Source organism: Podarcis erhardii (assembly GCF_964252035.2).
Source record: "Podarcis erhardii genome assembly, chromosome: 13".
NCBI lineage: Eukaryota > Metazoa > Chordata > Lepidosauria > Squamata > Lacertidae > Podarcis > Podarcis erhardii.
In genome coordinates, this window is record NC_138502.1 from 309,513 (window position 1) to 447,018 (window position 137,506).

The 137,506-nt window shown below is 49.8% G+C and overlaps 9 protein-coding genes and 1 long non-coding RNA gene across 12 annotated transcripts; 3 read left to right on the forward strand and 7 right to left on the reverse strand.

Moving 5' to 3' along the window:
* Positions 1–6,189: 6,189 nt before the first annotated feature.
* LOC309328366 (uncharacterized protein) lies at positions 6,190–12,428 on the forward strand (the record flags this gene model as incomplete). Its single annotated transcript, XM_081838363.1, has 6 exons — positions 6,190–6,217; positions 8,998–9,485; positions 9,693–9,774; positions 10,132–10,214; positions 10,900–11,026; positions 11,686–12,428. Exons 2-6 carry the CDS (start codon positions 9,009–9,011, stop codon positions 12,426–12,428), a joined length of 1,512 nt encoding a protein of 503 aa, XP_081694489.1. The 5' UTR covers positions 6,190–6,217; positions 8,998–9,008.
* Positions 12,429–17,275: 4,847 nt separating this feature from the next.
* Positions 17,276–30,855, reverse strand: ZMYND15 (zinc finger MYND-type containing 15). The gene is made up of 14 exons (XM_081834953.1): positions 30,743–30,855; positions 29,228–29,566; positions 27,749–27,977; positions 27,066–27,221; positions 25,992–26,152; positions 25,694–25,849; positions 24,822–24,908; positions 23,893–24,009; positions 22,822–22,910; positions 22,126–22,227; positions 20,411–20,540; positions 20,162–20,220; positions 18,845–19,005; positions 17,276–17,523 (listed from the first exon to the last, which is right to left on the reverse strand). The coding sequence occupies exons 2-14, from the start codon at positions 29,562–29,564 to the stop codon at positions 17,340–17,342; spliced, it is 1,968 nt and encodes a 655-aa protein (XP_081691079.1). The 5' UTR covers positions 29,565–29,566; positions 30,743–30,855; the 3' UTR covers positions 17,276–17,339.
* Positions 30,856–34,924: 4,069 nt separating this feature from the next.
* LOC309327365 (serine protease 55-like) lies at positions 34,925–38,829 on the reverse strand. Of its 2 annotated transcripts, none has more exons than XM_081836579.1 (5): positions 38,631–38,829; positions 37,717–37,915; positions 36,701–36,954; positions 35,473–35,612; positions 34,925–35,332 (listed from the first exon to the last, which is right to left on the reverse strand). In XM_081836579.1, exons 1-5 carry the CDS (start codon positions 38,812–38,814, stop codon positions 34,946–34,948), a joined length of 1,164 nt encoding a protein of 387 aa, XP_081692705.1. In that variant the 5' UTR covers positions 38,815–38,829; the 3' UTR covers positions 34,925–34,945. The 2 variants fall into 2 exon arrangements, with proteins under 2 accessions (XP_081692705.1, XP_081692706.1); XM_081836580.1 differs by having other exon boundaries at positions 38,582–38,704.
* A 2,231-nt stretch (positions 38,830–41,060) lies between these two features.
* On the forward strand, positions 41,061–55,804 carry LOC309328508 (zinc finger protein 213-like; the record flags this gene model as incomplete). The annotated part of the gene is made up of 6 exons (XM_081838508.1): positions 41,061–41,973; positions 42,120–42,183; positions 42,419–42,501; positions 43,235–43,575; positions 52,801–52,951; positions 55,688–55,804. Exons 1-6 carry the CDS (start codon positions 41,515–41,517, stop codon positions 55,802–55,804), a joined length of 1,215 nt encoding a protein of 404 aa, XP_081694634.1. The 5' UTR covers positions 41,061–41,514.
* An 87-nt stretch (positions 55,805–55,891) lies between these two features.
* On the reverse strand, positions 55,892–64,074 carry LOC309326351 (uncharacterized protein). Its single transcript, XM_081834974.1, has 6 exons — positions 63,984–64,074; positions 58,505–58,631; positions 58,269–58,354; positions 57,057–57,302; positions 56,775–56,954; positions 55,892–56,637 (listed from the first exon to the last, which is right to left on the reverse strand). The coding sequence occupies exons 1-6, from the start codon at positions 64,030–64,032 to the stop codon at positions 56,597–56,599; spliced, it is 729 nt and encodes a 242-aa protein (XP_081691100.1). The 5' UTR covers positions 64,033–64,074; the 3' UTR covers positions 55,892–56,596.
* A 4,010-nt stretch (positions 64,075–68,084) lies between these two features.
* LOC309326736 (uncharacterized protein) lies at positions 68,085–74,533 on the reverse strand. 2 transcript variants are annotated; one of them, XM_081835692.1, is made up of 5 exons: positions 74,453–74,533; positions 72,267–72,736; positions 71,733–71,815; positions 71,311–71,437; positions 68,085–70,031 (listed from the first exon to the last, which is right to left on the reverse strand). In XM_081835692.1, the coding sequence occupies exons 2-5, from the start codon at positions 72,343–72,345 to the stop codon at positions 68,281–68,283; spliced, it is 2,040 nt and encodes a 679-aa protein (XP_081691818.1). In that variant the 5' UTR covers positions 72,346–72,736; positions 74,453–74,533; the 3' UTR covers positions 68,085–68,280. The 2 variants fall into 2 exon arrangements, with proteins under 2 accessions (XP_081691818.1, XP_081691819.1); XM_081835693.1 differs by lacking the exons at positions 72,267–72,736; positions 74,453–74,533 and adding an exon at positions 72,038–72,107.
* Positions 74,534–77,006: 2,473 nt separating this feature from the next.
* Positions 77,007–101,478, reverse strand: LOC309326732 (uncharacterized protein). Its single transcript, XM_081835687.1, has 6 exons — positions 101,414–101,478; positions 96,281–96,750; positions 96,021–96,102; positions 81,304–81,386; positions 79,944–80,070; positions 77,007–78,832 (listed from the first exon to the last, which is right to left on the reverse strand). The coding sequence occupies exons 2-6, from the start codon at positions 96,680–96,682 to the stop codon at positions 77,418–77,420; spliced, it is 2,109 nt and encodes a 702-aa protein (XP_081691813.1). The 5' UTR covers positions 96,683–96,750; positions 101,414–101,478; the 3' UTR covers positions 77,007–77,417.
* LOC309326835 lies at positions 85,773–88,984 on the forward strand. The gene is made up of 3 exons (XR_014150362.1): positions 85,773–87,484; positions 87,564–88,141; positions 88,276–88,984. It is a non-coding gene; the product is annotated as an uncharacterized lncRNA (long non-coding RNA).
* An 8,898-nt stretch (positions 101,479–110,376) lies between the features above and the next one.
* Positions 110,377–117,060, reverse strand: LOC309326749 (uncharacterized protein). Its single transcript, XM_081835718.1, has 6 exons — positions 116,610–117,060; positions 114,690–115,175; positions 114,420–114,501; positions 114,127–114,209; positions 113,776–113,902; positions 110,377–111,982 (listed from the first exon to the last, which is right to left on the reverse strand). The coding sequence occupies exons 2-6, from the start codon at positions 115,089–115,091 to the stop codon at positions 111,027–111,029; spliced, it is 1,650 nt and encodes a 549-aa protein (XP_081691844.1). The 5' UTR covers positions 115,092–115,175; positions 116,610–117,060; the 3' UTR covers positions 110,377–111,026.
* A 5,181-nt stretch (positions 117,061–122,241) lies between these two features.
* Positions 122,242–133,954, reverse strand: LOC309328509 (uncharacterized protein; the record flags this gene model as incomplete). The annotated part of the gene is made up of 5 exons (XM_081838509.1): positions 133,350–133,954; positions 133,099–133,180; positions 132,740–132,822; positions 132,040–132,166; positions 122,242–123,905 (listed from the first exon to the last, which is right to left on the reverse strand). Exons 1-5 carry the CDS (start codon positions 133,719–133,721, stop codon positions 122,242–122,244), a joined length of 2,328 nt encoding a protein of 775 aa, XP_081694635.1. The 5' UTR covers positions 133,722–133,954.
* Between the last annotated feature and the right edge of the window lie 3,552 nt (positions 133,955–137,506).

Here is a 137,506-nt window from a genome sequence, read left to right on the forward strand (position 1 = left end):
ACAAGGCTCAGGCCAGCACCTCTTTCATCTTCCACCCTCGGGCAGGAGATAGAGAGGTATAATCAGTTGTACCAACAGGCTAAAAAACAGTTTCTATCCGTGGGCTGTTAGGCTGCTGAAGGGAAAAGAATATCGTGCGACTGACTTTCCGGGTTGGTGTGTTGTGTGACAAGAACACAGAATGCAATGAGGTTGAGTGTTTGGGGGAGAGACTCGGTTAATTTCATTGTACACAGGTTGTACATTGACAATAAAGGTATTATTATTATTATTATTATTAAAAAGTGGAGGAAAGAAAGTGTTACGGAAGGGGGGGGCATGTCTTATTCACCTTCTTCGCTACAATATATCTGCTCAATTTCTCTAGGACTCCATCACCCCTCCCCTGTCCTCCATAATCCCTCAAGGTGTCAAGACCCTAATCCTGTCAAATCGCTCTGATCAGCCTTTCCTCCAGACAATGTCAGGTGGCAGACTATGCATATTTGGGACCATTGTTTTCTCATCCCCAGGAAGTGTTTATCTGTGCATATCTCCAGCTCTGCATATTCCCCCCTCCCTCCTCCATATGTTAATCTGTGTAACCCCCTCCACCTTCCTGAAGTGCTGATCTGTGTAACCCCCCACCTTCCTGAAGTGCTGATCTGTGTAACCCCCCACCTTCCTGAAGTGCTGATCTGTGTAATCCCCCACCTTCCTGAAGTGCTGATCTGTGTAACCCCTCCACCTTCCTGAAGTGCTGATCTGTGTAACCCCTCCACCTTCCTGAAGTGCTGATCTGTGTAACCCCCCACCTTCCTGAAGTGCTGATCTGTGTAACCCCTCCACCTTCCTGAAGTGCTGATCTGTGTAACCCCTCCACCTTCCTGAAGTGCTGATCTGTGTAACCCCCCACCTTCCTGAAGTGCTGATCTGTGTAACCCCCCACCTTCCTGAAGTGCTGATCTGTGTAACCCCTCCACCTTCCTGAAGTGCTGATCTGTGTAACCCCTCCACCTTCCTGAAGTGCTGATCTGTGTAACCCCTCCACCTTCCTGAAGTGCTGATCTGTGTAACCCCCCACCTTCCTGAAGTGCTGATCTGTGTAACCCCCACCTTCCTGAAGTGCTGATCTGTGTAACCCTCCACCTTCCTGAAGTGCTGATCTGTGTAACCCCTCCACCTTCCTGAAGTGCTGATCTGTGTAACCCCTCCACCTTCCTGAAGTGCTGATCTGTGTAACCCCTCCACCTTCCTGAAGTGCTGATCTGTGTAACCCCTCCACCTTCCTGAAGTGCTGATCTGTGTAACCCCTCCACCTTCCTGAAGTGCTGATCTGTGTAACCCCTCCACCTTCCTGAAGTGCTGATCTGTGTAACCCCTCCACCTTCCTGAAGTGCTGATCTGTGTAACCCCTCCACCTTCCTGAAGTGCTGATCTGTGTAACCCCTCCACCTTCCTGAAGTGCTGATCTGTGTAACCCCCCACCTTCCTGAAGTGCTGATCTGTGTAACCCCTCCACCTTCCTGAAGTGCTGATCTGTGTAACCCCTCCACCTTCCTGAAGTGCTGATCTGTGTAACCCCTCCACCTTCCTGAAGTGCTGATCTGTGTAACCCCCCACCTTCCTGAAGTGCTGATCTGTGTAACCCCTCCACCTTCCTGAAGTGCTGATCTGTGTAACCCCTCCACCTTCCTGAAGTGCTGATCTGTGTAACCCCCCACCTTCCTGAAGTGCTGATCTGTGTAACCCCTCCACCTTCCTGAAGTGCTGATCTGTGTAACCCCTCCACCTTCCTGAAGTGCTGATCTGTGTAACCCCTCCACCTTCCTGAAGTGCTGATCTGTGTAACCCCCCACCTTCCTGAAGTGCTGATCTGTGTAACCCCCCACCTTCCTGAAGTGCTGATCTGTGTAACCCCCCACCTTCCTGAAGTGCTGATCTGTGTAACCCCTCCACCTTCCTGAAGTGCTGATCTGTGTAACCCCTCCACCTTCCTGAAGTGCTGATCTGTGTAACCCCCCACCTTCCTGAAGTGCTGATCTGTGTAACCCCTCCACCTTCCTGAAGTGCTGATCTGTGTAACCCCTCCACCTTCCTGAAGTGCTGATCTGTGTAACCCCTCCACCTTCCTGAAGTGCTGATCTGTGTAACCCCTCCACCTTCCTGAAGTGCTGATCTGTGTAACCCCTCCACCTTCCTGAAGTGCTGATCTGTGTAACCCCTCCACCTTCCTGAAGTGCTGATCTGTGTAACCCCCCACCTTCCTGAAGTGCTGATCTGTGTAATCCCCCACCTTCCTGAAGTGCTGATCTGTGTAACCCCTCCACCTTCCTGAAGTGCTGATCTGTGTAACCCCTCCACCTTCCTGAAGTGCTGATCTGTGTAACCCCTCCACCTTCCTGAAGTGCTGATCTGTGTAACCCCCCACCTTCCTGAAGTGCTGATCTGTGTAATCCCCCACCTTCCTGAAGTGCTGATCTGTGTAACCCCTCCACCTTCCTGAAGTGCTGATCTGTGTAACCCCTCCACCTTCCTGAAGTGCTGATCTGTGTAACCCCTCCACCTTCCTGAAGTGCTGATCTGTGTAACCCCTCCACCTTCCTGAAGTGCTGATCTGTGTAACCCCTCCACCTTCCTGAAGTGCTGATCTGTGTAACCCCTTCCACCTTCCTGAAGTGCTGATCTGTGTAACCCCTCCACCTTCCTGAAGTGCTGATCTGTGTAACCCCTCCACCTTCCTGAAGTGCTGATCTGTGTAACCCCTCCACCTTCCTGAAGTGCTGATCTGTGTAATCCCCCACCTTCCTGAAGTGCTGATCTGTGTAATCCCCCACCTTCCTGAAGTGCTGATCTGTGTAACCCCTCCACCTTCCTGAAGTGCTGATCTGTGTAACCCCTCCACCTTCCTGAAGTGCTGATCTGTGTAACCCCTCCACCTTCCTGAAGTGCTGATCTGTGTAATCCCCCACCTTCCTGAAGTGCTGATCTGTGTAACCCCTCCACCTTCCTGAAGTGCTGATCTGTGTAACCCCTCCACCTTCCTGAAGTGCTGATCTGTGTAACCCCCCACCTTCCTGAAGTGCTGATCTGTGTAACCCCTCCACCTTCCTGAAGTGCTGATCTGTGTAATCCCCCACCTTCCTGAAGTGCTGATCTGTGTAACCCCTCCACCTTCCTGAAGTGCTGATCTGTGTAACCCCTCCACCTTCCTGAAGTGCTGATCTGTGTAACCCCCCACCTTCCTGAAGTGCTGATCTGTGTAACCCCTCCACCTTCCTGAAGTGCTGATCTGTGTAATCCCCCACCTTCCTGAAGTGCTGATCTGTGTAATCCCCCACCTTCCTGAAGTGCTGATCTGTGTAACCCCTCCACCTTCCTGAAGTGCTGATCTGTGTAACCCCCTCCACCTTCCTGAAGTGCTGATCTGTGTAACCCCCCACCTTCCTGAAGTGCTGATCTGTGTAATCCCCCACCTTCCTGAAGTGCTGATCTGTGTAATCCCCCACCTTCCTGAAGTGCTGATCTGTGTAACCCCTCCACCTTCCTGAAGTGCTGATCTGTGTAATCCCCCACCTTCCTGAAGTGCTGATCTGTGTAACCCCCCACCTTCCTGAAGTGCTGATCTGTGTAACCCCTCCACCTTCCTGAAGTGCTGATCTGTGTAACCCCCCACCTTCCTGAAGTGCTGATCTGTGTAACCCCTCCACCTTCCTGAAGTGCTGATCTGTGTAACCCCCCACCTTCCTGAAGTGCTGATCTGTGTAACCCCTCCACCTTCCTGAAGTGCTGATCTGTGTAATCCCCCACCTTCCTGAAGTGCTGATCTGTGTAACCCCTCCACCTTCCTGAAGTGCTGATCTGTGTAACCCCTCCACCTTCCTGAAGTGCTGATCTGTGTAATCCCCCACCTTCCTGAAGTGCTGATCTGTGTAACCCCCCACCTTCCTGAAGTGCTGATCTGTGTAACCCCTCCACCTTCCTGAAGTGCTGATCTGTGTAACCCCTCCACCTTCCTGAAGTGCTGATCTGTGTAACCCCTCCACCTTCCTGAAGTGCTGATCTGTGTAACCCCTCCACCTTCCTGAAGTGCTGATCTGTGTAACCCCCCACCTTCCTGAAGTGCTGATCTGTGTAACCCCTCCACCTTCCTGAAGTGCTGATCTGTGTAACCCCTCCACCTTCCTGAAGTGCTGATCTGTGTAACCCCTCCACCTTCCTGAAGTGCTGATCTGTGTAACCCCTCCACCTTCCTGAAGTGCTGATCTGTGTAACCCCCCACCTTCCTGAAGTGCTGATCTGTGTAACCCCTCCACCTTCCTGAAGTGCTGATCTGTGTAACCCCCCACCTTCCTGAAGTGCTGATCTGTGTAACCCCCCACCTTCCTGAAGTGCTGATCTGTGTAACCCCTCCACCTTCCTGAAGTGCTGATCTGTGTAACCCCTCCACCTTCCTGAAGTGCTGATCTGTGTAACCCCTCCACCTTCCTGAAGTGCTGATCTGTGTAACCCCTCCACCTTCCTGAAGTGCTGATCTGTGTAACCCCACCTTTCTGTGATGTATTCATGACGTGTTTTGCACTGTATTCTGGGACATGGAGGGAGTTTCAAAAACTCATGTCACCCCTTTCTCGCTGTTCAATCTCGCCTTGAACCTGTTGCGCAATAAACTTGGATCTTCTGCTGCTTGCTCCTGTCTCCGGCTGAGCTCATTTTCCTCCGCAGGGACCCACGGACTTAGTCCGATGAGCTGGGTGGCAGAGCAGCCTCGCACCCAGATTTTGCCGTAACAAAAGAAAGAAAGAAAGAAAGAAAGAGGGAGGGAGGGGGAGACGCCTGAGATTTGGCGGGAAAGGAGAAGCTGAGGTAAAAAGTGGAGAAGCTGAGGAGAAAGAGAGCGGGAAATATAACTATAAACGGGGCATATAAAGAAGGGCGAAGGCTGAGGTGGGGGAGAAAGAAGACGAGGGAGGAGGGAGCCCAGAGATGAGTCTGAGGGAAAAGGGGCTGAAATGGCGGGGCGGAGTCTGAGGGAAAGAGAAGCGCCTGAGGAAGAGAAGAAATGGCGGCGGGGGGGGGGGGGAGGCCAAAACAAATGGAAAAGAGAAAGAAATCCCCGGAGCGAGAGGGCGAGGGAGGTGGGAAGTGGGGAAGCGGAGGCCGCTGAAGGGGCTGGTCATGGAAGAGGCTCTCGGCATCCTGGATTACTACTTCCCTTGAAATCTGAGGCGTCGCTTGATAGTTTTGCGCTTCCTCTCTGTAAGAAATTCATACTCACTTGTTCCGTGCTTGATTATACGTACTGTATACCCAATTAAATATATTCTTTGTCTACATGAGATAGTCTTAGCTCTCCTACTGCGGCCCACACCTCAGTTTACTTCAGGTTCGAGGGCGGCTTCTGCCTCCAAGGGCCCCCCCCCCGGACCCCCCTGGGGCGGATGCTGCTTTCCCCCCCCCCCCGGCCCCTTTTGGCGGGGCATCAGGGGCAACTGCCAGTGAGGAGGCTGGCCCAGGTGGGCCACGGGCCCCTTGAGGGAAGTTTGTACGGTCTGGTGTTTTATCGTGTTTTTAATATTTTGCTGGAAGCCACCCAGAGTGGCAGGGGGAACCCAGCCAGATGATGGGTGGGGTATAATTCTTATTCTTATTCTTATTATTATTATTATTATTATTATTATTTATTATTATTATCCCGCAGCAGCCAGGCTCTCCCCAGGTTCTAGGTTTGGCTAAGATTCCTGTCCTCAAGGATCTGCAGAGGGCCGGTTTCAGTAAAAAGAGGCCTTCTGCCAGGCTGGGGCAGGAGGGGGGCAACTACCCCACCCTAAAGCAAGAAGGTAAATAAAAGCGCTTAACTAAAAGTAGAAATTGTAGGAAGATTTTGACATATTTTTCTGAGCACTTGGGGCCAAACGAAAGGAATTTAAAACAATTGTTGCTGTCACATTTCATTTTGAATCTGCTAGACAGAGCTAGAGAGAGGATTTCAGAGCATGAGAAGTCACCCAAAGATATATAATGTGGCATTGAATATTTATGGCTCCCCCCCCCCAATGAAGCAGCTCTGGGTGTGCTCAACACACGTGTCTCTCCTGCTCTGCAGAGAGAGAGCTGAGGGTGCCTGGCTTTGCCAGGGTTAAGAGGAGCTGAGCTGGATTCCTAGAGAGGAAAGGCAATGCAGGGGAGGGGAGGGGGGGAGGCTGCTGTCTTTCTGCTTTGCACCTCCTGCAACCTGGTGAGTCTCCCTTGTCTTCCGCCATGGGGTGCATTGGGGAGAAGCGGGGGGGGGGGAATGCACCAAGGGATCCTGTTCAGCTCATGCAGGCGGGGAGCCCCCACCCAGCCCCATCCACACCCCAAGACACAGCCACCCACCTGGCCCTGCAAAGGAACCGGCAGGCAATGCAGCTGCTTGAAAACAGGAATGAATGGTGTTCTCAAGGGCTGCTGTGGGGGTTAAAGGACAGCAGGGAGACCCCTGGATGCCCCTTGAGCCCCTGGGAGAAAAGAGTGGGTGGAAATGCAATGAATGAAGAGAGGGATCTGGCTGTGGGATTTTGGAGCTGATTCTGATTCGTCTTCACGGTCAGCTCCACACACACGTAGCGGGCATTGCAATAATCCCAGAGCATGGAGTGCCCTGTCCACATTCTCTCTGTCTCAAAGGGACTAGCAGCCTAGGCAAGATGGAAATGGGACAGTAGAGAAGGGGCAGTATCTGTGGTGGGGAAATGACGGGCTCCTTCTGGCTAGTTCCTCCACCTTTGTTCTCACATGTGGTTCCTAAACCCTGTCAGGATTTGACAGTGGCTGCACCCCGAGAATGGCTTTCTCTCGCCAGCTACACCAGGTGATGATAGCCCTCGGTGAGTTCGGGACCTCTGTTGCATGTGAAGACTGCCTCTGGTGCATTGAGTGAATGAGACCCAACCGTGGCTTCAACAGTTAAGAAGGCAATTTCTTCAGGTGCTGTAGAGGAGCAGCAGATTGGGCTCATCCACCTGGCAAGGTAGCCTGTCAAAGGAAAACTCTGATCCCAAACCTCTGTTGTCTTGAGGGACATTTTCAGGAGAATAAAAGGCGAAGGAGTAAATCCTACAAAAATCTGGAGTGGATCTGGCCCTCAGAACAAAGAAAAAGGGACCTCACCCCCGTAATCTGCCTTGAGAACATTAGACCTTCCAAGTGCTAGAAAACGGGACAGAAGCAGGAGAGTAATGTGCGCTGACGGAGGGGTGGGAAGGAGAGCAAGCCCTGAGGGTCCCTCTAGCTCAGTGTTTCCCAACCGGTGTTCCGCGGCACACTAGTGTGCCGCGGGACGTCGGCTGGTGTGCCGTGGGAGGGAGGCGGGCGAGGCGGGCGGCGAGAGGCGGGGCGGCGGCGGCGAGCACACGCGGGGCGGAGAGCGAGCTCCCTCCCACATCCCATCGCCCCGTGCTCCGCGCTGGTGTCCGCAAGCCTTGCGCACCCGGGGGATCTCCCCCCGGGAGCGCAAGGCTTGCGGGCAGCAGCCTGCAGCGCGGAGCACGGGGCGTCCTCCAGAGGACGCCCCGTGCTCCGCGCTGGTGTCCGCAAGCCTTGCGCACCCGGGGGATCTCCCCCCGGGAGCGCAAGGCTTGCGGGCAGCAGCCTGCAGCGCGGAGCACGGGGCGCCCTTCGGAGGACGCCCCGTGCTCCGCGCTGGTGTCGGCCATCCTTGCGCACCCGGGGGATCTCTCCCCGGGAGCGCAAGGCTTGCGGGCGGAAGCTGGCAGCGCGGAGCACGGGGCGCCCTTCGGAGGACGCCCCGTGCTCCACGCAGGTGTCCGCAAGCTTTGCGCACCCGGGGGATCTCCCCCCGGGAGCGCAAGGCTTGCGGGCGTCAGCTGGCAGCGCGGAGCACGGGGCGCCCTTCGGAGGCCACCCCGTGCTCCGCGCTGGTGTTGGCAAGTCTTGCGCACCGGGGGATCTCCCCCCGGGAGCGCAAGGCTTGCGGGCGGCAGCTGGCAGCGCGGAGCACGGGGCACCCTTCGGAGGACGCCCCGTGCTCCGCGCTGGTGTTGGCCAGCCTTGCGCACCCGGGGGATCTCCCCCCAGGAGCGCAAGGCTTGCGGGCGGCAGCTGGCAGCGCGGAGCACGGGGCGCCCTTCGGAGGACGCCCCGTGCTCCGCGCTCGTGTTGGCAAGCCTTGCGCACCCGGGGGGCGCATGGGGCGCCCTGAAACAGAGGGTTCCCCATGCTGCGGACTGTAGCCTGCCGCCGGACGCGCGGGGCGCCCTGAAGCAGAGCGCCCCTCGCGCCAGGCAGACATGGGCCAGCCCCACAAGCTCGGGGGACAGCGGGGAGGCGCAGCACCGCCATCCCACTGTTCCCCGACCTGGTTTTTTGGGGGGGAAATAAAGGAAAAAAAAATTCCTTTATTTCCCCCCTCAAAAAAGTAGGTGCGTCCTATGGGACGGAGCGTCCTATGGGACGAAAAATACGGTACTTACTATTTCATAATAAAGTAATTATAAAATACTTTCTTTGTGTTTATTTGATTCCTATTAAAGAGAGTTACTTTATATATAGTCAATATAGGCACAGAGTTAATTTTTTAAACATTTTCTAATGGTGGTGTGCCTCGAGATTTTTTTCATGAAACAAGTGTGCCTTTGCCCAAAAAAGGTTGGGAAACACTGCTCTAGCTGAGCATCCACATCAAACTTGGTACAAAGGACCCACTTATATTCCCTGTTCTGAATCCATTCCTTGACTGAAAGGCAGGAGCCACCAGGCTGGTTCATGTCACAGAAACCCTTTCAGTTGCCTCCACTTTTGGCCTGGTCACTTTCCTTCTAAGAGGGCAAGAGGCTTACTTCTCCTTTTTTTTTTAGAGAGATAAGGCTCTGTGGTGCGGTCCAATCCTGGTTCCTACGAAGACTCACATACGTTTACTCAGAAAACCTTTTTCTTCTCCTGATAGTGTGTCAGATTTATGGAGGGGGGGGGGGGCAGAATGCATTTGCTTCAGGATTTCCTAGTACCTCTTTTCAGACACACAGAACATGGCAGAAGAAGAAAAAGGGGATCCCTTCCAATCTCTTGGAGGCTTCCTGAGAGCACAGATGGATGAGCAAGACTCAGCTGGCCCTGAAGCAGGAAGAGGCCATGCCATGGAAATTGCGAGCAGTGGGGGATTCTGGGAATACCCTGAGCATAAGATCCTGGGAGAGGAGGACACCCTTCGCTCAGAGGTGCAGAGCCAGCAGTTGAGGCAGTTCTGCTACCAGGAGACTGAAGGACCACGAAAGGTTTGCAGCCAACTCTACCACTTTGACCGTCAATGGCTGAAGCCAGAAAGGCACACGAAAGCTGAGATGCTGGACCTGGTGATCTTGGAGCAGTTCCTGGCTGTCCTTCCAGCGGAGATGGAGAGCTGGGTGAGGGAATGCGGAGCAGAGACCAGTTCCCAGGCAGTGGCCCTGGCCGAAGGTTTCCTCCTGAGTCAGGCGGAGGAGAGGAAGCAGGCAGAGAGAAAGCAGGTGAGAGAGACTCTCCTCTGGATGCTCCCAAGGGGCTCCAAACAGGAGGGAGAACAAACCCAAATGCTCTACTAATGCCCCCTCTTTTTTGGAAAGCATCCAGATAATGATATGGGCTACTTCTAAAGTTTTTGCCTCTGTCATTCCTTTTCTATGACTCTAACACTTCTCCCCATTCTCTGTTTGGAATCATTTTTGTTCTTTAAGGGAAAGAATCTGCTTTCAGGAATGGGCCCAGATTACCCTGAGGAAGAAAGGACTCTGCTCAGCGCAAGAGAGAGGCCATTGGGTAAGGAGGAAGGAGTCCTTTTTCCGTTTGGTCCCATTGTGTTGGTTTTCAAATTAATCCATGGTTTCTTTTCATCTTTTTGTGGAATACATTTGGGACCAAGAGCCCCAAGGAGGGGAGATGTCTTTTTGCACTATTAAAATAATCATTTGGTAAAAATGCCAAAATGCACTCAGCATGTGAGGCTTGTTATAAGTAGATTCCTTTCAATCGGGGGTTAGGCCCTGTTTTGGCACAGAAACTGATTTGGTTGCCCTGTGTGATGACCTTTGCCGAGAGAGAGAGAGAGATGGGGAAAGATGCCCCTGTTGATTCTGCTCGACCTCCTGTCTCCCCACTTCCCTTTGTCTCTTGCAGGGGACAGAATGATGCCAGCAAAACCTCCCACTCCATCTTTTCTTGGTGGAGGAGGGGAAACAGCGACTGTGGAACCAGATCAGGTAGGGGGAAGGAGCCTTGTGGGGAAAGAGGCTCAGGAGTGGGGCAGCCAGGGCATCTCTGGGCACAAATGAATCTCTTCCTCTTTGCTTCAGTCAGATCTGCCCTTAAGGAAGGCTGAAAATCCCATTCCATCATGTTTATCTGCTGAGAGCAATGAACAGCCACCTCACCTTAACTCTCCTCCTGAATGTTGCTAGCGTTATTTATCAGTTGTTGCAGTTCTATTTCTATGTCAATGCTAAAATAGGCTTTAGGGACGCGGGTGGCGCTGTGGATTAAACCACAGAGCCTAGGACTTGCAAGTAGACCAATAGGTACCACTCCAGCGGGAAGGTAAACGGCGTTTCCATGGCTGCTCTGGTTCACCAGAAGCGGCTTAGTCCTGCTGGCCACATGACCCGGAAGCTGGACGCCAGCTCCCTCGGCCAGTAAAGCGAGATGAGCACCGCAACCCCAGAGTCGGCCACGACTGGACCTAACGGTCAGGGGTCCCTTTACCTTTACCTTTTAAAATAGGCTTTAAATCAGCTAAGAAACTTTAAAAACTAGTGGTGAGAATTTGCCTGCCCAGCCCCTCCAGTTGAGGGCTCCCCCCTCTTCTCCACCTCCCCAAGCCCCCATGCAACAGAACAAGGTGTGCTAGATAATCTTTATGCTTTCTGAAAGGAAGACCTTTTCTTTCAGAGTCTAGTGCGCTTTGAGGATATAGCTGTGTGTTTCACGGAGGAGGAGTGGGCATTGCTGGATCCTGACCAGAGAGCTCTGCATCAGGAAGTCATGGAGGAGAATCGTGCCATCATGGCCTCTCTCGGTAAGGCTCCCTATTGGATCATAATATCTGTCCTGAAATTCTTTACATTAATTTTTGTGACGCACCTCTCAGATTTTGATGGAGTTTAACAACGCCACCTACAGCCTCTGGGATTCTAACACCCCCACAGCTCACATTGAATCAGCTGCTCTGCCTTGCGCCTGCGATTGCACATTGCGGGGCGTGCCGATGTGTCATATGGGGCCACCGCAGAAGTTTGGAGGGGCCCAGACCCTTCACTGAAAATGGGGGGAAGTCCTTACCACCATGGCCCCACATAGATGGCACACCAGCCTTGAATGGAGGGCTGTCTACTGTTTTGGCTGCAGACATGTTTCTCTGGTTATACCTTTTGAAACTATGATCAGGCTGTCAGCATTTTTCTTCTTGATTCTGTTGCAATTTCACTGAGCAGAGATATGACTGGCATTTGAGGTGGAGCGGATTCTGTGATTGGGCCAAACAAAATCACAGGTTCTCATAAATATGTTTGTGAACACTAGTCTACAAAGGTAGTGTACACTGTAGGAAGACTTCACACTTAACTCCCTTCCATTCTTCCACTATCAATGTTACTATCAGTGTTAATTAGAATTGTTCAATCATTTGGGTCTCCCATTTTTTCCCGAGGCTCTAATCCAATTCTCTCTCCATTGTAGGTGATGAATTTGAAATGACGAACAAGGGAGACCATGACAATATCCACATACTGGAGAAGTCATATAGATATTCAGAGTCCAGAGAGGACCTGAGCCAGAGCTCCCATTCCACTTTCCATCAAAGGAATTCCGTTGGGAAGAAAGCATATCAGTGCTTGAAATGTGGAACAAGTTTCAGTAAGAAGGCTCATTTCACTTACCATCAAATAATTCATACAGGGGCAAAACCCTACCAGTGCTTGGAATGCGGAAAGAGCTTCAATCGAAAAGATTATCTCACTTCCCATCAAAGAATTCACACAGGCAAGAAACCCTATCAGTGCTTGGAATGTGGAAAGAGCTTCATTTACAGGGCAAGTCTCATTCACCATCAAAGAACTCATAGTGGGGAGAAGCTATATCAGTGCTTGGAATGTGGAAAGAGATTCATTCACAGGACAAGTCTCACTCCCCATCAAAGAATTCATACAGGGGAGAAGCCATATCAGTGTTTGGAATGTGGAAAGAGTTTCAGCTACAGAGTCAGTCTCACTTCACATCAAAGAACTCATAGTGGGGAGAAACCATATAATTGCTTGGTGTGTGGGAAGAGCTTCCGTGACAGCTGCCATCTCACGTCCCATCATAGAATTCATACAGGGGAGAAACCATATCAGTGCCTGGAATGTGGAAAGAGCTACAGGCAGAGGTCCAGTCTCATTTCCCATCAAAGAACTCATACAGGAGGACTCTCCTGTATGTGAGTGTCTGAGGGCCCTGCTCCTTCTTGCCACTCACCATCTGGCCTGGGGTGGGGCCTGAAGCCTCACAGGGACTGCTGCGCTCTGCTGCCCAGGAGGACTCTCCTGTATGTGAGTGTCTGAGGGCCCTGCTCCTTCCTGCCACTCACCATCTGGCCTGGGGTGGGGCCTGAAGCCTCATAAGGACTGCTGCACCTTGCTGCCCAGGAGGACTCTCCTATATGTGAGTGTCTGAGGGCCCTGCTCCTTCTTGCCACTCACCATCTGGCCTGGGGCGGGGCCTGAAGCCTCACAGGGACTGCTGCACTCCGCTGCCCAGGAGGACTCTCCTGTGTGAGTGTATGGGGCCCTGCTCCTTCCTGCCACTTACGACCTGGCCCAGGGCAGGGCCTGACGGGCCTCACTAGGACAGTTGCTGTTACTGCTGGAGGGGTGCAGAGTGCTTTTTAAATGTTTTAAAATTTTTATTTTGAATTTTTTGTATGTGGGGGGGGGGTGGGGTGAATGTTTATTGGGCCTGGGAATTTGATGTTATGTTTTTGTAATTTTTATTGTTTTTTGTTTGTACTGTTTTATTTTTGTTCTTTTTTGTTTTTTGTTTTTTTAAAGGGGTATTTTGTTCTTAAGGGGAGGGGTCAGGGCTGCCGGGGAATGGGCCCCAGCCCACAAAATGGCTGGGATATGTTTCACAGGGGGGAATGCACTGGGACAACCGATCTCAGTGATCATGGGTAGGAGGAGGAGTTACGCTAAGACCAGACCATGTCATTACAGAGGAGGCAGGTTTAGTCGTTGTCTGAGGACTATCCCTGCCTCCGGGTCTGGTCCTGACCGGATGAATACTGGAATCAGCAAGGGATACCCACATGACCTGAAAGTGTTGCTGTGCAATGCCAGGTCAATGATTCATAAGACCACTGCCATCCATGACTTGATCATGGATGGAGGACTTGACCTGGCATGTGTAACAGAGACTTGGTTGGATGAAGCAGATGGGCCTGTCCTTGCCGCTGCTTGTCCACCAGGTTTCTCTTACGCACAGCAACCCAGGTCATGTGGGCGGGGAGGGGGGGTTGCAGTGATTTTTAGGAAGTCATTAGTTTGCACCAGGCGTCCTATTGGGAAGACCCAGTTTTCTGAGTGCATGTTCTGGAAGTTGGGCAATAGGGGCAGTACAGGATTCCTTCTGGTGTACTGACCTCCCCGCTGCACCAAGGATTCCCTGCCCGAGCTGCTTCAGGTCGTGGCGGATGTTCTCCTGGAGACACCTAGCTTGGTTGTCCTAGGGGATTTTAACATCCATGCCGACACGACCTTACAAGGGGCCGCTCGGGACTTCGTGGAAAGCATGGCCTCCATGGGGCTGTCCCTGAATAAGTCTGGCCCAACCCATAGCCGCGGACATGCCTTGGACCTGGTGTTTACCTCTACGGATGTTGGTGATCTGACACTAAGTAAAAGTGGAACGAAAGAAGTGCCATGGTCAGACCACTTCCTGGTGCAACTGGACTTCTCTGCGACCCATCCCCTCTGCAGGGAGGTGGGACCGATTCGGATGGTCCGCCCCCGCCACTTAATGGATCCAAATGGTTTCCAGAGAGTGGTAGGGGATGCTTTATCCCATGTTGATGGCCTTTCAGCCGACTCCCTGGTGGCCCGCTGGAATGTGGAGTTAACCAGGGCTATTGACTGTTTGGCTCCGAAGCGCCCTCTCCGATTGCATGGAGCCTGGAGAGCCCCGTGGTTTTCCACGGATCTGAGGGCAATGAAACAATCGTTGAGACGGCTAGAGCGCCGGTGGCGGATAACTCATTCCGAATCTGACCGGACACAGGTTAGAGCTCAACGTCGAGCCTACCAAGTGGCGATAGCGACGGCGAAGAAGACTTTCTTCACCGCCTCTATTGCATCTGCAGAAAACAGCAGCAGGAGACTCTTTCAGGTGGTTCACAATTTAGCAGAACCACCTGTAACATCGGGGCCCAGTACGGGCCACATGTTCTCCTGCAATGATTTTGCAAATTTTTTTGCAGATAAAATCGCTCAGATTCGGGAAGAAGTAGACTCCACCGTAGGAGCAGGGCCGGGGCGGGAGAGTGCTAGAGTCCTGTCTGGTCAAGTTGTGTGGGATCAATTCCAATCTGTTACCTCCGAGGATGTGGACAGGCTGCTTGGACGAGTGAAGCCAACCACCTGTCTCCTGGATCCTTGCCCATCCTGGCTTATAAAAGCTAGCCGGGAAGGACTGGGCGATGGGCTTCGTGGAGTGGTGAATGCTTCCCTCCGTGAGGGAGCCTTCCCAGACCCGCTGAAAAAGGCGGTTATTAAACCGCTTCTTAAAAAACCATCTTTAGATGCGGCCACGATGGCCAATTATCGCCCAGTCTCAAACCTTCCATTCTTGGGCAAGGTGATTGAGCGAGTGGTTGCTGAACAACTCCAGGCACGCCTGGAAGAAGCGGACCATTTGGATCCCTTCCAGTCGGGATTCAGGCCTCATCATGGGACTGAAACTGCCTTGGTCGCACTGGTTGATGATCTCCAGCGGGCTAGGGACAAAGGTGAGAGCTGTTTCCTAGTTCTGCTGGATCTCTCAGCGGCGTTTGATACCATCGACCATGACATCCTTCTGGACCGTCTTGAGGGGCTGGGAGCTGGGGGCACTGTCATACAGTGGTTCCGCTCCTTCCTCCTGGGCCGTGTTCAGAAAGTGGTGGTGGGGGATGAGTGTTCAGACCCCTGGCCGCTCACTTGTGGGGTGCCTCAGGGTTCTGTCCCCTCCCCCATGCTTTTCAACATTTACATGCAGCCACTGGGAGAGATCATCAGGAGGTTTGGGCTGGGTGTTCATCAGTATGCAGATGATACCCAGCTCTACCTCTCCTTTAAATCAGAACCAGTGAAGGCGGTGAAGGTCCTGTGTGAGTGTCTGGAAGCGGTTGGAGGATGGATGGCGGCTAACAGATTGAGGTTGAATCCTGACAAGACAGAAGTACTGTTTTTGGGGGACAGGAGGCGGGCAGGTGTGGAGGATTCCCTGGTCCTGAATGGGGTACCTGTGCCCCCGAAGGACCAGGTGCGCAGCCTGGGAGTCATTTTGGACTCACAGCTGTCCATGGAGGCACAGGTCAAATCTGTATCCAGGGCAGCTGTTTACCAGCTCCATCTGGTACGTAGGCTGAGACCCTGTCTGCCTGCAGACTGTCTCGCCAGAGTGGTACATGCTCTGGTTATCTCCCGCTTGGACTACTGCAATGCGCTCTACGTGGGGCTACCTTTGAAGGTGACCCGGAAACTACAATTAATCCAGAATGCGGCAGCTAGACTGGTGACTGGGAGCGGCCGCCGAGACCATATAACACCGGTCTTGAAAGACCTACATTGGCTCCCAGTACGTTTCCGAGCACAATTCAAAGTGTTGGTGCTGACCTTTAAAGCCCTAAATGGCCTCGGTCCAGTATATCTGAAGGAGCGTCTCCTCCCCCATCATTCTGCCCGGACACTGAGGTCCAGCTCCGAGGGCCTTCTGGCGGTTCCCTCACTGCGAGAGGCCAAGTTACAGGGAACCAGGCAGAGGGCCTTCTCGGTAGTGGCGCCCGCCCTGTGGAATGCCCTCCCATCAGATGTCAAAGCGATAAACAACTACCTGACATTCAGAAGACATCTGAAGGCAGCCCTGTTCAGGGAAGTTTTTAATATGTGACATTTTAGTGTATTTTTCATCTCTGTTGGAAGCCGCCCAAAGTGGCTGGGGAAACCCAGCCAGATGGGCGGGGTACAAATAATAAATTATTATTATTATTATTATTATTATTATTATTATTATTATTATATTTGGGAGAAACCATATCAGTGCTTGAAATGAGGAAAGGGCTTCAGTCCGAACTCCCCGAACTCCCTTTCAAAGAGCTAGCTGGGAGAATTGTAGAATCTAGTCCAGGCACTTGCGTTGCAAAAATCTCAACTGAAACCCATGACAGATGACCACCTGCTTCAGATCTTCCAAGGAAGGAGAGTCCACTACCTTTCTAGGCAGTCCTTTCCACAGCTGAACTGTTCCTACCATTAGAAAGTTCTTCCAGATGCTCAATTGGAATCAACTTTCTTCTAACTTGAAGCTTGCTCCATCCTCCATGTGAAGATACTTGAAGATCACTATCCTATCTCCTCTAAGTCAAGAATTTTGCAGTCTAAACATCCCCAGCTCCCCCCACTGCTGCTCCTAAGTCTTGGTTTCCAGACCTTTGATCATCTTGGTCACCCTCCTCGGCTCACATTCCACCTCAAATGATGGTGCCCAGAACTAGACACAAGACTCCAGGTGAGGTCTGGCCAAGGCAGAATAATGTGGGACTATTACTTACACTTATTTGGAAGATATACTTTTGTTGATGCAGCCTAGCTAACAGCAACTATTTTTTTTGCTGCTGCCGCGTCACACTGTGTGCTCACAAGACCCCCAAATCCTTTCCACATGTACTGCTAGTAAGCCAGGTGTCCCCATCCTACATTTGTGCATCTGGTTCGTCCTGCCTAAGTGCAAAATTTCACATCTGCCCCTATTGAAATTCATTTCTCCCTTCTGAAATTCATTCGCCCGTTTGAGATTCATTTGCCCCTATTCTTAGCCGCATTAAAGGAACCGGAAGGAGCTTGGGGGCTCTTGCAAAACTGACCCAAAACCTTGGAAGACACAGAACGTGCAGGGATCATGGCCTCCCCCCCAAATGGCAGCTGTGCTGCTTTTGAAGCACAGAGGGAGGTGACCCACAGATCTCTCGAAGGCGCCACCCTTTGTGTGGCCCCCTCACCCAGAGGGCAGTTGTGCCAGAGAGGAAACGGAGGCGCCCTTTGCCCATTCCTGTTTATTATTTTGCCTGCCTTGCCCTCTCCCTTCTGTGCTCCACACCCCTGTCACTTGCGCCGCCGCCCTGCCGCCCGGATCTGCCTCTTCTCCTTGCGCCTGCTCCGGGCTGCCTCGGGGGGGTCAGCGTTCCCGCTGGGTGGCAGGGCCTGGGGCAGAGGGCCGGGGGTCTGCCGGTGGTTGCTGGCCGAGGATGCCTTGTAGATCAGGTGGAAGATGAAGGCGTTGGAGTACCTGGCAGCGAGAGGCGGCAGAGGGGGTGAATGGGAGAGCAGGGCCCTCTCGGTGGCGGCCACACATTTCTGGAATCTTGCGTTGGACTTGCACTGCTTTGGGAGAGGATTAGGCAATTTCATGGACTAGAGGAAGAGGCTATCAACCATTATGAGCCACACTGGTCTCCTCTGCCAGAGGTTATCCTAGAATTTATCACTGAGTTAAAAGGGACTCTGAAGATCAACCAGTCCAACCCCCTCCAATGCAGGAATATGCAGCTGTCCCTTGCGGGAATTGAACGGGCAACCCCTGGCATTATCAGCCCTACGCTCTTAAAGAAGGAGCTACCCAGTTTTGTTGGGAACTGTTAGGAAAGCAGAGAGCTGTTGGGCTCAGATCCCACTTGTGGGCTTCTTCCCTTTGCGGTGCCTTCTTGGCCGCTATGGGGACAGAATGCTGGGCAGGGCGGGTCCCCTGGGCCTGAGGCAAAGGTCCCTCCAGGCACAGAGGCAGTCTATCCAGATTCCTCAGTTCCTGAGGGTGTTTGGCCACTGCAAGGACAGGCTGGTCTGGCCCAGGTGGGCCCACTTGGGCCTGATCCTGACGTTCTTCCTCCCCCTTGAAATCTGTGTGGCTTGAGCCAGCATGGTTACTTGTTAATACTAATATGAATTAGCACAAAGCATAAAAAAGCTTCAAAGGCTTCCTTATCTGGAACTGCGTGTCTTTCTTGGGTTACAGCTCAGTCAGAAACCAATCTCAGGGTCCTGGGTTTGGGCCTCACGTTGGGAAAAGATTCCTGCAATGCAGGGGGTTGGACTAGATGACCCTCCCAGCCCCTTCCAACTCTACGGTTCCATGATTCTGTGAGTCTAGGAATCCGTGCTGTTCATTTCAAAAGGTGCTGTTGGACGGGGGATTTCTAGTCTGCTACCCTAGAGGGTCCGGGGAACTTTCGATGAATGGATGGATGTTGGCAAAGGGTGCAAATTTAGGGGAGTTGCAGAACCAGAGGGTGCGGTTCCTGGAAAGGAGGAGAGAGAACCATAGTTGGAAGGGTCCCCGAAGGGTCATCTAGCCCAACTCCCAGCATTGCTGGAGGGGGGGGGAGTGCCATCAAGATGGAGGCAGAAAGACAAAGGTGGTTGGGAAGCTTTTCCCATGATGGACAAAAACTGACCAGGCCAGGAGTCAGCGGGACATTGGTCAGAGGTTAAGAGGTCGCCCCTTTCCATCGCTTTATGGATTGGGGTCAAGGGCATCCAAAATTGCCTTCTGGGGCAGAGGGGGGGAGGTCAGAAGTGACGGGCTTTGCCAGAACTGCAGCTAGGGTACCCACCAGGGCATGGCGTTGTCGATTCCGGCCTGCCGGAAAGGCGAGCGGAAAGGGTTGATCTGGGCAGGGCTGGCGCTGCCCCCCGTCGCCATGGAGACAGCGGCCTCATCCACGGCACAGCTGTACTCGCTGCATTCGGTGAAGTAGGCCGGCACCCGAAGGGACTGCAAGGTAGAAGAAGAAGAAGAGTTTGGATTTGATATCCCGCTTTATCACTACCCGAAGGAGTCTCAAAGCGGCTCACGTTCTCCTTTCCCTGTGAGTTGAGTGGGGCTGAGAGACTTCAGAGAAGTGGGACTGGCCCAAGGTCACCCAGCAGCTGCAGGTGGAGGAGCGGAGACACGAACCCGGTTCCCAGTTCCCCAGATTACGAGTCCACCGCTCTTCCCCACTACACAACCACTGGAGAGAGGGAGGAAGAGAGAAGTGAGGGGACGAGGACCCGGCAGCTCCATCGCTCAAGAGGGGGGTCTCCCTTGCCTATATAATGGCCTACACTTAGTGCATTTGTGTACTTGGTGCATTTACAGCCTGGCTCCCCCTCCCAGGGGCTGAGGGTGGCGTGGTTCTCCTGCCCTGCCCTGTGAGGTCGGCTAGGCTAAGAGGTGGCGCCTCGAGGTCACACCCAGGGAGCTTCATGGGGGGATTTGAACGCTGGTTTCCGCCTGCAGTCTAACCAGTACACCCTACTGCCTCTGCCATGGCTTCTGCTGCCCCAGGAGATATTTTGTATAGAGCTGTTATGTCGCAGAAAACATGAATGTTCTGTGCTGAGACCAGGAGCTCTCAGACTTCAGTTTTGAAAAAGAATAGGGTGTTTTTGTACGTGTGCCTTCCGTTTCCCAAATAACTCTGCTGATAAACAGCCAGAGCTGACCATTTACTACTCTTTTCTCTGAATCTTCTAAATTCAACTGCATTCCTAATTTGGAATTCTGCGAGATTTTCAATGCCTACATTTCTAGAATCAAAATTCAGCCTGGAAGACAAATGCCTGTGGATTGCCGCCAACCCCGGGGCAGTTATTTCACCAGCTCTGAGGCGGTTACTTGGTGTCAGTTGGTCACAGCATCATAGCAAAGGCCTGATGACATCACAACTGGAGAATTGGGCTCGGGAGACGGGAGACGCCATCACTTCAGAAGCAGAGCAAAGGCATGTCTGACGTCACAACGCTGTGTGCTGAGCCAAAGTACTGTATCCAATGGCCGTGATGTCAAGAGATGATGTCACAGCGATGTCATTCCACAGGATGGAGGGAGGAGTTTTGAGGGGGAGACCCCTTTTCTAAGCACTGCGTGATGAGTGGGCTCGGCTTACCTGAAGTCGCGGCAGAGAACTCCGCCAAGTCTCCTTGAGGGCAAATCCAGAGTTGAACCCTGGACAAAAGGGGTGTGTTAACATGGGGAACTCTCTACATCAGATAGAGACAGCCTCCTCACCCCATTCTTCAGCTGGAATCTTTCTTACCCCCGCCCCCACCATTCTCTGGCCAAGCGGCCCAGCCCATCCCTGCACCCCCCTCCCCCTTTCCCCCCCTCTCCTGGCCCCTTCCCCCTTGACTCTCACCAATGACCAGGTCCGGTTTGGGCGCCTGCAGGAGGTGGTAGGGGCGGGCGCTGAACCCAAACTGCAGTTCACGCCGCCCCCCTTTGCATCTGGGGGCCAGGCCAGGCCGGACAGAGACGCCTTGCTCCTCCTGGAAGGGGGGGAAGAGGAGGGGATTCACAAAGTGCTTCTGTCTGATCGAGGGAGCCCCTAATTCAGTGCAGAGTTAGCCACTGGAACTCCCTTCCACAGGAGGCAGCAGTGCCCACCAACTGGGATGGTTTTCCATGAGGATGCGGCAAATCCATGGAGGAGGAGAGGGCTATCAATGGGCTCCTGGCCGCAATGGCTCTGCTCTGCCTCCGCGGTCAGAGGCAGCAGGGCTTCTGAATGCCACATGCTGGAAACCACAGGAAGGGAAATCCTGGCCTTGCGTTAAAATCCTGGTTGTGGGTTTGCCATGGGCAACCCAGCCGTTCTTGTTGCTGTTACAGGAGGCAATTGGTCACCTGCTATGAGAACAGGGATGTTGGACTAGCTGGGCCCCCTTTGGCTTGATCCAGCGGCCAGGTTTTTCTGAGCTTCTTTAGTGAACCCCAACTCTGCTTCCCATAAAAAGTGGGAAAGAAAACCCAGCAGAGGCAACAGATGGCTGCTAAGAACAACCAGGAGGAAGTGAATAGAGAGAAGCTCCATGGACACCCAATGAAGCTGAATGTGGGAAGATTTAGGTAAGATGAAAGAAGGACCTTATTTATTGGAGCTTTTAATACAGGGTGGCAAATATGATGCCTACAGTAGCTACTTTAGATGAATTCAAATCTCCAATGCCTGATGAGCTGCATTTAAGGGTAATAAAGGAGCTCGAGGGTGTAATTTCAGAGCCTATGATCTTTGAGAATTCTTGGAGAACAGGTGAGGTTTCCTACAGACCTGAGGCGGGCAAATGTTGTCTCCATCTTCAAAAAAGGGGGGGGGGAATAAGTCCCTACCAGTGAACTTGACATAGAACAGATAATCCAACAGTCTGTGAACACTTAGAAAACAATGCTGTGATTACTAAGACCCAGGAGGGGTTTATCAAAAACAAGTCAGGCCTCCCTGTGAGAAGCCAAGTTACAGGGAACCAGACAGAGGGCCTTCTCAGTAGTGGCACCCGCCATGTGGAACACCCTCCCATCAGATGTCAAAGGAAGAAACAACTACCAGACTTTTAGAAGGCATCTGAAGGCAGCCCTGTTTAGGGAAGCTTTTAATATCTGAAGGACTATTGCATTTTAATATTTTGTTGGAAGCTGCCCAGAGTGGCTGGGGAAACCGAGCTAGATGGGCAGGGTATAAATAATAAAAAATTGTTTGTTTGTTTGTTTGTTTGTTTATGGAGTTACAAGCCTGATTGATCAGAGGAATACTGTGGGGTTGTTCCATGACAGATCATCACATAAAATAAACTACTACACCTATGATTTGGACTAAAATTGCTGTAATGGATTATCTCACATGTCCAAAGTCCCTGGTGTGAATAAAAAATTCCTATGCCCTACTGTTTTTTATTTGTGCGACTCAAATTGGGACTACCAGACCTAAAAAATTTACGCAATGTGGTCTAAAGTTACTTTGGGAGGGGATGAGGGTCCCTGAAGCTGAAGCCTCCTTGGTGGCATAGTAGATCTGCCCCTGGTGGCCCTCTCCCCCTCCCTCCCCCCCTCCCTCTCCCCCCCCCCAGGCAGACTCACATCCCTCTGAAGGAGAAACTGCTGGCCGTCCAATTGGGGGGGCAGGGCGTCCCCCACAAACAAAAGCTCCAGAGAGACATGGGGCAGCAGCACCGACAACTCCTGCAGGGGGGAAGGGGGGTCAGAAAGGAGAAAATGGATGGGTGTTAGCAGCCTTCCTGTAATTCCGGTTACATATAATTGGTTAAATTCACATTGAAATAGGAATGTCTGTGTACTGAGGAAAGGGGAGTGTCTGTGGATTTTCCATGAAGCTATAGAAAAGCAGGAAGGGCTCTCTGAGCTTTTTGCTGGCTGATTGTTCTTTACTCTCAACCAGTGATGGCCAAACTTGCAGAAAGTCTATGAGAGGTTTCCAATATTTAGTAAATGTTGGCAATGATTTTTCTCAAATTAAACATGTCAATTTTGCCCTCTCGGCTATGTCCAATTATTTTAATAACCGTTCTTTCAGCCTTGGCAACGGTGAGTCTTTCCACTTTTGTGCATCTTAAAAGTCTTGATGCCGTAATCATATATTAGAACAAAGATGCATGATCTTTTTTTCAATTGTGTATCCCTAAGTTTCAATAAGAAATAGATAAAAAGGAATTCCTGCTCAGAGAACCCTTGGGCTTCAAAACCAGCGGTACCAGTTTGCCCAGCTCTCCCTCGACACCCCCTCCCTCGGCCCCGCTGGGGAGACCCTTCACGTACCCAGAAGACCATCAGGACCCCAAATTCTTTGCCTGCCTCTACCACGTGGATCTTGAGAGACTGCTTGTTCAGGATGTTCAGCTCGGGAACTGGGGGAAGAAGAAAAGGAGGGGGGAGACCAGGAGTCACAAAGGACCTTTGGAAAGTGTTTGTTGACTTGAAGAACATCAGAAGAACCTGCTCCATAAAGCCTGTGGCCCATCACCCTCCTCTCACAGGGACCAAACGCCCCCGAGAAATAGAGGATTTTCAATAGGGCCCATTACGGGAAGACCACAAGGAGGACCTGAACTCAAGAGCAGGCCCCCCTTACAACTGGGATTCAGAAGCATCACTGCCTCTGACCTTGTAGGCAGGGCAGAGCTATCCTGGCTAGGAGCCACCGACCACCCTCTCTTCCTCCATGAATTTGTCCCAGACTCTTGTGGGAGGGAGTTCCACAAGTTAACTCTGAGCCGCACAAAGAAGGTTGGGCTGAGAGAGGCAGTGGCTGGCCCCCAAGGTCACCCAGTGGGCTTCCTGGCCAGGTGAGGATTCTGACCTGGAGGATAAGTATTACAAAAGAAACTATGGTTTGCTGTCCCAAATTAATGCTACTGAATATTTTTGATGAGGTCAATGTTGGTATAAAGTCAAAAGAATTGGCCTTATCTACGATCTTGGCAGAACAAACAGCAATTGCAAGTCAGTGGGGAACAGCACCCGAATCTTACAGCTTAGTCGCCGGAACAGAGGTACTATGGAAAGAATCAAACGTAATTTGGTATATCGATGAGGACTAGAACTGGCAGGCACTTTTTGTATGACCTAGAATTCCCTTTACAGCATATATGACAGAACTGCCCATTTCAAGACAAGCCTGGAAGACCTGGAACCAGACCTGATAATGCTGATAATTCTCTTTACTTGTTCCTTTGACTTCTGTGTGGACACACTTATTCCATGCGCCCATTTTACAGCTTTACTTTTCGTCTTTTAATTCCCTCCTCATCTTACACTTGTTCTCTCTCTGTTTCATGTATGTTACAAACCCTGTAGGGAGGCTGGGGGGCTACCCCCCCCCATACTCACAGTGCTGAGGGGCCAGTTGGGTGATGATGTAGTAGGCAGTGAGGGGGTAGCTCAGGAGGACGGCCAGAGGGGCTCCGAGGGGCAGCCCCCGCCACTGGTAATACTCCTTCCAGGACCCTGTGGGGAGGGGGAGGCAGCAGCGAGTCAGAGAAGTGGGCCCGCCCCTTTCCCCAGATAGTAAGGTAAAGGTAAAGGGACCCCTGACCATTAGGACCATTAGCGCCGACTGGGGTTGTGGCGCTCATCTCACTTTACTGGCCGAGGGAGCCGGCGTACAGCTTCCAGGTCATGTGGCCAGCATGACTAAGCCGCTTCTGGTGAACTAGAGCAGCGCACAGAAACGCCATTTACCTTCCCGCCGGAGCTGTACCTATTTATCTACAGTACTTGCACTTTAACATGCTTTCGAACTGCTAGGTTGGCAGCAGCAGGGACCGCAACCGGAGCTCACCCCATCACGGGGATTTGAACCGCTGACCTTCTGATCGGCAAGTCCTAGGCTCTGTGGTTTAACCCACAGCGCCAACTGCATCCCACCCACAATAGTATGATTGCTATTAATCAGATTTAGCCATCGCTCTTTTTTTGTCAGGGCGATTCAAAGCAACTTCCATTATTTTAAGCAAGAAACAGACACATATGGATGTTAAAACCGGCATATAAATCTAAAAGACAATCTTCTTCTTTTAGAAAACCTAGATCAAATCATTTCACCCAGGCAAAAAGGCCATTGATGATTAAAAGCTGAAGGCCTGATCTGAAAGGATTCCCCCACAGCACCCCAGTGCCTATAGATGTGTAAATATGGCACCTGGCAAGCCTCCCTGGAGAAAGCTTGCCGCAAATGGGGAGCCACCATTGAAAAGGCCTTGTTGTACATCAGTTGCAAGATGCAAGCTCTGACTCCCCCCCCCGACCCCCTGTCTCACCAAAGAATGTCCGGGGCATGGGAGGCTCTGGGGGGGCTGGTGGAAGAGCCGTCCCTCCTTCCGGCCGTAGCGCCTCAAAGGGGTTCCCTGGGGGGGGTGAGAAAAAGGCTGGTCAGGGAGGGGAATGTCAAGGTTGTAGGGCAAAGGAGCCGCCCCAGCCTTAGGCAGAGGGAGATGGGGGCAGGAGTGGCACCTCCCAATCATTTGCCTCCCTTGGAGAGAACTGTGGGTGCCATACAGCTGGCTGTGCACCCCACAAGCAAGTGAAATCCCCTCAGCCCCACTCCAGGGGGCCAGGAGGTGCTGCCCCATTGCCCCCGCAGAAGTGAGTTTCGACTGTCGGCCCAGGCAGCTTCGGTGCAAGGAATTGGGGGAAGAGGAGGACAAGGAGAGGCGCCATCTTCTCCTCTGCCCCAGACGGCCCAGCTGTCTTGGACTGGTCCTGAAGAGCCATTGGCCCATCTAGTTCAGCCTCCAGTTCTCACGGTAGATAAATACCCCCATGAATCTAGGAACACAGATAGACTGCTTCTGGGCCTGGAAGCTCCACAGGGCCAAAAGAAGCACCCTGCTGGATCACGCCAATGGCCCACCTAGTGCAATGGGAAAACCACGAGCAGGATCCGAGCACAAGAGCCGCTCTCCCTTCCTGCAGTTTCCAGCAGCGGGCATCCGGAAGCAAGACTGCCTCCGGTGGGAGGGAGTTCCACAGTTCCACAAGCAAGGATTTCACCCAGCTGCTTCGATGCCCACCAGTCCTGCTGTGAAGGAGGCTGGGTAGAGGCTCCTGGCCCCACTTCTGTCCACCCCACCTAGACTCTGTGGCTCTGCATCGCACACACGCCCGACCAACAGGCCCGCTGCCCCCTCACCGCTTTGAAGGAAGGGGATGGGCTTCTCAGGACCCCCCTGGAGCCCCACACCATAGTCGGGTGCCCTGACCAGCATGCTCTCTCCGGCCCAGTAGCCGCGGGTCAGACCCCTGCCAGAGAGGAAGCCCTCTTTGTTGAAGTTCTCGCTGGTCACCTCTGCAAGTGAAACAAGCAGGGAAGATGAGGTGGGGGCTCAGCCTCTCAGGACCCCAGACTCTGCCTCCCCCCCCAGCGCCTGACCCCCTGACCCTAGGCTGTGTCATGAGGGGCCCCTCGCCCTGGCGCCCGGGCTGCCCACCTGCTGTGAAGGTGAAGGGAAGGTTGGCCAGCTCCCGGGTGCGACTCATGTACCCAGCCATGCGCTGGCACCAGAACTGGTGCCCGATGTCCTCAGGGCTGCGGTTCCAGTCCAGCTTGCGGCAGCGCTCAGAGCAGTACAGGACGGCCCTGCAGTGCTGGCTGTGGGGACAGAGAGGGGCTGTTCAGGCCGGGAAGGGGCTGGGGGAGCAGAGAGAGAGAGAGAGAGTCGGAAGGGACCCCCCCCCGAGGGTCATGCAGACCAACCCCTGTGTGGGAATGTTCAGGGATGCAGGAGATGATATATTGTCTGATTATTGCCTTTCCAACTTGTGTTAACAAGTTCCACAATTTAGCAGAGTAACATTCCCCTTTTTAAACTTGCAGCGGATGCATTTGCTCAGGCTTGCTAAAGCCCTTATAATAACTGTTCTGGTATTTACCCCTTATTCTCTCATAAAAGATAAGACACAACACAGTCTTCTATAAAAGTATAAAAAGGTTTACTCACACAACATTCTGTTCACAATAGGATCCCAGAAGGCAGACTTAGCTTAGAAAAGTAACATGCACCTGGAAACTATCTCATAAGGAGACAGTCCCTTTGTCCAAGAGAGCATCTTTGGCTAAGCAGATGTTGCTTCTTTGATGCATGTAGTCTAAGAGAGAGAGATGGCTGCCCTGCCCTGTGCTTTTGTCATTACCTGCACAGGTGAGGCCACACCCACCTCTAGTCACATGCAGAGGAAGTCTGTCCCAGGCCAGAAGGAAACAGGAAGTTTACCTGCTGGCTGGACAAACATTCCTCCCCATGTGTAAACATGTTCACTCTAGGAATGTACTACTTGACTGCTCTTGTGTTTCACATCCTACTCCCCGGCCATGCAGGAATCCCAGCAAAGGGCAACCCGGTAACAACTTCTGCAACGCACCCGCCGGGCTGCCACTGCTTTGCAAAGGTGTGGCAGAGCGAGAGTTGCGGTTTTGCACAAGCGTCTTTGGTGTGTGCCGAAGGGCATGCCTGGATGGAAAGGGGGTGGGGTGGGGAGGGAGCCCTCTCTGGGGTGCTGCTCACCACGCCGTGACTTGTCCCTCGAAGCTGTACCTCTTGCAGACATGGCAGGCCCTCACACGGGTGGTGGGGAACGTGAAGGCCGGCTTGGGGCCCCAGCCGCGCATCGGGCCCTTGCTCATCTTCACCCCCAACCTCGAGAGCAGCGGCTCCAGGGACCTAGAGAGGAGGACACCGGCTGGATCAGGCCCAGTGGCCAAATGCCCTGTGGGACCCGGGACCCAGATAGAGGGCCTCTGGGCCTGGAGGTTCCACAAGAGCACCTGTTCTCCCAGTTGGCCCCATTGGAAGCCTGGGGGCAGGAGGACCTGTGGGCAACAGCAGCAGAACTGGCTGCCCTTCCCCCAGCTATGGGTCACCCCCTTCCCTCTCCGGGGTGGATCTGGCCAAATCTAGCTGGCCCAGGCGCCGCAAGGCAGTTCCAAGGCAGGGCGAAGCGCAGGTAGCCCCATGTTTGTAGGCTCTTTGGGCCTTGGAGGTACACTGCCCCTGAACATGGGGTCTCTGTTGTCAGCTCCTCTCTTGCTACTTCTTTAAAAAAGGTGGGGTGGGGGGCAAATGTATTGCACAACCTATTTTACAACATGCTTATTCTTCTTTTTGTGCCCCCCCCCGACCCTGCCGCCAAAGGAGTAGCCCCTTGGAAGCTGCGTCATGCGCTGCAACCAAGTGCTGCAGCCTCTCACTTGTGCAAGGCCGCGTCTCCCACGGTGAGCAGCTTGGGCCTGCGCGGCTCCCCTGCGCCCAGAGGGCAGATCATGCTGTGGCACAGGAGGGCGACGGCGCGGGGCTCCAGGGGCTGCTCGGCCCCCGTGGCCCCTGCGGAGGACCCCCCCAGCTGGAAGTCAAAGCCCAGGATGCTGCCGTGCTCGTCCGTCACCAGCAGGAGGTGCTCCACGCGCCAGAGCGGCTGGCCTGCAAGAGAACGAAAGAATTATCACTATTATAATTTATACCCCGCCCATCTGGAAGGGGTTCCCCAGCCACGCTGGGCAGCTCCCAACAGAATATTGAAAAAAGAATAAAACATCAAGCATTTTTTAAAAAACTCCCTAAAGAGGGCTGCCTTCAGATGTCTTCTAAAAGTCAGGAAGGTGCTTACTGTATTTCCTTGACATCTGATGGGAGGGCGTTCCACAGGGCAGGTGCCACCACCGAGAAGGCCCTCTGCCAGCTTCCCTGCAACCTCACTTCTTGCAGGGAGGGAACTGCCAGAAGGCCCTCGGAGATGGACCTCCATGTGAGGAGAGCCATTGGCTGGATCCGGCCAACAACCCACCAAGTCCAGCCTCCTGCTATCCCAGTAGCCAAATGCCCCTAAGGACCAAGGAATCAGGATAGACTGTTCCTGGGCCTGAAGGCTCCATGGGAATGTGAGAAGAGCCCTGGATCCGGCCAGTGGCCCACCTGGTCCAACATCCTGTTCTCCCCGTTGCCTGTAGGAAACAGGCAAGCAGGATCTGGCCACGAGAGCAGCTCTTCCCTCCTTTGGCTTCCAGCAACGGGCATTCAGAAGCACCGATTCCCCCTCCCTCTGCGGAGGCAAGTGTGGGAATGTTCAGGGCGGCAGGAGAGGATATCTTGTTTGTCAGTATCCTTCCTAACTTGCGCTAGCCAGTCCCTTTCCTTAGCAGAGTGCCTTCCCCTTCACAGAGCACAACAGAGAGCTGCTTGCAGGCTTGTTTAAGCCTCTCACTATCATACAATCCAGTATTGTCACAACAATCTTATTTAAAGTCAGTAAAAGAAGTTTACTCACATCATCAGTTTACAGTTGGATGCCTGAAGGCAGACATAGGTACAAAGTATGTACATGTGGACCTATCCCATATGATCTTAGCTAAAAGCTGCTCCAACGATGGAGGAAGTCGAAGAGAGAGAGAGAGAGAGTGCTGCGTGTCCTGTCCTTTTGTGTTACCTGGACAGGTAAGGTCACGCCCACCTCTAGTCACATGCAAAGGAAGGGTGTCCCAGCCAGGAGGAAACAGGAAGTTTTTGACTGGCTGAACCAAACACCCCCTTGCCTGTCCACTCTAGGAAAACAAGGAATGTTGTACTTGACTGCTACTTAGGTATCCCATCCCACACAGAGCAGAGCCCTGGCGGCTCTTCCGAGGATGCTGTGGCTACCTGCCCCAAGCCCCGCCCCCTCCGGCGCCCCTCACCTGTCTCAGGTGTGGCCTCCTCCTCATCCTCCTCACCGGCACCCACGAAGGTGATGAAGCGCTCCAGGTCCCCCAGGGCCAGGGCCTCCTCGCTGTAGAAGCGGCCCCCCACCTGCTGCCCCGGGTCGGCCACGGTGAAGGCCAGCGCCCGGTTGGGCAAGGCGTGCAGCACCCAGAGGGCCGGATCCGGGGGCAGGCGCCGGATGGAGCCCTCCTGGCGCTTGCGGCGCTCGCTGCCTCGCCGGCAGGCCGAGTCCAACAAAAAGCGCCGGTACCAGCTGAAGAGCAGCTCAGCAAAGTCCAGGATCTCGGCCCGGTAGCCAGTGACAAACTCCATGCCTGCGGGGAGAGTGGCGGGGCCAGGCCTCCGTCAGCCACCAAGGGAGCCTCTGAGCATGTGCAGAGTGCGTCTCCCTCAACCCCCGACAAACATCTACCTGCCTTGCAGCGGGTTGGAATGGATGGCCTTTTGGAGTCCCACCCAAATTGACAGTTCTAAGCTTCTATGAAACAGGCGATTCCTGGATGGCCGGGGGTTGGACTAGATGACCCACAGGCCCCTTTCAACTCTCAATACTATGATTCCTTGGAGATTTCTAAGGAGAGGTTAATTCCTGCAGGGTGTGTCATTTTAGGGGTGAAACTTAATTTTTGCACTTTTCTTCAGGGAGGGGCCTTAAAAACGGTTTTGGGTGTGAGGAATTTAAATTATTATTTTTGGAACAGGACAACATTTAGTTTGGTAGGTCTGATAAAAAAGCAAACCAGAAAACCAAAGAAAATTTGAAATTGACACGTCATATAAGATATGTATAATATATTAATATGAATACATAGTATAAAACTGCAAGTATCTGCCAGTCATTTCCCATGATTTCTACACAAATTTACACACATTTTATTTACCAAGCAAAAATAAATTATATTATAGGACTCTAACCAAAATATATTTTGGGCTGCCCTCATTTTTGGAATTTGAAAGGTGAAAATCCAACAGGTTGGGCCTGCGAATACTCGAAATAAGATGAAAGTGTAATGAAATTTGGAACCCATTTATACAAAATATACTGGGGGTTTTGTGTTTGTGTGTTTTGATAATAATAATATCTATATATTAGATAACTTTATATGGAATTGTAATTCTTAATTCTTGTATTGATATATTATACCTTCCTTTCTGTGTTCTCACTTTTAATTTTTATTCTATATTATTAATTTTCAGCGCTGTTTAAAATTATTATTATTATTATTAATGAAATGAAATGAAATGAAAGTGCTTCCCCCGCCTCCCTCTGTCCCTGCTTCCCTCGTCCACAAAGGGGGTCGTCTTTGGGGGGAAAGTGGCCTCCATTCAGGTGAGTCCCAACTGTCACCAACAGTCAGGTGAGGTCGTCCCCCCCCCCCGGTCATAGAGAGGGGCTCCCTAGAGGGTAGCTGTGCCCCCACCAGCCCTCCCCACCCCCTGGCATGGGGTCCTGCCCCCCACCTAGGGCCCACCTAGGCCTCCCCACCTACCTGACCGCTTTGGAGGTCAGTCGCTGGATGGGGGGGGGTCCCTCTGTTCCGCTGCAACACCAGAGGAATCTGGAATCCTGGCCAGGCCAACAGACAGAGGGGCGGCCGGCAGCCTCCTCCTCTGATGCCCCCTCGGACACCTGGGTCCCATCGCCACCGTGGGCAGAGGAAAGGGAGCTCCCTGCAGAAGGCCATCGCCGTGGTCCAGCAAGGTCAGGAAAAGATGTCGGGGTGTAAAAAGAGGCAGCGGCGGTGTAGTGGTTAGAGTGTCAGCTAGGACCCAGGGGAGACCAGGGTTTGAATGCCCCAGCCAGCCATGAAGGTTGCTGGGTGTGAGCTCAGGGCAGTGTCTGCCTCCTTCTGCCGGCCTGGCCTGCCTCACAGGGCGGTTGTGGGGATTCCATGAGGACTAGGAGCAAGACCAGGGTTCGAATCCCCACTTGGACAAAAAGGGCACTGGGTGACTTTGTGGGGCAGGCACTGCCGCTCCGCCTAACTGACCTCACAGGGTTGTTGTGGGGCTTCAATGAGGACTAGGATCTGGGAGAGACGGGGGTTCGAATCCCCAACCCAGTGGCTGTAAAGCTTGCTGAAGATGACCTTGTGGGGGGGAGGCGGTCACTGCCTTCTCTTGGCCTGACCTACCTCACAAGGTTGTTGTTGTGGGGATTCCATGAGGAGGGGGAAGGAGAGCCATGTGCCCCACCTGGAGGTTCCTGGAGGGAAAGTTGGGCTGCAAATGCAGAAAATAAATAAATTCCATTCCAAGTGGGCCAAATCCCACTTTTTGAAATCTCAGGCCGGGGTGGGGGCTACACGCTTCCTCTGCAAACCCCTTTGTCCCCCCCCCCAATAATCAGCCTTTTTTAGTCACATCCCCTCCCTCTGGTTAGCCCCTCCTCCAGTCTCTCTTATTTCCGTTTTTTTTTTTCCTCTTTAAAAAAAGGGGGGAGCAACAAGGATCCAGGATGGTTTACGAAAACAAAAAAGATGTGATAAAGCTTAGGGAGAAACGCACAAAATAAATCCTAAATAAACCCCATATTGTCGAGCCTTCACTGCTAGAGCATGTGGGGCAAGAACCCAAAGCGCTGGCATGGAGGGGGCACCTCATTCTGCCTGCCACCCCCAAAGGCCACCCAGGTGCAGAGGGACCTTCAAAGGGCCTTCAAAGGGGTCTTCAAGGGGCCACGGGTGGAGTGCAAGTGGTTGCAATGAAGCAAAGGCCTCCACAGGAGGGCCAGAGGGAAGCCGCTTTGTACCTCCACAGAGAACTGGAGCCTCCGGAGAGGGTCAGGGGAGGGGGAGCCATCTTGCCCCCCCCCCCCCGTTCTGAGTGGAGTGGTGGCCTATTTTCAAGGCCCTGTTCTGAGAGAGACTCTCCCTTCAGCTCCATTATTCTGGGGTGCCAGCGCTGGAGAAAGCATCTCCTGCATGAAGGGCCTGGCTGGCATATGGGATGTAATCCATTGGAGCAGTCAAGTACAACATTCCTTGTTTCCCTAGAGTGGACACAGACAGGGAGATGTTACTCCAACCAGTATAACTGTGGGAATGTTCAGGGTGGCAGGAGAGGATATATTGTTTATTAATATCCTTCCTAATTGTGCTAGCAAGTTCCATTCCCCTTTTTTACATGCATAGCAGATAGCTGGTTGCAGGCTCGTGTGAGCTTCTCACTATTATACAATTCAGTCTGTCTCAGATTGAATTGTATGTTCCTGGTAAGTTCCCTTGAATCCCTCTTAAAAGAATAAAGACGCAGCAATCTTATTCAAAGTCAATAAAAGAACTTTACTCACATCAGTTCACAGTTGGTTTCCTGAAGGCAGACTTAGTTACAAATATGTACATGTGGCTCTACCCCATATTGGAGAATAACCCAGTGCTTCTGCTAGCTAGCAGAGCAGTCCTAGCTAAAGCTGGTCAAACAAAGAAGGAAGTCAAAAAGAGGGAAAGTGCTGCGTGACTCGTCCTTTTGTTACCTGGACAGGTGAGGTCATGCTCACCTCTAGTCACATTCAAAGGAAGGATGCTCCAGCCAGGAGGAACAGGAAGTTTTGACTGGCTGGACCAAACATTCCCCCACATGTCTTCTCTAGCATCACAAGGAATGTTGTACTTGACTGCCTCTCGTGGATCCCATCCCACAATAGCTTCCTTTTCCACCTGGTCTGAAGCATCCTTCCCCTCCATGTGACCAGATAGGTGGGCGTGAAGCTTGCAGACCCAGCGAAAGGTCCAGTCACACAGCCCTCTTTCTCATCTTCTGTTTTAATAATAATAATAATAATTTTTATTTATTTATACCCCGCCCTCCCCAGCCAAGGCTGGGCTCAGGGCGGCTGAGATGGGATGAATCCCCACCTCTCTCTGTAACTGTAACTACAAGCCAAAGCCTGCCTTCAGGGATCATACTGTGAACTGAATGTAAGTAAATTTCTTGTTACTTTTAAGGAAAGACTGCTGTGTCTTTATTTTTTTGAGAGGGATCAAAGGGGACTTACCAGGAATAAATCCAACCTGGGCAAGCCAGACTGGATTCCTTAACGAAAGAGATCCACACGAATCTGCAAATAGCTTCCTGCTGTCTAAGGGGAATGTGCTCTGCTACTTGACTCACTAGGGAGAGTGAGGAAGGATAATATTTAATCTGGTCTGGGACCGTAATAAACTTCATTTCATTTCATATTTAATCAAGATATCCTCTCCTACTATTCACAACGGTCTCACATGGCAGGCAGAAACAACTAGAGGGACCAGGATCCCCCAGAGGGGAGGAAGGAGCGGATATGGTAAAATGTTTAAATGCTGCCATTGAAACTTAAGAAAAGGAAAGGATTTAACGTTTTCTATTTATAGCAGCTGCAGCTTTTCACCCCTATGCATCTGATCCATCTTTTTTTCCATTAATATGCAAAGAATATATTTTTTATAATTTTAAAAAAAGTGAAAATAAGGAGATCTGCCCATGCTGACAGGCCTTCAGGTTCAGCTGATATTGCTCCAGGTTGTGGGGACAGTCTGGATGGCACCTGGGGGACCCCTTCCTAGCCTGTGATCCTGCGTGTGGATGGAATCTGTTAAGAGGAAGCTGCTGAACTAGTCTAAGAAAAATGGAAATGACTTAATGGATCTCTTTTGTGGTGGCGGCTGCCTTTCATCCCCTCCATTATCGGCTCAGGTTGTATATATGGGCAAATAAACCCATATCACCCAAAGACACCTGTCTCCTCTGGGCCTCAAAAGGAAACATGAATGCTGCCTTCAGTGCTTGGGACCCTGGAACGTCACACCACCCAGAGATTGGGGGGGCAGGCAACGTTTCCTGCTCCCCCCCCCATCTGCATTTTTATCCGTAAGCCGTCCCAAATCCCCGTCCGGGTAAAAGGCGGGATGTAAACGAACATAAAATAACAATTTTAGCACCACTAAAAAGAAAACACAAACATATGAAAAGTTAAAAGGGCAATAAAAGAGACACGTTGTTTTGTTTGTTTCCACCCCTGCCTTTTTCCCACGCAGCTTACAGATAAAAAGGAGAACCGGCAAAAAAAAACCTTAAAAATAAAAATATGGGCAGGGGGTGTGGAAAAGATCAGGAGTCCTCTGTTGCCGGGGGTTGGACTAGAGGTCCCTCCGGTTCCCTTCCAACTATGCTGTGCTACGATTCCACGACCCAAAAGCATTTCCACGCCGTCGGAAGCCAGCAGAAGACCGAAGCCAAATCTCGCCGATCTCCTGAGCATCCCGAGGAAGCGAGCCAAGCCATCTCCACGCGCACAGGCGCCGGGAAAAACTTTCCTCTAAAGCAGGGGTAGGCACACTAAGGCCCGGGGCCGGATCCGGCCCAATCGCCTTCTAAATCTGGCCCGCGGATGATCCCTGAATCAGCGTGTTTTTACATGCATCTCTGGGCTATTTCTGGGGCATAGGAATTTGTTCATCCCCCCCCCCCAAATAAAACATATAGTCCGGCCCCCCACCAGGTCTGAGGGACAGCGGACCCCTGCTGAAAAAGTTTGCTGACCCCTAAAGCCTTTGGCCGCTTAGCATCCCACGACCTTGAAAATGTTTGCGGGGTCTTTGGGGTCGCTTTTGTTTCATCTTGCATTTTGCGCCCTCCCCGTGCTAGCCCTGCGACCATCGGGAGAAGGGCGGCGTACAGATTTCATAAGTAAATACAAATAAATAAATTAGCATTTATTCCATCTCTTCTGCCCAGCGCAGGGCCCAGCAGGCGGCCCCCAGGAGCCAGGCGAGGGCCGGGCGCTGCCCGGGGGTGGCCCTGGCGGCGATGGCCGCCTCCACTCCGGCCCACATGTCGAGCTCCTGCCTGGTCACGTGCGCCGCCTCGGCGGCGGGGGAGGCGGTGTGGCCCTCGGCGGTCTGGGGCACGTGGAAAGGGTGGCTCTCGTGGGCCGAGGTCATCTCCAGCCACGCGTGGAAGTTGGCCACCCTGGTGTAGACGCCGGGGCTGTGGCGGGCCGCGCAGCTGCGCCCCCAGCTCACCACGCCGACCGCGTACCAGCGCTGGTGGGGTCCTCCGCGGCCCGGGGGGCGGCACATGAGGGGTCCTCCGCTGTCCCCCTGGAGAGGCGGGAGGGTGGGAGTTGTAGTCCGAAGCCCCCGGGAGCCCCAGCTGCAAGCCTTCCCTCCCCACCCTGCGCCCCCTTCCACGCCCAGAAGGAAGACTGGGGGCAGGAGGCGAGGGGGGGGGCGTCTCCCACCTGGCAGGCGTCGCGGCCGCCCTCCTCAAACCCGGCGCAGATCATGTTTTTGGTGAGGGAGCGCAGCCAGCGGAGGCACAGCATCCAGTCGACCATGCCCACCTGCACGTCCAGCAAACTGTAGGATCCCTGGCCGCTTCCTGGACGGAGAGAGGAGGAAGGGAGAGAAGCCGCGCGGGCTGGCTGGAGGCGGGCGCAGCCCCGAGACCCCTTTCCCCATGGGCACCCCACGAGGGGCCCAAAGACCCCCTGGAATTGGATCAGGTCCATCCCGTCCCGCTGCCTCTTCCCCGCAGAGGTAGACTGAGCCTGAACGCGGGGCTCCTCCTGCGCCGCCTCTTCTCCACGCATTTGCCCCGTCCCATTTCTCTGCCCTGGAGGCCATGTCTTGAGGCAGAGGGGGCTCCTGCTGCCTGTGGGGCGTGGGCTTCTTTCCTCCCCCCTCCCCCAATCCATCCCACACCACTGCGCCAACTACGCAGGCAAAGTTCGAGTCCGGCATCCGTAACCAGCTTCCCATTTTACAGGGAAACACAGTTGGAGAACAGCCTTGACCAAAGGTGTCCTGGGCTGTGAAGACACTCGAACTCAGGACGCAAGGGAGAAACGTGCTAGGAGGAAGGCAGGCACCATTGACAAACCCTCACCGGGATCAACTCCCGCCCGGAAACCAATGTCCCCACTGTGGAAGGACGTGGGGATCCAGAATTGACCTCCACGTCACTTACGGACTCACTGCTAAGACCCTGCTTCACGGAAGACAATCTTCCTCGGCTACGAGGGATCGCCAAAGAGAAGAGAGATTTACAGGTGGAAGAACTGAGGAAGGGAGCGGGGTGGCAGCTGTCCAGGGCCAAATCCTGAGTCAGCATGGGGCCTGTCCCCTCCCCATCTTTCTTGCCCACCCAGGTAAACTCCCTCTGTTCAAACAGGGGTCCACACGCGCAATGGCCCGGCTCATGGGTGCCAACTCCCTGGGGCCCTGGGTGTCCAGGCACCCACAGAATTCCCCAGGAAGGGTTCGGACACCCACAGGTTTCGGTGCCAGGGTCGTGCACGCTGCGTGGCACTCACGGCCCCGGGGCACCCACAGTCGCGAGCCCAAGCTGGCGCTTCTGGTGCGGCTCCGCTCTCCCAGCCGCGGGCAGAGGGGTCTCTTTGGGGAAGGACGGGGGATTTCGTCAAGGGAAAGGAAGCGCGGAAGAGGCAGCGGCGCCTTCGGGCTCACCGGCCTTCGTGAGCCCCCAGCCGGCCACGGTGCAGCTCTCCCACATGTTGTCGTCGGGGACGATGCTGTGGTCGGGGAGGCAGAGGGGGCTGTGGTAGAAGCTGTAGGGGATGGGCTTGTCCAGCAGCAGGAGCGCCAGGTCGTTGTCGTAGGTGCGGGTGCTGTAGTCCGGGTGCAGGTGGATCTTGCGCACCCAGCGGGTGACGTTGTGCCTCCCCAGGAGGTTGCTCCCCGCCGCCACCCTGACCTTGTCGCTGAAGGAAAGAGAGGGGGGGGGACTCTGGGTTTAGTCAGAATTCACACACACTTTCCCCTCCAAACAGGGTCTCCCTGAAGTCATAGAAGTGTAGAGTTGGGAGGGGGTCCGCCAGGGGCCATCTAGTCCAACCCGCTGCGATGCAGGAATCCAGGGCCGGATTATTTCCTTATTTAATTTCCTTATTTGAGTTTATATTTCGCCCTTCGCCACAAGCTCTCAGGGCGGTTCACAAGATAAAAATACCGCATAAAAGCACAAAATACGAAACTATAGCCCCCTTCCCACAAACACATTTGAAAGGCTGTAGAGTTTTAACTGGAAGTTTCCGCCTTCCAAACAGACATAATGAAGGCGCCAGGCGAGGCTCCCCGGGGCGAGCAGTCCACAAACGGGGAGCCACCACAGAGAAGGCTGGTTCTCCAGAAGGTCACATGGAGGAGGCAGCCTTCATTAAGCAGCCGAATCAAAATAAGGGAAGCAGAGATCAAGAAAGCAATCTTTGTTTGCAAGAGAAGAGTCTGGTTGTAAACGGGCGCTTAACCCGTGTCCGCATGCCGGTTCAGACACGCACTTCGTAGCACCCGGCTGCACCCAGAGCCAGCCTCCCCCTTGGCTCCGCAGGGCCTGGCTTGGCGGGGGGCGGGAGAGGGCGCGCGCACAGCCTCCGGAGGAGGTTCCTGGCAGCCAGGCAGGGCCCCCGCCTGAAGGTCCCCCCCCCCCGTCAGCGGGCCCTCTGCCCTCCCCCCTCCTTTCTCACCTTCTCTCTGCGAAGCAGTGGGCGGCGGAGAGGACCCACCAGGGGTGCACGATGGAGCCCCCGCAGAAGTGGTAGGTGCTGGTCTGTATGCTGACTACCCAGGGCCACTTCCCGGGGAGGGATCTCGAGCCCCCCACAATGCGCGCGCCGGCCCCGGGGGAGGCGTGGGGCCCGTCGAACTCTGGCCGGAAGCCGCAGCCTGGAGGAGAGGGGCGGGCGGAGGCAAGTGCACGTCAGAAGGACATAAAGAGAGTCTGGGTGCAGGATCAGGCCACTGCAGGCCCACGGGGTGCCCTACATGGGAAACGTCCAATCAGGGCCAGACTGCAAGAGCACTCTCGGGTTGTCCTTCCCCTCACCTCTGATATTCAGGGGTAGACTGCCCCAAGCCATGGAGGTTTTGCTGGCACAAGAGCCCTTTGTAATAAGAGCCCTGCTGGATCAGGCCCGTTGCCCACCCAGTCCTGCCTCCTCTTCTCACAGTGGCCAAACAGATGCCCCACAGGGAAACCTGGGGGCAGGATCCGGGCACAAGAGCCACTCTCCCCTCCTGTGGTTCCCAGAAACTGCTGCCTCCAGCCTGACACAGCATGGGCATCGGGGCTGGTCGCCAGGAGGAGGCCCCAAACCACCTCAGCCTCGCCACCCTCCCCACTCCAAGAGGTGATGACGTCACATTATTCCCGTGATGTCACAGGAAATGGAGCAGCGGGGGTGGGGAAATTCTTGGAAGACTAGCCATCAGAAGGTGGGGTTGTTGTTTTTTTGAGTCTGCCCAGGGCCTCCAAGGGAAGGAGCCATAGCGCCTCCAGCCCCGCCTTCACCCCATGGCAGCGCCCCACTCCCCTTTCCTTGCACCCGGTACCTTGTCCCCAAATGGCCCCTCCCTGAAGCATCAACAGCAAGCCACATGCCAACAGATGGTCCATAGGTTCTCCCAGAAGTCGCTGGCTTCCAATCTTGAGTGTGGGAGGGGGTCTCAGGCTGTGATGTCATAGAAGGCCAGCTAATGATGTCACAGGTGCAGAACCGAGGCCCCTCCTCCTGGTCCTTAGCTCCGCCTCCCCCAGCCTGGCGCTGAACTGGAGCACGAGGCATGGCTCTCTAGGAGCTGCCAGCCTTCTGTGAGGCGCCGAGGTCACTGGGAAGGAAGGCAGAGCTGAGTTCAAATCCCGCAAGCTCAGTTTCCTCAGCTGCAGGAAGAAGAGTGCGAACATGCCTGGCCAGGCCAATCCCTGCTGCTCTGGTTCAGTTTCACCCCCTCCCTGCCAATGCGTCAGGGGAGGGTTGCAAAGTGGTCATGCTCTTCAGGAATCATGGACCTGGGTCCCCAGTGAGAGGTGCCGGGGTTCAAGCAGCAATAAACGCAGAATGGAAGAAGACACAGGGAAGGGAGGGACGTCCTTGCGGCTCATTGCCGGAAGACTGGAGGAAAGCCAACTTCTGTTACTGTTATTGTTACAGGTAGGTAGCCGTGTTGGTCTGCCATAGTCGAAACAAAATTAAAAAGGAAGGATTTTTTTTATTTTGTTATTGTTACTATTATTATACCTTGCACATTTGGTTCGGTTTCCTCCGTCACTTTGGGTGGCTTACAGCATATATAAAACATGATAAAACAGGTATCTGAAGAAGTGTGCATGCACACGAAAGCTCATACCGATAACAAACTTAGTTGGTCTCTAAGATGCTATTAGAAGGAATTTTGTTTGTTTGTTTGTTTGTTTCGACTATGGCAGACCAACACAACTATCTACCTGTAAATAAAACATCAAACATTAAAAACTCCCCCATAGAGGACTGCCTTCTAAAAGTTGTGTAGTTCTTTATCTCCTTGACATCTGAAGGGAGGGCGTTCCACAGGGCGGGTGCCACCACCAAGAAGGCCCTCTGCCTGGTTCCATGTAACTTCGCTTCTCGCAGGGAGGGAACTGCCAGAAGGCCCTCGGAGCTGGACCTCAGTGTCAAGGCTGAACGATGGGGGTGGAGATGCTCCTTCAGGTATACTGGGCTGAGGTCATTTAGGGCTTTCAATGTCAGCACCAACACTTCGAATTGTGCTCAGAAACATACTGGGAGACAATGTAGGTCTTTCAAGACCAGTCTTATGTGGTCTCGGTGGCCGCCCCCAGTCACTAGTCCAGCTGCCACATTCTGGATTAGTTGTAGTTTCTGAGTCACCTTCAAAGGTAGCCCCATGTAGAGTGCATTGCAGTAGTCCAAGCACGAGATAATCAGAGCATGCACCACTCTAGCAAGACAGTCCGCGGGCAGGGAGGGTCTCATCCTGCGTACCAGATGGAGCTGGTAGACAGCTGCCCTGGACACAGAATTGACCTGCACCTCCATGGACAGCTGTGAGTCCAAAATGATCCCCTGGCTATGCTCCTGGTCCTTCAGGGGCACAGTTACCCTGACAGGACCAGGGAGTCCCCCACGTCCGGCTTACTTACAAATTCCAAATGTCTGGTTCATGTGCTGTTCCATGCAGCAGCAAGAAGAAAACACATAGAAAAACTCTTGCGTTACAAAGTACAGGAATGCAAGGTCAAAGCTTTGCAGGAGCTATTTGATTTAATTAAACAACAGTGATAATAAAAACCACTGCAGCACCCAATGTTGTGTTTAACATACCGCGGAACTTGGATGGTGGCCATCCCAGTCTCCCTCTCACATTCCCGCACTTCTGAGTGTCTGCAAATGCTTTGCTGTCTCTGAAACCTTCTGAAATTCTTCACACATTGGCGTTTCTGCTGCTTTGCAGTCTTCCACTGTGAGCACAAGATGCTGGGCCTGATGTTCTCCTGACGCTCTTAGGTCCAAGAACATCGCTTGCTCCCACTTGGCTGGCTTTCAAAGAGGATGGGACCAATTCCTGGCGGAGGCAGAAGCTGCCGCTGGCTAGTGGCCAGGATGCCTCGCAGTGCCAACTGTGGGGCGCGCACAGCTCTGGTCGGATCCAGGCTCTCCGGCAGTTCTGAGCGCAAAGCTGCGCCAGTGCAGAAGGACGTATCCTGCCGGAGCCATTGCCCTTCCTCCTTCGGGATGCGGCGGGATGTCCGTCGGTCTCTCTCCCCGCCTGTGCGGGACTCCCAGGGTTCCCCTACGGAGGCGGGGGCTGTCCTGTCATGGACGCGGCGGAGTCGGGAGCGCGCCAGTCCAGCCGCCCCCCCTGGACAGGATCAGGCCCCTGGACACTGCAAGCAGAGGGCATGGGGGGGGGGCTGGCGCTGGAGGCCGGGGATGGGGGGGAGGGGATGGAGCTCGCTCGCCTGGAAGAGATCGCCGCTTGCCTGCCGCTGCCTCCCCTGGGTGGGTGGGTAGGAGGTTGGCCATGGCTTGCTGAGGAAGGAAAAGCTCCAGACCTCCAGCCCACTGCGCGGATCCCGTCCTCCTCCAGGAGGGATTCTCCAGGGCGGCCCCTGCCTGGCATTCCTGCCCCCTCTTTCGCCAGCCGGGTCCAGCATCGTGACCGCGGAAGGGAGGGAGAGAGTTTTAAGCACTGAAAGGCAGGAGCAGCCAGCCTGATACATTGCACAGAAACCCCTCCAGTTGCCTCCACATTCGGCCTGGTCACTTTCCTTCTCGGAGGGCGAGAGGCTTCCTTCTCCTTCCTTTTTTCCTTAAACAAAGCTCAAAGATTGGCCAGCGGCGCAGTCCAGCCCTGCTTCCTAGCAAGGCTCACCCACGCTTCTTCAGGGAACATATTTATTATCCTGCCCTTGTGGCGATTGTATAACAGAACATTGTTATTTGCACTGTAGGATTTTCTAGCACCTATAATTTGAGAGACAGAAAATGACAGAAGAGGAAAAAGTTTCCTTCTGCTCTTTTGGGGACTTCCTGAGAGCGAAGATGGATGAGCAAGACTCAGCTGGCCCTGGAGCAGGAAGAGGCCATGGCACTGACACAGGGAGCAGTCGGGGATTATGGGAAAACTCAGTGCAGAAGCTCCTGGGAGAGGAGGACACCCTTCGCTCAGAGGCGCAGAGCCGGCAGTTCAGGCAGTTCTGCTCCCAGGAGGCCAGAGGACCCCGTGAGGTTTGCAGCCGACTCCACCACCTTGGCCACCAGTGGCTGAAGCCAGAAAGGCACCCGAAAGCTGAGATGCTGGACCTGGTGATCTTGGAGCAGTTCCTGGCTGTCCTTCCAGCGGAGATGGAGAGCTGGGTGAGGGAATGTGGAGCAGAGACCAGTTCCCAGGCAGTGGCCCTGGCCGAAGGTTTCCTCCTGAGTCAGGCAGAGGAGAGGAAGCAGGTGAGAGAGACTCTCCTCTGGATACTCCCAAGGGGCTCCAAACAGGAGGGAGAACAAACCCAAATGCTCTAATAACTGTCGGTCTGGAATTTTTTTTCCTAATAGTTCTTCCTATTCTCTGTTTTGAATCTTTGTTGCTCTTGCAGGGAAATTATACTTTTGCAGAAATGGGTCCTGAGGCAGAGAGGACGCCATTGGTCGCCAGAGAAGGTAAGGAAGAAGGAGTTCTTTCTCCATTTGGTCACGTTCTGTTTATTTTGAAATTATTCCATGTGTTCATTTTATCTTTTTGAGAAACACACTTGGGGTCAACTAAAATATGAAATGGGTAGAAACACAAAAATGCACTCAGCAGGAGGCCCATCTATGATTAGAGAGGCACTGCTCCACCCCTGAGAGAAGCATCCTGCACTCCTGGCTCCCCACTTCCCTTTGTCTCTCACAGATGCCAGAAAGGTGCCAGAAAGAGCTCCTCCTCCATCTTTTCCTGGTGGTGGAGAGGAAGCAGCGGCTGTGGAAGTAGTTCAGGTAGGAGGAAGGAGATTTGTGGGGAAAGAGGCTGAGGAGTGGGGCAGCCCCAGTGCCTCCAGGGTCCAACGAATCTCTCTGCCCCTCGCTTCTGTCAAATCTGCACTGAAGAAAGCATGAAAAGGCCATTCAAGGAGGTTCATGTGCTGAGAATAAGGAACAGCCACCTCACCTTTACTAGCCTTCTGAATGTTGCTAGTATTATTTATCATTCATTGCAGTCTCGTTTATACATTTATCTTTGGTTGCCAAAACAGGCTTCTAAGCAGTTAGTAAATCATAAAAAACTGTGGCCAGGATCCATCCCCCTGTTTAGGGAAGTTTTTAATGTTTGATGTTTTATCATGTTTTTAATATTCTGTTGGGAGCCGCTCAGAGTGGCTGGGGAAACCCAGCCAGATGGGCGGGGCGTAAAGAAATAATTTGTTGTTGTTGTTGTTGTTATATCCCCTATTATTAATGGGGATAGGAAAGAGGGGGTCCTTCCATCTGGCAATTGGGAATGCTTGCATAGACAGCAGCATTGAAAGAGTTCCACTCATTTGCACAAAGATTAACTACACATTAAAACAATTCCATTAAGACAGTAAACTATGGACAGTATCCATAGTTAAAATGTGCAGCGAAACAATCCCATTAAAACAACACAGCAATTAACAGGCAGAAAACAACAGAGAATGTGCATTATATGTTTATCCTGCCTAAGAGGAGGACTGCTTCCTTTTCCTTTCAGGGTTCATTGTGCTTTGAAGATGTTGCTGTGCATTTCACGGAGGAGGAGTGGGCGTTGCTGGATCCTGACCAGAGAGCTCTGCAAGAGGAAGTCTTGGAGGAGAATCGTGGGATCATGGCCTCTCTCGGTAAGGCTCCCTGTTGGATCATAATATCTGTTCTGAAATTCTTTACATTAATCTATGTGAGAAACCTCCCATATTTTGATGGTGCTCAACAGCGCCACCTACAGCACCTGGGATTCCAACGCCCCCACAAGCTCACCTTGAATGGAAGGCTATCAACTCTTTTGTCTGTGAGAATTCCTTCCCCAGCTTGCTTTTTTAAACAACTTCCAGGCTGGTCTGATCTGCCTGAACCTTTTCAAATGCAGGTTTCAGAGTGGTTAGGAAAGTTGAAGTAGTTTCTTTTTTTAACGAAACCACAATTTTATTTAAGGTTTTCAACATATGATACAATAAAAACCCAATAAAACTAATATCTAAAGAGAACAGAATAAAAAAGAAAGAAATGGGGGGGGGGTGACAAAGAAGAAAATATAAACATACCCACACAAACACAAAGTTTTATATTTTACCAACCTTCTATCTGAATCTTGAATGGTGAAAGACCAGGGGAAATTCTGGCAAATCACTTAAAACAAACGTAGGAAAATTCATTTATCCCAAGTATTAAAGGTGAAGTCAATAAAAACTCAAAGGATATGAATAACCAATATTTTAAATTTTATTTGCAATTATACATTGAACCAAAACATGTCGCCCACAAGGATATGCAGACTTTCTTAAATAAAATAAAACAAAACTACCTCAGCTAGATGATTTACAAAAACAAATACTGTTAGCACCAATATCAGAGGCAGAAATTAAACAATCCATCCTTAAAATGACAACTGGCAAAACATCAGGCCTGGATGGATTCCCTATTGAATGATATAATTGGATTGTAGATCACGGCTTACTTCAAGTTGGACATGCCTGGTGTAAAACATATATAGATTTATTGGTACCAAAACTTCATCAAATGTATGTTGAGATACTTGATAAAGGTATCAACACTATTTAACCAAGCCAAACCACAGTTATTCCCAAACCAGATAAGGATCACACAAAATGTGTGAATTATCACGCTAGATCCTTGATTAATGTTGATACAAAGTTTCTAATATTTTGACACTAGCAAATAGAATCCAACAGATAATTGCGGAGGCAATTGAGAGGGATCAGACCGGCTTTATAAAAACAAGACAGGCTGCAGGTAACATTAGATTAGTGGTAGATTTGGTTGACTTAAATAAAAATAAAGCAACATTCTTTTGGACATCTGTATCTTTGCCTTCACAGCACCATCTGCCGAGTTGAATTTGTCTCCTTTTTCTGAATCTTCATAATTCGTTAAAAATGGCTCTTCTTGATTTTCATCCAGACTCACATTCTTCTCATCTGTATTTCTATGTTTCTAGTCATACTATGAAATTCTCATTTCTACTGCTTTAACTGCTCCTTAAGCATTTTTTGGAAGAGGCCCAGAATCGGTGAGGCGTCGTGAGCCTTCATGATTATGAGATTCCTTCTTCAAATCTGTGTCAAAGCAATCAATGTCCATCTTTTATGGCTCAGTACAAAGAAAGGGCGAGTTATCAGGTACATAAATTATACATAGTAAAAAGCTGAAAGAGTCACAGTCCGTTATATCTTTCAAAGTTATCAGATATTTAAAGCTTTTTGAGGATGTTTCCAGCCTTTTATAATGTTTTGTAGCCCTTAGCAAGCTTTGCCACTGGGTGCTCTTTAATGGACAAATAGGGAGTCCAGTTTGCTTTTCTTGCAAATCTTGTTAAAAAATAATTAACGGAATGGAGATGCAGACTTGAAGCCCATATTTGGTGTTTGAGCTGCTGTAACTCCTGAATGCTCCACATCTCCAGAGGTTTAATCTTCCTCCTGATAATGATGGACAAGTGTCTCTTCAGAACTTCTGAGGCTTGCTCATTGATCTCTCCTTGACCCTGGGAGAGAAATTCTTTTCCAATCTTCTTTAAACGTGTGTTCTTCTTGTTCTCTTATTCCATATGTTAAATCTGCAAGCTGTGTATATATTCCATCTGCTTCAGTTGCCACTCTTCTTTGGTTGGGACCTCGCTCATTTTCCATTTTGGGGCTAAGAAAACACGAGCTGCAGTAGTGCCATACATAAATAACCCTTTTTTACACCTGGGAATTTCCACCTGATGGCCCAAATCTTAAGCTTTTGTTCCCAGGTGCTCCTTTGTATTCAGATCAGGCCTCAGCACAATAATGTAGCACTTGGGGAGGAAGATGCAGCCCAGGAGCCCAGCACTGGAGGCCAACATAGAGAAGACCTGCACGGCCACCATGTACTTGCCCTTGGTGCTCAGGTAGGTGGGCACAAAAGACACCCAAACACTACAGAAGACCAGCATGCTGATCAGCAGGTGATCAGCTTGGCTTCGTTGAAAGAGCCGGGCAGCTTCCTGGCTAGGAAAGCCACCGTGAAGCAGATGGCAGCCAAGAAGCCCATGTAGCCAAGGGCACCATAAAACATGGCCACAGAGCCTTCGTTGCATTGCAGAATGACCTCTACCACCTTGGAGTGGGACTCTGGGAATGGAGGAGAAATCCCCAGCCCGGTAGCGCAGATGACAACCTGGGCACTGGAACAGGAGACCACAATGGAGTTGGCCAGACTCTTCCCCAGCCATCTCCTTGCCCTGTTCCCTGGCTTTGTGGCCAGGAAGGCCAGCACCCCAACAATGGTCTTTGCCAAGAGAGAAGAAATGGCCACTGAGAAGATGATGGTGAAGGCCGTTTGTCAGAGTAGCAGGTCGCTATTCTTGGCCGCCCAATGAAGAGGACGGAGGACAAGAAGGAGAGCAGAAGGGAGGCGAGGAGGATGCAGGAGAGGTCCTGGTTGTTGGCTTTGACTAGTCGGGTGTCTTTGTATTTAATGAAGATTCCCAACACAATTCCTGCTGTAGAAGATAAGGAGAGGACAATGGAAGCTAAGGTGATCCCCAGATGTTCTTCACAAGCCAGGAAGGTGATAATCTTGGAGACACATTGATCTCTGACCTCATTTGCATGCTCATTGTCCGGGCATTTGGTGAAATTCTTGGCATCTGAGGAAGAGAAAAGCGTGGCTTCAGCATCACCTACATCCATGACCTTCTGTGCTCTGCGCCATTTTGAAAATCTCAGCTGTTGTGGGGGAGGTTGGGAAAGAAGAATGTGTAAATAGGTCATGAGAGGCAAAAAATTGTGTATTTGTTTTTTAAAAAATGTTCACACTTGTAGCACACACTTTCCATTGTGGAGTTAGAGGAGTCCACCCCCCCCAAAAAAAAGTTTACTCATCCAAGCAGCCTTGTGATCTAGGATTCGGTCAGAGGAAATGACAGCTCCACTTAGGGAAGTGCTGGGTGAGATCCCATGGACAGATAGGTAGCCGTGTTGGTCTGCCATGGTCAAAACAAAATAAAATAGAACTAACTCAGTTGGTCTTTAAGGTGCTACTGGAAGGAATTTTTTTATTTTGTTTATCCCATGGACAGTAATACTAAAAGGAAAGGGAGTTCATGATGGCTGGGAGTTTGTTAAGAGGGAGATAGTAAAAGCACAACTTCAGGCAATACCAATGAGACGGAAACATGGAAGGTGCCTAAAGAAGCCAGGGTGGCTATCTAAAGAACTTTTAACTGAGTTAAGATTAAAAAAGGATGTGTACAAAAAATGGAAAAGGGGGGAAACCACCAAAGAGGAATTCAAACAAATAGCCAGCACGTGTAGACACAAAGTCAGAAAAGCTAAAGCACAGAATGAACTCAGGCTTGCTAGAGAGGTTAAAAGCAACAAAAAAGGCTTTTATGGGTATGTTCGTAGCAAAAGGAAGAACAAAGAAACAGTGGGGTCACTCAGAGGAGAAGATGGTGAAATGCAAACAGGGGACACAGAAAGGGCTGAACTCCTCAATGCCTTCTTTTTTATATATATAAAATTTTTATTGGGTTTTTACATTTTATAAAGACAATACACACACACACACAAAAAGACAAAGACAAAACATGTATAATTTCATATCCTTACTTTCTTTACCCCCTTTCCCTGACTTCCCCCCACCCCCTCTTCATACATCCCAATTCCCATAATTAGTTCAGCAAGTTCTTGTCCCTCGTCCTTAACATATTGTTATTATTTTTTAAGCTTAGCTCTTTTTACTTGGCCACATTTTACTTATCCAATTCTCTTATAAATATTAAATCCTTTTTCTAAGGTCGACCTAAAATCCTTTCCACGAATTTCTCCCTTTTTATATTAATTATAGGTCATAATAGCCAAACACAAAGATCATGAAATTTTGAAATTCTGTTCTCCCCTCCCTCCCTACCCCGGTTTCCATCCCTTCCCAAGCAAATGTCCACAAAAACAGTTCCTAGCCCGGATTCCTCACATCCGAGGCCTTCAAATCTCTGTCAGTCTCTCTCTGCCGGTTTTGTTGGTAACCCTTTTTGTTGGTCCTCAAGTCTCGAAGGAGTTCTATCCCAATCACATCAAATTTTCTTCCATCCAAAATGCTTAAAAGCAGTTGCTGCAAAAGGTCAGCTGATCTCCCATACTCAGAGAGGAAGTCCCAATCATATTTCTTTACTCTTTTATATTCCAGTATTCCAAGTACTCCAGGGGCTTCCTCCTTCCTCTTTCTCATCTTTCGCAGATTTGTAATCCAAAGATCTTCTTCTTTATTTTCTAACAATATAGGCTTCTGGTTGGTATTTTCCACCTGTACTTTCTCCACTCCTTCTTCCCTCTCCACCAGTTCCAAAAATGTCTCTTCTGGTTCAGCTGCAGATTTTTTATCAGTCAAGTCCTTTATGCATTCAGCAGAGTTGCTTGTTTTAGAATTCAAGGTCATAAGTTCTTTGTTCATAGCCATGCTCTGCTCTTGCAGGATTCCCACGAGAAAAAACATTTTTTCTATCTCTGCCAGTAATTTTCCCTCTGCAGCCATTGTAATGTCTCTAGTTCCCCCTAGGGGTATTCCAATTGCTTAATAGTCCTTTTCCAACAATCCGTTACTTTGTTGTTTATTACTACTTTGTTTCCAACCACCTCAATTCAAATGTAGCACCTTTAGTCCAGAGAGATATTAAGTAATAAAGTTCTTAACTTTAACCGCCCGTTTGACAGCTCCTTTGACAGCTGTCAAACTCCTTATTCTTTTTCCTCAGGCTCACACACAGGACGCTCCCGGGTCCGGGGGGGGGGGAGTTTACACAAAAACTTCTAAAGTTCCTCTCTTACTCTCCAGCACAAAAACTTCTTCTGTCAAATTCATGGAAATTATCTTTTATCTGACACCAAAAAAGAACAGTGATCTCTCCACCTTAGTTCTCCGATCCTTGCTTTAGATCGTTTGTAGGTAGGGGGGGTGCGGACTTCCCTTTAGCGCGTCCCCCGGTCGTGCCGAATTCAAAGGTAAAAATTTTAAAGTCCAAATTCCATAGTACTCACGGGTTGTTTGTTTTCCAGTCCAAATTTTGGGGGAAAAGTCAGCGCTCTCCGGCCATGGCTCGCGGCTTCGCTCCACTGAAGTAGCGGTCTATTCACAGCACCACGCCACTCTCCGTACCCTCTCCGTAGCCTTTAAAAAGGCTCTTCGTGGGTCGGGGATGGCGCTTAAGGTGCCCGCCGAGTCACCAAGTCCGCAGGCTTCCGCGCCTGCGGTTTCTAAGGGTCCCTGCGTCGCCGGCGCGGCAAGACCCGTCTTCAGCAGAGCCGATTCCCTCCGGAGCTCGGAGGGAATCCGCCATTAGCCGATCGCACTAACCCGGAAGTCCTCCTCAATGCCTTCTTTGCCTCAGTCTTCTCCGATAAAGAAAACAATGCCCGACCTGAAGAATTTGGAGCAAATGATTCAGCAGAGGAAACACAGCCCAGAATAACTAAGGAGATAGTACAAGAATACTTGGCTAGTTTAGATGTATTCAAGTCTCCAGGGCCAGATGAACTGCATCCAAGAGTATTAAAAGAACTGGCAGATGTGATCTCAGAACCACTGGCAGTCACCTTTGAGAATTCCTGGAGAACAGGCGAAGTCCCGGCAGACTGGAGGAGGGCAAATGTTGTCCCTATTTTCAAAAAGGGGAAAAGAGAGGACCCAAATAATTACCGCCCAGTCAGTCTGACATCAATACCAGGGAAGATTCTGGAGCAGATCATTAAGCAAACAGTCTGTGAGCACCTAGAAAGGAATGCTGTGATCACCAATAGTCAGCATGGATTTCTGAAAAATAAGTCATGTCAGACTAACCTGATCTCGTTTTTTGACAGAATTACAAGCCTGGTAGTTGAAGGGAACGCAGTGGATGTAGCCTACCTTGATTTCAGCAAGGCATTTGACAAGGTGCCCCATGATATTCTTGTAAAGAAGCTGGTAAAATGCAGACTTGACTATGCTACCACTCAGTGGATTTGTAACTGGCTGACTGACCGAACCCAAAGGGTGCTTATCAATGGTTCCTCTTCATCCTGGAGAAGAGTGACTAGTGGGGTGCCACAGGGTTCTGTCTTGGGCCCGGTCTTATTCAACATCTTTATCAACGACTTGGATGATGGACTCAAGGGCATCTTGATCAAATTTGCAGATGACACCAAACTGGGAGGGGTGGCTAACACCCCAGAGGACAGGATCACACTTCAAAACGACCTGGACAGATTAGAGAACTGGGCCAAAACAAACAAGATGAATTTTAATAGGGAGAAATGTAAAGTATTGCACTTGGGCAAAAAAAATGAGAGGCACAAATACAAGATGGGGGATACCTGGCTTGAGAGCAGTACATGTGAAAAGGATCTAGGAGTCTTGGTTGACCACAAACTTGACATGAGCCAACAGTGTGACGCGGCGGCTAAAAAAGCCAATACAATTTTGGGCTGCATCAATAGGAGTATAGCATCTAGATCAAGGGAAGTAATAGTGCCACTGTATTCTGCTCTGGTCAGACCTCACCTGGAGTACTGTGTCCAGTTCTGGGCACCACAGTTCAAGAAGGACACTGACAAACTGGAACGTGTCCAGAGGAGGGCAACCAAAATGGTCAAAGGCCTGGAAATGATGCCTTATGAGGAACGGCTAAGGGAGCTGGGCATGTTTAGCCTGGAGAAGAGGAGGTTAAGGGGTGATATGATAGCCATGTTCAAATATATAAAAGGATGTCACATAGAGGAGGGAGAAAGGTTGTTTTCTGCTGCTCCAGAGAAGCGGACACAGAGCAATGGCTCCAAACTACAAGAAAGAAGATTCCACCTAAACATTAGGAAGAACTTCCTGACAGTAAGAGCTGTTTGACAGTGGAATTTGCTGCCAAGGAGTGTGGTGGAGTCTCCTTCTTTGGAGGTCTTTAAGCAGGAGTGCTCTGATGGTGTTTCCATCAGGAGTGCTCTGATGGTGTTTCCTGCTTGGCAGGGGGTTGGACTCAATGGCCCTTGTGGTCTCTTCCAACTCTATGATTCTATGATTCTATGGTCCCTTCCACACACGGAACACAAGCACAGCAGCAAGCGGGTTTTCCTGGTATCACCTTCTTGACATATCCAGGTCGACATCTTTCATCACACCTGGAATGAGGGACAGCTAAGCATACAGGGGAAATGTGCACAGAGGGGGAAATGTTAGGAGTATTGTTGACTATGGACTTCACTCATAGAGTTTGGAAATGACCCAACAGGGGGGTCTCTAGTCCCAGTGACCCTGTCTGCTTTGGCAGAGAAACCTCCTCTGTGGGTCTATTAGCTAGTCTCCCCTTCATTCTTTCATGTTTCCTTATAAAGATGTGCTCATGGCAGAGTACAAGACATACACAAATGACATAGAAACACAGGAAAAAGAAAACAGCAGAGATAGAAAAAGTGGTGAAGATTATTGCTTGAGCATCCTGTCACCTGAAGACTAATGGAAAAAAAGGAGTCCTGGGTTATTATTGAAAGGAGTTTTGAGTGCTGGGAAAGAAGGGGAGAAATTAATCTATTTTGGGAGAGAGTCTGCTCTATAGTGGGACACGGGTGGTGCTGTGGGTTAAACCACAGAGCCTAGGGCTTGCCGATCAGAAGGTCGGCGGTTTGAATCCCTGTGACGGGGTGAGCTCCCATTGCTCGGTCCCTGCTCCTGCCCACCTAGCAGTTCGAAAGCACGGCAAAGTGCAAGTAGATAAATAGGTACCGCTCCAGCAGGAAGGTAAACGGCGTTTCCGTGCGCTGCTCTGGTTCGCCAGAAGCGGCTTAGTCCTGCTGGCCACATGACCCGGAAGCTGTACGCCGGCTCCCTGGGCCAGTAAAGCGAGATGAGCCCTGCAACCCCAGAGTCGGCCACGACTGGACCTAATGGTCAGGGGTCCCTTGACCTTCACCTTACCTGCTCTATAGTAAAGAAGTCTCCCCTCTGGCAACCCTCATCCTCATCCTCATCCCCTGACCCATCTCAAGGTGGCTTCCCCTGCATTCCTTTTGTTACTGCCACAACCCTGCTGGGTTTGCAAAGCAGAGGATGGTCAAGGCCCTCTTAGCGGGTTCAGGGGACTGAGGAGGCATCCTGAGCTGCTGGGGCCAACTCTTCACTCAGGACCTGCTGTGAACCAAAATCTCCCGTCGTCCATTATGTGAGGGGACCCTCCAGGGAGGTAGGATGCTTCCTGCCTTACGCAATTACAATACCAAGGGGAAATCCCGCGGGCTTCCAGTCCCAGCCCCAAACTCTACTCGCTCGCAGCCCTTCCTCCCTCGAATCTGGGCAAAGGATCGCAGTCAAAGCCGCAAAGGGAAAAGGCAGGAAATCGTCCCATCCCAGGCTGATGAGCTCCACCTGCCTTATAAAGGGGTGCAAAGGAAGAAAAAGGGAAAAGAGACCCCACCCCACCCCAGTTAGGTGGGCATCAGGTGAGAAGTGACAGAGGCAGGCAGCTGGATCCGGCCCATCAGCGGCGTACGGAGGCAGGGACGGCACGCTCCGGGTGCCATCCTGACGGGGGTGACATCGCCGTGCCCCCCCCGGAGGCTCGCCGCGGGCAGCTAGCCCCGCCCCCAGGGGCGCCGCTCCGAGGACCGGAGCAGCTTTCTCTGCCTCTGGCTCCGGGTCGGGGCTGCGGGGTATGGGACTGGCTGGCTGGCTGGCTGGCTGCACAGGCGATCTTGGGAACTGCCTGCGCATTGACCGACTGCAGGCTCCCTCGCCGCTTGCTTTCCGGCGCCTGCTAAAACCATTTCCCTTTAGGCAAAGCCTGTCCAAAGCTGACGGAAGGTGTAATCCATTTGTAGCCTCTTGCTTGCTTAAACTTTTGCACAGTCTAAAATCCACCTTATACTTTTTTCGTCCTCGTTTGGGGATTGTTTTGTTTTGCTTTTTCACAGTTGGCAGGTGGCATCCCCTCTCGAGGCTTCCAGAGACCGGCATTCAGAAACGCTTCCTTCCTCCGACTGCAGAGGGCAGAGCTGAGCCCTCCTGGCGAGGAGCCCCCCATAGCCCCCCTCCCAGAATCTGCCCAACCCTCTTTTAAAGCCCCCCGGCTGGTGGCCCCGGCTGCCTCTCCTGGGAGGGAGCTCCGCAGTTTAAGCCTGCGCTTTCTGCTTCGCCCTCTCCGTTGGGGCAGCTGGAGCAAAACCCGGTGGCCTTGGCGGCTCTCCTTCAGCTGCAGGCGGCGCCACCGCGAGTGAGGCTGGACGCCACGGCCGCCAACAACCTCCGAATGGAGAGGGAGTCTGGCGAGGGGCTGCAGGAGCCCAGGGAGGGCTGGGGGGGGGGGGGCTTCTCGGAGCCTGCGGCTTCCAGACGAGAGAGCAGCCCTCGGCGGCATGAAGGAAGACACGGCCTTCAACGACGTCCGCTTCTTCTCCTTCTGTTGCTGCTTAGGGGGCTGAGGGGGTGGGGGGCACGCGGGGAGGTGGAAATGGGACCGCGGCTCTTGTGTTAAAGCACTGTTTCATCTCACAGAGTTTATTGAGAGGTCTGGGGGAGGGAACCACACATTTCAGCAGCTGGTGATTCCTTCCTTTATGGGAGCTGGACTGGATGACCCCTGGGGTGCCCTTTCCATCTCTCTACCTTTCTTGGATTCTGTGACGTTGGAAGGTGGTGGCCTCACCTTCGCTGGAGGTTTTTGAATAGGTTGGAAGGCTGCCTGTCAGGGATTCTCCAGCACTGCAGGGGGTTGGACTAGATGACCCTCAGGGTCCCTTCCAAATCTACTGTTCTAGGATTCATTGGGGATTTTAAAGCAGTGCCCGGGTGGCCGTTTGTCACACTGAGTGGAGATTCCTGCACTGCAGGGGGGGGCTAGACACCTGTCAGGGTCCTTTTCCCACCTCAGAAAGTCTAAAGGTCCAGAAAGAGGGGGGTTTGCCCTGCCGGACATGAAGTTGTATTATGAATCAGCAGCATTCTGCTGGTTGAAAGATTGGCTACTTCTTGAGAACACTGACATGTTGGACTTGGAAGGGTTCAATAATGCTTTTGGGTGGCATGCATATTTGTGGTACGACAAGGTAAAAGCTAATAGAGCACTCAAAAACCATATTGTCAGGAAAGCTGTGTTTAATGTCTGGACAAGATATAAGGACCTATTGGAAAACAAGACCCCAAGGTGACTATCACCCATGGAGGCTAAGGCTTTGAAAAAACTCAATATGGAGGCTATGTGGCCAAAATATTGGGAGATATTAGAACAAGATCGAGACATATTGAGATTGCAGAGTTTTGAGAAACTAAAAGATAAAGTGCGAGATTGGTTACATTACTACCAAATTAGAGAGGCCTTTGACTTGGATAAAAAAATAGGCTTCCAGGTGGAAAAATCGAAATTAGAAACAAAATTGTTAGAACCTAAAACTAAGATACTTTCGAGAATGTACAACTTGCTGCTAAAATGGAATACACAGGATGAAACAGTTAAATCAGCTATGATTAAATGGGCACAGGACATTGGTCATAACATTATGTTTGCTGACTGGGAAAAGTTGTGGACCACTGATATGAAGTTTACGGCATGTAATGCCTTAAGAGAAAATATTATGAAAATGATGTATAGGTGGTACATGACCCCAGTCAAGCTTGCAAAAATTTATCACCTGCCTGACAACAAATGTTGGAAATGTAAAGAAACTGAGGGAACATTCTTTCACCTTTGGTGGACATGCCCAAAGGTTAAGGCTTTTTGGGAAATGATCTATAACGAACTAAAGAAGGTATTTAAATATACTGTACCTAAGAAACCAGAGGCCTTCCTTCTGGGCATTGTCGGCCAATTGGTGCCAAAGAAAGATAGAACATTCTTTATGTATGCAACAACCGCAGCAAGAATACTCATCGCAAAGTATTGGAAGACACAAGATTTGCCCACCCTGGAAGAATGGCAGATGCAAGTGATAGACTATATGGAATTGGCTGAAATGACTGGCAGAATCCGAGACCTGGGAGAAGAGTCGGTGGAAGAGGACTGGAAGAAGTTCAAAGACTATTTGCAGAAACATTGTAAAATGTTTGAATGTTAAGATGATGTTGGATATAAAGATAATATGGCATCAGTGACATGGTAAAAAGAAGTATGCAAAAATGTTTTAAAAGAAAAGGGTGTAAAGGCAGAGTAATATCATGTCGAAATTAAACAAAATGATATAAGGGATTAAGTTATAAAGAACATGCAAAAATGTATTTAAAAAGAAAGGGAAAATAGAAGCCATAATAGGTTGGAATGTATAATATTGATTAAGATTTGAAAGAGGATAAGGAGCTGCTGAACTTGATTGAGTAAAGGGGAATGCAGGAAAGGGAGACGTGAGGAAGTCAGGAAACAGGGTTATAAAGATAAGAATCCAAAAACTAATTTTCTTTATTTTCTGTTCTTTTTTATTTTTTCTGTCATATGTTCTTTACTGTGTTTTTTAGCTCTGTTGGATTATGTTGCTTTTTATTGTATTTTTTTCTGTTTTGTTTGATTGTAATATTTGTTTTATTATATAAAATCAAAATAAATATCTTATAAAAAAAAAAAAACCCAGAAAGTCTAAAGGTCCTAAATTTCCCAAAGGTCCGTCTGTGGCAGGTTCTGAGTCATGTCGCAACCTGCACAACCCCCACAGAACCGCAGTCTCAGCCCAGATTGCGCAGTCGCCTGAAATGGCAAACCGGTTCCTATTTATTTACTTTCCACCTTATCTCCACACAGAGAGTTTGTCTTCCGCCCAGCAGCCCTTTCTTTCCCTGGGCGGAAATTTCATTGGTGCGGCCCTTTCAAAGGGCATTGTGGTGTGTTTGGGGATAGATATAGCTGCTGGGAAATGTGGGGGTGGCCTGGGGGGCGCCATCCTGCCCCCCGGGCAAGGCAGTGCAGCACCTGTGGGCGACACGACACCTTCGCCCATCCTTGAAAATTTCCTTCTTGAGAAAACAGTGGGCGGAAAACCCCATGAGGTCATGGAGGAGGAAGCGAGAGGAGGAGGAGTGGGGGGCGGGCATGCTGGATTCCCCAGACCTGACTCACGAGGAAGCTTTGCAAACCAAGAAGTGAAAGCAGACTGTGGCCTTCCGGGTTCTGCTTTCGACTTCAAAGTGAGCACGCAGAGAGCAAGCGAAGATCATGAGGGCAGGATCCTCCTTTGTGCAAAATTATTTATTTTTTTAACCATTTCTATTTACATATTCTTATGACATATCATTTGGTCTTCTGGCCCTCGGAAGGTCGAGGCTGAGAGGAGACATGGAAGATGGAGCAAGCTGCTTTTCTCCTGCTCTGCAGGGGAGGACTCGAACTCATGGCTTCAAGTTGCAAGAAAGGAGAGTCCCACTAAACCTCAGGAAGAACTTTCTGACAGCAAGAGCTGTTCAACAGAGGAACGGTCTCCCTCGAGAGATGGTGGACACTCCCTGCTTGGAGGCTTTTAGCCAGAGGTTAGGTGGACACCTGTCATGGATACTGTAGGGAAGATTCTTGAATTGCAGGGGGTTGGACTAGATGACCCCCAGGGTCCCTCCCAACTCTACAGTTTCTATGCTTCTGTACAAAAATAAGGGGGCAGAGGGAAAGACACACGGGGTAAAGTGCAAATGAGGGGGGGACTTTGGGGGTTTGGCTGCCAGACACCCCCCCAAAAAAGCCTTTTAAGAACAAGAGAGAGATTTTCAAGGGACACCTTTTGCACACAACGGGATTCCAGTATCTACATTTCCCACTCTCCCCCCTTGGCTCAAAGTCCTTTCATGCCCCCCCCCCACAACTCTTGGAACAAAGTGATGCAGCAGACTTGCTGGAAACTCTGGCAGAATCCGGCCCCTGCTTATTCCAGCAGCGGCCAGGCTGGCTTCAGGTCTCCTCGCGATGACGCGGCAGGTGTATTTGCTCCTCTGTTGAAAGGGGAAAGATGGATTTGTTAGGACAATTTGAGTTCCAGTCCACAACCTCTGGAGAGCGCCAGGTTGCCAAAAGCTGTTCTGTGGGGGGGGAGCAGAGGAGACTTCCCCCCGCCCCCCTCCTTGCCCACCTGAGTCTCTGAGAGGAACGAGGGTTGCCTGCCTCTGCCGGTGTCTCGTGCGGCACACCACAATGGTGGCAATGGCCACGGCAACCAGGGTGACAGCCAGCAGTGAAAGCACGACTGTTGGTGAGACCCCCCTTTCTGCCGTCTGGGGGGCCTGGCTAGCGGGCCCGGCTGCCCAGGGATCTGCAAGGCAAACAAAGAATTTCGAAGCACAGTCGAGGGACTTTAAAGAGGGTGGGAAGTCCCTTTCCCGGTGCCCCAGTCCTCCCAGCACCCCACACTCACCGTGGCCGAGTGGCGCGGCACTTCTGGTTGACATGGGGGGCTGTGTTCCATCCTTGGGGACCTCTGGAGCTGGATGCATGGCAGGGGTCTCGTCGAGGACCCCCACTGAGGTCTCATCCAGGACCCTCAGTGAGACCGTGGGGGACTGGGCTGAGAGGGGGGCTTGGGAGGTGGGGGGCTTGGGGGCCGAGGTGAGGGCCGGCTTGGGAGGCGCAGGACTTGGACTCAGCATCACAACACCCTTTTCTGTGGGAGAGAGAAATGCACACAGAGACTGCTGGGGGGCAGGAAACAGGCCATTCACAGGCTCATAGGATTGAGGGTCCTCTAGCCCAGACTCCTGCAATGATAATACCGTTGTACCCTGGAATTTGAACGGAATCCCTTCCGGAAGTCCATTTGACTCCCAAAGCATTCCAAAACCAAAGCACGGCTTCTGATTGGCTGCAGGAAGCTCTCCCACAGCCAATCAGAAGTCCCGCCAGACGTTTGGTTTCCAAAAGAATGTTCAAAAACCAGAACAGTCACTTCCGGGTGTGCGGCGTCCGGGACCCAAAACGTTCGGGAACTAAGCTGTTCCAAAACCAAGGTATGACTGTAATGGTTATTTTATTATTTATATGTCGCTCATCTGAGCGGGTTGCCCCAGCCACTCTGGGCGGCTCCCAACAAAATATTATTATTATTATTATTAATAATAATAATAATATAACCTCCCTGTGGCCTGGGATCTCCAAGATGTTTTTGTCTGAAGACCGTAAGGTCCTCTGTGGGACATACCAGGAGAGGCAGTCCCGTAGGTACGAGGGTCCTAGGCCATATAGGGCTTTAAAGCACGAAAGGCTTGAAACATTAAAAACCTCCCATTAGAATAACATGTTTTTAATGCTTCCAGGTGTCTTCTAGTGGAGGGATAGTGGCTGAAGGTTCCCTGATGGGTGGCTGTGCAAGTTCTGTCTGAAAGCCTCCACCTTCCCAAGGAGCCCTTTCCAGAGTCCAGTTGGCTGATGCCCTCAGAAAGTTCAGCCAGAATCTCTGTGAGGGAGGCTGGGCTGAGAGAGGCAGGGACTGGGCACCACCTTGCGAGCTTCGTGGCTGCCAAGTGGGGATTCGAACTCAGGTCTCTTCCAGGTCCCCGCCTGACCACTAGGCCCCTTCACTTCTCGCCAGCCAGAGCACCCCCAAACCCTTCCTCCCATCTTTTTCACTCACCTTTTCCAGGGAATTCTTTCATCAGCGCTTGGACCCAGTCGCTGCTCTTTAAGCCGAGGTAACAGTCTCCTTGGGGGAACGTGAACCTGCCGAGGAAAAGGACGGAATGGAGCGGAGGGATGGAGGTGGAGAGCCAGGTGGCTGGCAGAGACGTAACGGAGCCGCCGAAGGATGGCAGGCAGGGGAAAGTCCCTTGCTCCAGGCTGGCGAGGGTCTTGGGAGGGTGGCCTACTTACTTGACTAAGTCCATGCAGGTTTCCCAGTTTTTCATCCGCTCAGGGTATTTGCTTAATTTCCCCTGCTTTTTGGAGTGTTTCTGGCAGGAGCCACAAGTCCCAGCAGCTGCTCCCTCGTTCCCTAGAGCTGCGGAAAGAGAAGAGCAGAGCTTCAGGAAAGAATGGAGAGCGGAGAGGGCCGTTTTGGCCCACAATGAATGAGGAAGAGGAGGAGGAGAAGCAGGCAAGGGCCCAGCAAAGGGGGCTTGCTTTTGGGGTGGGGTTATGCTTAATCCCTAAAGGGAACAAGGTTTGGTCAGTGTAGAACACCTTTGCAGTGGCTGCCCATTTGCAACCGGGCCGTTCAAGGTGCTGCTGTTAGCATAAAGGTAAAGGGACCCCTGACCGTTAGGTCCAGTCGCAGCCGACTCTGGGGTTGTGGCACTCATCTCGCTTTACTGGCCGAGGGAGCCGGCGTACAGCTTCCGGGTCATGTGGCCAGCAGGACTAAGCCGCTTCTGGCGAACCAGAGCAGCGCACGGAAACACCCTTAAAAGTTTGGGACCAGTTTACCCATGAGAACACTTTGCACCTTCAATTGGTGGAACTGGCACTGCTGCAGATGCTACACAAGGCCTGTTCCACATTTACAAGAACCTGATCTTTTAGTACGGCCTGCCCTTTGGAACTCCCTGCCACTTGATATGAAACAGACGCCTTCCCTGTGTTCTTTTTGGCACCTGCTGAAAGTATTCTTGTTTATGCAAGCCTAACCCAGATGCTCAGAAAGCTGATGTAATTTTGACGATGGTTATGTTAAAACGTATGCAGGATTTAAGTGCAGCAACAGAGGAGAAATTGTAGTTTAATAATTTAGAATTAATGCATATAATGGATAAAATATAAGTAATATAGCAGCTTTATAAGTTAACAAAAGGATCCCATGGGTGACCAGTTAAAGGATATGAGAGATTTGTTCGGATTGTACTGTAAAGGAATTGGTAAAATTTGAAATAATAATAATAATAATAATAAATATTATTAAAAGAAGAAAGTCGAGGTAATTCTGATTTGTTTTAGTATTTTAACTTTTGTATGCTTTAAAGGTGATGACAAATCTAGACAAGCAGAGACATTACCTTGCCGACAAAGGTCCGTATAGTTAAAGCTCTGGTTTTTCCAGTCGTGAAGTATGGAAGTGAGAGCTGGACCATCAAGAAGGCTGATCGCCAAAGAATGGATGCTTTTGAATTCTGGTGCTGGAGGAGACTCTTGAGAGTCCCATGGACTGCAAGAAGATCAAACCTCTCCATTCTGAAGGAAATCAGCCCTGAGTGCTCACTGGAAGGACAGATCCTGAAGCTGAGGCTCCAAGACTTTGGCCACCTCATGAGAAGAGAAGACTCCCTGGAAAAGACCCTGATGTTGGGAAAGATGGAGGGCAGAAGGAGAAGGGGACGGCAGAGGACGAGATGGTTGGACAGTGCTCTCCAAGCTCCCAGCATGAGGGAGGCAGTCGAAGACAGGAGCGCCTGGTGTGCTCTGGTCCAGGGGGTCACGAAGAGGCGGACACGACTAAACAACAACATGTTTTAAAGGAGGGTTGTGATCTTTTTTTGTTAACCACTTTGAGGTTTTCCATAATCATTTCATACATTGTATGAAATAATAATAATAATAATAATGCTGCAGAATCCTGTGTTCAGTATCCGTTGTCCCTGCCAAAGCTTCAGGGCAAATAGATGCAGGGGCTTTTTTCCACCCAGAACTCTCTGGAACTCAGTTTCAGGCCCTCTCGGATGGGCCCCATTATCCATTATAAGAGAACAAGGGAGGTGATAATGGTGAGTTCTGGCACCTCTTTTCCTACAAAAACAGCACTCGATAGATTGCTCCATTTCCACTTTCGAAAGACTGTAATTTGTCATTCCAAAACTGGGGAGAACTTTCCTCCCTGTTTTTGCACAGGAGCACAAGGGAGCCCCCCCACCCCAAGATGGCACTAAAGCAGGAACATTGAGGGAGCGGTACACAATGGCCCACAAAGTGAAATGACTCGTGTGAACCCACTACCAATACACTGAGATGGCATTGATGGTGTGTTGTCTAGTTAACCGGTGGAACTCCCTTCCACAAGAGGCAGCAACGACCGCCAACCCAGATGACTTTGAAAGAGGATTAGACAAATTCATGGCCCCAAAGGGGACCCATCTCACCTAGCATCCTGTCCCCTGAGTATCCAATTGCCCCCCCCCCCAAAAAAAAAACACTTAGGAATCTAGATAGACTGCTTCTGGGCCTGGAGGTTCCTTAAGTACATGAGAAGAGCCTGACAGCTGGATCCAGCTCAGCCTCCTCTTCCTCCAGTGGCCAACCAACCAACCATACATAAATAATTTTAGTTCTATGTCTCCTTTCCACAGTTCTATCCATGCTCAAGGCGGCTTCCAACATGAAAGAAACCGTCACAAATGTAGCCATGAATGAGAAATCAAAAGTTTAAAAAATGCAAAACCAAACTGAGCAACTTCCACATAAATCACAGCAAAGTCTAACACAAAGATACAACACAAAGAGAGTCCTTTGGACTATCAGAAACAGCAACGATCGCTGCCCCCAACAGAAACCTCCAAAGCAAGACCCCGGCCTCAGCTTCTGTAGCTGGAGTCACGTCCATTAAGGACGTGAACGCCCAGAAACTGGCCGGGCTCCTCTTTTGCTGTCCTTGGACTTCTGTTGCAGCAAAAGTAGCAAAGGCTTGAGGGATGTGGAAGTGTTGCTGTTTCCCCAGAGGCAGAAAAATAAAGCAGAAACGCTGGCATGGGTTTTAATTTGTTAACTTTCTGTGTGCCTTAAGGCACTGTATTTCTCTCTCTCGATTCTGTTGTTTCATTCCCCCCCCCCTTTTTTTTCAACAATCAAGCTGTGCACGCATTTTATGAAGCAAAAATAAACAGAAGAACGCCGTTTACGGAAGCCTTGAAATCACTGGGTTGAAGGTATAGGTTTTTAATTCTAATTGTTTTTAGACTCTTTTGACTTTGCTTTTGTTTTCAGTTTTTAAGGGTGAAGCTTGTGGGACGGCATGAAAAGAACCTGCCGGATCAATGGGCACGAGCCAAGATGGATTTAGAATATTAGACAAATTCATGGGGGAACGGGCCTGATCCAGCAAACTCTTATTATGTTCTTATGGGAGGGGGGCCCAGCCTGGAGAAGCCCGAAGAGCATGAAAAGCAGCATTAGAAACTCAGGTGTATAAGCTAATCACCAGATGGCACCATAAACCTAGGTTACAGTCGCCAAAACAAAGTATGCCTAGTGCCATTATTATTATTCATTTCATTTCTATACTGCTTTATATTTCATTGAAAAAAATCTCAAAGTGATTTCCAGCACATTAAAACATTAAATTAAACAAATTAGAATAAAATTTGGCCAAGGCACAGTCTGACCCCCTCCTTTGGTAATCCTCACAGAACTCTAGCCCAATGGTTGCCATTAATTTGATTTTGAATTGATTTTAAAATGAATTGATTTTAGAATGCTATTTTACTTTTATTGTCGTTAGCCACTCTGAGCCAGACTTCCGCTGGGGAGGGTGGGATATAAATAAAATTATTTTATTTTTATTATTATTATTAAAAGAAATTCAAGCTTCCAGGAAAATATTTCAGATCCTTCTCTAAAGGGCATTTTACTTTCCCCATATTTATTTACCTATTCAGTTTTTAGAGCTGCCTCCTAGCCGAAGGACTCTAGGAAGCCAGTGTGGGGCGGCGGTGAGAGTGGCAGCTGAGGACATGGGAGATCAAGGTTCAAACCCGCACTCAGCCCTGGGTGGACTCAAACACAGCCTCTTCACCTCCCTCGCAGGGTCATTGTAGAGATTAACTGGGGGGGGGGGAACGACTGTGTCTTCCTTGGAGGAAAGGGAGGGGTATAAATGCAATGGATCAGCTCTTCTGCTGACCCGCTTAAGAAAGCTGGAGGGGCCAGCCAGGCGGAGATGTTCATTGTCAACCTGGCGCCCAGAGATCCATCTTCATGTGGTGACAGATGGACCCACAACAGCTGCAAGATGTGCCTGGCTGAATCCTAATACGGGTGAGAAGAGTCTGGCTGCTGGATCAGGCCAAAGGTCCACACAGCCCAACATCATCCTGGACTGACCAGACACCCCAAAGCGGAGCCCACAGGCAGGATCCAAGCACGACAGGAACATTCTACAGTACTTGGTCAATTTTGAATTTGCTTTTAGTAACACTTTGCCTATTTTGCATTTGTGGTGGCACTGTTTTGTATTTTGCAATTGCACCAGACATTAACCAAAAAGGACCCCTCTCCCCACTAGTGGGCCCCAGAAACTGGTCTGAGGAAGCCTCTGTCCGTGGGGGCAGAGCAGGGCCTCCACTGCCCACGCGTGTCCAGACGTCCGTGCAGAGGGAGGGAAGCAGGATAGAAACTAAACACATCACAGCCTTTCCTGCTGGGAAGTTGTGATCCAAAACATCTGGCAGGTTGTGTTTTTCTTTTTTTGGTGGGGCAGGAGGCTGCCCTAAACAAACAACAGATTTATTGTAGCCGAAACCCCCATGGGGCTGAGAGCCTGGCAAAGTGGGGGGGGAGTCTTGCCCCAAGGACCCTGTTCAGCCTTCTAGGTGCCACCCAAGGCACCAGGAAGGGGTCCAGGAAGGGGTCCAAGGGGGGGGGCTCCTCCAGCACAGAAGGGGGGCGGGGCGGCTTTTGTAATAGCTGATCTGAACGCCTGTTAAGAACACCAGAAAAGCCTTGTTGGTTCAGTCCAGTGTCCCTTCTAGTCCAGCCCCCTGTCCTCACAGGGGCCAAATGCCTCTTAGAACAGGGGTCAGCAACCTTTTTCAGCAGGGGGCCAGTCCACCTTCCCTCAGACCATGTGGGGGGCCAGACTATATTTTTTTTGGGGGGGGGGGAATGAACGAATTCCTATGCCCCACAAATAACCCAGAGATGCATTTTAAATAAAAGCACACATTCTACTCATGTAAAAACATGCTGATTCCCGGACTGTCCACGGGCCGGATTGAGAAGGCGATTGGGCCACATCCGGCCCCCGGGCCTTAGCTTGCCTACCCCTGCCTTAGAACCAAGGAATCCAGATAGACTGCCACTGGACATGAAGGCGCCATCAGAAGAGCCGGCTGGATCAGGCCAACGGTTCATGCAGTCCAGCACTGTTCTCCCAGGGGCCAAGGAGCGCAAACGCCACTTCTCCCCCCCCCCCCAGCTCCGGAGGCAGAGCAGCCCTCAGTAGCCCCCCCCTCCTCCCTGAGTTTGCCCGCCCCTGCCTCCTGCGGGAGGGAGTTCCGCAGTGAAACTCTGCGCTGCCTGAACCAGGGGTTCCTCTTCCCCGTCCCCCGGAGTCCTGCGCCCTCCCCGCCCCGCTCCCCCGTCCAGCCCCCTCCCGGAGCCCCCCCGAGGCGGCCCCCCGCCCACCCCACCCGGCCCGCGGGCGCCTTACCTGGCCCCGCCAGGAGGAAGGCCAGCAAGACGGGCAGCCGCCACTCCATGCTTCTCCTTCTGCCTCCGAAAACGAAAGGGGTCCGGCGGTGGGGCGGGCGGCGCACGGGGACTTCCCGGTGCCAGAGGCGGAGGCGGAGCGCAGCCCCAGCCCGGAAGCCTCTCCTTCGAGCCCGCGAGGGGGCAGCGGGAAACTCCCCGGGAAGAGGGGGCGGAACGCGGGATCCGGGGGGGCCCACCGGCCCAGCTTCACTAGCCTCGCTCTTTCCCGGGGTGGGGGGTTCATCTCCCACATTTGGGATCCCTTTGAGTGCCCCCCTCCCCGTCTAGGATGAGGTTCTCTCCATCCACACCGGGCGAACATGGAGAAACGTCCGTCTGATGGAAAGTCCGGCTCTGTCATGCGCCCCCCCCCCCCGCTCGCCCTTCCTTTCTTGAAGCGAGAGACTCGAGGAGCTTCAAATCCAGTCCTCTCGCCTCTCGGAAGATGCTTCAGTGCTGCCATCGACTGGCTGACATCCGAGGAGAACATCGGAAGAGTCCTGCAGCCGCTGGATCGTGCCCCACAGGGGTCACCCATAACTCTCCCCTCCTCCACGAATGTCTCACATCCTCTTTAAAGCCATCCTAGTTGATGGCTATCACAGCCTCCTGCACAGTAGCCAACTCCTGGGGGCCACAGTCCCTTTCCCCCACCAAGAAAATATTTGAGGGGGCCAGGCTGGATTGAGCTTCACTTTGTTGGGTCTCATCCAGTCCTTTACTGAGGCAAGACTCTGGTCCAGCACTTCCAGTGCCTCACCTGCAGATGTGAAGGAGAAACAGAGCTGACAGTGTACTCCAAACCTCCAGATGTCTCCACCCTTGGTTTCACGTAGATGTTAAACAACATGGGGGACAGGATGGAGCCCTGTGGAACCCCACATTGAAGGCTCCATGGGGCTGAAAAGCATTTGCCAAGCACCCCCCCCCCGGAATGACCACCCAAGTAGGACCAGATCCACTGCAAAGCAGTGCCACCCACCCCTAGTTCAGACAATGGTTGATGGTATTGAAAGCCACTGAGAGGTGGAGGAGAATTAACAGGGACGTGTTTCCCTCTCTCCCTCTCTCTCTCTCTTTCGAGAGAAGTCATCATTCAGGACCACCAAAGGAGCTTCTGTGCCAAAACTGCACCAAGCCCTGACTGAAATGGATCTGGAAAATCAGTTTCCTCCAAGAGGTCTGAATCTGATCCGGGACCATTCGCCCCAGAACCTTGCCCAGGAAAGGAAGATTAGCAACTGGCCGGTAGTTAGATTTTCCAAGTCCAGGGAAGTTGAATGAAGAGTGGTTTTACCACCGCCTCCTTCAAAGAGTCAGGGGCAACCTGCAACGCAGGAATCACAGATAAAGCACTTCTGACAGGCGGCCCCCCACCCACCCTCTGCTTACAAACCTCCAAGGAAGGAGAGACCACCATCTCCCAATGGAGTTTGTTCCACTCTCCTGACAGCTCCTGTTGTCAGAAAGTTCTTCCTGATGTTTATTCGGAAGGGCCTTTCCTGAAACCTGAAGCCTTTACAGTGGTACCTCTGGATGCGAGGGTGAGCCGTTCCCAAGCCCCATTCGCACCCTGAAGCAAACGCAACCCGCATCTGCACGTGTCGTGATTCACGGATTCCGCACGTGCACATGAGGTCATTTTGAGTGTCTGTGCATGCATGAGCGGCGAAACCCGGAAGTAACACGCTCCGTCACTTCTGGGTCGCCATGGAGCGCAACCCGAAAATGCTTAACTTGAAGCTACTTCAGCGCGAGGTATGACTGTATCTTGAGTTTTCCCTTCCAGAGCAGGACAAAGCAAGCTTGTCACAGAACTAGAGAGAGGGAAGGGACCAACGGAGTCATCTAGTCCAGCCCCCTGCAAGGCAGGAATCTTTCACACATGCGATGACTGATGAGATACGTATTAGAGGGGTGGGGGGGCATGCAGCCTTTAGCAAGAGAGGGTGGTGCTGAGGCAGGGGGCACCCAGAAAGGAAGCAGGAGACAAGGGGGTTTGGGGGTGGGGAGCTGCTTCTTCCAGAGACACCCCCCCCCCCGTTGGCTGCCATCTTTGTTCTGGGCTGCGGGTGGGGGTGCATTGAGAGTGCAGGTGGGGGCCTTGAGATGGATGAAATGCCCCACCAGGGGAATGCTAAGCCTGGCTGGGAAAGGCTGTCCGGGAAGGATGGGAAAGGAGGAGGAAACAGCTGGGTTGTGGTCAGGGTAGATAAGAATCAATGGTTGTTTTTTAAATTTAAAGTCGATTTTAAAAATAAAATGCTTCTGGATCTTTCTAAATATAGTTTTCTATTTAAGTTACATTATAGTCCAAAGGCTGTTCATCAGGAAGTAAGGATTTAAGTTTTTCATATGTGCTAACACTCAGTCTAAGATTTTTTTTAAAAAAAATGTTTAACCACATCAGTTACCAAACATGGATACATATGCTATAATGTTAATGTTTTAGTTAAATAAAATGTTTCGAATGCTCTTTTGTCTTCTTTTTTGTAACTTTACTACAACTGTAGCAGTAGACATGGTAAGGTTGTTTCTCCACTACGGATCTAACCCCCCCTCCTTCACAACTCCTGTCCACCCCTCTCCACAACTGTTTCTACTCAAGAAGCTGGAGACCCCCTGGACCAGGGGACCTGGAAAGACCTGCTCCCTGCCTTGCAGGACTTTTCCCTCCAGCTCTGGGAGGGCAGGGCCCAGACTGACTCCTGGGGGGGTTGTAGCTGCTGTTGCTGGTTTTTTAAAGTTGTTGTTGTTGTGATTTATGTGGAAATTTTTTTGTTTGCTTGAGTATTTTTAAATGTTTCATTTATCGGTTATGACTACCGTCCAACATTTAGTTTATGAAATTTATATACTGCTTTCATCCAAAAACCTCAGGACGGTTCCCACCATTAAAATGCAAAATAAAAACACAACCTAGATAATAAAAACAAGAAAAAATGAAATGAAGCAATCATCTGCCTCACACACATTTAAAGGGTTAGAGAAAGTTTAGTAAGCCAAAGGCCTGATTGTTATGTTGTACTTCCTCAAACACCCTTCCAAATTCACAGCCAATCACCGCTCACCCCCAGAATTTGAAACTTCCCCCTCCCCAGCTAACATTGCCTTAAATCTATTATAATACTGTACTTACTATTATTACATTAATTACTTTGCTAGAGGAGTACACAACTTTAGACACAAACACCAGAATATGGCACCCAAATTTTAAGCAAACATGCACAAACAATTTCTAAGAGTCTCATGGGAGAGCCAGTGTAGGACATTGCCAGAGTATTCGACTACACCCTGGGTGACCTGGGTTAAATCCCGACTTGGCCATGAAGCTCACTGGGAGACCTTGGGGAGCCAAACCTAACTCACAGTTGTTATGAATGGCATGTTTTGAATGAGCCGCAAGATGGCTGAAGACCACCACACATTTTAGGCTGAAGAAAATGGATGCTATTATGAATGAAGTGTGTTATTAATGAACTGTGCTGATCAAAAGAAGCGAATGGAATGTTCATGTTCTGGCAAAAAGTCCTGTATCTACAATGAAGCATAAAGACTAAGCCATGCAATGCAAGCCCCAAACAATGAGTGTTGTAGCGTGCCAGAAGACCGGGTACAGACAGTAAGGGTTGTGATATGCCTAGAAGATGCTAAAGATGGAGGACTTCCAAGAACATGCTAAGAACTGCCAGGAACATGTCACTCAGGAACATGAGACTTAGATGCACAATGAGAAGAGCATATAAGATTAGTCTCTTTCGGATTGAGGTGTGAGTCAGACGCAGTTGAGATCCGGCTGCCTGCCAGCCACCCTCTAGGTCTGGCCAACCTAGAGAAGGTGTGATTGCGTGTGTGTCTGAGTGCATGTGTTATGTGTTAAGTTTGTTAATCAATAAAGCAATGTTATATAGAAATTCCAATACGCATTGGTTGTCTCATTGCTTATTTGTGTTCTCTCTCTGGGGTGCACTATGTCTCATTCAAGCTAAACATCTAAACAGACAAGGAACCTGATTATTCTGTACAGGGTTATTCTCATGATTGTAAAGGAGGTGAAGAACCATGTAACCCCACAAGAACATAACAAGAAAGAAGATTCTGACTAATCATCAAGATGCATTGCATTGGTCAGACTAGATGACCCTAAGAATCCCTCCCAAAGCTACTATTCTATAACTCCAGGATTTTCCCCACTGTGAGTTTTTAGTGAGAATTGAGATTTCCTTCCAGCTGAAGCTCTTTCCGCATTCCAAGCCCTATTCGGGTTTATCCGTCATATGAATTCTTTGGTGGGAAGTAAGGTGGTCTCTCCGACCGAAGCTCTTCCCACATTCCAAGCACTCATATGGCTTCTCCCCTGTATGAATCCTTTGGTGGGAAGTGAAATGCGCGCTCCATCTGAAGCTCTTTCCACACTCTTGGCATTCAAATGGTTTCTCCCCAGTGTGAATTCTCTGATGTCGATGGAACCCATATCGTGTAGTAAAGCACTTTGTGCAGTCCAAGCAGTGATATAGTTGCTCCCCTGTATGAATTTTTTGGTGGGAAGTAAGACTGTCCGTCCTGGAGAAGTTCTTCCCACATTCCACACACTGGTATGGTTTCTCCCCTGTATGAATTCTTTGGTGGGAAGTGAGATGGGACCTGTCACTAAAGCTCTTTCCACACTCTTGGCATTCAAATGGTTTCTCTCCCTTATGAATTCTCTGATGTCGATGGAAGGCTTTTCGTGTAGTAAAGCACTTCTCACATTCCAGGCACTGAAATGGTTTCTCCCCTGTATGAATTCTGAGGTGAGAAGTGAGACTCTCCTTCCTGAAGAAAGTCTTCCCACATTCCACACACTGGTATGGTTTCTCTCCACTGTGAGTACTCTGATGTTGACGGAAGTATTTGCTTGTGGGAAAAGACTCCCCACAGTCCAAGCACTTATATGGTTTCTCCCCTGTATGAATTCTTTGATGGGAAGTGAGACATGAGCTCCGCCTGAAGCTCTTCCCACACTCCAAGCACTGATATGGTTTCTCTCCAGTGTGAATTCTCTTGTGTTGATTTAAGTCTCTTCTTGTAGTAAAGAACTTATCGCATTCCACACACTGAAATGGTTTCTCCCCTGTATGAATTATTCGATGGGAAGTGAGATAGGTCCACTTCCTAAAGCTCTTCCCACACTCCAAGCACTGATATGGTTTCTCCCCAGTGTGAATTCTCTTATGTTGATGTAAGTTTCTTCTTGTACTAAAGAACTTTTCACATTCCGGGCACTGAAATGGTTTCTCCCCTGTATGTATTCTTTGATGGGAACGGAGATTGGCCCTCTGACTGAAGCTCTTCCCACATTCCAAGCACAGAAATGGTTTCTCCCCACTGTGAATACTCTTGTGTTGATGCAAGTCTCTTCTTGTACTAAAGAACTTCTCACATTCAAGACACTGAAATGGTTTCTCCCCTGTATGAATTCTTTGATGGGAACGGAGATTGGACCTCTGACTGAAGCTCTTCCCACATTCCATGCACTCATATGGTTTCTCCCCTGTATGAATTATTTGATGGGAAGTAAGCCTATGCTTCCAACTGAAGCTCTTCCCACACTCTAAGCACTGATATGGTTTCTCCCCAGTGTGAATTCTCTTATGTCGCCATAATTTTTTTCTTGCAGCAAAGCACTTTGTGCATTCTAAGCACTGATATGGTTTCTCCCCAGTATGAATATTTAGATGGGAAGTAAGACTATTCTTCCGACTGAAGCTCTTCCCACATTCCAAGCACTGATATGGCTTCTCCCCCGTATGTATTCTTTGATGGGCTTTGAGATTTGAACTGTGATTGAAGCTCTTCCCACATTCCAAGCACTGAAAGGGTTTCTTCCCAATAGGATTTCTTTGATGGGAAGTGGCATGGTGGCTCTGACTGAAGTTCTCTCCACACTCCAAATCTTGATATGGCTTCGCCACTGTGTGGATTTTGTCGTGTTGTCCCTTGTTCTTAATTTCTAATTCATCACTAACTGCAATGAAGAGAGGAACAGGTCAGAGCCTAAGAAAGAAATGGAGTTCCCAGTTTTTGAAAAATGCTAATGAACACTTGTGATCAAGGAAGATCTGAAGGGAGTTAGATGGGAAGTCTTACAGCAGAGTTCACTGCCTTTGCTGACTGACATTCACTGACATATTTATGGGAAATTCAGATTCCAAAAGCCTGTTCTTGTTTGGGATGAAATTTCTTTGGCTCAATCATCAAACCAACTCCACCTGCAAGGTCAGAAGTCTATTTGAATATGAACTGGATTCTCTACCTACCAATTACCTAGCGTCCAGGGGAGAATTAAACTGCTGGGTAATGACAGAATTCTAAACGGGTCTTGAAAATGTATCAAAAAGCTCAAAACTAATTACTGGTCATTTCAAAAGATTAAAACAAATATATTATTCTGAAAGTTTGCCTTTATTAACTTCTAAGCTACACTGTTCGTAAATCTCCTTTCTCTGTTTTACCTGTGTGGAACGAACCGAAAACAGATGGTAAACTTTTATAAGTGCAGAGAAGCAGAGAAGATCAAAGAAGGAGAACTAATAAATCATAATTAGTAAATCATAGCAAAGATAACAATGAAGCCTTTTGATTTTTGATATGCCATAACCAGCAGCTAATGGACAAAATGTGCAGAATGGCTGGAGACGTTTGAGAGAGACTGCAGGTGAGAGAATGGACACAATCCATTGGGGAAAAACCTGAGACAGCAGTAGATGAAGAAAAGTCCACAGATTTAGAAATGTAAAAAGGAAGGAAGGAAGGAAGGAAGGAAGGAAGGAAGGAAGGAAGGAAGGAAGGAAGGAAGGAAGGAATGGAGGGAGGGAGGAAGGAAGGAAGGAAGGAAGCTGTTCCGAAGCCGGAAGAGATTTATGGACGGTTGGAGGTGGCAAAGACTGATCTGGAAATTAATACATAGGCAGAAAAAACCTCCCATCTATTGGAAATCAATTTGGAGAAATACTTTTTGCTCCACCAAAAAATCCACACAAACAAAAACCTGGCAGAAGCGACTTCCCTGAACACTCAGAAAGCCCATCCACACCCTGATCCCTGGGCAAAAAGGCAGAAGCAGAGGAACAATATTCACAGACAAAACAGTCCCCAGCCCTCCATGCCAGGTGAGCTGTGGGGGGGTGAGAATCCCAGGTGCTCTGGGTGGCAACGTTGGGATCCATCCAAATATGGGAGGTTTGTCCCAGAGAAATATCTATTGAATTCCCAAAACGATATGATGACCCAAGAGGGAACTTTACCCAGAGAGATCATGGTCCTCCAAGTCTCCTCCATGACTTCCTTATGCAGAGCTCTCTGGGCAGGATCCAGCAACGCCCACTCCTCAGCCGTGAAACGAACAGCGACATCTTCAAAAGAAACTGAGCTCTGAAAGAAAAATATCCTCCTCTTAGGCAGCATAAAGATTATTTCCTGCACGTTGCTCTTTTGCTTCCTGCCTGGGTTGTCTTAATTGGATTAGTCTCTGCACATTTGGATTATTGGTTCTTATTTTAATGCTTTAATGGAGTTCTTTCATAGTGTATTTTAATGATGAGTATGAATCTTAGTGAAAATGGGTGGAACTCCACATTGTTTTATTCGGATAAATATGTCTATGCAAGTCTCAGAATCCCCTGTCTCCCCCCCCATCTTTCCTCCCCCCAAGGCTCCTTCCCCCCACCTGATCTGGTTCCTCAGCCGCTGCTTCCCCTCCACCAGGATGAAGAGATGGAGGAGGAGGTCTTGCCGGCATCCTTCTTTCACCTGCAAGAGACAAAGGGAAGTGGGGAGACAGGAGTGCAGGATGCTTCTCTCAGAGGTGCATTCGGGAGTTTGTCCCCATTTCATATTTTAGTTATGCTAAAGTACATCTCTCCTTTAGGTTCTTGGCCCCAAGTGTCTTCCCAAAATATTGAATGAACCCGCAGATTAGTTTGAGAATTGCCAGAATGTTACCACACAGAGGAAAAACTCCTTCCTCCTCACCCAACGACCTCTCTCTGGTATCCAACAAAGTCCTCTCGGCCCCAAAGGAATCAGGACCCATTTCTGCAGACAGATCTGCAGAATTTTCCTGAAAGAGAAACAAGGATTCAAAACAGAGAATGGGGAGAAGGGTTAGAAAAGGGGAAAGGATGAGCAATTTGGAGAGGTTTTTAAGATCTTCTCCCTCCTTGGAGCCCCTTGGGAGCATCCAGAGGAAAGCCTCTCTCACCTGCTTCCTCTCCTCTGCCTGACTCAGGAGGAAACCTTCGGCCAGGGCCACTGCCTGGGAACTGGTCTCTGCTCCGCATTCCCTCACCCAGCTCTCCATCTCCGCTGGAAGGACAGCCAGGAACTGCTCCAAGATCACCAGGTCCAGCATCTCAGCTTTCGTGTGCCTTTCTGGCTTCAGCCATTGACGGTCAAAGCGGTAGAGTTGGCTGCAAACCTTTCGTGGTCCTTCAGCCTCCTGGTGACAGGACTGCCCGAACTGCTGGCATTGCACCTCTGAGCAAAGGGTGTCCTCCTCTCCCAGGATCTTCTGCATGGAGCTTTCCCAGAATCTCCCACTACTCCCAGTTTCCATAGCATGGCCTCTTCCTGCTCCAGAGCCAGCTGAGTCTTGTTCATCCATCTTTAGGAAGGAATCCAGTTTTTCTTTGGCCAAGTTCTGAATGTCTGAATTAGAGGTGCTGGCAAATACTGCAATGGAAATAAATTGACCCGCTGTCAGGAGAATAGAAAGGTTCTTTGAGCAAGTGTGGATGAGTCTTGCTAGGAACCAGGGCTGGACTGCACCCCAGGCCGGACTCTGAGCTTTCTCTAAGAAGGAAAGGAAGAAGGAAGGAGAAGAAGAAGAAATCCTCTTGCCCTCCTAGGGGGAAACTGACCAGGCCAAAAGTGGAGGCAATGGAAGCAGTTTCTGTGAGATGAATCAGCCTGGTGGCTCCCACTTTTCAGTGTTTTCAGCCCAGGAATGAAATCAGCACTCTGCATCTCCAACGTCCTCCCGACAGACTCTTGGGGTGGGATCCCTTTTTCTCTGTTCTGAGGGTCAGATCCTGATCTGACCAAGCCCTTGAGGGCCAAATGGGTGAGGCCAAAGTTCATGTGGGACAGACCAAAGGACAGCACTAAGAAGCAAGTGCAATACAGTGGTGCCTCGCAAGACGAAATTAATTCGTTCCGCGAGTCTCTTCGTCTAGCGGTTTTTTCGTCTTGCGAAGCACCCCTATTAGCGACTTAGCAAATTAGTGCTATTAGCAGCTTAGCGGCTAAGCGGCTAAATGGCTTAGAAAGGGGAGGGGGAGGAAAAAAACTTGCAAGAACTCGCAAGATGTTTTCGTCTTGCGAAGCAAGCCCATAGGGAAATTCGTCTTGCGTAGCACCTCAAAAGACGGAAAACTCTTTCGTCTAGCAAGTTTTTCGTCTTGCGAGGCATTCGTCTTGCGGGGCACCACTGTATTGAGTTTTATTATTGTGTTTTAAAGTCATCGGCTGCTCTGGGATCTTACGACGAAGAGTGGGTAATGAAAATAATAATAATAAAAAAACTGTGACGTAGCTTGACCTCCACACAGCCAGCTCTGTCTGGGGCTTCTCCTAGATCCAACCTACTCACTGGGGGGCTCAGGTGGCCTCAGTGACTAGCAGGATCCCTTTCCAGCTCAGACAGAGAGGGCCAGGCCAGGGTCCTCCACGCTTGGGACCCCATGAGGCCATGGCGGTGCCCTCTAGGCGGAGCTGCCCAAATGCTCTCTTGATTCGTTGTCTTTCTCCCCCCCCCCCCTTTTCTCCAAGGAGCTCCAGGGGGCATCCATGGGGGGGGCCCTCCTCACTGAAGCCCCACAACCTAGAGAACACATCTAATTCCCCTCTCAAACTCTCCAATTTTCCTGGCCCAATTCAAGGGGCTCACATTTGGTACCCCAAATATCGGAACACCAGCAGGACTGGGGCACAAGAGCCCCTCTCTCCCCCTGCGCTTCCTTCCAGCAACTGGGATTCAGAAGCATCTCTGGGGATACAAGAAGCCAAGCAGAGCCTCTCCTCCTCCTCCTCCCTGCCCTGGTCCCAGCCTCGCCTCCTGGGGCAGGGAGTTCCGCAGGCTTGATTCTGCATCGCACCAAGAAGCGCTTTCTCTTCTCTCCCCCTCCCCTCTCCCAACAGTCAGCCTTTCCTTTCTATTTCTTCGGGATGCTTTGTGTCCTAATAGTATTTCCGTCCCCCTACACCCTCAGCTAATAAATGGGACTGATTTCTCAGTCGGGGGGGGGGTTATTTTCAGGCCCTTTTCTTCCCTCCCCAAACGGCTTTGCAGAGAAGGGGGGCAGGAGCCTCTGTCCCTTGACTTGGGGGTCCCCCTGCTCCCCCCTGCATCCCGGGGACCCCCCTCTTCTCCCCAATGCAGAGACTCACCGGCTTCCCGGAGGCGCCATGGAGGCAGCACGTGCAGAAGAGAGAGACAAAGGCCCCTCCTCCCTTTTAGGCAGGCAGGAGGGAGGGGGAGGGGCTTGGGAGAGGGAGCTTCTCCCCCCCCGACCCCCCCTCTCCCCTCTAGGAATCCAGCTCTATCCCTTTTAACCCTTGGCAAGCCAGCGCCCCCCTCTCTCCCTCTGGTGTCCTGTGCCGGGGAGTTCCACAGGTGAACTCTGCCTTGCGTTTAATTTTATCTGTCCTGAATCTTCCAACATTCCGATTCCTTGGCTTGGCTTTTGAAAATGAGGGGCGTGGGGGGGGGGACTCAATAATTAGCTAATTGGGAAGCACTGCGCTAAAGAGCCCCAAAGGCTGCAACCTTTCTTCATAGCAAAGTCTGCCTGGATCATTTTGGCAGCCCTTTTCTGACCCTTTTCCAACTCCTCAAACATCCTTCATGCGGAGAGGCGACTGTACCCCCCATGAGGTTACGCCATAGATTGGTGACCAGGGGGGGCTGCAGGGCTCTGTCCGGGGCCTGGTGTGGCTCCATCTGTCGATCTTGGATGGAGGAGTTGAGGGGATGCTCATCCAGTTTACAGATGACACCAAACTGGGAGGGAAGGCACAAAGGACAGAATCGGGATTCAAGATTACCATTTACAGATTGGAGAACTGGGGGCAAGCAAGCAAAATGAATTTCCATAGGGACAAAGGTCAGATTCTGCACTTAGGCAGGAAGAACCAGATGCACAACTATAGGATGGGGGACATAGCAGTGCATGTGAAAAAGATCGAGGGGTCTTGGTGGGCCCCGAGCTCAACCTGAGTTCACCGTGTGATGCAGCTGGGGGGGGGGGGAGGGGGAGGCGGCGGTTCTGGTGCGTCCAGTTCCGCGCTGCGGGGACTCAGGCGCAGCCTCCTCCTCGGGCTCAGCCGCCCTCTCCCGGGAGCTCCCTGTCTTGATTTCGCCCTCGCGCCCCCGTCCTTTCCCCTTCTTCCCCACTGACCGGGACCCCATCTTCCCTCCCGGCCTCCATTCGCCTCCTGCCCGGGCGAAGGCGCGCCGGCGGAGGGCGAGGCGAGGCGGGATGGCGAGCAAGGTGCCTGCGCAGCGCGGGCTCCCGCCGCAGCCAGGCGCGCGCCCAGAGAAGCAGGCAGGGCCGTAGCCAGGGGGCGGGTTGGGGGGCGCAAAATCGGCTAGAAATATATCCACAAATATCTCTATAAACAAAAGTATCCATTATTGCCGGAGCAGCTGGTCCAGCTTCGAGGTGGGCGCGGCAGCGGCAGCAGCAGCAGCAGCAAGAGAGATGGCTGGACGGAAAGGGAAGAGCGCGCGCCCCCGACACACGGAAAATGTGTTTGTGTGGAGAGGGAGGCTTGGCCAGAAAAGAAGCGGCTCTGGTCGAGCTGAAGCCCCCCCCCCGGTCCTGCCCTCTCGGCAGAGGGCGCGCACGTGTTTGTGTGGGAGGGAGTGGGCGCGCACGTGTGTGCCAAGCGGATGGATGGCGGAGGGAGCCAGCCCAGCCCTGGGCTTCAGCCCTCGGGGGTCGTCTCCCACACCTTGGGGTCCCTTTGAGTGCCCTTCGATTTATGACCCTCCCCGCACCGTCTAGGATGAGGAGAGAAGCGGGGAAAAGTTCTCTCCATTCACACACACCGCCCCTCCTTCCTTTATATTTATCTTGAGGCAAGAGGGGAGGAGCTTCAAATCCACACTAAACTCCAATGTGGAGAAATCGGAAGAGTCAGGCAGCCGCTGGATCCACCCCACAGGCCCCGCCTCCTGCCCTCACAGTGGCCAACCAGATACCCACTATGGCAAACCCACAAGAGAGCCCTCTTCTCCCCTCCTGGGGTTTCCAGCAACTGCGGTTCAGAAGCATGGCTGCCTCCAGCTGGGAAGGCAGAGCAGAGGGGCCAGCCATATCCCTCCCCTCCATCAATGTCTCTCATCCTCTTTTAAAGCCATCCTAGTTGATGGCTATCACCGTCTCCTGCACAGCAGCCAACTCCTAGGGGCCAAGGTCTGAAAAGCATTTGCCAGCATCCCCCTCTGGGAATGACCCACCCCTAATTTGGACAGCCGCTCCAGAAGGTATCGAAAGCTGCTGAGAGGTTGAGGGGAATTAAGAGGGACATGTTCCCGTGTCTCTCTCACTTGAGAGAAGTCATCATCCAGGGCCACCAAAACAGTTTCTGGGCCAAAACTGGACCTAAACCCTGATTGAAATGGATGTAGAAAATCAGTTTCCTCCAAGAGCCCCTGGATCTGGTCCGCAACCACCCGCTCCAAAACCTTGCCCAGGAAAGGGAGATGAGCAACCAGCCGGTAGTTAGTGTGGGAATGTTCAGGGATGCAGGAGAGGATATATTGTTTGATTATATCCTTTCCAACTTGTGTTAACAAGTTCCACAATTTAGCTGAGTAAAATTCCTCTTTTTAAGCTAACAGCAGATGCATTTCCTCAGGCTCGCTAAAGCCTCTATCATAAGTTTCATTTGTAATGTCCCCTTTAGTCCCTCATAAAAGATAAGACACAACACAGTCTTCTGTAAAAGTATAAAAAGAGTTTACTCACTCACATTCTGTTCACAATTGGATCCCAGAAGGCAGACTTAGCTTAGAAAAGTAATGCACACCTGGAAACTATCCCATAAGGAGACAGTCCCTTTGTCCTCTCTTGGCTGCAAGCCAAGAGGGCATCTTAGGCTGAGCAGATGTTGCTTCTTTGATGAAAGTAGTCAGAGAGAGAGAGAGGTGGCTGACCAGTCCTGTTCTTTGTTACCTGGGCAGGTGAGGTCATGCCCACCTCTAGTCACATGCAAACTGGGTGGGTGGGGATGCTTTGAGAGTGCAGGTGGAGGCCTTGAGATGGGTGAAATGGCCCCAGCCCCCACCAGATGCTTCATGGGGCATGAAATATTTATTCCAGGTGAATCTCCTTCCACATTCCAAGCACTATTCGGAATTCTCAGTTGGATGAATTCTTTGGTGGAAAGTGAGATGACACCTGCGGCTGAAGCTCTTTCCACACTCTTGGCATTGAAATGGTTTCTCCCCAGTGTGAATTTTCTGATGTCGACGGAAGTGTGTGCTTGTAGTAAACCTCTTCTTGCATTCCAGGCACTGATATGGTTTCTCCCCACTGTGAATTCTAGTATGGGAAGTGAGACTTGAGCTCCGACTGAAGCTCTTCCCACATTCCATGCACCGATATGGTTTCTCCCCTGTATGAACCCTTTGATGGGAATGGAGATTGGCCCTCTGACTGAAGCTCTTCCCACACTCCAAGCACTGATATGGTTTCTCCCCAGTGTGAATTCTCTTGTGTTGATGCAAGTCTCTTCCTGTAGTAAAGCACTTCTCACATTCCAGGCATTGATACGGCTTCTCCCCTGTATGAATTCTTTGATGGGAAGTGAGACTGTCCCTCCTGAAGAAGCTCTTTCCACATTCCACACACTGGTGCGGTTTCTCTCCGCTGTGAATACTCTGATGTCGATGGAAGCATTTGCTTGTAGGAAAAGACTCCCCACAGTCCAAGCACTTATATGGTTTCTCCCCTGTATGAATTCTTTGATGGGAAGTGAGACATGACCTCCGATTGAAGTTCTTCCCACATTCCACACACTGAAATGGTTTCTCCCCTGTATGAATTATTTGATGGGAAGTGAGATGGTCGTTCCGCCTGAAGCTCTTCCCGCACTCCAAGCACTGATATGGTTTCTCCCCACTGTGAATTCTCTTATGTTGTTGCAGATCTCTTCTTGTAGTAAAGAACTTCTCACATTCCAGGCACTGAAATAGTTTCTCCCCTGTATGAATTCTTTGGTGGGAAGTGAAATGGGCTCTCCATCTGAAGCTCTTTCCACACTCTTGGCACTGAAATGGTTTCTCCCCAGTGTGAATTCTCTGATGTTGATGAAATAAATTTTGTGTAGTAAAGCACTTTGTGCATTCCAAGCACTGAAATGGTTTCTCCCCTGTATGAATTCTGAGGTGAGAAGTGAGACTGTCCCTCCTGGAGAAGCTCTTTCCACATTCCACGCACTGGTACGGTTTCTCTCCGCTGTGAATACTCTGATGTCGACGGAAGCATTTGCTTGTAGGAAAAGACTTCCCACACTTCAAGCACTTATATGGTTTCTCCCCGGAATGAATTCTTTGATGGTCTTTGAGATGTGAGCTGTGATTGAAGCTCTTTCCACATTCCAAGCACTGAAAGGGTTTCTTCCCAATAGGATTTCTTTGATGGGAAGTGGCATGGTGGCTCTGACTGAAGTTCTCTCCACACTCCAAATCTTGATATGGCTTCGCCACTGTGTGGATTTTGTCGTGTTGTCCCTTGTTCTTAATTTCTAATTCATCATCAACTGCAATGAAGAGAGGAACAAATCAGAGCCTAAGAAAGAAATGGAGTTCCCAGTTTTTGAAAAATGCTAATGAACACTTGTGATCAAGGAAGATCTGAAGGGAGTTAGATGGGAAGTCTTACAGCAGAGTTCACTGCCTTTGCTGACTGACATTCACTGACATATTTATGGGAAATTCAGATTCCAAAAGCCTGTTCTTGTTTGGGATGAAATTTCTTTGGCTCAATCATCGAACCAACTCCATCTGCAAGGCGAGAGGTATATATGAATATGAATTGGATTCTCTACCTACCAATTACCTAGTGTGCAGGAGAGAATTAAACTGCTGCGTAATGACAGAATTATAAACTGGTCTGGAAAATATCTCAAAAAAGCTCAAAACTAACTACTGGTGATTTCAAAATATTAACATGAATATATAGTTCTGAAACTTTGCCTTTAACTTCAAAGCTACACTGTTCGTAAATCCCCTTTGTCTGTTTGTTTTTCCAATGCAGAACGGACTAAAAACCGACGGTAACTTTTTATAAGTGCAGATAAGCAGAAAGGGTCAAGGGAGAAAAACTAATAGATCATAATTAGTAAATTATAGCAAAAATAACACGAATGCCTTTTGATTTTTGATATGTCATAACCAGCAGCTAAGAGACGAAATGTGCAGAATGGCTGGCGAGGTTTGAGAGAGACTGCAGGTGAGAGAATGGACAGAATCTGTTGGGGGGAAAAACCTAAGACAGCAGTAGATGAAAAAAATTCCACAGCTTTACAACGGACGGACGGAAGGAAGGAAGGAAGGAAGGAAGGAAGGAAGGAAGGAACTGTTCCAAAGCCAGAAGCTACAGTTAGAACTGGATATGGAACAACTGATTGGTTCAAAACACGCAGAAAGCCCATCCACATCCTGATCCTTGGGCAAAAAGGCAGAAGCGGAGGAACAATATTCGCAGACAAAACAGTCCCCAGCCCTCCATGCCAGGTGAGCTGTGGGGGTGTGAGAATCCCAGGTGCTCTGGGTGGCAACGTTGGGAACCATCCAAATATGGGAGGTTTGTCCCAGAGAAATATCTGTTGAATTCCAAAACAGAGATGATGACCCAAGAGGGAACTTTACCCAGAGAGATCATGGTCCTCCAAGTCTCCTCCATGACTTCCTTATGCAGAGCTCTCTGGGCAGGATCCAGCAACGCCCACTCCTCAGCCGTGAAACAAACAGCGACATCTTCAAAAGAAAATGAGCTCTGAAAGAATAATATCCTTCTCTTAGGCAGCATGAAGATTATTTCCTGCACGTTGCTCTTTTGCTTCCTGCCTGGGTTGTCTTAATTGGATTGGTCTCTGCACATTTGGATTATTGGTTCTTATTTTAATGAACTCCACTGTCAGAGTCACCCGTGGTCCCAGCTCACAAGAGACCAAAGTCCAGTCCGGCTTATGTACAAAAGTTTTTATTGAAGAACATTCTTAGCTTCACAGCCGACCTCCGTGACTCTACGTCTGTTACGCTTAGACCGCTGAAGTACCCTCTGAGTCGGTCCCCCCTCTACACCAGTTTAAGAGGCTTGTACTGGTCCACCTCTTCCTCTCTTTCCTTTTCCGCAGGGTCTTTCTGCCCCCCTGTGTTCTCTCCCTTCGGGACTCCCCAGAGGCTGAATCCTCTGGCGCCTCCTCCCCCCTCCTTCGGGCTTTGGGACCAGGCTCCTCCCCAGGACTCTCTTCATTTCCGCGCGCCTCCCATTTTGAACTTGGCGCGCGTACGTTGCTCCTGACCTTCCCTTCGACAGTTACACTGCCCTCGATACTACTTTCCTCCCCTTCCGTCAGGACGTCTTGCCCTGATCTCCTTCCCCTCTCTGCTCCCTGTTCTGCTCCTTCTGACACACTGGTCACTCCACCCCCTTCACTCCGTTCCGGCGGAGCAGCCGGTCCCGATCTCCAACTCCCACTGGGGGTTCCCCCTTCGTTTCCCTGCTCCTGACTGCTTCCCCCTCTAGCTCCCCTTGGCTTGACCAGAGGGGCTCCCTTTTGGGAGTCCTCTGATTCACTGGACGGACTCATGGACAATCTTGGGTCATTGTCATCCTCTTCCTCGTCACTCTGGAATCCTTCCCCCTCACTCTCTGTCTCCTCCCTCATCTGCGCCTCTCTCCCTGAACCCCTGACATCCACGCTGTTTTATTCAGATCAATTTGTCTGTTTGCCAAATGGAAGAATCCCTCTCTCCTCTCCCTGTGTGTTGTTCTGGGATGGAAAGACTCTCCAGATGTCCCAAAGACAATTTATAATGAATAATACTAGTGACATTCAGAGTTAAGGTGAAGGGGTTACTTTTATCCTCAGTGCCTAAACCTTCATTAGCGGCATTTTCAGCCTATGTTAAGGGCAGCTTTGATAGAAGGCAAGAGGGGATTCATTTGTCCTCAGAAACCCCCTGTCTACTCAGCCCCTTTCCCCCCATAGCTCCTTCCCCCTACCTGATCCAGTTCCTCAGCCGCTGCTTCCCCTCCACCAGGATGAAGAGATGGAGGAGGAGGTCTTGCCGGCATCCTTCTTTCACCTGCGAGAGACAAAGGGAAGTGGGGAGACAGGAGTGCAGGATGCTTCTCTCAGGGGTGCATTTGGGAGTTTGTCCTCATTTCATATTTTAGTTATGCTAAAATATATCTGATCTTCTTTGGCCTCTTGGCCCCAAATGTCATCCCCAAAACACTGACAGAACCCACAGATTAGTTTCAGAATCAACCAAATGGAATCAAAAGAATAAAACTTCCTTTCTCCTTACCCAGCAGCTTCTCTCTAGTGTCCAACGAAGTCCTCTCTGCCTCAGAGGAATCTAGTCCTGTTTCTGCCAACAGATCCTTTCCCTGAACAAGAATTTGTAATAGGAACAAGAATTTGTAATAGAGAATGTGGAGATGGGTTAGAAAAGGAATGGCTGGGACAAAAACTTGAGGGGTATCCAATGTCATTCCAAAAAAAGGATGGGATTTAGTGATCTTCTCCCTCCTGTTTGGAGCCCCTTGGGAGTATCCAGAGGAAAGTCTCTCTCACCTGCTTCCTCTCCTCTGCCTGACTCAGGAGGAAACCTTCGGCCAGGGCCACTGCCTGGGAACTGGTCTCTGCTCCGCATTCCCTCACCCAGCTCTCCATCTCCGCTGGAAGGACAGCCAGGAACTGCTCCAAGATCACCAGGTCCAGCATCTCAGCTTTCGTGTGCCTTTCCGGCTTCAGCCATTGATGGTCAAGGTGGTAGAGTCGGCTGCAAACCTCTCGTGGTCCTTCAGTCTCCTGGGAGCAGAACTGCCTCAACTGCTGGCTCTGCACATCTGAGCGAAGGGTGTCCTCCTCACCCAGGATCTTCTGCATGGAGCTTTCCCAGAATCCCCCACTGCTCCCAGTGTCAGTGCCATGGCCTCTTTCTGCTCCAGGGCCAGCTGAGTCTTGCTCATCCATCTTTAGGAAGGAATCCATCTTTTCTTTGACCAAGTTCTGTCTGTCTGATTTAGAGGTGCTGCCAAATACTGCAAAGCAAACACATTGCTTTTAGGAAATTGGTACACGGTCAGAAGAAGAAGGTCTCCTGAGCAAGTGTGGATGGGTCTTGCTAGGAACCAGGGCTGGACCGCACCACATGCCAGACTCTGAGCTTTCTTGAAGAAGGAAGGAAGAAGGAAGGAGAAGAAGAAGAAATCCTCTTGCTCTCCTGGAAGGAAAGTGACCAGGCCAAAAGTGGAGGCAAATGAAGGGGTTTCTGTGAGACGAATCAGCCTGGTGGCTCCCGCCTTTCAGTGTTTTCAGCCCAGGAATGAAGTCAGAACAATGATTCATTTGTTCCGAGTGTAACGTGGGCACTAGGCCAGAGTGGGGCTCCTCAAGAGTTGCTCTCCCTCCCACCCCCATTTCAGGGCACTCTCCCTTTCTGCTTCTGTCTCGTTTTCTAGCACACTGCATCTCCAACGTCCTCCAGACAGACTGCTGGGGCGGGATCCCTTTTCCTCTGTTCTGAGGGTCAGATCCTGATCTGGCCAAGCCCTTGAGGGCCAAATGGGTGAGGCCAAAGTTCATGTGGGACGGACCAAAGGACAGCACTAAGAAGCAAGTGCAATATTGAGTTTTATTACTGAATTTTAATTAGCATTTTAATGTTGTCAACTGCTGTGGGGACTTACGGTGAAGGGCGGGTAATGAATAATGATAATGATAATCATAACCATAATAATAATACTGTGATGTAGTTAAGCTCCCCACAGCCAGCTCTGTCTGGGGCTTCTCCTGGATCCAACCTATGCTCAGGTGGCCTCAGTGACTAGCAGGATCCCTTTCCAGCTCTGAGAGAGAGGACCAGACCTGGGTCCTCCACGCTCGGGACCCCAGGAGGCCATGGCAGTGCCCTCTAGGCGGAGCTGCCCAAATGCTCTCTTGATTCCTTGTCTTTCTCCCCCCCCCCCGCCTTTTCTCCAAGGAGCTCCAGGGGGCATCCATGGGGGCCCCCTCCTCACTGAAGCCCCACAACCTAGAGAACACATCTAATTCCCCTCTCAAACAGCTGCTTTATTGGCCAGTTTTCCTGGCCCAATTCAAGGGGCTCACATTTGGTACCCCAAATATCGGAACATCTGCAGGACTGGGGAGCAAGAGCCCCTCTCTCCCCCTGCGCTTCCTTCCAGCAACTGGACCCCCCTGCATCCCGGGGACCCCCCTCTTCTCCCCACTGCAGAGACTCACCGGCTTCCCGGAGGCGCCATGGAGGCAGCACGTGCAGAAGAGAGAGACAAAGGCCCCTCCTCCCTTTTAGGCAGGCGGGAGGGAGGGGGAGGGGCTTGGGAGAGGGAGCTTCTCCCCCCCCCCGACCCCCCTCTCCTCTCTAGGAATCCAGCTCTATCCCTTTTAACCCTTGGCAAGCCAGCGCCCCCCTCTCTCCCTCTCCCTCTGGTGTCCTGTGCCGGGGAGTTCCGCAGGTGAACTCTGCCTTGCGTTTAATTTTACCTGTCTTGAATCTTCCAACATCCCGACTCCTTGGATGTCTTTGAGTTCCACTGCCAGGAGATGCAACTCTCCATCCACTTTCTCTAGGCCAGGCTTGGCTTTTGGAAATTGGGGGGGGGGGACCCAGTAATTAGCTAATTGGGAAGCACTGCTCTAAAGAGCCCCAGAGGCTGCAACCTTTCTTCATAGCAAAGTCTGCCTGGATCATTTTGGCAGCCCTTTTCTGACCCTTTTCCAACTCCTCAAACATCCTTCATGCGGAGAGGCGACTGTACCCCCCATGAGGTTACGCCATAGATTGGTGACCGGGGGGGGGGGGGCTGCAGGGCTCTGTCCGGGGCCTGGTGTGGCTCCATCTGTCGATCTTGGATGGAGGAGTTGAGGGGATGCTCATCCAGTTTGCAGATGACACCAAACTGGGAGGGAAGGCACAAAGGACAGAATCGGGATTCAAGATGACCATTTACAGATTGGAGAACTGGGGGCAAGCAAGCAAAATGAATTTCCATAGGGACAAAGGTCAGATTCTGCACTTAGGCAGGAAGAACCAGATGCACAACTATAGGATGGGGGACGCCTGCCTTACTAGTAGTGCATGTGAAAAAGATGTTAGGGGTCTTGGTGGACCAGAAGCTCAACCTGAGTTCACAGTGTGATGCAGCTGGGGAAAAAGTGAATGCTATTCTAGGCAGCGTCCACAGAAGTCCAGTGTCCAGATCAAGGGAAGTTACAGTCCCACTCTGTTCCACCTTGGTTAAGCCACACCTGGAATACTGTGTCCAGTTCTGGGCAAAGCAATTAAAGAAGGATGTTGACCAGCTGGAAGTTGGTCAAATTTTAAGCAGACACAAATGCAGGCACAACTTCCCAGAGTCTCGTTGAGGGCAAGACCTGGATGATGCTGGTCAACACCGTGTCCAGGGCAGCTGTCTACCAGCTCCATCTGGGATGCAGGATGAGACCCTCCCTGTCCGCAGTCTGCCTCACCAGAGAGGTGCATGCTCTAGTTATCTCCTGCTTGGACTACTGCCATGCACTCTACAGCTAGACTGATGACTGGGAGTGGGCATCGGGACCATGTAACTCTGGTCCTAAAGGATCTTCATTGGCTCCCAGTATGTTCCCGAGCACAATTCAAAATGTTGGTGCTGACCTTTAAAGCCCTAAACAGTCTTGGCCCAGTATATCTGAAGGAGCGTCTCCACCCCCATCGTCCAGCCCAGACACTGAGGTCCAGCTCCAAAGGTCTTCTGCTGCTTCCCTCACTGCGAGAAGTGAGGTTATAGGGAACCAGGCAGAGGGCCTTCTCAGCAGTGGCACCTGCCCTGTGGAACACCCTCCCTTCAGGTGTCAAGGAGATAAAGAACTACACAACTTTTAGAAGAAATCTGAAGGCAGTCCTGTATCAGGAAGTTTTTAGTTTTTGATGTTTTATAATTTTTTATATGTACTGTAAGGCTCCCAGAGTGGCTCAGGAAACCCAGCCAGATGGGTGGGGTATAAATTTAACAACAACAACACAATTATTAGTAGTAGTAGTAGGTGGCGGGTGGCGCTGTGGTCTAAACCACTGAGCATCTTGCACTTGCCGATCAGAAGGTCAGCGGTTCAAATCCCTGCAATGGGGTGAGCTCCCTTCACTCTGTCCCAGCTCCTGCCAACCTAGCAGTTTGAAAGCACGCCAGTGCAAGTAGATAAATAGGTACCGCTGTGGCGGGAAGGTAAATGGCATTTCCGTGCACTCTGGTTTCTGCCACGGTGTTCCATTGCGCCAGAAGCAGTTTAGTCATCCTGGCTATCTGTGGACAAACGCCGGCTCCCTCAGCCTGAAAGCGAGATGAGCGCCGCAACCCCATAGTCAACTGACTTAACTGCCATGGGGTCCTTTACCTTTACCTTAGTAGTAGTATTAAAATCCATTCTCTTTTTTATAAGTATTTTTTATTAGATTTTACAAATAAAATGTCTTTGGTCTTCTCATATCATAAATATGCATGCAATCCAAATCTATTCCAAATCTATTATCGTGACCTTCCAGGTCTAAAATATCTGTACTTTTCAATGTTATCCATTCCTTTAGCCAGCAGAGATAGGACGCCTCATAATATAATTTTAAATCTGGCTTCCCTTCTCAGCCATGAAGATCACTGGGCAACCTTAAGGACCAGGCACTACATCACAACATTGCCAGGGATTGGACTAGATGATCCTCAGCATCCCTTCCAATACTACAATCTTATAACTCTATTACATTCCCTGCTGCAAGTTATTTGATGGGAAGTGAAACTTTCATTCCAGGTGAAGCTTTTTCCACATTTCAAGCACTATTAGGGTGTCTCCGTCATATGAATTCTTTGATGGGAAGTGAGTGTTTGCTTCAAGGTGAAGCTCTTTCCGCACTCTTGGCATTGAAATGGTTTCCCCCCCATTGTGAATTCTCCGATGTCACAGAAGCGCTCTTCTTGCAGGAAGGCCCAATGTGCATTCTAAGGACTGATGTAATTTCTGCCCTGTATGAATTATTTGGTGGGAAGTGAGACTTTCCTTGTGGGTGAAGCTCTTTCCACATTCCAGGCACTTAAATGGTTTCATCCCAAAGGGATTTCTTTTATCAGAAGTAGAATGGGAGCTCTGAGTGAAGTTCGCTCCACTCTCTGAATATTCATATGGCTTCCTCATGTAGATTTTTTCATGGTTTCCTTTGCTCTCAATTTCCAATTTATCACCAGCGGCAATGAAATGAGAGATGAATCAGAGCATCAGGAAGATATGAAGCTGCCAATTATTGAAAAATGCTCATTAACGCTTGTGAGAGGAAGAACTGAGAGGAGTTAGACCAGAGGGTGTTACTTCAGAGTTCATTGCCTTTGTTGACAGGCATCCAGGGACATCTTTATGGCAACCTGAGATTTGAAAAGCCTATTTTCTGGGATGGATTTTGTTTGGCCCAGCTATGAAATCTGCTCCACCTCTTATGCCAGCCATCTTTTTGGGTCAACCAGAAACATACAGCCAAAATAAAACAAATCTGCCAGAAGCTACTTCCATTTCCCTAACCACTCTGAAGCCCACATTTTAAAAAGGACTGGGCAGTTCGGACCAGCCTGATCCTTGTTTAAAAAGGCATAACTGGAGGAAGCATATTCACAACAAATCAGTAGATGGCCCTCCATGCAAAGTGAGTCCGTTTGGTTTATTATGTTTAGCAAACAGCCTTTACAAACATCCATGCAAAGTGTGCTGTGGGGGGGATTTGAATCCCTGGGGCCGAAGGTGTGCTGTTGAGCTCTATCAAAATCTGGGAGCTTCATCACACAGATATTTATGTATGGAATTTCAAAATGTATATTATGATCGAACAGGGTATTAGAGGTTACTGACTATAACTGCTTCCCAAAGCTCTAGCAGTTTCCCTGGCGGCAGACGACAGAACTGCAGACACACTCAAATGCACAGTGAAGAATTACTTTATGCAAACATTTTCAGCTACTACAAACATGTTAGTTGCTACTATTTACAAAACTATTTACAGTTCTTCTCCTTCATTGGCATGGTATACTTTTAATCTTATGATAAACAGTCCTGATACTGCAAACTCATAGTATCAACGTATGTGTCCTCTCCTCCTGCCTCAAATTGCAAACTCATTTGTTGTTGTTTAGTCGTTTAGTCGTGTCTGACTCTTCGCGACCCCCTGGACCAGAGCACGCCAGGCACTCCTGTCTTCTCCTTTCAACTGCATTTCCAGCTGACTCCAGTTAAGCTGGCACTCCCACGCATTGAAGAAACTTCTGGAATGCTTTCTAACTTAAAGGAACCTTATCTGCTTCTTTAAAGAATGTATTCCTAACACCCCTTCTCACTTGAACAGAAACAGATACAGGATTATGAAACATATACAAACATATTCACATATCATGTAATACAATTCCCAGCATTGTGACCAGTTCTGCATGTTTTTCAAACGTGACAGCTTTTGTAAAAAATGTCTGCAGTGTTTTGCTTACTTGCACAATACTTCAACGTTATCAGGTTTTCTTTCACATTTTCTTTTACATTCTGATATTTAATTTCAATATGTTTTGTTTTACCTTTAGACTGCTCAGAACCCACCAATGAGATTACTGCTTGATTATCCTCCCCCTCTTGTACTGGATAATTACATTTCACACCTAAGTCATTGTGGATCTGTACATAATATTTCATTTTGTTACATAGTTCTGCTAATGCACAGTACTCAGCTTCTGTTGAGGATGTAACCACAATTCCCCATTTTCTGGCAAAGTGGAAGGGGAGCCGCTTACACCCGTAAGCGTGTAAGCGGTTGTAAGCAGCTCCTCTCCCACTTTCCTGCTTCAAAGCAACTATGGAGGAGGGAAGGAAGGGGACCATGGATCCTCCGCTAGCGACGGCAGCAGATTCTCTCCTCCCGGGCTCTCTTTGAAGCAGGAAAGAGGGAGGGGAGCAGCTCCTCTCCCACTTTCCTGCTTCAAAGCAGAGGGAATCTGCTGCAGTTGCGAGCAGAGGATCCATGGCTCCGCTTCCTTCCCTCCTCCATGGCTTGCTTTGAAGCAGGGTGCAGGGGGGAAAGAGGGCAGGAAATAGACGTCGGGCAGGAAGACAAAACCACACTTTGACCACTGAAAGATCACCTCAGCCTCCCCAGATTTCCACTGAGACAGCCAGGCTAATCTCGATGGCCATAAGAGCTGGGAACTTGCATGGGCTGTTTATTTAAAGACGAAAACATGCACACACGTGAAAGAAATCCTCCCAGGTTCCTGGACACAACCCACGCTTGATATTCACACATGGATGGCATTGGCAGCTGGAGGAGCAGCATGGTTAAAGAGCAAGTCCTGGTTTCAAGCTTAAGATCAGCTCTTTCGTGGTGGCCTCAAACAACCCTTTGGCTGCAAGGGGAATTCCCCCTCCCTTTATTCAGGATGCTACAGTCTACAGATGCTGTGTCTGCCTGCCCTTTGGCCTGAGCTGTAAAAAGCACCTTCAAGAGGGTGATGGGAGGTGACAGTCGTCTTCCAGATGTGCAAAGAACCACCCTCGCCACACTAAACGGGACAGCAAGCCTCACACTCAAATCTGAAGCATAAATGGGAACCTAGGAAGCTGCCTTATAAGGAGTCGGACCCACCACTCCATCTAGCTTAGTAATGTGTGAGGCTGATGGACCCTGATAGATTCCGTCAAGCCTTGCGGGACCTTGCTCTCCCTGGCGACTCATTGACTGAGCTTGTTGAGGGCTGGAATACCCAGCTCCTGGCAGCCATCGATGAGATCGCACCTAAGCGCCCTCTGCGACCCCGCAGAAACCGGGCTCCCTGGTTTACCGAGGAGCTTCGGAAAATGAAGCGGGACCTCAGACGGCTAGAGCGAGTATGGCGGGGTGCCCGTGACGGAGCCTCAAGAACATCTTATAGGGTTTTTATGAAAACCTATGAGATGGCTGTGAAGGCCGCTAAGAAGTCTTACTTCTCGGCCTCCATTGCATCCGTTAGCTCTCGCCCGGCGCAATTATTTAGTATAATTCGGTCTTTAACGTCCCTTGAAGGACAGCCAAATTTAAATAACAATCTGACACACAGCTGTGAGGCATTTGCGAGCTTTTTTGCGGAGAAGGTCCTGTTGCTCCGCCATGACCTCCCTGCCAATTTGGATACAATAAAGGAACTGGAGGCCCCTCGACTGTCCTCGGGTCCAGTATTGGACCATTTTGACCGGATATCTCCAGCCGATGTGGACAGACTCCTCCAAGCTGGAAAGCCCACCACCTGTCCTCTTGACCCGTGCCCGTCATGGCTGATTAGAGCATGTCCAGACGAGGTGCGGGCCCCCCTGGGGGATATCATCAATTTGTCCCTTGGCACCGGGATATTCCCAGGGGAACTGAAGGAGGCAGTGGTGCGTCCGCTCTTAAAGAAAACATCATTAGATCCCTTAGATCTATCCAATTACCGCCCGGTCTCGAATCTTCCATTCCTGGGTAAGGTGATTGAGAGAGCGGTTGCTGAACAGCTTGGTAGGTTTCTGGATGAAACATCTGCTCTGGATCCATTCCAGTCCGGCTTCCGTGCTGGTCATGGGACCGAGACGGCTCTGGTCGCCCTAACAGATGATCTCCGTAGGCAGCTGGATCGAGGCGGGTCGGGGCTGCTGATTCTTCTAGATCTGTCAGCAGCCTTCGACATGGTCGATCACGAACTCCTGGACCACCGCCTTGCCGACGTGGGGATCCAGGGCACAGTCCTTCAATGGCTGCGCTCGTTTCTCTCTGGTCGGGGACAGAGGGTGGCGCTCGGGGGGGAATTATCATCGTGCCACTCCTTGGTGTGTGGAGTGCCTCAGGGTGCGATTCTCTCCCCGATGCTTTTTAACATCTTTATGCGCCCCCTCGCCCAGCTTGTCCGGAGTTTTGGGCTGGGTTGCCATCAGTATGCCGATGACACCCAACTCTATCTGTTGATGGATGGCCATCCTGACTCGGCCCCCGATACACTGGCGAGATGTCTGGAAGCTGTGGCTGGATGGTTACGTGGGAGCCGGTTGAAGTTAAATCCTTCGAAGACAGAGGTCCTCTGGCTGGGGCGGGATGATATGGGATTGAGGGGGCAACTCCCATCTCTTGCGGGGGTGCAATTAGTGCCAGCACCGTCCGTTAAGAGTTTGGGTGTAATCTTCGATACCTCCCTCTCTATGGAGGCGCAGATTACAGCTATAACAAAGGCGGCATTTTTTCATCTCCGCCAAGCTAAGCAGTTGGCCCCTTATCTCTATCGCCCTGACCTAGCCACTGTGATCCATGCGACGGTCACCTCCAGACTGGATTATTGTAACTCGCTCTACGTGGGGCTGCCCTTAAGACTGACCCAGAAACTCCAGCGGGTGCAGAATGCCGCGGCGAGACTCCTTATGGGGTCTTCGCTGCGAGATCACATTCAACCGGTACTATACCAGCTGCACTGGCTCCCGGTGGAGTACAGGATCAGGTTTAAGGTGCTGGTTTTAACCTTTAAAGCCCTATACGGCCTAGGACCCTCGTACCTACCGGACCGCCTCTCCTGGTATGCCCCACAGAGAAACCTACGGTCTGCAAATACTAACATCCTCAAGGTCCCAGGCCTCAGAGAGGTTAGGCTGGCCTCAACTAGAGCCAGGGCCTTCTCGGCTGCGGCTCCAATCTGGTGGAACGCTCTGTCACAAGAGACTAGGGCCCTGCGGGACCTGACATCCTTCCGCAGGGCCTGCAAGACAGAGTTGTTCCACCAGGCCTTTGGTCAGGGCACAGTCTGACTCCCTCCTCTGGCAACCTGCTTAGAATCTTGCTTAATTAGTTGCCATTAATTTGATTTTAATTGATTTTTATAATGTAATATTTTTAGAATGTGTGAATATCTGATTGTTTGATTGTTGATTGTTGTTAGCCGCCCTGAGCCCGGCTTCGGCTGGGGAGGGCGGGATATAAATAAAATTTATTATTATTATTATTATTAATGGCAACACTGACTGGCAGCAGTTTGCCAGAGTTTCAGGCCTGGAGAAGCCGGGGATTGAACGTGTGGTGTTCTGCATGCAAAGCCACTGAGTTTACAGCTGTTCCCTTTAAAAACAAACTAAGATTGTAGTCCTCATGGTTATGAAGAAAGGGCTAATTTAAACAGGAACAGAGGGACCTTCCCTGTACCAGTCAGGACCCCTGAGCCCATTGAGCTCAGTTTTGTCTTTGTAGATGGGCAGAGGCTCGCCGGGGTTTCAGGAGACCCACCCTCAGCCCTGTCCGGAGAAGCTTTCAAGGACTGAACTTGGGATCTTCTCCATGCTCTCCCCATTGAGCTATGATGGCTCCCTCCCTTCTCCTCCCCTGCCCCTCTGCAGGAGGCCTATCTCAGCTTGTCATTATAATGTATATATGTCAAGGGCTTTGAGATGCATATAAAGTCAGGCTCAGCATTATTAACTGGACTTAGATAAGCCATGGTTCCCCTTCCTTCCCTCCTCTGAGGCTCGCTTCAAAGCAGCAAAGTGGACAGGAGCCGCCCGCTTTGCTGCTTTAAATAGTTTAGTACAACATTTGATTCAAAATATTTTTTTCCGTGTTTTCCTCCTCTAAAAACTAGGTGCGCCTTATGGAGCGAAAAATACGGTACATAATAAAAACAAAAATGAAACATACCAATATTCTCGTCCCACAAAGAGACTTAAAAGGATAACATTTAATTGGCCAAAGGCCTGATTGTTAAGTTGTACTTACTTAAACACACTTCCAAACTCTCAGCCAATCAACAGCCCTTCCCCCCAGCTAATATTACCTTAAATCTATTATAATATATTAGTTGATTTACTATGATTACATAAATTACTTTGCTAGAGGAGTATACAGCTTTAAATACAAACACCAGACATGCACAAACAATTTCTAAGAGTCTCATGGGAGAGCCAGTGCAGTATATTGCCTAGAGCAGGGATGTCCAACAGGTTGATAGCGAGGTTTTGGTAGATCGTTGTTGATCGCTACCTTGCCCTGCCCCACTGTCATCCTTCGGTGAGCTACTGTTTCTCTTTGACCCCAAAATAATGTAAAAATGTTGCGCCCCCCCAAAAGCCAACCAACTTATGCCTCCCAAACCCCCTAAAAATGGGGCTTTGACCTGAACCCCTTAAAATGGGGGTAGATCACTGCCAGTTTTTTAATCTGTGAGTAGATCGCAGTCTCTTGGAAGTTGACCACCCCTGGCCTAGAGGATTCGACTATACCCTGGGAGACCTGGGTTCAAATCCCTCCTTGGCCATGAAGCTCACTGGACAGCCTTGGGGAGCCTAACCTACTCACAGTGATTGAAAAGGAGATGAAGAACCATGTGACCGCACAAGAACATAACAAGAAAGAAGAATCTTATTAAACATCAAGAAGATGCATTGCACTGGTTAGACTAGATGACCCTCAAGATTCCTCCTAAAGCTACTATTCTATAACTCCAGGATTTTCCCCGCTGTGAGTTCTTTCGTGGAAAGTGAGAGTTTGCTTGAAGGTGAATCTCTTTCCGTACTCTTGGCACTGAAATGGTTTCTCCCCAGTGTGAATTCTCCTATGTCGCCATAACTCTTTTCTTACAGCAAAGCACTTTCCGCATTCCAGGCACTGATACGGCTTCTCCCCTGTATGAATTCTTTGATGAGAGGTAAGACTGTCCTTCCTGGAAAAGCTCTTTCCACATTCCACACACTGGTATGGTTTCTCTCCACTGTGAATACTCCGATGTCGACGGAAGTATCTGCTTGTAGTGAAGAACTTCCCACATTCCAAGCACTGATATGGTTTTTCACCACTGTGGATCCTCTGATGTAGACGGAAGTATCTGCTTGTAGTGAAGAATTTTCCACATTCCAAGCACTGATATGGTTTCTCCCATGTATGAATTATTCGATGGGAAGTGAGATAAGAGCTACGGCTGAAGCTCTTCCCACATTCCAAACAATGATATGGTTTCTCTCCTGTATGAATTCTTTGATGGGACGTAAGATTGGCCCTCTGACTGAAGCTCTTCCCACACTCCAAGCACTGATATGGTTTCTCCCCACTGTGAATTCTCTTATGTTGATGAAAGTCTCTTCTTGTAGTAAAGCACTTCTCACATTCCAAGCACTGATATGGTTTCTCTCCTGTATGAATTCTCTGATGGGAAGTAAGACTATTCTTCCGACTGAAGCTCTTTCCACACTCCAAACATTGATATGGTTTCTCCCCTGTATGAATTCTTAAATGAGAAGTGAGAGGGCTGCTCTGACTAAAGCTCTTCCCACATTCCAAGCATTGATATGGTTTCTCCCCAGTATGAATTCTTTTATGGGCTTTGAGATGTGAACTGTGATTGAAGCTCTTTCCACATTCCAAGCAATGAAATGGTTTCTCCCCTGTATGAATTCTTTGATGGGAGGCGAGATTGCTGCTGTCACTGAAGCTCTTCCCACATTCTAAGCACTGAAAGGGTTTCTTCCCAACAGGATTTCTTTGATGGGAAGTGGCATTTGAGCCCTGACTGAAGTTTTCTCCACACTCCAAATCTTGATATGGCTTCGCCACTGTGTGGATTTTGTCCTGTTGTCCCTTGTTCTTAATTTCTAATTCATCACCACCTGCAACAAAGAGAGGAACAGATCAGAGCCCAAGAAAGAAATGGAGTTCCCAGTTTTTGAATAATGCCAATGAACATTTGTGATCAATGAAGATCTGAAGGGAGTTAGATGGGAAGTCTTACAGCAGAGTTCACTGCCTTTGCTGACTGACATTCACTGACATATTTATGGGAAATTCAGATTCAAAAAGCCTGTTCTTGTTTGGGATGAAATTTCTTTGGCTCAATCATTGAACCAACTCCATCTGCAAGGTCAGAGGTATATTTGAATATGAATTGGATTCTCTACCTACCAATTACCTAGCGTGCAGGGGACAATTAAACTGCTGGGTAATGACAGAATTCTAAATAGGTGTGGGAAATATCTCAAATAAGCTCAAAACTAAGTACTGGTGATTTCAAAATATTAACATGAATATATAGTTCTGAAACTTTGCCTTTAACTTCAAAGCTACACTGTTCGTAAATCCCCTTTGTCTGTTTGTTTTTCCAATGCAGAACAGACTGAAAACTGATGGTAATTTTTTATAAGTGCAGATAAGCAGAAACGGTCAAGGGAGGAGAACTAATAGATCATAATTAGTAAATTATAGCAAAAATAACACGGAATGCCTTTTGATTTTTGATATGTCATAACCAGCAACTAAGAGACGAAATGTGCAGAATGGCTGGCGAGGTTTGAGAGAGACTGCAGGTGAGAGAATGGACAGAATCTGTTGCGGGGGGGACCCTAAGACAGCAGTAGATGAAGAAAAGTCCACAGCTTTACAACGGAAGGAAGGAAGGAAGGAAGGAAGGAAGGAAGGAAGGAAGGAAGGAACTGTTCCAAAGCCAGAAGCTACAGTTAGAACTGGATATGGAACAACTGATTGGTTCAAAACACGCAGAAAGCCCATCCACATCCTGATCCTTGGGCAAAAAGGCAGAAGCGGAGGAACAATATTCGCAGACCAAACAGTCCCCAGCCCTCCATGCCAGGTGAGCTGTGGGGGTGTGAGAATCCCAGGTGCTCTGGGTGGCAACGTTGGGAACCATCCAAATATGGGAGGTTTGTCCCAGAGAAATATCTGTTGAATTCCAAAACAGAGATGATGACCCACGAGGGAACTTTACCCAGAGAGATCATGGTCCTCCAAGTCTCCTCCATGACTTCCTTATGCAGAGCTCTCTGGGCAGGATCCAGCAACGCCCACTCCTCAGCCGTGAAACAAACAGCGACATCTTCAAAAGAAACTGAGCTCTGAAAGAAAAATATCCTTCTCTTAGGGAGCATAAAGATTATTTCCTGCATGTTGCTCTTTTGCTTCCTGCCTGGGTTGTTTTAATTGGATTGGTCTGCTGCACATTTGGATTATTAGTTCTTATTTTAATGCTTTAATGGAATTCTTTCATAGTGCATTTTAATGATGGGTATGAATCTTAGTGAAAATGGGTGGAACTCCACCTTGTTTTATTCAGATCACTATGTCTATGCAAGCGTCCCAGTTTGCCAAATGGAAGAATCCTTCTCTCCTCTCCCTGTGTGTTGTTCTGGGATGGAAAGACTCTCCAAATGTCCTAAAGACAATTTATAATGAATAATTCTAGTGACATTAGAGTTAAGGTGAAGGGGTTACTCAGTGCATAGACCTTCATTAATGGCATTTTCAGCCTTTGTTAAGGGCAGCTTTGACAGAAGCAATGAGGGGAAAGATTTGTTCTGTCTCAGAAACGCTGTCTCTCCCCCCCCCCATCCTCTCCCCCCCCCCCCAGACTTCTTCTTCCTACCTGATCTGGTTCCTCAGCGGCTGCTTCCCCTCCACCAGGATGAAGAGATGGAGGAGGAGGTCTTGCTGGCATCCTCCTTTCACCTGCGAGAGACAAAGGGAAGTGGGGAGACAGGAGTGCAGGATGCTTCTCTCAGAGGTGCATTTGGGAGTTTGTGCCCATTTCATATTTTAGTTATGTTTAAATACATCTCTCCTTTGGGTTCTTCACCCCAAGTGGCTTCTCCCAAAAGATTAGTTTCAGAATCAACAGAATGGAATCAAAAGAAGAAGAACTTCCTTTCTCCTTACCCAGCGGCTTCTCTTTGGTGTCCAACGAAGTCCTCTCTGCCTCAGAGGAATCAGGACCTGTTTCTGCAAAAAGATCCTTTCCCTGTAAGAGCAACAAGGATTCAAACAAATAATGAGAACTATTAAAAAAGGAATGGCAGGAGCAAAATCTTTAGGGATGTCCAATATAGCACTTGCATACTTTCCAAAAAAGGATGGGATTTAGGGATCTTCTCCCTCCTGTTTGGAGCCCCTTGGGAGCATCCAGAGGAAAGTCTCACCTGCTTCCTCTCCTCTGCCTGACTCAGGAGGAAACCTTCGGCCAGGGCCACTGCCTGGGAACTGGTCTCCGCTCCGCATTCCCTCACCCAGCTCTCCATCTCCGCTGGAAGGACAGCCAGGAACTGCTCCAAGATCACCAGGTCCAGCATCTCAGCTTTCGTGTGCCTTTCCGGCTTCATCCATTGATGGTCAAAGCGGTAGAGTTGGCTGCAAACCTCTCGTGGTCCTTCAGTCTCCTGGGAGCAGAACTGCCTCAACTGCTGGCTCTGCACCTCTGAGCAAAGGGTGTCCTCCTCTCCCAGGATCTTCTGCCCAGAGATTTCCCAGAATCCCTTGCTGCTCCCACTGACAATGCCATGGCCTCTTCCTGCTCCAGGGCCAGCTGAGTCTTCCTCATCCATCTTTAGGAAGGAATCCAGTTCTTCCTTGGCCAAGTTCTGCCTGTCTGATTTAGAGGTGCTGGCAGATACTGCAAAGGAAATATATTGTTCTGTTATGAAATTGGCACACGGTCAGCAGAAGAAGAAGGTCCCCTGAGCAAATGTGGATGAGTCTTGCTAGGAACCAGAGTATGAGTACATCACAGGCAGGACTCTGAGCTTTATTTAAGAAGGAAAGGAAGAAGAATGCAGAAGAAGAAGAAATCCTCTTGCTCTCCTGGAAGGCAACTGACCAGGCCAAAAGTGGAGGCAACGGAAGAGATTTTTGTCGGACGAATGAGCCTGGTGGCTCCTGCCTCTCAGTGTTTTCAGCCCAGGGATAGAAGCACAACAGTGATGGAGAAGTGAATCATTTGTTCCAAGTGTGGACACTAGTCTCTATTGAGGGTCCTCATCCTGGGCTCCTCAAGAGTTGCTCTCCCTCCCAGCCCCACGTCAGGGCACATTTCTGCTTCTAGCACTTTGCATCTCCAACATCTCCAGACAGACTCCTGGGGTGGGATCCCTTTTTCTTTTCCTGAGGGCCAAATGCTGATCTGGCCAAGCCCCTGAGGGCCACATGCATGAGGCCAAGGTTCCTGTGGGAGGGAAAGTGCTAAAAAGCAAATAAAGCACAACTCAGTTTCTTTCTGAGAACTAACTTTCTTGGAACTAACTCAGTTGGTCTTTAAGGTGCTACTGGAAGGAATTTTTTTATTTTGTTTTGACCATGGCAGACCAACACGGCTACCTATCTGTAATCAGTTTCTTTCTGTCACTGCAACTTGTTTTAAATGGTTTTAATGGTGTCCTCTTCCCTGGGAACTTAAGGGGAAGCATGGGTTATTATTATTATTATTATTATTAATAGTAGTGTTACACAGCTTAACCCCCGCAGAGCCATATATGCCTTGCTATCTGGAAACCCCTGAGGAGTGGGACTGCCAAGAGAGAGGGGGAGTGAGGGAAAGGGAGCCCCCGTTTTAAGCAGAGAAGGAGGCTGTGCTGCGTCCAAAGGATTTAACCCATAACTGAGTAAAGGAATGAGAGGGAGGAAAGAGGAACCGAGTGAAGCATTTCACCTCCTCTTCTAGGAACCTGAAGTGGAACTACTGGTTTTTAGCAAGGGAAGTTCAAGAAAAGCTGTGCATTTACTAATTTGTTTTAAGGCCTGAAAGTTCTTTAGGTTTAGTGTCATTAATAAGTTCACTGTTTTCTGAAAGGACACAACTCCTGACCCTTTTTTGTTTTACCAACTTGGTTTTGTAATTAAAACCTTTCTTATCCGTTCAACGTCTCCCTGAGTCTCCAAGCATCCCTTAGAGAACTTGTGGTGGTTAATATATCTATCTATCTATAGGAGTCCTAGAGAGTTGGAGGGTTTGCCAGTGGCGTAGCCTGGGTTGTCAGCACCCGGGGCAAGGCAAGTCATTTGCGCCCCCAACCCGTGGATTTGCGCCCCCTAACCCTAACCCCCAGGTGTTGCGCCCGGTGCGGCCGGCCCCCCCTGCACCCCCACGCTACACCACTGGGATTTGCCTCAAATGGTGGAAGAGTCATGACAGGAAGTATAACTCAGGAGGAGAATGAATTACTACAGAAAGTTGTCTATTTTGTGAGGGAAAGAGAGTTCTGAGAGGAGAAGGCCCCACCGTGAGCCAGGACTCCTGAAGGGAAGAGAGAGTCCGGCAGAAGCAGAAACGGAGGGAAAAACCTCTGAGGGAATTTCAGTCAGGAGACAAAATGGAGGAAGCCAAAACCTGACAGAGAAGCTCAGGCTTGGAAGGAAACAGATTCAGAAAAAGGGGGACAAGGAAAAAGAGGCTGCGCTGAAGAGAAAACGTCAAATATTGTGAGCCAAAACTCAGGCGGAAGATGCAGAAAGTGAGGCCTAGAAAAGAGGCCCCAAAAGAAATGTCCCTCAGGCAGAAGAGATGCAGCTGAGGGCAGAGAAGGGAGAAATGAATTCCCTCAGGGAAGAGGGAGAAATTATTCCCAAATGCCAAGAAGAAGCCTTTCTGTTTGGTCTTGAATTGTCCCAAAGGGGAGAAAACGGAAATAATCAGTTCAGCCCAGAGACTCTGGTCAAGCGGAGCAGAGCTGGCCGGAGAGAGAGTTATGGGGAGGTCTACAAATTCAATTAATAGTAAAAAGAAGAATAATGGCAGCCCAGGAGGAGGAGCTGAGGGGACTTGAATCCAGGCCAAGATGGTGCAAAGAGAGGCCAGACTCTGGCAGGGAAATGGTGGCCTGGAGGCTGAGGCAAAGGAGGCAGGAGCTATGATTATTATCTTGTTCATTTAATTGATTTTCATTTTATGAAATGACAGGAACTATTCCCACTTGTGTCAGCCAGAACCCACATTCACAGACATGAATAGAGATGTCTTTAATCTGATAATTCTTGCATTTGGAAGCTGCCTAGAGGAGCTCAGAAACTCTGGTGCGGTTTCTTAAAATGTTGGCTCAGATTTTGTTTAAGAGGAGACAGTTCCATCAAGGATGGGAAGACAAGTTATACTATCAGCCACCAAAGAAAGCAGTTTCTTAGCTTGTGAACTTCAGATTTTTAAAATAATAATAATAATAATAATAATAATAATAATATGCAGATTAGTCCTCTAGTGCCTTTGTTATCATTCATAGCTGCAGGGACAACTTACAAACACATTAATAAAAATATGTAGCATTATGGTGAGGCTCAATTCAACAATTGCTGATCAAATTTATCAAATTAATTTGTTTAATTTGTATACCATCCTATACCCACAGGTCTCAGGGTGCTCAGAACATAAAATCACAATATTAAAAAGACAAAATATATAATAAAAACAACAAAAACCAATAACCCCCCCAAGAGAAGTCTGGGATGAGATAGATGTGCAAATACTTTTAGGTAATGACTTAGCCCAGCAGAATAAGTTGCCCAGAGTGGCTGGGGAAACCTACTCAGATGGGTGGGGAATAAATATTATTATTATTATTATTATTATTATTATTATTAAATGTAGGAACCAGGAGTCCTGGTTCCCAAGCAACAGGCATGAATAGCTGAGCCACAGGCACCTCAGCCGAGCACAGAGAAAATAGTGTCGAGGGGGAGGGGGGAAGTCCAGGGGTCGAGAACCTCCAAAATACTGTATATTGTTTTGTTATATTGGTATGAATGCAAAAGGTAAACCAGAAATCTTTAAAAGAAAATATTAAAAAAGAAAAGAAAATGATGCAGTGGAATTATTATTATTATTATTGAAGACTTATCATCATCATTTCCATGCTGCAAAGTACTTAGCAGAGCAAAGGCAGGATTTTAATTTTTAATTATGCGAGGCAGACAAAAAGATTGTTGAAAGTCCAGATCTTTCAAAAGACAATTGACTGCCGGACTGCATACCCTCCAACATTTCTCAAATGAATATAGCACCATCCTATTCCATAATTATTATTATTATACTATTTATACCCCACCCATCTGACTGGGTTCCCCCAGCCACTCTGGGAGGCTGCCAACATATAAATAAACATTTAAAAACTTCCATCCTCCAATGGCTCTGGGGTCAGAGAGCGGTAGGTTTGGAAGGGGCTCCGGAGGGTCATCCAGCCCAACCCGCTGCCATGCAGGAATCTCAACTCCAGCATCCCTGAGAGAGGCTTCCCAAGGGATCCTGCTCCTCTTTCCAGCCTCAGTTTCCTTGGATGGGGAGACCTCCAGGGCTTCTCAGCAGGGCTTTCTGTTCAGTCCTAAAGATCCCCTGAACACCTGAGCGGCTGCATGTCTGAATGGGCACAAGAGTGTCAGCCCGGAGTCCCGATATCTCCCTTGCCTGATTCTCGGGAGGCGGTGGGGAAGCTTCCCTCCTCCTGAGGAGCTCAGCATCGGAGCAGAAGGGGAGCCCTGCAGGATGAGGCCAGTGGGCCCCTCTGGAGTCCCCCCTCCTGTTCCCAATGGGGCCTGAATGGGAAGCCCCCCAGCAGGACTGGGGCGCAAGAGCCCCTCTCTCCCCCTGCGCTTCCTTCCAGCAACTGGGATTCAGCAGCATCTCTGGGGAGACAAGAAGCCAAGCAGAGCCCCCCCTCCTCCTCCTCCCTGCCCTGGTCCCAGCCTGGCCTCCTGGGGCAGCAGGGAGTTCCGCAGGCTTGACTCTGCACCGCACCAAGAAGCGCCTTCTCTTCTCTGCCCCCCCCCCCATCTTCCCACAGACTTTCTTTCTTTCTTGCATAGGTCAGGTGTTCCCTTTTATTTTTTGCAGATATTTTAAGTCCGAATGTTTCTGCCGGGCTGCAACTCCTGCTGGTGATCAATTCTTTGAACTGGGTTCCTTTGCAGCCCCCCCCCCAAGGGCCAAGGAAGAAGAGCTGCAGGCGTCCTGTGGGCTCCCCCCTCCCGGGCTTTGCAGAGAGCCTCCTTGCCCCCCGGACTTGGGGGTCCCCCTGCTGCATGAGCCGAGCAGCCCGCCCCCTGCCCCCCTTCGCCCCATGGCACCCTTTGCAAGAAGAGAGCCCAGAGGGGGCGGAGCAGAGGGACAGCTGCCCCCCCCCTCTTGCAGAAGGAGCCCCCCAGGAGAGAAGGAAGGGGGCAGGACCCTCTGCTCCCTGCCCCCCCCCCGTGCATGGGCTGAGAAGGCCCTCCCTGCCCCCCCTGCAGCCCTGCAGCCCTGGGACCCGCCCCCCCCTCGCCCCATGGCACCCTAGGCAAGAAGAGCAGAGACCCACCGGATTCCCAAGAGACCAGCGATGCACGTGCGGAGGAGACACTTGGCCGGGAGGGGCTTCGGCTCAGGAGCTTCTCTCTCCTCTCTAGGAATCCAGCTTGGTGCCTTTTAACCCTTGGCAAGCCAGCGCAGCCCCGCTAGGCGAGAGGCGCTCTCTCTCTCTCTCTCTCTCTCTCTCTCTCTCTCTCTCTCTCTCTCTCCCCTCCCCCTCCCTCCCTCCCTCCCCCCTCTCTCTCTCCCCCCCCTCTCTCTCTCTCTCTCCCTCTCTCCCTCCCCCCCTCTCTCTCTCTCCCAGCATCAATAGGAGTATAGCATCTAGATCAAGGGATCTAGATCAGCATCAATAGGAGTATTGCATCTAGATGAAGGGAAGTAATAGTGCCACTGTATTCTGCTCTGGTCAGACCTCACCTGGAGTACTGTGTCCAGTTCTGGGCACCACAGTTCAAGAAGGACACTGACAAACTGGAACGTGTCCAGAGGAGGGCAACCAAAATGGTCAAAGGCCTGGAAACGATGCCTTATGAGGAACGGCTAAGGGAGCTGGGCATGTTTAGCCTGGAGAAGAGGAGGTTAAGGGGTGATATGATAGCCATGTTCAAATATATGAAAGGATGTCACATAGAGGAGGGAGAAAGGTTGTTTTCTGCTGCTCCAGAGAAGCGGACACGGAGCAATGGATCCAAACCACAAGAAAAAAGATTCCACCTAAACATTAGGAAGAACTTCCTGACAGTAAGAGCTGTTCGACAGTGGAATTTGCTGCCAAGGAGTGTGGTGGAGTCTCCTTCTTTGGAGGTCTTTAAGCAGAGGCTTGACAACCATATGTCAGGAGTGCTCTGATGGTGTTTCCTGCTTGGCAGGGGGTTGAACTCGATGGCCCTTGGGGTCTCTTCCAACTCTATGATTCTATGATTCTAGGACTGGAGACTGTGCCCCAAATGCAGTCACACCATAGATTTCCATTTGCAGTTTTATGTTCAGCTCCTGTCCAAACGATCCCTGGTGTGAAGTTTGTCTTTTTTCACAGCCACCACACACTGGGTCTAGGTCTTCACTGAGCGGCCTGCTGCAGCCCCCAAGGTCTCACTCCTGGTCCATCTCTGCACGTCCAGATTCCAGGAGTGAGTATGTGAACTATGTGAGTTTTGCTCTGGCATAATGGGTCCTTGTCATCCTAGAAAAAGTGACAAGTGGGGTGCTGCAGGGTTCTGTTCTGGGCCCGATGTTGTTCAAAGTCTTTATAAATGACGTGGATGAAGAAATTTAGGGGATGCTCAACAAATCTGCAGGTGACACCAAACTGGGAGGGACAGCTCATGCCATAGAAAACAGAATCAGAATTCAAAACGAGCATAGCAGACTGGAGAACTGGGCCCAAACTAACAAAATGAATCTCAATAGGGACAAGTGGACGGTTCTTCACTTAAGCAGGAAGAACCTGTGGCACAAATATAGGATGGAGGTGTAATGGTTCTAGGGGTTGCTCGTGCGTAAACCGGCGCCACACCTGGCTGGGTTGCCTGAGTGAACCTTTTCTGTCCGGACAGCCGTCTCAATCGCTGGCAGAATCCGTCAGTGGGCGTTTCTTGAACTTCTTCCAGCAAAGAAGCTCTTTGACGCCTAGTCTCCGCCTACTCTCCCTGCGCGGAAGCCTTCTGCGCGAGGAGGGTGTGGGCAGCGGAGGACCCGTGCTCTCCCCCGCTGGTCCCCAGTGAGGAGTCGTGGGACCGCCTCGCCGATTCCCCCATCTGCCCCCCTTCTCCACTGGTGCTACGCTGATTTCCTTCCCTAGAAGATGGGCTGCTTCTCCCCATCCCAGGACGCTCTCCGGAATCCCTCTGGAGCCCCCTCTCTCCCTCTGGCCCTGATGGCAGTTCCCTGACAGGAGGACACCTGGCTTTACATGTGAAAAGGATTTATGGGTCTTAGTGAACCACAAGCTGAACAGGAGGGAAGGATGTTGACAAGCTGGAACATGTGCAGAGGAGGGCAACCAAGATGATCAAGGGTCTGGAGATAAAGGCTTCTGGAAAAGAGGAGACTGAGAGGAGCCATCTTCAAATATCTCAAGGGATGTCCAGGAGGAACAGTCTCCCTCAGGAGGTTGTGGACTCTCTTTCACTGGAGGTTTTTAAACAAAGCTTGGATGGCCATCTACCAGGGATTCTTTAGTTGAGATTCCTGCATTGCAGGGGGTTGGACTAGATGGCCCCTTAGGTCCCTCCCGACTCTACAGTTCTGATTCACTCTTAGATCCACATTATTTCCGAAAGCAACTTGCTGACAGAAAGGCATTCAGTTTGTCGTGTTCCTCCCCTGTAAGTCCCAATTAAGAGAGAATCCTGCCCTGTACGCCCCACAATTGAATTGCAACATTCCCAGTGTGTCCACCTTGCATAGGAAAGGTTTCCTTATACAATTCTGAATGGGGAAATGGCAAGCGACCAAAGATGGACAGGTGTATGCAGCAGCACATTTGATTCACAGTCTACGAGGCAAATCTGTCAGAACCCCAGACTGCGAATGTGGCACACATGAGCGCACAAACCCTTCATCATCTTGGTTGCCCTGCTCTGCAAACGTTTCAGCTTGTCAAGGACGAAGCAGATCCAGAACTGTGGCACAGAAGGTTTGGCCACAGAGACATCAAAGTCAATGTGGAATTGCAATGCAAGCAGCTTGCTACAGGGACGAAGGCAAGCCAAAAGGCACCAGCCACAACCAAGTGTGTCAGTTGCATCACTTTGCTAGTTTTTTCGGAAAATTATATAAAGAAGGTCCAGAGACTCTAGAAATATAATTGATTATTTGGGCAAAAACAAACTACCAATAATACCTAAGGAAAAAACCGAAATCTTGAACTCACCAATAACAGCTATGGAGGTGCAACAAGCTATACAGAGATCAAAATTAGGAAAGACACCGGGCCCAGATGGTCTTCCAGCTAATTACTATAAAAAGTTAGAACAAGCATTATTTCTTCCCATGAAAGACCTAATGAATAATATTCTGACAAATGGAAAACTTCTGAAAACCTGGAAGGACAGCTTTATTACTCTTATCCATAAACAGGGAACAGATGCCTCAAACATGGTCAATTACACTGCTAAATAACGATTACAAGATATTCGCAGACATTCTTGCAAATAGATTAAAAATTGTGCTGAAAGAGATAATTCATAAAGATCAAACCGGATTTCTTCCCGGACGATTTATGCAATCCAATATTAGATGTGTGATTAATGTATTAGAATATTTTGATATTAAAATTGATAAACCAACAGCTATTATGTTGGTAGACGCTGAAAAAGCTTTTGATAACGTGTCCTGGAAGTTTATGAAAAAATTAATGGAAGAAATCGGACTGGGAGAAAATATTTGTAAAGGAATAAATGCCATCTATTCGGAACAATATGCAAAACTGATCATCAACGGAAGAATTACTGAGGAGTGCAAAATAAACAAGGGAACCAGACAGGGCTGCCCACTGTCTCCATTGATATTTATCTTGGTGATGGAAGTATTGAACAATCAGATAAGAAGGGATCAGCTTGTTAAAGGCATCACTCTGGGAAACAAAACATATAAAATTAAAGCTTTCGCGGACGATCTACTTGTTATGACTGAAAACCCTAAAGAAAGTCTGAAAAGAGTGCTGGAACTGATTAAAGAATTTGGAGAAGTGGCAGGCTTTAAGCTGAATATAACAAAAACAAAAATGCTTGTTAAAAATGTAACCACAGAAGAAAAGGACGACTTAGAAAAAATATTGGGCCTGAAAATCTCTTCAAAAGCGAAATACTTGGGTATTTGGATCACCCCCAAGAACATAAACTTATTTCAGGATAATTACACCAAAACTTGGCTAGAGATTAAAAAAAACTTGGTAACCTGGAGTAAACTAAAATTAACATTTCTGGGTAGGATTTGCATTATAAAGATGAATGTGCTTCCAAAATTAATCTTTTTATTTCAAATGATTCCGATACTGGGTGAAGCAGGTTGTCTCAAGATATGGCAGAGAGAAATTTCCGAATTTCTGTGGGAAGGGAAGAAACCTAGGATTAAACACCTGATCTTAATAGACATAAAAGAGAGAGGAGGCTTTTCCCTACCCGATCTAAAACTTTACTATGAGGCAGCCTGTTTCACCTGGCTAAAAGATTGGTGCACGTTGCAGGATCCGGACCTCCTGGACCTGGAAGGTTTTGACAACCGTTGGGGATGGCGTGCCTACCTAATATATGGAAAAGCGAAAATTCATAAAAATTTTACCAACCATATAATAAGAAAGTCACTCTTTGCTGTATGGGAAAAATATAAAGACCTGATGGAGCCTAAAGTCCCGTGGTGGACTTCTCCAGTAGAAGCCATAGCAGGAAAACGGAAAAATACTCAGGAAAGCTGGCCAACATATAAAATACTTCTAAAAAATGAAGATAACCAAATAAAATTTTAAAAATTTGAGGAAATAAGAGAACACATTTCAGACTGGTTCCAATACCATCAGTTATTTGAAAAATTTAAATCTGACAAACAAAAGGGGTTCTCAGTATATATTTCCTGATTCAAATCTGATCTTGTAAATTCTAAAAGAAAAACTCTTTCCAAAACTTACCGACTCCTCCTTGACTGGACAGTGAAGGAGGAGGAGGTAACAGTGGCAATGGTGAGGTGGTCTCAGGATTTTGGCCATTCAATAACCATGGCCCAATGGGAAAATTTATGGAAGATCAATTGGAAATTCACAAACTGTTACATGATTAGAGAGAACTTTCAAAAAATGCAACATCGATGGTATCTAACACCATGGAAACTTTCAAAAATGTATAAAAATGTGTCAAGTAATTGTTGGAGATGCGGGGACTCAGGAACATTCTACCATATGTGGTGGACATGTAGGGAAACACAGGTATTCTGGGAGAGAATAAATGCAGAACTGCAAAAAATGCTAAAGATCTCTTTCAATAAAAAACCAGAGGCCTACCTCCTGGGAATAACAGATTTGGATATTCCACAAAAGAGGAAGGGTATCTTTTTATATGCGACGGCGGCAGCAAGAGTTTTGATCGCAGCAAAATGGAAGAGTAATGAAATCCCCTCTATACAAGATTGGATCCAAAAGCTGACAGAATATGCCGAATTAGATGGTTTATCAGAAAAAATAAAGAATAAATCAAAACAGGAATTTATTTCTAAATGGGAGGTTTTCAAAGAATATCTGAAAAATAAATATAGTAGTTTAAATTCTGTTGCAGCATTTGAGGAACTTCCGTTATAGTTGCTAGGTAGATAGAAGAAATTAGATTTATTGAGAATAAGTTTAATTATGAAAAAAATGTGTATTGGCAATAAGTAATATGAATTTGAAATATGGAATAGACGGGAAGTTGGGTCTTTAGTGTTAAGACCAATAGATGTTTTATTGTTTGCCAAGAAAATTATGTGTCTATGGTTATTTTTGTAATTTGTGTGTAATTTGGTATTTGTGGGTTTTGTGTGTGTGTGTGTTTTTGTTTTTTTTTCTTGTTGTATAAATAAATATTATTTGGAAGAATTAAAAAAGAGAGAGAGAAGAGTGCTAAAGCTTCTTTTCCTTCATGTACAGTGGTACCTCTGGTTACGAACTTAATTCGTTCTGGAGGTCTGTTCTTAACCTGAAACTGTTCTTAACCTGAAGCACAACCTTAGCTAATGGGGCCTCCCGCAGCTGCCGCACCTCAGGAGCACAATTTCTGTTCTCATCCTGAAGCAAAGTTCTTAACCCGAGGTACTATTTCTGGGTTAGCAGAGTCTGTAACCTGAGGCGTCTGTAACCTGAGGTACCCCTGTATAACAGAAAAGCACCAGAGTGCAGTGTACGCAGATGTGTGTGGCACACTTAGGGAAGAATAAGTATATTCTAATTTTTCTGGATGTTTTCTCAAGGTACTTCTAAAAGAGAAAAGTGAAGCAGTGGAGATGTTCAGAAAATACCTGGCCACAGTGAGCAGCAAGTTTCAGAGGAAACTCACAACTCTGGTCAGCAACAACGGAGATGAGTTTACCTGGAGCCACATGAGAACCCTCCTGGAAGAGGAAGGGGAGGTGTGAGAGCCACACCAGGCAACCAAACTCAATCAGGGAGGGAAAGTTTCAGTCTCTTATGGAGATGACTAGGTGCATGCTGAGGGACTCTGGACTTGGACACTTGTCCAGCAGGACATCAAACGGTGTTTGCCTTATCCATTGTCTCCAGACACACACCTTCAACGTTCAAACATATTACTTAACGCAGTGGTTTTCAACCAGTGTGCCGTGGCACCTTGGGGTGCCTTGAGTGATGCTCAGGGGGGCCGTGGGCATCTCTGGCCTCTGTCCCTCTTTCCTCCCCTCCCTCCTCTGATGCCCTCTCATGTCTCTGCCTCCCAAAGGCTGGCACGGCTGTTTGTTGCAGCAGCCTTGGTCACCAGCTCCCCTGGCGAACGGTACCTCTGGGGCTGGCCATGGGGTGCTGGTTAGCAGGAGCTGAAGCGGGTTCGGAGGAAGCAAGCAAGCGGGCGAGGGAGCCCAGCCAGCCCGTCCGCCAGCCCTTGCTGATAGGAATGGACAGACAAGTCCCAGGCCCCTGTGGGGCAGTGTGAGGAGACACCTCTCTTTGGGGGAGCTCAGAGACCAGGGCAGCAGCAACGGCTGCCCAGAGGACTCCCAAGGAGAATGGAGAGGAGAGGAGGCTGAGGGAACACTGCACAAGAGAGGGGGTTCAACAAAGGGTGAGAGGCTGCCCGCTTTGCAGGCAAGGGGGGTGACTTAACTGGGCTCCTGAGCCCCACAGGGGTGCCACAGAAAGAGAGCGAGTTGGTCAAGGGAGCCGTGGACTCAAAAAGGCTGGAAACCTCTGGCTTAGCGTAACCTCTCCACTGGGAATATTGAGCGGTTGATACAAGGTCTTGATTTTGGTCATTAACAACGTTAAAGAAAGAGGTCCATGCGTCTTGGAAGGTGTCTCTATTCGTTATGCCTTTAATTGCCCTCCTGTGTCTGGCGAGACGCTCAGACATTGCTGTATAGCTAGGTTTGCTTTTATGAAGAGCTCTAGATGAGGTCTGTTCATGCAGAGGTCTGGTTCATCTCCCTGTGTTGTGCTGCCACCGCCTTCGCTCAGAGGGGCTCTGGCAGCGCCCACCCCCTCCTGCACCCCCTCCCCACTGCATTCAAGGGGCACAGCTAGGAGCTGGGTCTTGATTGGGTCTTCCACCAAACACCCCCTTTATTCCCGCTGCCACCCCAGGGAACTCTTCCCTGAACACTTCCACCCCTAAAGGAGTGAAGAATGAAGTGTGTGTTGGAACACAACAGATTTATTTAAAAATTAGGTTTCAAGATAACTTTGTATACATAAGCGCATGGTTTCAAATGTTTCATAGGGAGTTGTACCTGTGTGGCTATTTTGCTGCTTTTTTTTTTTTTAGCTCTTGTGATTTATGTGGAAATTGTTCAGTTTGTTTTTGCATTTTTACATGTTTTATTTATTGCTTATGACTACTTTTTGTATTTAATTCATTAAATTTGTATACTGCCTTCATCCAGAGACCTCAGGGTGCTTCACAGCATAAAACGAAACAAACCAATAACCGCCCTCCCACAAACACATTTAAGACAATATGCAAAGTTTAATAAGCCACAGGCCTGATTGTATGTTTTATTCCAAATCCTTTGCAAACTCTCAGCCAATCACCTCTCACCCCCCAACATCCCAAACTCACACTTTACCCCGCACTAGCTAACATTACCTTAAATCTACTATTATACTGTGCTTATTATATTACTTTGTTATGTGTGCATACAAACACCAGAACACCACAACTGAACTTTAAGCAGACACACATGCATGCGGGATTTCTAAGAGTCTCATTAGAGAGCCAGTGTAGTATACTGGAAGGAGGGCTGGACGATGACCTGGGAGACCCGGGTTCAAATTCCCGCACTGGGGGGCCAGATACTGCTTCATAGCCTAACCTACCTCACAGGGTTATTGTCAGGATTACCAAAGGAGGGGGAGAACTATGTGGCACCACCTGGAGCTCCTTGGAGGAGAAGGTGATATATGAAGGCAATAAATGAATTTCAATAAGGGCAAATGTCAGGTTCTGCGCTTAGGCAGGAGGAAGCAGCTGCAGAAATATAGGATGGGGGACGCCTGCCTTGCCATTAGGACATGGGAAAAGGATCTAGGGGTCTCAATAGAACAAAAGCTGAATATGAATTAACAATGTGATGCTGCGGGGGGGGGGGGGGCTAATGCTGTTCTAGGCTGAATCAACAGAAGTCTGGTGTGCAGAGCAACGGAAGTTATAGCACCTCTCAGTTCTGCCTTGGGTGTGTTCTGGGCATGTTTAGCCTGGAAAACAGAAGCCTAAGAGGTGATACGATACCAGAGAGATCTCAAGGGCTGTCCCACGGAATTAAGAAGCCTGAATCACAAGGGAAGCAGCAAGAACACTTCCCTTCAGCAGGGCTACCTTAGAAGGTGACCCGGAAACTACAACTAATCCAGAATGTGGCAGCTAAACGGGTGACTGGGAGCGGCCGCCGAGACCATATAACACCAGTCTTGAAAGACCTACACTGGCTCCCAGTACGTTTCCGAGCACAATTCAAAGTGTTGGTGCTGACCTTGAAAGCCCAAAACGGCCTCAGTCCAGTAGACCTGAAGGAGTGTCTCCACCCCCATTGTTCTGCCCAGACATTGAGGTCCAGCTCCGAGGGCCTTCTGGCGGTTCCCTCACTGCGAGAAGCCAAGATACAGGGAACCAGGCAGAGGGCCTTCTCGGTAGTGGCACCTGCCCTGTGGAATGTCCTCCCAGCAGATGTCAAAGAGAAAAACAACAATCAGACTTTTTGAAGATATATGAAGGCATCTCTGTTTAGGGAAGCTTTTAATGTTTGACCAATTACTGTATTTTAATATTTTGTTGGAAGCCACCCAGAGTGGCTGGGGAAACCCAGCGAGATGGGCGGGGTATAAATAATAAATTATTATTATTATTATTATTAAGCGGAAAGCTACTAGTTTTATTAAATTGGAATATAATTGTTGATTAACAAATGTAACTTTCTATATGGAAAATGTAAGTTTCTATATGGAAAATAATATCACAAAAAGGGAGGTCTTGAATACTGAGACTTATGAGGAATGCTTGAGGGAGCTGGGGGTGATTATCACAGAGAAGAGTGCATGGAGATATGATGGGCATCTTCAAATATCTAAAGGGATGTCACATGGATTTCTCCTGCTCCACAGGATAGAACTCCAACCAATGGCTCCAAGTTACAAGAAAGGAGATTCTGACTAAACATCAGGCAGAAATTCTGAAGGTAAGGTCTATCTGACTGAGAAACAGATTCCATCAGAAGGTGGTGGAAAGTGGAAAGTTTTTAAGCAGAGGTTGGATGGGCCTCTGTCATGGATGCTTTAGCTGAGATTCCTGCTTTCCACTGGGTACAGCTAGATGCCCCTCAGTGCCCCTTCCAACTCTATGACTCCATGATCCTATGAGACTCCCCGCTGTGACTTCTTAGATGGGAAATGAGCTTGATCCTTCAAAGGTATTTCCACATTCCAAGGACACTTAGAGTTTCTCCCTTGTGAATTCTTTGTGGGAAGTGAGAGAGACACTGTGGTATGGTTTCTCAACTGCATGAGTTCTCCGATGTGAAGTGAGGTGGGCCTTCTGACTGAACTTCTTCCCGCATTCCAAACACTGATATGGTTTCTCCCCCGTATGGATTCTTTGATGGGAAGTGAGAAAAGTACTCTTACGGAAGCTCTTCCCACATTCCACACACTGATACGGTTTCTCCCCTGTATGGATTCTTTCATGGGAAATTAGATTCGTTTTCTCATTGAAGCTCTTCCCACATTCCAAACAATGATATGGTTTCTCCCCCGTATGGAGTCTTTGATGGTTAGTGAGAATGGAACTCTTACGGAAGCTCTTCCCACATTCCGTACACTGATATGGTTTCTCCCCTGTATGAATTCTTTCATGGATAGTGAGGTGGGCCCTTTGACTGAAGCCCTTCCCACATTCCAAGCACTGGTATGGTTTCTCTCCTGTATGGATTCTTCGATGGGAACTGAGGTGGGTCCTCTGGCTGAACCTCTTCCCACATTCTAGGCACTCATATGGTTTCTCCCCCGTATGAATTTTTTGATGGGAAGTGAGATGGGACCTCTGGTTGAACCTCTTCCCACATTCCAAGCACGGATATGGTTTCTCCCCTCTATGAATTCTTTGATGGGAAGTCAAACTTATCTTCCAGACGAAGCCCTTCCCACATTCCAAGCACTGATATGGTTTCTCCCCACTGTGAATTCTCTGGTGTCGACAGACGCTTGTGCTTATATGAGAGCCCTTAACAGACTCCAAGCACTGACAGGGTTCGTTCCCAATGGGATTTCTTTCATGGGAAACTGAATGGGAGCTCTGGCTAAAGTTCTTTCCAGACTCCGAATATTGATATGGCTTCTCCATGTGGATTTTGTCATGGTCTCCCTTGTTCTTAATTTCCAATCCATCTCGACCTGCAATGAAGAGAGAAATGGATTAAAGCCTCAGAAAAAAATGGAGCCCCTTGTTATTGAACAAAGCTCATTAACACCTTTGAGAGAGGAGGAACTGAAGGGAGTTAGATGGGAGGACGCACTTCAGGGTTAACTGCCTTTGTTGACTGGCATTCAGGGACATATTTATGGAAACTTAGGATTTGACAAGACTGGCTCTTTTCTGGGACAGATTTTGTTTGACTCAGTCATGGAATCTGGGCCATCTCTAGTCTGTCATCTCTTTGGTCAACAAAAAACAGACCAGAGCAAAAGCAAAAGCAAAAACAAAAAAATTGTCAGAATCTGTTGTTGTACAATGGCTTTATAAATGACATGGATAGAGGAATTTAGGGGATGCAAATCAAATTTGCAGATGACACCAAACTGGGAAGGGTAGTTAATGTCACAGAAGAAAGAACCAGAAATCAAAATGACCTTAACAGAATGAAGAACTAGGCCCCAGCTAACAGAATGAATTTCAACAGAGACAAATGTCAGGTTCTTCACTTAGGCAGGAAGAACAAGATGCACAAATATAGGATGGGGGACACCTGGCCTTCTGGTAGTACAGGTGGAAAGTATCTAGAGGTCTTAGTTGACCACAGGCTTAATATAAGACAGTAGTGTGATGCAGCAGCAAAAAGGGTGAATGATCTTCTAGGCAGCATCAACAGAAGTCTAGTGTCCAGATCAAGGGTAGTAATAGTCCCACTCTATTCCGGCTTGGTCAGACCACACAGAATCCTAGAATCATAGAGTTGGAAGAGACCCCAAGGGCCATCGAGTCCAACCCCCTGCCAAGCAGGAAACACCATCAGAGCACTCCTGACATATGGTTGTCAAGCCTCTGCTTAAAGACCTCCAAAGAAGGAGACTCCACCACACTCCTTGGCAGCAAATTCCACTGTCAAACAGCTCTTACTGTCAGGAAGTTCTTCCTAATGTTTAGGTGGAATCTTCTTTCTTGTAGTTTGGAGCCATTGCTCCGTGTCCGCTTCTCTGGAGCAGCAGAAAACAACCTTTCTCCCTCCTCTAGTGTTTCCAGTTCTGGGCACCACAATTTTAGAAGGATGTTGACCAGCTGGAAGGTGTGCAGAGGAGGGCAGCCAAGATGATCAAGGGTCTGGAAACCAAGCCTGGTGAGGAACGGTTGCAGGAGCTGGGTATCTTTAGCCTGGAAAAGAGGAGACTGAGAGGAGAGATGAGAGCCATCTTCAGATATCTCAAGGGCTGCCACATGGAAGAAGGAACAAGCTTGTTTTCTCCTGCTCTGGAAGGTAGGATCCAAACCAATGGCTTGAAGTTACAAGAAAGTAGAGTCTGACTAATGATCAGAAATAACTTTCTGAGGGTAAGAGCTGTTGAGCAGTGGAACTGTCTCCATTGGAATGCTGTGGAATTTACTTCCTGGGAGGTTTTTAAGAAGAGGTTGGAAGACCTTCTGTCATGAATGCTTTAAATGAGATTCCTGCATTGCAGGGGGTGGGACTAGATGATTCTATGATTCCCTAACCACTCTGAAGTCTGTATTTTAAAAGTCCATGGTAGTTCAAACAGCCAGATCATGGTTTAAAAAGGCATCAATGGCGAAATAATAACCGCAGACAAAAGAATCCATAGCCCCCCCCCCATTCAAGGTGAGCTGTGAGGGTGTTATAATCACAGGTGCTCTAGGTGGTGCTGTTGAGCTCAGTCAAAATCTGGGAGGCTTCACACATAGATATATTTATGGAATTTCCAAAGAAATATTATGATTCAAGAGGGAACCTTACCTAGAGAAGCCAAGATCCCATGATTCTCCTCCATGACTTCCTTATGCAGAGCTCTCTGGGCAGGATCCAGCAACGCCCACTCCTCAGCCATGAAACAAACAGCGACATCTTCAAAACACACTGGTCCCTGAAAGAAGAAAAAGTTTGTCCCCTTAGACAGCATAAATATTATCGACTACACATTGTTCTGTTGTCTTCTGCCTGTTTGTTGTTGTGCTGTTTTAATGGCTTTGTTTCACTACACATTTTGACTATGGATGCTTATTTTAATGTCTAAATGGAATTTTTTAAATTGTGCATTCCAATGCCCCACCCCTCAGCCCCTTTCCCCGCAAGGCTCCTTCCCCGCACCTGATCTGGTTCCTCAGCCGCTGCTTCCCCTCCACCAGGATGAAGAGATGGAGGAGGAGGTCTTGCCGGCATCCTTCTTTCACCTGCGAGAGACAAAGGGAAGTGGGGAGACAGGAGCGCAGGATCCTTCTCTCAGGGGTGCATTTGGGAGTTTGTCCCCATTTCATATTTTAGTTATGCTAAAATATACCTCATCTCCTTTGGGTTCTTGGCCCCAAGTGGCTTCTCCAAAAAGATTAGTTTCAGAATCAACAGTATGGAATCAAAAGAAGAAAAACTTCCTTCCTCCTTACCCAGCGGCCTCTCTCTGGTGTCCAACAAAGTCCTCTCTGCCTCAGAGGAATCTGGACCCGTTTCTGCAAACAGAACCTTTCCCTGAAATAGGATTCCAAACAGGGAAGAGGGTCAGAATAAGAATGAAAGAGGCAAAAACTTTAGAGGTTTCTGATATCCCTCCTTGGATGCTTTCCCAAAAAAAAGGATGGGCCATTAGTAGAGCATTTGGGATACTCTCCCTTATCTATTGAGCCCCTTGGGAGTATCCAGAGGAAAGTCTCTCTCACCTGCTTCCTCTCCTCCGCCTGACTCAGGAGGAAACCTTCGGCCAGGGCCACCGCCTGGGAAGTGGTCTCCGCTCCGCATTCCCTCACCCAGCTCTCCATCTCTGCTGGAAGGACAGCCAGGAACTGCTCCAAGATCACCAGGTCCAGCATCTCAGCTTTCGTGTGCCTTTCTGGCTTCAGCCACTGGTGGCAAAGGTGGTAGAGTCGGCTGCAAACCTCTCGGGGTCCTTTGGCCTCCTGGGAGCAGAACCAGCTGAACTGCCGGCTCTGCGCCTCTGAGCGAAGGGTGTCCTCCTCTCCCAGAATCTTCTGCCCAGAGCTTTCCCAGAATCCCCCACTTCTCCCAGTTTCCATAGCATGGCCTCTTCCTGCTTCAGGGCCAGCTGAGTCTTGCTCATCCATCTGTGCTCTCAGGAAGCCTCCAAGAGAATGTTAGGGATCCCCTTTTTCACCTGTCAAATTCTGAATGAGAGGTGCTGGCAAATTCTACAAAGCAAATACATTGTTCTGTTATAAAATTTGCACACTGTCAGAAGAAAAAAGTTCTCTATTAAGTGAGGATGTGTCTCTGCCCTCCGTATTCTAAGAGTGTTTATTCATTTTTTGCATAGGTCAGGTTTTCATTTTTTTGGTGTGTGTATATTTTATGTCCCAATGTTTCCATCTGGTTAATAAATGGGGTTTATTAATTTCACTGATTTACATTATTAATCTATATGAGTAACTTTGTATCAATGTAACATTTTTATATGCAACTGTGTATTTTTGCAATATTTTTGTTTACGTAGTCTGTGCTTCCTTTCGTTTCCTGTGCACTGCTTCGAGATTTTTCTAATATATGAAGAGGTATAGAAATCAAATAATCCATAAACTCATCACTTTCCCCCCTGATCCAGAGACCCCTCCCTAAAGTGGCAATAAGTTTATGGGTCCAGGTAAATAATACAGTTGCAGACCTCCTGAGAACTTGCCTCCCGCTCTGGCTTTACTGAGCCTCTTGAGCTTGCTGATCATAAGGTTGGCAGTTCAAATCTCCATAATGGAGTGAGCTCCCGTTGCTCGGTCCCTGCTCCTGCCAACCTAGCAGTTCGAAAGCACGCAGTGCAAGTAGATAAATAGGTACTGCTGCAGCGGGAAGGTAAACAGCGTTTCTGGGCACTATGGTTTCCCTCTTGGTGTCCCATTGCGCCAGAAGAAGTGTCTCCACCCCCATCGTCCAGCCAGGACACTGTGGTCCTCCTCCGAGGGCCTTTTGGCGGTTCCCTCCCTGTGAGAAGTGAGGTTACAGAGAACCAGGTAGAGGGCCTTCTCGGTGGTGGCGCCTGCCCTGTGGAACACCCTCCCACCAGATGTCAATGAGATACAGAACTATCTGACTTTTCAGAAGACTGTTTAGGGAAGTTTTTAATGTTTGATGTTTTATTGTGTTTTTAATATTCTGTTGGGAATCGCCCAGAGTGTCTGGGGAGGCCCAGCCAGATGGGCGGGGTCTAAGTAATAAATTAGTATTATTATCAATGCCTTTTTTCCTTTAAAAATGTTTAGGGGTACTCTCATTTTCCTACTCATATTGAAATACTGCCCCTCAATGAGGCCAAACTTAGATTCAGAGAATGTCTAGGGGTATTCGTCCCCCTGCGTCCCCCCAGAAAAAAAGCACTGATTATTATTATTTAGTCCTGCTGGCTACATGACCCAGAAACTCTGTGGACAAACGCCGGCTCCCTTGGCCTGAAAAGCGAGATGAGCGCTGCATCCCATAGTTGCCTTTGACCGGACTTAAGGGTCAGGGGTCCCTTTACTTCTTAGCAAGAGAAGGACCCTCTGCTCCCTGACTCCCCCTGCATGAGCCAAACAGCCCCCCATGCACCCTCCCCTGCAGCTCCGGCCCCAATGCACCCCATGCAAGAAGAGACTCACCAGATCCCAGAAGAGGCAGAGCAGAGGCAACAGCCCCCTTCTCCTTGCAGAGGAGACACAAGCCACCCCCTGGCAGGAAAGGACAAGGAAGCTTCTGCTTGGGAGGACCGGCTCCCCCCTGCATTTATTTCTGGTCCTCTCTAGGAATGCAACACTCACTTCATTTTAACCCTTGGAAGGAGGTACCTTTGCTCTGGAGAACTGGATTCTATTATAACAGCATTCTAATGGCACTATCCTAATAACAGGAATCATGAGAACCACAACAACATCAAGCCCATAAATTCCCATTTATTAAGCAGATGAAAGCATTTGGACATAAAATATGAACAAAGAATAGAAGTGAAAACCTGACCTACGCTATAAAGAGACACAGATTGTTGGAAGATGGAGAGCAAAGAGGATGAGGGCAAGGAATGGAGGAAGAGAGGTCCGGGGGGGGGGGGGCTCGTGCTTTGTCTCCAGTCGAAGGCAGCCTTGCTTCTGAATCCCAGTTTTTGGGAAGGAGGAAGCGCAGGTGGAGAGAGGGGCTCCCCCCCACCCCCCAGTCCTGCGGGTGGGCTTTCCAGAAGAACAGGAGGCTGGACCTCACTGGCCTGATCCTGCAGGGCTCCTCAGATGCTGAGCTCAAGATGCAAGCAAGTCCTCTATTGTCCTTCCGTTGGAAGTAAAGCTCTCCCCACCACCCACCCGTCAGACTCCCGATCGACATGCGATTGCCCATTCAGACATGAGGCCGCTCAGGTGTTCAGGGGATCTTTAGAGACTGAACAGGAAGCCCTGGAGGTCTCCCCATCCTAGGAGTCCGAGGCAGGAGAAGCCCTGCTGGAAAGAACCTTGGAAGGTTCTGAGAAGAGGTCGGGCAGCCACCTGCCAGGGATGCTGCAGATGAGACATTGCAGGGGGCTGGACTAGATGATCCTGGAGGGCCCTTCCAAGTCTACAGGTCAAGGATTATAGGAAACAAACCTAGGGTGGAGGTGAAAGAGACACCCCCTCCCCAAAGTGGGTAGAGTTGTTGGGAGACCCTCCCCCACCGGCGCCTTCCACTTGAGCTACAATTCCCAGAACTCCCTGGCCAGGACAGATCATAAAATACTCTTTTCCCCTCTGATTCCTGGGATTCCTGGGCAGAAACTCCTGGCTTTGATCCAGCTTTGAGTATGTTCTAACCGCTACAAATGCCAACAGGCTCCCCGCACCCCCCCCCCAAAAAAATGCTTTTTTGGGGCGCCATGTGTATCTGGAGGCTGGAGCCTGTTATGTATTCACTGGTTCCTGTTTGCCTGAGCCTGAGTCTGGACTAAGGATTCTGAGCTCCTGTGTTCTGATTCGATACATGATGTCCAATCACAGAACATTTCAGGACTTGGGCCTCTGCCATTGGCCCTTGAACTCAGAGTCGTGATTCGCAGCTTGGAAGTTTAGACAGCCAATCACGTTGGGACTGGGAGTGGCCCAGGGTTTCAGGAATGTATATAAGCAGTTGCCTTTGCCGCTGTTTCCCAGTTATGTAGCTCAATAAAGGAACTGGGGAGGGAGGGCCTTTTGCTCTGGAGGACCTGCCCCTCCCCCACCTTTATTTCCTGTCCTCTCTAGGAACCCAGCTCAGTTCCTTTTAACCCTTGGTAAGCCAAGCACACCATGTAACCCTTCTTTCCCTCCAAAGCAGAAGCCCAGCAGGAGCCTCATGCGTCAACCCCCTGCCCCACCCCACCCCCGTTTATTTGGGGACTTTCTTAGCCAATGTGCTGAGCTGCCTTTTCATTCCAAGGTTCATTTCTTCACTGGGCAAGGACCAGTAGTCTAGCAGCAAACTCTTACCACAGCTGGGAGTCCAGGAAGACCAGCTCCGTGCCTTGAAAGACCCCCCCCCCCCAGTGATTGACTGATGGGCCCACGGACTCCAGCTAGAAAGGCTGAGGCTGCTGAACAAACTATAGGTTTTAACAGGTTTCCCGGGGGTTGTGGCTGTTGTGGTGACCCAATGTCAAAATCCTGAGGATCCATGGGCTTTTACCTCCCCCCTCCCAGGTAGCCTCCTTTATCTCTCTCCCGATCCCACCAATCAGCTGTTTCCTTTCAACACTCCCTTCCCTCTTGTTTGCCTTAATGTCTTTTCCTTAGCTGGAGCAGTTTTTTGCTCCTCCTTTTCTTCTAATTTCTCTCCTTATAGCTTTAGTCTTCCTGTTTCCCCCCTTTGCAAATTTGCTGTCTTTACCTTCCCCCTCCCAGGCAGCCTCCTTTATCTCTAGCGTCTCTTATCACTCTCCCTGATCGCAAACGATCAGCTGCTTTGTTTCAACACCCACTTCCCTCTTTCAAAAAATAAATAAATCTGCTTTTTGCCCCTGGGCAATTCGGCTCCAGGGACCATGCATTCACTCCGTAAGATGCACAGACATTTCCCCTTACTTTTTAGGAAGAAAAAAGTATGCCTTATGGAGCAAAAAATACGGTATAAACCATGTTAATGGAGAAATCCGAGGGCTCCCTTGGACAAAAAAGAAGGACCCCAGCCAGGAATACCAGAGCAAAACAGCAGCCAGTAGGCTTGGTCTTTATTGAAGACTGTGGCGACAGGACTCCCAGCTGCCACCGGGTGGAACAAGATGGAAGCCCCAAACAAAAGAGCCCCCAAACTTTTATTAGCTGCTAATCCCCATGTTACACCCCCCAAACTACATCACTAATACATCATGGTTACATCGTGAAAGGGGAGGTCTGGTGGCAGGAATCTGAGCATCCTAGACCCTGCCCCATGGTTCCCCTTGCCCTCCACCAAACACCCATCAAGTGTCACAAAAGAGATCTTTACATTTCCCTGTTTCCCAGCCAAGTTAATCACTTGGTCATGATGCCCACTGGGTGACCTTGGGGGCCAGGCGTAGCTTCACAGCCTAACCTACCTCACAGGGTTATTGTCAGGATTAAAACAGAAGGGCAAGACCCATGTGACTCCACCGGGAGCTTCCTGGAGAGAAAGATGGCATATTAATGCCATCAAGGAATTTCAGCAAGGACAAATGTCAGGTTCTGCATACAGGCAGGAATAATCAGCAGCAAATATATAAGATGGATAAATATTAAAAGCACAATAAAACATTGACCATTAGAAACCTTTTGGTACAGGGCTGCCTTCAGGGGTCCAAACACTCATCCCTTTCTACACATGACCCAGGAGGAACAGAACCACTACATAACTGTGCCCCCGGCTCCCAACCCCGCTAGACGGTCCAGAATGATACCATGGTCAATGGTTACAAAAGCCACTGAGAGATCCAGCAGAACCAGAAGAGAGTTTTCACCTTTGTCCCTAGCCCGCCGGAGATCACTGAGCAGTGCAAGCAGAGCGGTTTCAGTTCCATGATGGGGCCTGAATGACGACGGGAAGGGATCCAGATGGCCTGCTTCCTCCAGATGTGCCTGGAGTGGTTTAGTGACCACCCGCTCAATCACCCTGAGCGTGTGCGTGCGTGTGCGTGTGCGTGTATGAATGAGATGGGGAACACCTGCCTTCCCAGTAGTACATGTAAAAAGGATCTAGGGCTCTTAGTAGATCACAAGCTTCTTATGAGTCAACAGTGTTGCACTAACCAAGGTGCCACTGGAATTATTAAAAAAGATTTTTTCATCTTCCATCTTGTTATTTATTATGGCACCAACAAAGCTATTCTAGGCTGCATCAATATAGAATCATGGAATGATGGAATCAGAGAGTTGGAAGGAACCCTGAGGGTCTTCTAGTCTTCTTCTCCCTTGCAATGCAGGAAAGTTATGTTGTGTGCAGGAAGGGAAAGGAGGTTTAACCCTATTCTCAAAAATGCAGCCTATGCACTTTGCTTTGGGTGGTGTATTTTGGATTTCCTTCATCCCTTTTGCTAGCTGCCAAAGTTCTGGATCTGCTCCATCCTTTTCAAGCTGGAATGGGTGCAGAGGAGGGCGACCAAGGGTTTGGAAACCAAGCCTGATGAGGAACAGTTGAGGGAGCTGGGGATGTTGATCATGGAGAAGAGGAGACTGAGAGGAGATAGGATAGCCATCTTCCATTATCTAAAGGGCTGCCCCATGGGATGGGGACAGGCTGATGGGGCGGTAATTATGTGGCAAAGATCTGTCTCCTTTCTTGAAAAATGGAACAATTATGTTCAACTTCTAGCTGGGAGGAATTTGGGCTGTGTTATGTATCTGTGTAAATAGCCTGGCCAAAATAGGTAGCCACCAACTATTCCAAGTGAGTCTTGATGAGCTCTGGAGGTATCATGTCTTCCTGGGGCTTTGTTTGGTTTTAAGCCTTCAGTGAGATGTTTCATTTCATTTGGGGACACCTCTCACCATTTAAGTAAATTTGACGGGTTGGTGTTCATACCGGCCTTATTTGGGAGCCTTGAATGATCGCTAAAAAGCTTGCTGTAGTATTCAACCCTTTCCAGGCTGGGATTATGGTATCATGTGTTAATTTCACATATTTCATTCCATAGGACACCAATTCCCAAAATTTGTCCTCCCTCCAGTCAGCTGCTTCTTGAGCCAAGTCTTGCCACAGTTGTCTTCCCAAGCCTATCTTTTGCTTTTTTAAAATGTTCTTATATGCTATCCTGTCTTTATTGAGTGTCCCAAAAGTTAAGAGTATTTTGAAAGAACCCCGGTGCTCTAATAGATCCAGCCAGCCTTTTCCTTGCATTTCTGCACTCTTGTGTCAAACCAGTATCACTGTTCTACAAGATAATTTTTAGGTTCTTTGGTGTTGATCAAGAAGGGTTTGATTTCTGCTGTTATTTGTTGGTAAATCTCCACCGGGTTGGACGAGTTTCTTTCAAGGAATTTGCATAGACACATCCGATATTCAGAGACCAGGGTCTTTAGGATGTTGTCACTTAGTCTCAATGACCATTTCAGCTTTTTTGCACCCACAAGCTCTCTGGAAGTATCTGTTGGCTCGGGGGGGGGGGAGAGATTCTAACTGGGGGTAGATTGTAACTAATAATGGGAAATGGTTGCTTTCTGCTCTCTCGAGCACCTCAAAAGAATTCACTGAATGGAAAAGAGATGGTGACACTACGATGTAGTCGATCACACTTCCCCTTCCTTTTATATAACAATCTCATCTGTCCATATAAAACACTGACAGGACTCCCATGCAGGATATAAAGATCATGTGAGTAAACCCACTCTAGCTGTTTCTTGCCTTGTGGGTTGATTTTCTTGTCCATGGAATAGTGAGGAAAAGAGAAGACATCTTCCAAACCTATTCCTGCAGGGAATAAGATGCCGTCTGTTTGATAGCCAATGTGTTGTCATCCATCTGATTGCTCATACCAAGTTGGTCTTTAAGGTGCTACTGGAAGGAATTTTTTTATTTTGATCTGATTGGAAGTTAGCTTGACCCTCCTAAGTTATTTCCACACTCCAAGCAGAGCCAGTAGTCTCGTAATCTGGGGAACCGGGTTCGCGTCTCCGCTCCTCCACCTGCAGCTGCTGGGTGACCTTGGGCCAGTCCCACTTCTCTGAAGTCTCTCAGCCCCACTCACCTCACAGAGTGTTTGTTGGGGAGGAAGGGAAAGGAGAATGTCAGCCGCTTTGAGACTCCTTAGGGGAGTGAAAGGCGGGATATCAAATCCAAACTCTTCTTCTATAGTTTCTTCCCTAAATGTACTCTTTGATGGGTGGTGAGAGCAGAACTCTGACTGAAGCTCTTCCCACATTGCAAGCACTTATATGGTTTCTCCCCTGTATGAATTCTTTGGTGGGAAGTGAGAGCAGAACTCTGACTGAAGCTCTTCCCACATTCCAAGCACTTATAGGGTTTCTCCCCTGTATGAATTCTTTGGTGGGAAGTGACATGGGCCAACTGATTGAATCTCTTTCCACATTCCAAGCACTGATAGGGTTTCTCCCCCGTATGAAGTCTTTGATGGGTAGTGAGCTTGCTCCTCTCACTGAATCTCTTTCCACATTCCACACACTGATGTGGTTTCTCCCCTGTATGAGTTCTGTGATGGCAAGAGAGATGGGAACTGTCACTGAATCTCTTTCCGCATTGCAAGCACTGATATGGTTTCTCCCCTGTATGAATTCTTTGATGGCAGGAGAGACTTTTCTTACGAGCGAAGCTCTCTCCACATTCCACACACTGATATGGTTTCTCTTCTCCATGAATTATTCTATGGGAAGTGAGACTTTCCTTCCAGGTGAAGCTCTTCCCACATTCCAAGCACTGATATGGTTTCTCTCCTGTATGAATTCTGTGGTGAGAAGTGAGGTAGGCCCTATTACTGAACCTCTTCCCACATTCCATGCACTGATACGGTTTCTCCCCTGTATGAATTCTTTGGTGGGAAGTGAATATGTCCTTCAAGGCAAAGCTCTTTCCACACTCCAAGCACTGATATGGTTTCTCCCCCGTATGAATTCTTTGATGGGCTATGAGCTTGCTCCTCTGACTGAATCTCTTCCCACATTCCAAGCACAAATATTTCTTCTCCCCTGTATGAATTATTTGATGGGAAGTGAGACCTCCCTTCTGAGTGAAACTCTTTCCACATTCCAAGCACTGAAAAGGTTTCTCACCTGTGTGAATACTTTGATGGGAAATGAGAGCAGAACTCTTAAAGAAGCTCTCCCCACATTCTAAGCACCGATATGGTCTATGCCCTGTATGAATTCTTTGATGAGCCATGAGCTTGTCTCTTTGACTGAAGTTCTTCCCACATTCCATGCACGGGTATGGTTTCTCGTCCGTATGAATTGCCTGGTGGGATGAGAGATGGGCCTTCTTGCGGAAGCTCTTTCCACATTCTAAGCACTGATATGGTTTCTCCCCTGTATGAATTCTTTGATGTGAGATGAGTGTGGAATTCCGACTGAAGCTCTTTCCACATTCTAAGCACTGATAAGGTTTCTCCCCTGTATGAATTTTTTGATGAGAACCGAGACCGGAGCTCTGGCTGAAGCACTTTCCACATTCTAAGCACTGATAAGGTTTCTCCCCTGTATGAATTTGTTGATGAGAACTGAGACTGGAGCTCTGGCTGAAGCGCTTTCCACATTCCAAGCACCGATATGGTTTCTCCCCTGTATGAATTCTTTGATGGTAAGTGAGAAGGGACCTGTGACTGAAGCTCTTCCTGCATTCCAGGCACTGATAGGGTTTCATCCCAAAGGGATTTCTTTGATGGGAAGTGGAATGGGAGGTCTGATTTAAGTTCTCTCCACATTCCAAATATTGATATGGCTTCTCCACTGTGCAGATTTTGTCAAGGTTTCCCTTGTTCTTCATTTCCAATTTAACACCATCTGCAGGAAATAGAGAAATGGATTATGTCCCTTTAATTTCAGGAAGAAATGGGGACTACGTAGTGCTACTGCTTTTCATGTATCTTCTAATAGATATATCTGTTGCAGCATTAGATTTGGCTCTGACTGAAGAATCAACACAATACAAACACAACACACAGGCTAATAATAGAAAATATATAATAGAATAATGATATTGTCAGGGAACTGCCACTGGAGCCAGAGGGAGAGAGAGGGCTCCAGAGGGATTACGGAGAGCATCCCGGGATGGGGAGAAGCAGCCCATCTTCTGGGGAAGGAAATCAGCGTAGCACCAGTGGAGAAGGGGGGCAGATGGGGGAATTGGCGAGGCGGTCCCACGACTCCTCACCGGGGACCAGCGGGGAGAGCACGGGTCCTCTGCTGCCCACACCCTCCTTGCGCAGAAGGCTTCAGCGCAGTTAGAGTAGGTGGAGACTAGGCGTCAAAGAGCTTTTTTGCTGGAAGAAGTTCAAGAAACGCCCACTGACGGATTCTGCCAGCGATTGAGACAGCCACGGGCGAGTGGCTGTCCGGACAGAAAAGGTTCACTCAGGCAACCCAGCCAGGTGTGGTGCCAGTTTACGCACGAGCAACCCGTAGAACCATCACAGCAGTCCGTCAGTCACTGACGTTGCTTGTGCGCAGCCCCGGAGAGGCAACACAATGAGCCAAACAGGGACAGCCGGAGAGACGGAGCAACAAGCTGCGGTGCGGAATCTGGTCGAGAGGAACCGAGACTTGGAGGCGCATGTAGCTACCCTGACGGCGCGGCTGGACAAGAGACAGGCTCAGGATGCACAGGTCAGAACTACCCCCATCGCAAGGAAGGTACCGGGGCTGGTACACAAGTTTGGTGGAAAGCCCCAAGACTACAATGCCTTCCGAACGGAAGTGCAGTACGCTTTGGAACTGCAGAAAGATGACTTTGCTGATGATGGGGAGAGGGTGGCTTACATTGTGGGGCATCTGCAGGATGGGGCGCGCGAATGGATCAGGCTCCTAATGGTGACGCAAAATGATGCCTTGAAGGACCTTAAGAAATTCTACCAGGCAATGGACGCAATGTTCTCCAGCGAGGTGGAGCAGAGTGTGACATGGCGGGAACTGATGGGGTGCAAGCAGGGGAGCCAGTCCGTCAGAAACTACTGGTCGTGTTTTGCAATGTTAGTCCACCGACTCGGGTGGGATCTGGACTCTGAACATATACAAATGTTGTTTGAGGCGGGTCTATCCCCCGAAGTGAAAGACGAGTTGTCCCAAGCGCCCTGGCCACGGTCAATGGATGAACTCACAAAGGCTGTGCTGGCGATCGGCGTACGCCAGGAAGCGCGGGCTCAGGAGAAGTGGGAGATAAGAGGGGAAAGTTTCCATGACAACCGCATTCCTGAGATACCAAGGGAGCCTTCCCAGGCGGCAGAGCCGATGGAAATTGATGGCGCGCGCGAAGTTTCAAACTCTGGTGAAGGTCATAAAAGGTAGGGAAAGGAGTGGAAAACTACTAAGAAGTGTTTCCTCTGTCAATGACCGGGACATTTTGCTAAGGTCTGCCCTCAACGGAAAGCCTGGCAAGGGATGGTGGGGGCTGCAGGCCACGATGAGAAGGGGGAGGAAGGGCAGGTGCAGGGAAACGACAACGCTTGGTTGCCAACCAGCAGGGGCAGCAGCCAGGCCAGCGACCAATAGAAGTGCCCCAGCCTGACCCCCCCCAAAGGCAGCTATAGCCATAGAAGTGGTGCTAGAACTCCCGAATGGGCACCCCATCAAAGTTAAAGGACTGCTGGATTCGGGTAGCTCGTGTAATTTCTTCAGCAGAGACTTCGCTCTGGAGCACCAACTCCACCTGTTACCTCTAGATTTTCCCTTGCAGGTGACCACCATCGATGGCAGGGAACTTCTGGGAGGGGAGGTGACACACCAGACACCGCCAATGCGAATGAGGGTCTCCAGGCACACGGAGACCATTGCCTTTAACGTGGCCACTCTGGCAGGACCCGCAATAATACTGGGAATGAGCTGGCTGGCACTACATGATCCAGTAGTGTCATGGCATCAGCGGTCAGTCACCTTTGGGTCAGCTTACTGCTTAGAACACTGTCTGGGAGGGAAGGACCCAAGAATGACGGGGGCCAGGATGGCTGGGCTGGCCTTGGAACAAAAAGGGGAGGTGCCACCACAATATGCTGACTTGAAGGAGGTCTTCAGTGAGAGGGAGGCAGATAGACTACCCCCCACAGGCCCTTTGACTGCCAAATCAACCTACTCCCAGGGGCTCAGTTGCCGGTGGGTAAGCTGTATGCCATGTCCGACCAGGAGATGCAGGAGTTGCGGCAGTTTATTGACAAGAACCTGAAGAGAGGGTTCATAAGGGAATCAAAAGCGGTGGGGGGCAGTCCGGTGTTCTTTGTGGACAAAAAAGAGACTAATCAGCCCAGATTAGTCGTGGATTACAGGGCCTTGAACCTGGTGTCAGAACCCGTGACCTTCCCAATGCCCAGGATTGACAACATTTTGACACGTGTGAGGCAGGGAAAGATTTTTACCAAGCTGGACCTCAGGGGAGCATACAATTTGATTAGGATAAGGGAGGGGGACGGATGAAAAACAACCATGTTCACCCCCCTGGGGGCTTTTGAGTACTTAGTCATGTCATTTGGATTACAATCGGGCTCCGCCTGCTTTCAAGCATTCATGCACCACGTGTTGGGGCCCCTGCTGTACAAGAATTGCGTAGCCTTTTTGGATGACGTCTTAATCTATTCGGACAATGAGAAGCAACACGTCAGAGACGTCAGGGAAGTGCTACAGAGACTGCAGAAGCATCAGTTGTTGGTCAAGCTGGAAAAATGCCAATTCCACGCCAGAGAGGTCGAGTTTCTGGGGTACAAGTTGTCAGACAAGGGCCTAACTATGGACCCAGGCAAGGTGAAGGCAGTGCTGGAATGGAAAGCCCCCAAAACCCGGAAGGATGTGCAGAGGTTCTTAGGCTTCAGCAACTTCTACAGGAAGTTCATAAAGAACTTCGTTCACTTGACAGCGCCCGTAACAGATTGTCTTAGCAGCAAAAAGAAGTTCGCGTGGACAGAGAGTGCGCAGCAATCCTTTGAAAGGCTGAAGAAGGCGTACGCTTCGGAAGAGCAGCTCCTGCACATGGATCTGGAGAAGCCCATGAGACTGGAGACAGACGCGTCCAACCGAGCCGTTGGAGCGGTCCTTTTGCAGCCCGGGGCCAAGCAGGGCTGGAGGCCGTGTGCCTTTTTCTCAAGGAAGCTGAGCAAGTCAGAGCAAACTACACAGTGTATGACCGAGAACTGCTTGCGATCTATGCGGCTTTTCGGCAATGGAGACATCTATTGATAGGGGCGCAGCACAAGATCCAGGTTTGTACTGACCACAAGAACTTGGAATACTGGCGGACCGCGCGAGTGCTCAACCAGAGACAGATTCGATGGGCCCAGGAGTTCACCAAGTTTTCCTTCGAGATCAGATACATGCCGGGAGAGGAAAACGTAAGAGCAGATGCTCTCTCCCGGAAACCGGAGTATATGGAAGGAGAGGGACCACCAGAGACCCGACACGTGTTTCCCGAGGACCGGTGGGTGTGGGGGGGACCGTTGGTTGGGAAACGAGAACTGGCAGGGCTTACTAGAGACGACGCGTTCACTCAAGCAAAAATCAGGGAACTCCGGGACGGAAGGGAAGACAGTGGAGGGTTTGAGGAAAAGGAAAGGCTACTGTACTATAAGGGGGCACTGTATGTACCGGGGGAGACCTTGAGGGGGAAGGTACTTAAACAACTCCATGACAACCCAACACCTGGACACTTTGGACAGCACAAGACCATGCTGCTCATCACCAGGCAGTTCTGGTGGCCAAAGTTGAGGGAAGACGTACGAGAATATGTACGAGGGTGCGACCAATGCCAGAGGGCAAAGGGGGAGAGGGCTGCCCCTGCAGGGTTACTGGAGCCCTTACCTACACCGGGAAGGCCCTGGGAGGTGGTGTCCATGGATTTTATGACAGATTTGCCCAAGTCAAGGGGGAAGACAGCAGTCATGGTAGTAGTCAATCTACTGACAAAAATGTGCCATTTCATAGCTTGCTCACACGCGGCAACGGCAGAGGAGACAGCCAGGTTGTTTGTGGATCACATTTTCAGACTGCATGGAGCTCCCTCGAGGGTAATCTCGGATCGCGGGAAACAATTTACTTCCAGGTTCTGGAGGAAGCTGATGGGCTTGCTACAGGTTGAGGTGGGCTTCTCGACGGCGAGACACCCGGAAACCAACAGACAAGCAGAAAGAGCGAACAGTATACTCCAGCAATACCTACGCTGCTACGTCAGCGAGAGACAGAACGACTGGGTAGAGAAATTAGCTTTGGCTGAATTTGCGTACAATAACGCTGAACATGTGTCCACAGGAATGAGCCCGTTCATGGCCAATTATGGGTGTCACCCCAGGGCCTTCCCGGGGAGGGGGGAGGAAGGATGGAGTGTACCCGCGGCTGAGCAATTTGTGGAGGAAATGGAGGCCTTGCACCAGCAACTCAAGATGAACTTGGAGTGGCCCAAGGAAGTTTACAAGAGGCAGGCGGACAGGCACCGTCGGGAGGGGGAGGCCATACGGGTGGGAGACCGGGTGTGGTCGTCAACCCAAGGGTTACCCCTAAAGGGAGGGTGCAAGAAGTTGCAGCCGAGGTGGCTGGGGCTTTTTGAGGTAATACAGCAGGTGAACCCAGTGGCATTCAAACTCAAGTTGCCTAACAGCATGAAGATACATCTGGTGTTCCATAGGTCCCTACTTTCACTGTACAGGGAGGGACGGGAATTTCCGGGGCGGGAGGGAGGAGTCACCACCCACCCGTGGTTACAGGAGAGGGAACACCGCAACGGAAATACTCAATTCAAGGTGGCGAGGGCGCCAGGTGGAGTACTTGGTAGCTTGGGAGGGAGAACCCAGGTCGGAAAACACATGGGTCCCCGCTGAATCAATCAATGACGGGTATCTGGTGGAAGAATTCCACAGTTTGTTCCTGGATAAGCCAAAACCACTAGCCAGATTCTGGGAGGAAGAATTTGGACCCACAGACGACGAAGGGGACTTTGTGGGTTTTCCTGCCTCCGAAGAGGAGGGAGGGGAGGTGTCAGAGGGAGAAGAATCAGACTGGGAGGTTCAACCTGCGGGGAGAGATCTGAGCGGATGGGAGGCTGGTTTTGAATCCTCAGAGGATGATGACAGCTCCTTCAGGGGATTCCCCGCATCGTCGGCCGAGGAAAAAGAGGAGGTTGTATCGGAAAATTGCGCCGGGGGTGGAGGGGGTCCTGGGGAGGAGGTAGATGTCAGGGAACTGCCATCAGGGCCAGAGGGAGAGAGCGGGCTCCAGAGGGATTCCGGAGAGCGTCCTGGGATGGGGAGAAGCAGCCCATCTTCTAGGGAAGGAAATCAGCGTAGCACCAGTGGAGAAGGGGGGGGCACATGGAGGAATCGGTGAGGTGGTTCCATGACTCCTTGCTGGGGACCAGCGGGAAGAGCACGGGTCCTCCGCTGCCCACACCCTCCTTGCGCAGAAGGCTTCAGCGCAGGGACGGTAGGCGAAGACTAGGCGTCAAAGAGCTTCTTTGCTGGAAGAAGTTCAAGAAACGCCCACTGACGGATTCTGCCAGCAATTGAGACAGCCACGGGCGAGTGGCTGTCCGGACAGAAAAGGTTCACTCAGGCAACCCAGCCAGGTGTGGCGCCGATTTACACACGAGCAACCCCTAGAACCATCACCGATATCATTCAAATTATAGGAGTAAGCCAATCGAAGTTCATATATACAATATAACAGAGTGGTAGCGAGGACTGTCAAGCCGTGTGTTCAAAACAGATGTCTAAGGACAGTCTCACAATAGTCTTTCAAAAGTATCAACAGAAGACGTCTCAAAAGTTTCAAAAGTAAAGTCTCTCAATAATGCTCTGCTGATCCTTAGCATGAATTGTACTTATATATTCTGTTGAAAAATATTGGCTGATGAAGACTATTACAAAAAAGTAGTATCATTCCGGAGACACTGTCCTTTTGAGACGTCTTCCGTTGAAACTTTTGAAAAACTATTGAGAGACTTTACTTAGCAGGAGGGAGCCAGGAGGTGTCAAGGCTCTGCTATGCTGAAGCAGAGCCCCAGCACTGCACAGAGAGCTCAGGGGCAGGCGGAGAGCCTATGCCTGTGCCTTCAGCACAGGAAAGGAGAGGGTTAAAGCGCAAGGATCAGAGACGTCACATGAAACTTCCCTGCCCCTTCTGTTGGAGGAGAAGCGGGTGAAGACCACTCCCCGAGTCTGAACCAGATGATTCGGATGCATAAGTTGTACTGTGCTGCTTGTACATATGTAAAATAAAGAACTGCAAATATCTCTCTGAGTGAGCAGAGGGTGCTTATTGCAAAGAGCATACACAAACCTCCACAGTGTTTGTATTGCAATAAATCTTCAAGCTAATTACGACTTGCGTGCTGTGTTATCAAGACAGCAGCTTGGCTCCTGACAGGCAGAGTATAAAAATAACAACAACAACCATCTCTTTCTGGTATTTTAACTGTTTGGTGTGGGTCTTTCTGGTATTTTAGCCCATTTTATACACGTGTGCTATGTTATTTTGTATGCTATTTGCTTTAGATTGTACAGCAGTTATTGTTTTGTAGTGAGTGTAGGATATGGATGTTATTTTGCTTGCTTCATTGGATCATCCATCAGTTAAATAAAGCTTGCTTCTGACACCCAATAGTCTGTCTGCCCTCCATTCACTGAGACCCAAAGAACCACCCCGGCCAAAAGAGTACCCGTTATTAAACAATGTTCATTAATACTTCTGATAGAGGAAGAACTGAAGGCAGTTACATGGGAAATCTTAATAGAGCATTCACTGCCTTTGGGGATTTGCAATCACAGACATCTTTATGGGAACCTAAGATTCGAAAAGGCTGGCTTTTTTTCTGGGGTGGATGTTATTTGACTCAGTCATGAAATCTGCTCCATCTCCAAGGTCAGTCGTCTCTTTGGTCAGCCAAAACCGGACAGAAGCAAAAACAAAAAACCTGACAGAGGCTTCTTCAACTTCCTGCAACATCCTGAAGCATACATTCAGAAATGTGTGAATAGTTCACACCAGCATAATCCTTGTTTTAAAAGAAATAGCTAGAGGAAAAATGTTCACAGACAAAACAGTCCATTCAAGGTGAGCTGTGGGTTTGAATCCCAGATACTGTAGGTGGCATTGCTGAGCTCATCAAAACCTGGGAGGTTCGTCACATAGATATATATACGTATGTGTCAGGGGTTCAGGAGCAGAGACACAGGAGAAGGAGCAAATGGAGAGTGAGGAGGAGGAATACGAGGGGGGTGTAGGCAGTGACAGTGGTCAGAGAGATTCCACGAGTCTCTCCAGCGAATCGGAAGATTCACAGAGAGGAGCGCCGATGGCCAGGGCAAGGGGGGTGCCAAGGGGGAAACCCCAGAAGGAAGGGGCCAGCGGGGACTCCCTGAGCAGCAGTTGGAAATCAGGACCAGCGTCCCCACCAGAGCGTAGTGGGGGGGAGGAGACCCAGGCATCGGGACCAGTCTTCCCACCACCAGAGGGAGGAGATGAGTCAGGATTGGCCACGCCTCCATCGGAGAGCGGGGAAACGGTCAAGAGGAAAGTCACCGGCTGGGCGCGCGCGCCAAGTTCAAATGTACAGGCGAGCGGCACAGCAGGTAGCCCGGATAGGGAGCCAGGTCCTAAAGCCCACAGGAAGGAAGGGCAAGACTCAGGGGGGTCAGCGTCAGAAGAGTCCAGGAGGGAGGAAACCCCAGGGGGCAGAAGGACCCAGAGGAGGAAGGAACAGCGCAGGAGGTGGAGCCGGGCTAGGATCTTAAACTGGTGCGGAAGGGGCAGTGACTCAGAGGGGACTTCGCCGATGTAGAGTCTAGACGTAGGGTTGCACGCTCTGGCTTTAAAATGGAAATTATACTTCAATAAAGACTTTTGTACATAATATCAGCCTGGCGTTGGTCCTCTGTGAGCTGGGACCTAGAGGCAGCCCTGACAGTATGGAATTTCAAAACAGATATTGTGATCCAAGAGGGAGCCTTACCAAGAGAGTCTATGATCCCACGATTCTCCTCCATGACTTCCTTATGCAGAGCTCTCTGGTCAGGATCCAACAACGCCCACTCCTCCTCCGTGAAACGAACAGCTACATCTTCAAAGCACACTGGACCCTGAAAGGAAAAGGAACAGTTCCTCCTCTTAGACAACATGAATATTATCCACTACACATTGCTCTTTTGTTTCATGCCTGTTAATTGCTGTGTTGCTTTCATGGGATAGTCTTGCCACATATTTTAAGCACAGATGCTCCTTTAGCGTCTTAATTGAATTTTTTATTGTGTCTTTTATTGTATGCATTGTTCTGTGTAGGGAGGGAACCCTCCCAATGCCCTATGGACTGGGGGCACAAGGAGGAGAGTGGGGAAAGCCCTGGGCTACAGATGGGACTGGTTAGATGAATCCTGGCTACAATTTTTTATGGTTTGTTAATTCCTTAGGAGCCTATTTCAGCATTTCACAATAAACAGACAAATAAAAAAGCAACTACAGTACTCATAGATACTAGCGACATTCAGAGGGCTAGTTAAGGTGGGGTGTCTGTTCCTTATTCTCAGCACAGAAACCTTATTGAATAGCACTGTCAGTCTTTGTTAAAGGCAGTCTTGGCAGAGACCAAGAGGAGAGATTCATTCTGACTCCAGAGGACTCCTGGCTGCCCCACCCCTCAGCCTCCTTCCCCCTACCTGATCTGGCTCCACAGCCACTGCTTCCTCTCCACTACCATTAAAAGACAGATGAGGAGGTCTTGCCGGCATCCTTCTGTCACCTGCAAGAGACAAGGGCAAGTGGGGAGCCAGGAGTGCAGGATGCTTCTCTCAAGAGGGGAAGCAGTGCCTCTCTAACTGCAGGGGGGCCTTAGAAGAAGTCTCCCCTGCCGAGTGCATTTTTGCATTTTCACCCATTTCATATTTTGTTGTGCAAAAATACATCTCATCTCCTTTGGGCTCTTGGCCACAACTGTCTTCCCCAAAAAGGTGAAACAACCCCATGGATTAATTTCCAAGTCCAGAGAATGTGACCCAAATGAGAAGAAATTCCTTACCCAGCGGCCTCTCTCTGGTGTCCAATGAAGTCCTCTCTGCCTCAGAGGAATCGGGACCTGTTTCTGTCAACAGATCCTTTCCCTAAAAGAGAATCAAGGATTCAAAACATAGAATGAGAACTATTAGGAGCAAAATCTTTAGGGATGTCCAATATAGCGCCTTGGATACTTTCAAAGAAGGATGAGATTTAGGGATCTTCTCCCTCCAGTCTGGAGCCCCTTGGGAGCATCCAGAGGAAAGTCTCTCTCACCTGCTTCCTCTCCTCCGCCTGACTCAGGAGGAATCCTTCGGCCAGGGCCACTGCCTGGGAACTGGTCTCTGCTCCGCATTCCCTCACCCAGCTCTCCATCTCCGCTGGAAGGACAGCCAGGAACTGCTCCAAGATCACCAGGTCCAGCATCTCAGCTTTCGTGTGCCTTTCCGGCTTCAGCCACTGACAGTCAAGGTGGAGGAACCGGTGGCAAACCTCACGGGGTCCTCTGGCCTCCTGGGAGCAGAACTGCCCGAACCTCTGGCTATGCACCTCTGAGCGAAGGGTGTCCTCCTCACCCAGGATCCTCTGCACAGAGTTTGCCCAGAATCCCCCACTGCTCTCATTGCCAGCTGAGTCTTGCTCATCCATCTGTGCTCTTAGGAAGCTTCCACGAGATCAGAAGGAATCCCTTGGTCTTCTGCCAAGAGCTGTCTGTCCTAATGAGAGATGGTGGCAAATCCTGCAAAGCAAATACAGTACATTGTTCCATTATTAGATTGGAACACAATCAGAAGGAGAAATATGTTCCCTGGGCAAGTGTGGATGAGTCTTGCTAGGAAGCAGGACTGGACTGCACCACAGGCCAGACTCTGAGCTTTATATTAAGAGGTATAGAAATTAAACAATCCATCACTCTTCCCTTCAGAGGTCAAGGAGATAAAGAATTTCACAACTTTTAAAAGACATCTGAAGGCAGCCTGGGGAGATTTTTAAAGCTTGATGTTTTTATATATGTTGTAGGCTGCCCAGAGTGGCTGGAGAGGCCCAGCCAGATGGGCATGGCACTGATGATGATAATAATAATAATAATAATAATAATAATAATAATAATAATATCCATCACTTTTTCCCCTGACCAGTTTTCCCCCCTCCGGAAAGTGGCAAGCAGTGTGTGGGTCCAAATGAAAAAATACATTTGCAGCCTTCCTGTGACGCCTGCCGGGCTTTGCAGAGATGACGGGAGGTTCCTCTGCTCCCTGACTTGGGGGTCCCCTGCTGCATGAGCTGAGAAGACCCACCCCTGCATCCCCCCCCCGACTCCCCACATCCCAGGAGGCGCCACCTAGGCAGCGCCTGCAGAAGAGAGAGACAAAGCCCCCCCCCCTTGCAGAAGGGCACTTGAGAGGGAGGGGCTTTTGCTCAGGAGCACATCTCAACCGCCTTGATTTTTTCTCTCTCTGCTTCTCTAGAAACCCTTTTCTTTTCCCCCTTTTCCCCTTCTGAAGAAGTGTGCATGCACACGAAAGCTCATACCAAGAACTGACTTAGTTGGTCTTTAAGGTGCTACTGGAAGGAATTTTTTTGTTTTGACTATGGCAGACCAACACGGCTACCTATCTGTAACCCTTTTTCCAGGCCAGGCATAATTCTGCCAGACTGAAATTCTGTCCAGGTGCCTCTGACTCCTTTGCAGAGAGGAAGAGCGAGGAGCCTCTGCTCCCTGACTTGGGAGTCCCCCGTTCATGAGATGAGCACCCCCCCCCTCACCATGCATCTTCCTCTGCAATGCACCTTGCGCAAGAAGACAGAGGAGACTCACCAGATCCCAAGGGAGAGGCCCCAGAGCCACAAAAGCCACGCCCCTTTGCAGGAAAGGAGGGGCGGGGCGGGGCCGGGACTTGGGAGGAACTCCCTCCCCCGCGCACCTTTCTTCCGGTCCTCTCTAGGAATCCGCCCCAAGTTCATTTTAACCCTTGGCAAGCCGAGCTCAGGAGAAATCTTTCTTTGTCTCCTTCATTACTCCCCCGATCCTTGTTTCTAACCCAACCCCAACCCCCCCCAAAAAGAAGTTGCGAGAAGAGAAGGGAAAGACAACGCCCCCCCCCCGGTCCCATATGCACTGCAAGATCGGAGCAGTTCAAGAGCCCTGGATCACCTCCAATGAATCCCAGAATCGTAGCCCTGGAGGGGTTTCCCCCCCCCCCGGGGTCATCTAGTCCGACCCCCCGCAAGGCAGCAGGGATCTCAGGACTTCACTGAGAGCCAGCTTGACTTGACTGTTGACGGGGGGGGGGCTTCTCCCGCCCCCTTTCCCTTTGTGTCGCTCCCTACCTTTATTTCCCTGCCTGTGGGGGGGGGGCAGGGCGGCTGCACAGGAACAAAGGACTCAACCGCCCTCTTTCATGGGGCGAGCCCCGCCTGGACTCCCCGGCGGGGGGGGGGGGGCGCCTGCAGTCCGCGCCTGCGCTGTGGGTGAGCGCCGGGTCCCGCTTCGCGCATGCGCTCGGGGGGGGGGCGCCAATTTGAGCAGCATAGGGGGGGCGGGCGGGCGAGTCCCGCCCACATCAGGGAGGCCGGCGCCCTCTTTGGATGGCAGTGCTCACCAATGGGGGGGGGTCTCGGCCCCCTCAAGTATTTTATTGGGGGCGCTGGAGCCCCTTGGCCGCCCCAGACCAGAGCTGCCCTCCGTCCCCCAATTCGCATTTCAGTCTCATCCCTTCCGCTGCAACTTCCCTCCGGCGCTTCTCCCCCCGCCTGGTCCCCGCCGAGGAAGACGATGATGGATGAAGGCGGCGGCCAAGGGGGGAAGGAGGAGGAATCAGGAAGAAGAAAGACTCCCCCAAAGAAGGGGGCAATGACGGGGCTTCCCTTAAAAATTAGTGTGAACCACTGAATGCAGCAGCAGCAGGATGAATTTAAAAGCAAGCAAGGAAGGCGAACTTGCCAGAAAGTTAAGAGAGCAGCTGAAGGAAAAGGTGGAAAGTGGGGGGAGCGCCGAGTGGGAAACCACGGGAGGGGAGGGAGGCCCAGATGGGTGTTTTATGTGGGGTTATTGTCAAACTGAAAACAAATAACATTTTATTTTTAAAAAAGAAAAAGCAGAAGTCTTTCCCTCCGTTTGTGCTTCCTCCTCTCACTTTGGGAGTCCTCCTCCTCCTCACAAAATACAGACTTTTCTGCGGCCATGTATTCCCTTGTGGGTTTCCTTTTGGATCCTGACACAGCCATCTCTGGCCGAGGCAGCAGATCCCTCCCCCCCTCACCAATTGCCCCAGTTTGCAGTGGACTCGTCCCACCACCGGCCCATTCAGTGAGTCTCTCCCATTTGCCCCAGGCGGTCCGGTGCGAGGGAAACTTCGTCGCGGGGAGGCAAGAGTTAAGCAGATGAGAAAAGTTTTATTTTCAAAAAGAAGAGGTTTGGGAAACAAAATTGGGTCGGGAGATGCGTTCTCTCAGGCAGAAGTTAGCTTATTAAAGGAAATATGGGAATGTCACAGGCTTAAACACAGCAGGATAGGCACAGCTTTTCTTAAACTTCAGTTGCTAAAATGAGCTGTTACAGGTAAACTGATGTTCCTGTTTCTAGACAAAGTGGGAAAATGCTCATTTCGGTTTCTGTTACTTCTCTCTGGCTCCTTTCCTTAGTTATGGAGGTGTAGCCGTTCAATCCTTTTGACCCAGCCCAGGTTCCTTTCCCTCAGCCTCCCTCTCTCTCAGCAATGCCCCTCCTGAGGCCTTTTATTTTGTGGCCAGACCCAGGGGATCCCTCGGCCCTCTTCTTTCTCTCCCCCCCCCACTCAGCCCCTCTTCCTCTCTCCTCCTCCTTCTCCTCAGGCCAGAGCCACTTCTCCCTCAGACTCGGCCTCTCCTCCCGTCTCAGCTCCAGCCTCAAAACTCCCTCAGAAAAGGCGCCTCTCATCTTCCCGCCAAAAGGCCTGGCTCCGCCCCCGCCTCTGTCTGTCTTGGTAGCCAATCAGAGAGAGAGGATCCAGCCCCCTGGTGGCGTTTCTGAGGGACTGCAGCTCCCGACTCGGCCCGGGCTCAGCTGTCCATCACAGCCGGGCTTCCTGTTCCGTCTCCTCTGGACATCAAAGTGGTTGCATCTCTTCCCTATAGCCTCTTGTCTGAATTACACCTGGAAGAAACGACTCACTTGTCACTCACCGTTCTGACTTCCTTCCTGGACTGCAAACACTGAAAGGCAGGAGCAACCAGGCGGATACATTGCACATAAACCCCTCCAGTTGCCGGCACATTTTGTATGGTCACTTTCCTTCTCGGAGGGCTAGAGCAGTGTTTCCCAACCTTGGGCCTCCAGCTGTTTTTGAACTACAACACCCATCATCCCTGACTAGCAAGACCAGTGGCAAGGGATGATGGGAATTGTAGTCCAAAAACAGCTGGAGGCCCAAGGTGGGGAAACACTGGGCTAG

Excerpts from the sequence above, each read along its gene's own strand:
- ZMYND15 (XM_081834953.1), bottom strand. The coding sequence starts at position 29,564 with ATGGAGTTTGTCACTGGCTACCGGGCCGAGATCCTGGACTTTGCTGAG. Across the intron at positions 27,978-29,227 it reads GGAGGCCACACCTGAGACAG|GCCAGCCGCTCTGGCGCGTG; the intron begins GTGAGGGGCGCC and ends GTTCTCTTGCAG. Across the intron at positions 20,541-22,125 it reads AGTTTCTCCTTCAGAGGGAT|GAGGAGCAAGGCGTCTCTGT; the intron begins GTGAGTCTGCCT and ends CCCCCCTTCCAG.
- LOC309327365 (XM_081836579.1), bottom strand. The coding sequence starts at position 38,814 with ATGCCTCGTGCTCCAGTTCAGCGCCAGGCTGGGGGAGGCGGAGCTAAG. Across the intron at positions 35,613-36,700 it reads CTGGGGGCTCACGAAGGCCG|GAAGCGGCCAGGGATCCTAC; the intron begins GTGAGCCCGAAG and ends CTCTCCGTCCAG. Across the intron at positions 35,333-35,472 it reads GCGGCCGCGACGCCTGCCAG|GGGGACAGCGGAGGACCCCT; the intron begins GTGGGAGACGCC and ends CCGCCTCTCCAG.
- LOC309326351 (XM_081834974.1), bottom strand. The coding sequence starts at position 64,032 with ATGGAGTGGCGGCTGCCCGTCTTGCTGGCCTTCCTCCTGGCGGGGCCA. Across the intron at positions 57,303-58,268 it reads GAAAGAATTCCCTGGAAAAG|AAAAGGGTGTTGTGATGCTG; the intron begins GTGAGTGAAAAA and ends TCTCTCCCACAG. Across the intron at positions 56,638-56,774 it reads CGTTCCTCTCAGAGACTCAG|AGGAGCAAATACACCTGCCG; the intron begins GTGGGCAAGGAG and ends CCCTTTCAACAG.
- LOC309326736 (XM_081835692.1), bottom strand. The coding sequence starts at position 72,345 with ATGCGGAGCAGAGACCAGTTCCCAGGCAGTGGCCCTGGCCGAAGGTTT. Across the intron at positions 71,438-71,732 it reads CGGCTGAGGAACCAGATCAG|AGCTCAGTTTCTTTTGAAGA; the intron begins GTGGGGGGAAGG and ends TTTTTCTTTCAG. Across the intron at positions 70,032-71,310 it reads GAGGACCATGATCTCTCTGG|TTAGTGATGAATTAGAAATT; the intron begins GTAAAGTTCCCT and ends TCTTCATTGCAG.
- LOC309326732 (XM_081835687.1), bottom strand. The coding sequence starts at position 96,682 with ATGGATGAGGAAGACTCAGCTGGCCCTGGAGCAGGAAGAGGCCATGGC. Across the intron at positions 80,071-81,303 it reads CGGCTGAGGAACTGGATCAG|AGCTCATTTTCTTTTGAAGA; the intron begins GTAGGGGGAAGG and ends TTATTCTTTCAG. Across the intron at positions 78,833-79,943 it reads GAGGACCATGATCTCTCTGG|TTGATGATGAATTAGAAATT; the intron begins GTAAAGTTCCCT and ends TCTTCATTGCAG.
- LOC309326749 (XM_081835718.1), bottom strand. The coding sequence starts at position 115,091 with ATGGATGAGCAAGACTCAGCTGGCCCTGAAGCAGGAAGAGGCCATGCT. Across the intron at positions 114,502-114,689 it reads AGGCGGAGGAGAGGAAGCAG|GGAAAGGTTCTGTTTGCAGA; the intron begins GTGAGAGAGACT and ends ATCCTATTTCAG. Across the intron at positions 113,903-114,126 it reads CGGCTGAGGAACCAGATCAG|GGACCAGTGTGTTTTGAAGA; the intron begins GTGCGGGGAAGG and ends TTCTTCTTTCAG.